The following is a 144179-nucleotide window of genomic DNA, read 5'->3' as shown; positions in this document are numbered from 1 at the left end:
ATTTGAATTATCTGAGATACAAGTATTCATTTATTTCTCTAATAGCAAACTAACTAAAATAGTTACCATTTATCATGATTCCTAAAGACATTGTTCTGAGTGTAGTAGTCCTGAGAGTTACATTTACTCAAGGTCAAAGTACTTAGACTAAAGCCTTGATCCCCAAAATCTTGGAAATCATAATTCTAATTGATTAAAGTCTCAAATGTTGACATGTCTTAAAACAAAACAACTCTAAATAACAATTCCCTTTTTGTGAAATGGAAGACAACTGAAGGGGAGGATCTGGGGAGAGTTTGGGGAGAGAAATCATGATAATATAGTGTTCTTTTTCTTGAACAAATATGATAAATGTAAGATTTTCTTAAGGATTCACTGTGTCAAGTAAATTGCCCAATACTATATTTAACCCATTGCTCAATAAAACAGTGGTTGTTATTTCATAATCACTGTGTATCCTTACAAAACAAAATATAATTATGAAAGCAATTGTCCTGAGATAGGATACTTGATATCTTCTACAATTTTGATGAGATGTTTGTAGTCTTCTTTGATCCCATCACGAAGTCAATTTGGTTCAACACAATCATTAATCATTAGTTGCTCTTTGTGGTAAAAATGAAATGAGCTTGTGTCAGGCTAAGTACTAAAGCTTTACATAAACCATGTAAATCTTGACGCAATTGCAATTTTCCTGTCCCTGGTCTTCTCCCTCTATCACAGTCAAAATACCTTTTAAGCACTTTTCCCAAAAACTACAACAGAGTAAAATTTTGGATGTTCACTTAAAGAAACAATAGCATATTAAACCAATATTTCTCAAATTAAAATTTTCACCTGATTCAATCAAGGCCCTAATAAAGTGCACATTCTGATTATATAGGATAGATCTAAGACCTAAGCACAAGTGTTGATCTGGAGTTTCAAGTAATGTCAATCCAAAGATGGCACTCAATGATGCAAAGTAGAAGGGGACAGTAGTAAGGACTGATGAGGAAGACAACACACTTTCTAAAACAGGGAGTAGGAAAGAGGGTTAAAGGACTATTTAACTTATCCATGAGTTCGCATGTGTTATAACCTTTGTTTCATCATTCTCTTTAAATTGTAAAGTGATCACAAGAATTGGGGAGAGACATCTAGCTGTTCCCTGTTTGGGTGAATTGTAAATAAATACAGATTCTTTCACCAAAAAAGAAAAAATAAAACTGGATTTGAAATCTGCTCTTAGCCGGGCATGGTGGCGCACGCCTTTAATCCCAGCACGCGGGAGGCAGAGGCAGGCGGATTTCGGAGTTCGAGGCCAGCCTGGTCTACAGAGTGAGTTCCAGGACAGCCAGGGCTACACAGAGAAACCATGTCTCGAAAAACCAAAAAAAAAAAAAAAAAAAAAAAATCTGCTCTTTCTGGGACCAGTGTTTAAATTTAGTCCCTGAGGTTACTAGGAATTCAATAAATAGTTCATAAATGCAAAAAATGGTTGTCTCCTGACTTTCCCTATTGTGATAACATGATTTAGCATAAATAACTTAATTGGAGAAACTTCCCAATTTGAAGTTCCAGTTCATCCTTGTAGGGTGTGCTTCTGATGCTAAGGTTCTGTTCTCCAATTGGTTGTATCATTAAAGATGACAGCCAATTCCTGGATGGGAGGAAAGAGGACTTCCAGGTCCCCACATGAGAAAACTGGGAAATGCAGAAAAGGAAAGGGGTAACCACTATGATTCAGAAGGAGAAAAGGTGTCCAGCCATGTGAGATCTTGGGTAGACCCACCAGGCTGGAAGTTAGGGTGTTGAGCAGGGACTAAAGGTAACTGAGCAACTGAAGTTGAAGGCAGATTTATGGTGCTGAGCTAAGAGTATTGAGAACACGTTGCTGTGGTAGATTAGAAGTGCCCAGCAAGTGAGCCTACAATGCAGGTTGAAATTGAGCAAGTTGTGTGTGTGTGTGTGTGTGTGTGTGTGTGTTTCATCTTCAGACCCAAAGAAACCTGGTTGGGGCTGGTAGTATGGTATGCCCTGATCTTAAAGCGGGTGAGCAAAAACTACACACTACATATCCTGTCAGGAGCCTGAAGTACCTGAGATCACATCCACAATCAAGAAGGGGATGATGGGTGTTGTTGCTCCGTTCTGTTCTTTTTCACTCATTCCAGAACAAATCCTCATGAATGGTGCTGTCTCAAATGGCTTAAGACAGCTCCTGCCTAGGATGCTCAGAGGCTCGTCTAAAGTCATTCTAGAGTCTATTGAGATGATAGTAACCATCACAGCAGCCTTTTAGTTAGACTCAGTCATATGTCTGAGATAGTGGGAAAGAAGTTGTAAAGCATTTGAGAGGTGTTTTGTAGGTGACTGAGGTCAAGGCTTGTATGACACAATGTCTCTAGGCAAGAAATTACCTATACTCAAACATCAGCATCATTTGAACATTGCCTAGACTTAAGATTCATCATCATCTGGAAATACAGAAGACCACACCCAAGAGGCATTAAAGTAACAAGCTATCTTATAGAAAAGAGGCCTTCCAGAAGGCTATGGGCAGAGAGAAGAACATGGATAGGGCAAAAGTACAAAATTTTATTATATAAGTAGATTACTATGAAATAATAAAAATAAACCATCTAGATGCCACCAAAACCTGCTTACTGATAACATCTGGAGAAATACAGTCCAGTGAAATATGTTCCACCAAGCTCTTCAATTTTTCTGATACTCATTAAAATTTGAGTACTATTAACTTAAAAGGTGAATGCTAGTGCAGGTGACTTAGAATGTAGCATAAGGAAGAAAAATTTGAAAGATCTAAACATGTTTTCTCATTAAAGAGATGATTGAATCCCTCTCTTCTGTGTATAGACTGAGTGTGTGTCTCCTTTTCCTTGGGGGGTCATTGGCCATGTGCTCATGGTGGCAGAGGAAGCAGAAGCATTCAAAGAGTTGAGGGAGAAGAAATGTTCAAAGGGCCAGGAGTATGATGGATTTCCAGAGAAAATCTGGACAGCTTTGATGAAACAGCTCTACTTTATTGTTCCAGGGGTAGGGTATATAAAATTCGGGAGGAGGTGGCTACATGCAGGAAGGGTTGATTGGTCATAACACAGTACCTAATTATCACATTATCGCACAATCGGAAGGGTTAAATGGGACTTATGTGCTGAATCATGTAGTGCTTGCAGAAATTTCTGGGCAGGGTAATCCAGACAAGGTCAAGCTTAGGAACAGTCTTTAGATGTCAGTGGAGAATGGTAAGACCCACTGAGAAAAGGAGTCCTCCATTTTGAGCTGATCTCATAGAGCTACCCAGACATGATCAACTGATGCTCAATAACAGGGTCTTCCAACAACTGACTACACAAAAGATCTCATCATTTTCCTGTTTGTAACATACAGAGAAATTGATGTATTTCACATAGATAAGCTCTTGCCTTTGCACAGATATGTACACACACACACACACCACATACATTTGTATGTAAGAAAAGAAAATTTTGACCAGGAACAGCAAAAGCTGAAAAAAAGAAGAAGTAAACTTAGTCTCAAGGAAATATTGTGACCCAGGCATGATTCATAAAGGAAATCTGGATGGGAAATGAAGGAAAGGCAGGATATAAATATTAGCTATAATCCAAAAGGCTGGAAATGACTTTCAAAGCAGGCTAAAGTAATAAGGTACCGACATTTTGTAAGGACAGCGAGAATCAGGGATTCTTCCACATACCAAAAAGGCACTCAAGTTACAGAGACAGCAAATTCCACACTCACATGCAAAGATTTCCTCTTTAAGACAAAATTATCAATAAACCCACCACGAATCCTTTAGTGATGGGCAATTAAACACCAGTTGCCTTTTGAGAGTAAGTAGAATTTTCTTGCTTGTGTTGAATTCTGAATAAACTTTTAAGGTACAAACTAAAACAATAGAGTTCAAACAGCCCTTCTACCTCAGTAGGCTAAGAATGAAACTTTCCACAGAACTTACAAAAGAGGAATGGTAGAGCTGAAAGTATCCCATCCTATGTAATGAAAGTGCAGACTTGCAGCTCTCACCATGTAATTAATCTTGTGCCATAGTTCAAGTCTGCAAGGATCAACCTAAGGTGCTGTGTGAAGACAGTTAGGTTTTTAAGAGAATGAGGGTCTGTAATGGTTTGTATATGCTCTGCCAAGAGAGTGGCACTATTAGGTGTGGCCCTGTTGGAGTAGGTGTGTCACTATGGGTGTGGGCTAAAAGACTCAACCTCCCAGCTATATACATATACCCAAAGAATCCTCCAACATATAACAAGGACACATGCTCCACTATGTTCATAGCGTCATTATTTATAATAGCTAGAAGCTGCAAAGAACCCAGATGTCCTTCAATAGAGGAATGGATATAGAAAATGTGGTACACTTACACAATGGAACTAGAAAATATCATCCTGAGTGAGGTAACCAATCACAAAAGAACACACATGGTATGCACTCACTGATAAGTGGATATTAGCTAAAAAGCTTGGAATACCCAAGATACAATTCACAGACCACATGAAGCTCAAGAAGAAGGAACACCAAAGTGTGTGCACTCACTGAAAAGTGGATATTAGCTAAAAAGCTTGGAATACTCAAGATACAATTCACAGACCACATGAAGCTCAAGAAGAAGAAACACCAAAGTGTGGGTGCTTCGATCCTTCTTAGAAAGGGGAACAAAATACTCATGAGAGCGAATATTGAGACAAAGTGTAGAGCAGAGACTGAAGGAAAGGCCATTCAGATACAGTCCCACCTGGGGATTCATTCCCTATACAGTCACAAAACACAGACACTATTGAGGATGCAAAAAAAAAATGCTTGTTGAAAGTATACTGAGAGACCCTGACAGAGTCTTACAAATACTAAGGAAGATGCTTGCAGCCAACCATTGGACTGAACATGGAGTCCACAATGGAGGAGTTAGAGAAAGGACTGAAGGAGCTGAAGGGGTTTGCAACACCATAGGATAAACAACAATATCAACTAACCAGACTCCCCAGAGCTCCCAGGGACTAAGCCACCAACCAAGGAGTACACATGACTCCAGCTACATCAGTAGGAGAGGATGGCCTTGTCAAGCTTCAGTGGGAGGTGAGGTCCTTGTTTCTATGAAGGCTCCATAAATGCCTCAGTGTAGGGGAATTGAGGGTGGGGAGGCAGGAATAGGTGGGTAGGTAGAGGAATACCCTCATAGAAGAATGGGAAGGGATAGGGGCTTTCCAGGAGGGGTGAAAAAGACCCTCATCCTCGATGCCTGGAAACCAATATTCTGCTAGCAACCTTCAGATGAAGATGTTGAACTCTCAGTTCCTCCTGCACCATGCCTGACTGAATGCTGCCATGTGTTCCCACCTTGATGATAACGAATTGAACTTCGGAACCTATAAGCCATCCCCAATTAAATATTGTCTTTATAAGACTTGCCTTGTTCATGGTGCCTATTTGTAGCAGTAAAGCCCTAACTAAGACATGGTCTTATGAGAGAAAATGTACTGCCAAGGACCAGCCTCCACATGGAGAGGAGTTCTGAAAGAAGGGGTATCTGAGAGCCTCGAAAAGAACTACATGAATTCAAATTGTGGTATTCTAAGATCTCTCTGTCCCTGCCCTGCTTGGTCTGTGTGTGTGTGTGTGTGTGTGTGTGTGTGTGTGTGCGCAGATTTCCTTTTGATTATCTGATGAATCAGCATCAGTGACCCCAGGCTTTACATTCTTAAGAGACTGCAAGCATACATTTTGTTCTTAACAATGCAAAAGAATTTAGAGATCTGTCGCTTTTGTTAAGCACAAATAATAAACTAGTTGGGTGGGACCCTACCCTGAAATTACCATGTCTACCTCACCTGATTCTAACCTGGCGCTGTCCTAGGCTGACCTTGAATTCAGAAATCATCTTGTCTTTGTATCTTTCTGACAAGCTGGATTATAGTATAGATGCCTTTGTTCCTTTATATTCATGAAGCCACTCTTATAATTGATATTGCATCCTGATATTTTTGCATAATTGAGTATATATGTATGTATTTAGAGCTCTTTCCATAGCTTTAAAGACTGTTGTGTTAATTCTCCAACCCAAATATGCCCCAGCAAATAAAAACACAACTCAAATAATATGAATACAAGTTGTGCACCTAGATTGGGCAGATCTACCAGTATAGTAACATCTTCCCCATATAAGAAACTCCTTATAACTTGCGGTTTCTCCAAGCCAGGTGCTTCTGCTCCACTTTCCTTCTTCCTCCTTTGTCATCCTCTCTCTCTCTCTCTCTCTCTCTCTCTCTCTCTCTCTCTCTCTCTCTCTCTCTCTCTCTCTCTCTCTCTCTCTCTCTCCCCAAACCTTCAGCTCTACCTTCCCTGCTTTCTCTGCCCAATCACCAGCTCTAGCCTTTGTTTTGTCAATTAAGGTGGGAAGAAGATTTACAGGAAATCACCTGAGTGCTGATTCACTCCTTGTTCTTAGCCCCTCAAAGGAGAACAGAATTAACAACAAATGTAATTAGCCCCAGGGCTATCTGCAACACAAGACTGTCCTGAAAGTCTCAACATTTGCCATTTTATAGAGACATAATCACACCCTCTACTCCTGGACTCCTGTCTCAGATTATCATGGAGTCATTATAATTAAGAGAGGACATTCCTCAGGGGAATGTGAAAATAAGTGTATCATTACACAAACAAGCCCTGTCTCAGAGGCAGAAGAATCCTTGTCACCATGTCATTCTGTCCCCACCAGGGCCATGCCAGGCTTTGCAAAAAAGCTAAACCTACAATCTGAATAAATCATTCCTCTCTTTAAGTTCACTATTTCAGTATCCTGTGTTTGTAACTAAAAACTAAGTAAATAAATCTATGACTTGATGAATTGTTTTCCTTCATATTAAATGAGCTGGTCTTTGCCTACATCACAAACTTTTATATTCAATGAATAAAGGTTTGAGAAATGTATTTTAAGATTATATAATATTTTTGTGAGTGCTCTTTTGTTACTGTTGTTACAGTTTGGTGTTTTGTCAAAGGGTTTTAATTTTCATTTGCTTTTTCAGATTTTTTTTTTGAGAGAGAGAGAAAGAGAGAGAATATGAATATGATTGTCTTTAGGAATGAAAGAAGTGATGATCTGTGAGAACATTCAGGAGGGAAAATAATATGATCAATCCATATTATATGAAAAAAATTAAAAATAATTTCAAAGTATGACTAACCTTTTAATGAGCTGTATGGTATTACTGAGAAAACTAAGACAAAACGAATCCTGATTGTATTCCTTTCCTAACTCTCTAATCCTCTGATTCTTTAAACTTTTTCAAAAATTCAAACTTCAGAAATATATGTATATACATTTATAAATTATTGTCATTTCATTTGCAGTCATACCTATTGAACTATCTTATTGTAAATTTCTTTAAAATTTCACTATCAGAAACACTAATACCATCAAATAAAAGGTAAATTTTCAATCTTCTTAGAAGAAATGCATGATTTATTTATGGTACTGCAGTCTTTAAATAATTCATTTGTTCTTGTTTATTTACATGTTCTGTGCATTTATTATTTATTGTAGAACAAATAACAGCATGGGCATTGTTATCTTTGCTGTATACTATTTGCCTTGAAGAAGTCACTAAGCATTTGTTTTGTTATCAATAAAGCAAATTGTTTATCATAATGAAAGCTAATATTTATGAGCAACTGCTGTGCATGCTTTCTTAAATTTGTTAAAATAGAAAGGCTTTACTTGTTGATCAGATGGTTAAAATAGAGACTATAAATTGCCTGTATATAGAATATCCAGGTGTATTTGCCCTGCTTATGTTCACCTCAGTTTTCACTACTTAAAATAACCCTACCATTAAGGGTGTTAAATTACTCCACTAGCACTGTGAATAAGAGCATTATTACTGGTTATCAATTTGTCTGCTCTCATCTTACTTCCATGATGAACATTTTCTCCAGTATACCATATGCATCAGACATTACAAGTCTCCTGAATAGCTTTCTTGAAACGAACTCCAGTCGTCTGTGAAGACGGAACCAAAATTGAGAAGATGCCAGCATCAGATCAGCCTGTGGGTAAGTGTCTGGAGCACGTTCTTGATTATTGATTGATACTGGAGGGCTAAGAGCACTGTGAGTGATGCCCTCTTGGGAGATGATCCTGAGTTGTACAAGAGAGAAACCTGTGCCAGCCATAGACAGTCAGCCAGTCATTAGCTTCCCTCCATGATTGCTGCCTCTGTTCATGTACGAATCCTTGCCCTGATGTTTTCCAGTGGTTGATTCTAATTCAGCTATATAAGCCAAACAAACAAACAAAAAACCTTATTTCTCAACCTGCTTGGAGAAAGCAAATGAGACTAATGAGTGGCTAGTGAATAGATGTAGCAAACATTTACTAAGAAGTCTCTGGGTGAAAGATAATGCCAAATCAGAAACCAGAAACTATATAAAAATAGCAATGTAGAAAAGTGCTCAAAGAAAATATTAAAGAGAAATATTAAATATTAAAATATTAAAGAGAAATCTAATCATGCCATTATAGGAAAGCATATTATTCTCTTCACAAACCAATTCTTACATTGACATGAACTATTCCCCAAATAAAAATAAGTAAATTAAGACAAAATAGAAACAGGTTAATCTAGGATCAGAACACATATTTGCATTGCATTGGATGGATTTGCATGCATGTTTCAAAGTATGGTTTGTAGATAACAAAGGCAGGGGGGGAAGGTTCAAATAGAAACAAGAAGTGATATTTATTGAGAAGAATTTATTAAACACAGGAAGAAGAAGTAGTTACCTGTACTTGAAAAAGAATCTCAGAGTTAAACCAGGCATGGTGGCAGTCCCTTGTTATCTCAACACTCCAAAAACTGAGATAGCAGGATTATAAATTCCAAGCAATCTAGATTATACCTTTCCTTTTCCCTCTCCCTTTCCTTCTCTATTTCTCCCTCTCCCACTTTTTCTCCATCCAACACCTCTCCTTTGCATGTTTGTGTACTTGAGAATAAAATATTCTGCTACAGAAATGACAGTCTCATGATTTTGATGTGAGTGATCCTTCTAGTGACATATGGAGTGGATACACCATGATAAGAAAGAAATATGGAAAGTCTTTATAAAGGATGAAAAGGCGAAAGGTCGTGATTCAGTCAGGAGCCTCAGTAAGGAGGGAGAGAAACAGTGAAACTAGGTGAGAACACAATCGTTTCTAAAGGACATGGTTGGCCAAATGTCAAGCTCTAACCCTCAATATATTGATCAACACCATTCAGCACACTCCTTAGACTACTTCTAAGGTAATATCTGCACGTGTGGGGTGGGCATGTTGTTATTGTTTTTATTTCTTTACTGGTCATTCTTAGTCATGTCATAGCTGCCTAAGGCAACAGCAATTTTAGGCACTAAGATTCTAATCTGAGTACATAGAAGAAGCATCACTAATTCTAGCTTCAACAAGTTTTAAACACCTACTAAACATATTTAATTTAGAATTAATAAGTTGGTGGTATGGAAATTAAATCCCCAACGGTTGTCATAGAAAAGCACCTATTGAGGTGTAAATATAGGAAAGATAAACCTACTTGCAATGTAATTAATTCAAATCAGCAGTACCAATATGTGTGTGACGCTGTTCTTATTATTACATTACATTTTGAAGCATTCGCGGGAATTTAATTAGCATTTACCCATACGACTGAAGAAAATGAGATATTAAGCATGCTATTTAATTAACTAGCTATAGATTTCTTGTTAAACAAATATTAAATGCATAAACACTTGAGACCAGGCTGAACATGTGGCCCTAACTAAATACCCATTTACTCATGAGCCTTTAAAAAAAATAGCGGTTAATTTCAATAACTAAAAATACACAGAGGTTTCCAGTAGAGTCTGCATTTTGCCCATGCAATGATCAGTTCTTAATCTCACACAAATTTTTGCCCTTACCCTTCTGTTCCAAATTATATGAATTACCTAAACACACTATGAGCACATTCTGATCAGTTATCATGGCATAAAAACCTCCTGTCTCATATGTGGCTATAAACTGTGGGCATCTTCATGTGCCCAGTCTCACATGATGAAGAAGTATGGCTTATTCTTTCACTTGGAAGCCTTTTAATTTCACCTATAATGCAGAAATAAGAAACTTGTGCCCAATCACATGTCACTACTCTGTTTAGAGTTGTCCAATAGTTTCACTTTTGACTTTCTAATGATTACATACTCTTACTTTTCCCCCAACCTTATATTCATCCTAGGTCCAATCTCACTCACATACTTCCTGTTCCCTGCATGTTCTTCTGCTTTCCTGCCTTTTGCTGTTCCAAGTCCACTCCAGGTGAGCTGCTCCATCAGAATATTGGGTCATGGCAATTTAACTCTATTCTAAGTTGGTTTCTAGAGCTACATAAATGTTGCCTTCTGAGGGAGCACTCACTTTTGCCAATCCTGTTTCTTTAATTTATTTTGCCTTTACCCCATTGGAAGTTATGCTATGCATTTCTTACCAATTAGCTGTTACTTTATTCTACATCCTAGTAATCATGAAGTCCACAGGAAGAATTTGCATCCATTCATTATTCTTTCCACAGTATCAAAATTAATAATTCCTGCAGTATGGGTCAATATTCAACCAATAATCGATGAGTTAATAAAATATAATTTTCAATTATTGAAAACAATCATATACACATATGCAAATACTATATATACATATATATATACATATATAGTATATATTTATATGTAGCATTTATATATACTTATAAAATGGATACATGTATATACAATTTTCATATGTGTATATATGTATTATTTATATATGTTTATTGAATATATTAATCATATTCAGCCCTCACCTCACTCTGCAAATACATGGAGGACCCCTTATCAACTTCATTGTCTTATTTTTAAATTTACTTATTTATTGAAACACCATAATTCCAACTAGTATTGCTAATGAGTATAGACTCCACGATTTGGACACTGTTAACCTACCAGTGGCCACACCCCAATTAATAATGATTTTCTTTCCTCTCTCAGTTGTCAATTTCAAGTTTCATAGCCAGCCAGTTACAAAGCCTTAAGAGACCAACTCACTTTGTGCTAGAATGTTTAACCAGGATGATCTTGGGCAGATAATCATATGAGTGATATTGTACAACAGCTATGGCATATTCAGATCATAGAATTTCATAGCTCTTGTCCTCAACATACAGCTATTATATCTGTTATTCCCCAGATTTTGGCAGGATCAAGGTTGATAAAGATAACTCATCTATATGTGAACACTGACAGTCACTTATTTTCAGTCTCAGCATCTTCAAGAATTAATTGATGCAAAAAGCTTCTCTAAGGTTAGAACCAGCAGAAACCTTTGGATAAGCAAAAAAATACTTAGAAGGCAGTCTAGCAACATGACTATTGAACAAAATATCTATCATTTGCCTAACCATGAGATTAAATAAGTTTACAGTATCAGGCATGAATTCCCTCCCATGAAATAGGTCACAATATAATTGAGAAAGCAGTTGGTTACTACTCATAAACAGCCTTGCCACTATTATACTGTTGCATACATCTTGCCAGACAAGTCAGTATATCTTAGATGAAGGGTCTAGCACTGGAAAAGACCATTGATTTTTTTTACTCTACAAGGGGTCAGCATAGCACTTTCCAGCAGAGTGAATGCTAGCCAGCCAGGAGAGAGTTTACTTCAATTTAAGATAGATTTCTCTGTGCCCTGTAACAAAAGTATACTGTGCTTTCAAAAACAGGATCTTATCACCTGGTTACAGTTTGTGGCAAACATCATTGACAATAGGGTGTGTTATTTTAGGTAGCTATGTTTCCTCTGTGACCACTAAATTTTAGGGATGTAATCTGTGTTTGGCTCTGAGATTTTCATTTAATAACCCATGTCTTCTGGTAGCAACATTGTCACTAACGTGGAAGGCCTTCATTTAAAATCCCCTTTTAAAATTGTATTAAACCTACCTTTGAAACTACTGGAGTTTCATAAAATTTCTTCAAACATCCTTAGCTTTGGTTAATTTACCTTGTTCCTCTCCTTTAACTACTATTGTGTTCCACAACTTTCTTAAATCTTTGGCTTCTGTGTTCCTTCCTCTTTATTTTCTAGCATCACATATTTCTTTGTCCCCTCTTTTATATTTATTACTTGGATTGTGAAATCTAGGTTTCCAAGTAGCTTCATCAGAAACATTTTATTTAGGCCAAGCCTTTCCCTGGGCCCTAAATTTCTCATTCTCATCCAATCTGTAATTTTCTTTTATAGTTTATGTTGGTCAGTATTACATATTATACAGAAATGAATTGTGTAACATACTGCATAGAAATTGATGTTATCATTGTGTTTCCATGTTTTATTCTTTAAATTTATTCTTTGGCAGTTTCACAAGTGAAAATAATGTATATTTACCCCTCTCACACAATATACTTTCTCAACTCCTTACTACCCCTGTTACCTCCCTTGCTGCATACAAATCTTTTCCTGTCAACTTGTTTTGTTTATGACTGACTGAGTTTAATGGTCCAGGATCATTTGTATTGGTTATTACTTTTTCTTGTTTCATTGATCTAAATTTATATTAATAATAAAATAAGTGTTTGTTAAGTATTCTTGTGTGCTATTAAATCTTTGTGTGTGTTTCATAAAATAATGTAAGTAAATATTTACCATCAAATCAATTTTTGAAAGTTTTATGATTTGTTTTTTTTAAATGCATGAGCATTAAAATGCAGCTAATCCATATATAATCTAAGATTTTTATTGTGAGGAATCTTGTGACTCAAGTATTTATTTCTCTATGTAACTCTGAATTTTTAATATCTGAAAATTCATATCATCTTTTATGCATGAAAGTATGTATGTGTTGTGTTAAAGTGAAAGACTTAAATATCTGGTCATTACAAACACACACTGGGACTTGATACATAACTGATAAACCATTATTTAAATCCACATGTGATTCTAGAATATTGTCCAATATTTTAGTCTACTATTTTATTAACACTTTTATTCACTGCAGAATAGAGATGATTAATCCTCTGTGATTTAAAAAAAGGCAAAGGTCAAAAGAAATACAAGATCTATTTTCTTTGTATCACACTTCTGCGATAATTATCTTGCATGATAAAGCAGGCTGAAAGCAAGATAATCTACAGGGCTAAAACTTGGGTATCCCAGAACTTAGGAACATGAAGTCAATCTAATAAAAGGATTTCCCGAAGTGAGTAGATGGTCATGAATGGGGATTAACCATTTCCAAGTGTCTGAGAGTATCTTGGTTTAGAAAGTTGTTTATTTTTGCTTTTCTCCTTACTCACAAAGAGAAGATGAAATACAAACAAGAATTTAGACAAAAGACAGATGATGTTAATCAATGAAAACAAAGCAAATACACATAGTCATATAGAGCAAATACACATAGCTGAATACAAGTCTCAAGTAGATAAGGAAGTTAATATTTGAAAGAACTAAATATACAATAAAGAGAAAAAGAAGAAAAACAAAGGGTGCCGCCGAGGCAGTAATTCTTTAGGGAAAATCATTAAAAGCATAAGCCTATTAGCCTAATGTCAATTATTAACCTACAAGAAAATCACGCGATGGGGTAATTTAAAACTGTAATCCCCATTCCCCTATGTTAAAATTATAGGATAAACTTGAAAATTCAGTGGATGCTCAACTGTAGAAAGAAAAGACTCTGTCCCAAAACAAGACCAGAAGGAAGAACCAACTCAAAATGTTGACCTCTGACTTCACTTAGGCTGATATTTTGAAGAGGCCCTTGGTCCTGTGAAGGTTCAGTGTATTGGAATATGAGGGCTGCCAGGTGGGAGTGGGTGATGGGGGCATACCCTCATAGAAGCCGGAGGAGGGGGATGGGATAGGAGGCTTCTGGGGGGGAGATTTAGAAAGGGGACAACATTCTAAATGTCTTTCTTATTAGTTAAAGGGGTAAAAGAATACTTAAAAGATAATTTGTTAATTATCTACTATAGATTTTATTCCTTTTTATTTTATGTGTGTGTATGTTCTCATGCATTCTATTTACCATTTGCATGTAGTACCCACAGAAGTCAGAAGACACTATCAACTTACCTAAACTTAGAGTTCCTAATAACTGTGAGCCACTATGTAGGTCCTGGGAATTGTACTCAGGTTAACCACTGGTAAATATTTCAATTGTCCTCAATTTATTCTTATAAAAACAAAGTAAACTTTGGATCACTAATTTATCTTTGAAGGATACTTAGATCTTTTTATTCTCAGGGCAGGAATTTGGTATTCCTTCCATTTGTATATTTTTAAGCCCTGCAATATCCATAATTCAGAATTCTAGCTGACAACATACATACTCTTTAGTTCATATTTCAATTATAAACAATGCAAATATTGGTTGTAACCATGAAAATTTAACTAACTCATAGCTATACCCTCAAAAAGAAGTTATGTCAATGACAGGATAAATGTCATCTTTCAAAGAGCATATGGGGATACAGAGAGTTAAAACAGTATTATTTGGTGTGACACCACCAGGACCTTCAATAGTTTAATTCCAGAAGATTACGTTGACGTTGGCTTTTCGTTCATTGTTTTATTATGAAATTCAAGACTTATCAGACTGGGTAACATGGATTTTTTTCAGAATTTTGTTCTGTGGAATTTCAGAGGTCATCGAAAAGCACTATGTAAAATAATAGTTTCTTAAACATTTAGAAGAGTTTTCTTCCCAATGCTGGTTTAACTCACAAAATCTATCATGGCATTTTCATATGAATGTGTAATATTATCATTGTATAAAACTGTGGTATATATATATATATATATATATATATATATATATATATGTGCCAAAACTGATGGTGAGTTTTGCTATAATACAGTTTAGTAGTCTACACACTTCTTTTCTATACATGGTCATTTTTCTGTTCTTGTATGTCATCTCATCCAAAGTATGTTGAAATCAGCTGTCATGACTTTAGTCTCCTCTGATCTATAAATGCCTTTCAGTTTTCTTTTTTTGAAAACTTAGCAGTTTTGTGACATATTTGTTGCTTGGTAAAATGCCCATCAAATTGGGTGAGTGATGTGTTATTATTTCCATATGGCTATGTTTTTTTTTTTTCGGTGTAAGAATCAAAATAGCAAGATTAAGAATGTAGGGTAACTAAAGACAGCATTATTAACTCTTGGTGATTTTATCCCTTATCATTTGGTTCAGATGGTATGAGTTGGTCTGAATTTTCAAAATGATAAAATCTGCAATCAAGTAAAAGAAGTAACTCTAGGTAGGTCAATGAGTGTATTTTCTAGAACAATAACTGAGGTGGAAGACCTGTTCTAAGAGTGGGCAGCAGCATTGCCCAAGGCCCAGATATAAAGAGGTCTGAGGCAAAATCAGTGTTATGTTTTTCTCTGCCTGCCCTTATTACTTGCTGCTGAGGGATTCTACTTTGTTACTGCCACAGCTTCCATCACAGAACTCTGACAACAGCTGTCTTCTTCAACCAATGTCAAGGATCTCTCCATGTATCTTCTAGGCTTTCAGGACCAGGCAGGAAGTTCTGATGCATCCAGCCTCCTCCACTGAGCAGCTACTGAGAACTCAGCCTCTCCAGTGTATACTTAGTCATTATTGTGAAACCAGTATAATAAATTCTCTTTGCAATCTGTGAATGTTTTCTATATGTTCAATTCTTCCAGAGAACCCTAACTAATATTGGTGGGTTTGGACATCCTCTATACTACAGGGTCAGTCTTGTTCCATTGCCATACTTTTATCTTTGCTATTGAAACACTGATCATGAACCATAGCCAAAACAAGATAAGCTGCACTTAATAAAAAGCATAGCCCCTTTTCAGTTATTCAGAATTTCTCATTAAGTAACATACACCTTTTCACTTATATATTCAATTATTTATTACTTCAATTATTTATTAAGAATAAAATCTCATAGAAATATATTAAAATATTGCTTTGCATCTTCATAATGACATTATTTATTTCTTGTATTATCTTGTAACTTAGTATTGACAAGTCTTTCAATGTGGTTCTTCTCTGTCCTGGTGATAAGCCTCTATCTTACAGTTGCTGTTATTTAAGAATTGCATTGCTTCTCAGCTGTGTCCACTCTTGTAGTTAGACCTTACATCTACATTCTCCATTCTAGAATCTTGTGGTTTCGTCATTTTTCTAAGGATATACTCAAACTTCTATTTTAAAATAGTACATTGAAGTCAGAGGTAAAAAAAATGAGACGGTGGCATTTATTCTTTGAAATTAATTGAGTCAAGTACAGAGATGGCTAGATGTAAACATGAGGAGTGAGTTATAAGTTATCCTTGATCTCTTCTGTTCTCTTTCTTCCTGGTGTGCTGCACCTTGAGTTTTCAGAAGCTATAGGTCAACTGATGTATACTACTACTTAGAGACAGAAACTACAATTTTGCATAGAGGGCACAAACTTTTGCTCTCTGTCTCCTCTCCCTCTCTCTGGCTCTTCCTCTCTCTCCAACTACTCTCCAAAAGCCAGCCATAGCTATTGGCTTCTCTGAGCCTTAACTACCCATATGAAGTTTTAATACTTTCCAATTTATGTTTCACATTTCCCACATTCCCTCTCCATGGTGTTTGCACATAGGGATGCCCCCGCTCCGCCCTCCACACACAAGTGCCTTAGGATAGAGAAAGAGCATGTCTAAATTTGCTTTATTACTATGACTAGATTTTCTATAGCACAGGGAAGAATTACAGTTATTGATTTTGTCTTCCTTTGTTTTTTTGAATTTGAGTGACTGAAATATTTAAATGAAAATAAATAGTATAATGTGGTTCATTGACTACTTGCTAAGTATATAAGAAAATTTGGAAGAAGAAAATGATGAGCTCTGAGCTTTTAAATTCCAACAAGAAAAAAAAAAGAAAGAGAAAAATTTGAAGAAGTTTCCATAGTTCTGTGTCTTTGATCAATGAAACATTTCTATAGAAAATAATTTATTATCTTCAGAAAATCCCATATATAATTTAATCTTTAGAATCGCTGCTTTACAATTTAAATAGAAATCACAACTTGGTGATTCTCTTATGTAAAATCGAAGCGTCGCTTGTCTATTGAAGTTTAATATGAAATGTAAGACACTGAGAGTTCTTCTCTAGTTCCATGTAATGTCTCCTCATTGGAAAAAAAATGGGCATTTGTTCTGTTACAGAGATTAAGTAAATTCCTTTCTTCAAACTCTTGTTCTTTCTTACTCCTGATACCCCAAGTCAGTTCTCAGATTCTCTCAACGCTCCAGCCATTTGCATGGACTCAGCAGTTTCCTTCATGTTATACCAAAATATATGACTCATGGGCAAGGAAAAAATAACAGGTAATCTTACCCATTCATATGTGGAGAAAACTGGGCAACTTTGGATGAAAGTTATTTCAAAGGTAAGATATCAAAGTATGTGAGAGGATGAAGAACTGATCTGATTTGATCAACGTAAGGTCTTCCCAGAAGATAGTCTAGATTCAGTTGGGATAGCTGAGAACTTACCTGACATCTTATTTAGAAAAGGTTGTTTTGATGCACATAGTGCTGCCCCTAAAGTTATCCTGTTCAGAGGTCAGCTTGAACATTATTGACATTTGTTTATAAGACATATTTGTCCTTGTCGGCTGTCAGAGTACAGCTATAGATTCCAATTTGGTCAGTGTCCCTGAATCTGGATATGGCCTTCTGCCTTGCTTTCATGATTTCCCCGATATAATCTATAGTACATGCTAGGTAATTGTTTTTAAATTGGTCTGTCCTCAGAAAATTTTAAGAAAGCCTGCTTATTTAGTACATGCTTACTGACCTTTCTTTACTTGTTTTTCTGATCATGTTTTCTGGAACTCAAACAACCTTCCTTGGATCATTACTTTCCTCGTTATATTATCCAAGTACAAAAATACACCGAAACTGACTTACCCCATTCTTTTGGGTCTGTAGTTCACAAGTCCAGCAGACAAGATCTGCATAGGTCCTCTGAAAAGCTGACACTCCCCTACCAATGCAGCTATGGTGAAAGGGATACAATTGTTTCCACTTAGCAGTGAAGAGGACAGAAGATAGAGAAGTCATTTATGGTAAATAAAACAAAACAGATATTGACTAATTCCTTCCCCTGAGCTCAAATCTGATAAATTCTTGACCCTGTAGAAAAATGGCATTCTAGACAAAGACCAGAAATGTCAAAAGATTTTAATCCAAAATATCTTTGTTTCTTCCCTCAGCCTCCGTCTAGGGAGACAGAAGACAGAGTCTGAATTTTCCTTATCCCTTTCCCACTAAAGGAGTCTATCTTTAAAAAGATAAGAAAAAAAAAAGAAAACAAACAAACAAACAAACAACAAAACAGTTCAAAGGAATAGGGTATTACTGAGGCTGTGCCAACTGGACACTTAAAGTGAGAATTGAATTTGACTTGCTTATCTCCCTGCATTTTCCTTGCTTCCATTCAGTAACGCCTTATTAACCCAAGTGAGTGAAGCGCCTTTGTTTCCCTACTCAGGTGGTTATGTCAGATCTCTACCTTTCTTCTTATAATAAAACACTGCCGGGCGTGGTGGCACATGCCTTTAATCCCAGCACTTGGGAGGTAGAGGCAGGCAGATTTCTGAGTTCGAGGCCAGCCTGATCTATAGAGTGAGTTCCAGGATAGCCAGGGCTACACAGAAAAACCAAAAAAATAAAAATAAAAAATAAAAAAATAAAATTCATCTTCTGTGGTCAATGAGAAACATTCTTTGAACCTCTGTGACATGAATCCAAAGGTTACTGACTCAATGGAATATTTGGGGGACTGTATTTGACAACCTACTTCCTGACGTATAAGCCTGTCTTAGGGTTATGATTGTGATGATGAAATACCATGGCTAAAGCAAGCTGGGAAGAAATGATTTATTTGAATTAGAGTTTCAAATCAGAGTTCATCATTGAAGGGAGTCAGGACAGAAACTCAAACAGGTTAGCCAAGACCACAAAATGATAATGTTTACTGGCTTGCTCATTTTACCATTCTTACTCTGCACAGGACCACAATCCCTGGAATGTTCACATCCACAAAGGCCTGGGCCATTTCACATAAATCCTCCATTAAAAACATGCCCTATAGGCTGACCTACAGCCTTATCTTATGGATGCATTTCTCAAATAATGTTCTTGCCTCTCAGATGGATATAGCTTGTATCCAGGTGATATAAATCTAGGTAGAAGCCTATCAAAGATTAAAAAGGGGAACAAAATACTCACAGGAGCAAAGATGGAGACAATATGTAGAGCAGAGACGGAAGGAAAGGCCATCCAGAGGCTGTGTCACCTTGGGATCTACCCTGTATACAGTCACCAAACCTACACACTATTGTGGATGCCAAGAAGTGCTTGCTGAAAGGAGCCTGATATAGCTGTCTGCTGAGAAACTCTGCCAGAGCCAAATACAGAGGCAGATACTCGCAACCAACCATTGGAGCATGGGGTCCCCATTGAGGGAGTTAGAGGAAGGACTGAAGTTGCTGAAGGGGTTTGCAACCCATAGGAAGAACAACAATATCAACCAACCAGACTCACCAAAGCTCTCAGGGACTAAACCATCAACCAAGTAGTACACATAGAGGGACCCATGGCTCCAGCTGCATATGTAGCAGAGGATTGCTTATTGGGTATCACTTGGAGGCGAAACCCTTGGTTCTGTGAACACTCAATAGACACCTCAGTGTAGGGGAATTCTAGGGTGGGTAGGCAGGAGTGGGTGGGGAACACTCTTATAGAAGCATGAGGAGGGGGGAATGGCATAAGGAGTATGGGGGTGGGGGACCAGGAAAGGGGATAACATTTGAAATGTAAATAAAGAAATAACAATAGAAAAGTCAAAACAGGTTTTATTGCTTTCAGTGAATCCCTATATTCTCCATGTAATGGAAGCAGAGCTTGAAATCATGTAGGTAGTCTAAATTTGTAAACATATATAAGGCAGGGATTATATGGGCTAGGGACAAGGTTTGATCTAAAAAATTACTGAAGTGAGTCAATATATTGTAAGGAAGGTCATGGAAAGACAGGCTACAATCCCAAATATTTAAAGCCATGAAAGTAAAAGCTAAATTTCAAGAGAATCATACTGTTGGACATTCCCCTGATATTAGATGCCTAAGGAAGAAAGTTTCAGATACTAAGTGGAGTCAGTCCAAGACGGGGTCCAGGTGAGCCCCGAGAAGGACTTTGGAATGGAGATATTGAAGCTCTTGGAGCTCATATAGTGTCACCTCCTGATGCATGTATGGAGCACAGTGCTACAGGGTTCACTCTAGTAGGTTTCAGTCTGGTTAAGTTGTGGTTCATGGACATCATAGCTGGAGACAGTGATTGATTCTAAGGGTATGGAGGCAGAGATAGACAGAGAAATGGGGGAGAGGAAAAGGGGGGGTGACACGGGCATTTGAACCTTTAAATGTCACTCTCAGCAACACACCTCCTCCAAAAAGGCCATTAGTCCTAATCTTTCCAATTAAATGAAGTTATATCACTTGGCTTGACAATGCTCCACACAAGATCTGTAGGCTATCAACCAAAAATTCTAGCACTAAGCATGGGAAACCTCAGTTCAAGTTGTTGGACATGGAAGTCAAAGTGACTTTCCAAGAAATATAGGCTATTGCTATTGCCGTTGGTTCCCTCTCAGAAGTTGAAAATGAGTCCTTATTGCTGAAAAATTTCATACTTAGAACACAAAACACAAATGATTTAAGCAGGACCTAACCTAGAAACCTCCTTCTTGTGTGTAGCTTTTATCCTACAAGAAGTCCAATGCAAGCTTTCAATGATGGTATGTAATCAATAATTCCATCCATCTGTAATGTATATGAACCACCACCCTGACCAGCATAGTAAAGTATATGAACCACCACCCTGACCAGCATAGTAAAATATTTCTAAATTAAGAATAGTATACTCATAACTTGCTGGTAACCCATAGGTGTTTATTGGGACCTAAGTCCCACTCAGGGAAATATTGCCAGCTTTCTTGAGCTAATGACATGAATTTTAGAAGAGAACCTGCTAACATCATTTTATTAGACCAGCAAAGCATAAAGTCTTACAACATTATAAAGCTTATCCCTACAGGTGTAGCTCTGGCATACCATTAAAGTAAGTTCTCTTTTCAGCAACTGGAGACCATTATGGAGAATCACAACTGGTCATCAACAGATCATAGAGAGTTCAACACCAGAAGGGACATCATCAACATGATCCCTGCACCTAAGGTTTGGGAGCATTGAGGACAAGGTTGTGAAAAGATTATAAATGCCAGAAGATGAGGAGGTTGGTTGTGAAACTGTATCTCCTATAAATACCTCAGCAAATCTTGAACAGCGACAATATTAATAGCCAACTAATGCAAATGGAGTGAAATCTCAAGGGACTTCACCCTTAGACAAATAATTGTAAGTTACTAATTGTTTTAGTCAGTGTTCTATAGCTGAAAAACGACATCATGACCATGGCAACTCTGACACTATTGCAGATGCCAACAAGATTTTGCTGACAGGAGCCTGATATAGTGGTCCCATGAGAGGCTCTGCCAGTGCTTGGCAAATACAGAAGTGGTTGTGCACAGTCATCCATTGGACAGAGGACAGGGTCTCCAATGAAGGAGCTAAAGAAAGTACCCAAGGAGCTGAAGGGATTTGCAGCCCTATAGGGAGGCAAACAATATGAACTAATCAGTAGCCCCAGAGCTCCTTGGGACTAAATCACCAATCAAAGAAATTACATGGTAGGACTCCTGTCTCTAGCTGAATATGTAGCTGAGGATGGCCTTGTCAGACATCAATGGGAGGAGAGGCCCTTGGTCATGTGGAAGGTTCTATTCCCCAGTATAGGGGAATGCCAGGGCCAGGAGTGGGTGGGTTGGGGAGCAGGGCGAAGGGGGAAAGGGGAAGTTGTTTTCAAGAATGAAACTAGGAAACAGGATAACATTTGAAATGTAAATAAAGAAAATATCTAATTAAAGTAAATAAAAATAAAAAGAAAGCATGTAATTTGAAGCTTATAGCTTCAAAAGTTCAGTCCGTTATTGTCATGGCATGAAGCCTGGTAGCATGCAGAAAGGCATGATAATGAAGAAGTATCTGAATGTCTTATAATTGAATCTATAGGCAGCAAGGAGAGTAATACACTGAGCCTGGCTTGAGCTTTTGAAACCTAAAAGCCCATCCCCTCTGACAAACGTCCTTCAAGTACCCTCTCAAGTACCCTTACAAGTGCCCTCACAAAAGCTATATCTCTTAATCTTTCTCAAGTAGAGCATCCACACCCTGATGACTAAGCATTCAAATATATGAGACTCTGAGGGCCATTATTATTTAAACCCCACACTTACAATAGCAAAAAAGGTAAAATTAGCCTCAGCCAGTGATGAACACCCTAATTTGTTAACTAATATACAGTGGTCAGTACTGACATAAAAAAAACATATAGACTCAGTAATATGTATCTATAATAATATATGTACCAATAATAATTAAAGAAAATAGCCTATCAGTTTGGCAAGGATATGGGGATGGATGGGAGTAAAGGAAGGAAAATAATGTAATTACATTTCAATTAAAATATATCAAAAAAGGAAATGTATAAGACAAATAAATAAAGATGTGGAGAACAAATCAGTAAGCAGCATTCTGACATATTTCCTGTTCAGTTCCTGCCTTTATTTTCTGCTGTAGGTTGCCTCAGGAACAGACTATGATTGAGATATGTAAGTCCAGTGAATTATGTAGTTGAGAAATTGATTTTGGACATAGGATTTACCAGATCAAGAAAAAGCAATCATAAGACAAAGCACTTCTCAAGGCCACCATGGACTGAGCCCCTTCAAGAAATCTGCTTTTCCTCCCATGAATCCATGAACCAACATAGACCCCTCTGTTTGGCTTTTGCCAGTGTTCTATCAGCAGTCTCAGAGTGATGAGAAAGGTAACTGATGCATCTGTCAAATATTGCCACTGCGTAGATTCCTGGAACCCAGGGGGAGGTGATACTCCTGAGTGGTAGTGATAGAAACATGACCCTTATATGCAGACTCAAGGTGAATATAATTGGCATGAAGCAAATGGCCCTTTGGTTGGTGAACAGAAGTAGGGATTGAATAATCCCCATAAAAATAGACTTCCCACATAACCCCAAGACATTATCTACCTCTCTGACTTGGAGCCTTTGCATAGAGGGTTGGTATGATGTGTGGTCTTAATATACACATTATACCACACAAGCATCACTTTATCTTTACCAAAGTATCTCCTAATTTCAAAGTGGTCATTTTTTCAGGGAGAAGAGACTAATAAGCCCTTTCAGTGATTGCTAATATAACTCTCAGCTGCCACTCAGTTTGACCACATGCACAAAATGCCAATAGAGTCTAGCACACAGACTATAGAGGCACAACGTCCAAAGCATCAATAGAGTTTTAGCTCAGTTCCATTTCATGGCAGATCTGGTATGTCCCAGAACACCTTTCATAGCTATTCCTTCAGTTCAAAAATACTTAATAGCAAAAATGTAAGGGACACAGTCCCTCAACTGATGCCTCTGAACAGAAAAGAGTAGGAAAGGGAAATTTAAAGTCTTTTCTACCTTCACAGTAAAGAAAAAAAAATGAACCAATCATTTCTAGAGAGACTACAGAGATTAGAGACACAGTCAGAAATGTGAAAGATCTAGGGGGGAAATTCCTTTCATATCGACTGAAACCCTGCATTTGGCCTATGTGGGATTTTCGTAAATCCTTTCAAGTTGTTACTCTAATTGTAGCTGCATCTAAAACTGTGGCTTCTCTCCGGAAATCCTCTTTCCTCTACTTTTCCATGTTTTCATCATAGAAATCTGTCTTTGTCTTCACTCTACCATATACCAAGTTCTCAAATCAGTTCTGTGTACCAACTGTTCATCAGCTGTAGGATGTTGTATTCCATATGTTGTGTGCTTTTCAGGTTAAAAAAAAATCACATTCCAGTCAGATGTACTTATACTATCTTACAGAGGATAACAACTTTCCCCCTATGTTGGAGTGATAATCTCTATGTTCATAGCTGTGGACTACAAACTTCATACTGCTGTATTTCAATTCCCCATTGAAACTGTAAAATGTGTGTTCTGCACTGATTTACATGGAGAAAAACAAGAAACAGAGGGAAAACAGAAAAGTGTTGAAGCTTTATCTCAGTTCACACAACTAATATCACACAAGATTGCCTAAAACTCAAAGTAATGCTTTGAATTGAGTATCACGGGTCTTGTGCTGACCAGGATGCGGTGGTTTCAAGAGTTTAAGTAACTCTGGCATAACATATGGCTAATTATAATTCAAGTGGGTTTCTCTGATATGGAGCCTTCAATCCTTAACTCTCTCCCTATTTTCTTTAATAACTTTGCAAGCCATTTAGTCTTTAGATGATAAGACTCTTGCAAACACTCTTTTCCTTGAACCCTATGTTTTAGTGTATGTTAGTATGAGTACTATAGGACTAAATCCTTACTTTGAACTGTAATCATTTCTTATAAAAAGGGAAGGAAAACAGATAGAATTTACTTTTTTTTCACTGCCTACATCATCATTTTAGAAAAGTCTATGCACATAAAGGTATGTCTCAGGAGTAGAAAAACAAACTAGGCATTTATCTGTAACTTGGCCACACAATCTAGTTAAAGACTTGGATTACAAGGCATTGGTTGCTTTGGCCTTGTTATGACCACAAAACATTCCAGAAACAGCTTCAGGGAAGGAAGTTTTATTTTACCTTACAGTTTCATGGAACCATGCCTGAACAATTCAGTTTGCAGTTGCCTGAGTCAGTGTCAGAGGTTACTCTCCTCGCAGTAGACATGGAAGCAGAAGGTGAGTTCAAAAGCAAGGGTGAGTATAAATGTCAAGACTCATCTCCATGCACTTTTATCAGTTAAGGCCTTCGATATCCTGACATTTTCAGTCTTCCACAAATATATTCCAAGATGGATTAGAAGTACTCAAAAGGTGAGTCTGTTGGAAGGTTTTCAGCTTGAAACTCTAACACACCATGGTCACAGTCCTTTTGTTTTCCCACTTGCACATCTGTGAATACAATATACTTCTTTCCTCACAGAAAGAATTTGACCAGATGTTTCCATATGGAAAAGCTTAAATCAATGAAAATACAACATATTATTGGAATAAAGCATTCCAAAGTGAGAAAATGACTATAAAGTCAGAGATATCTCTTTATGCTAGGTCTGTAAAAGTATCAAGACCACTTAAACTTTAATAATCCTCTTTAATGTACTAATCCCACTGTACAATCACATACATGTGCATATATTCACACATATGCATGCAGAAAAATCACAAATGGGCACACACATGTTCACACTGATATCTTAAACATTTGAAGGGAAATCTTTCATTCAACGTTTGGTGAAGATACTGGGTAGAGAATCAAAGAAGTCAGTGGAGGAAGGGTCTTCGAAGTTTACAAAGTGACATTGTCACAGAATTTCATTCATGTTAGATGCACTGATTAAACTGGCATGGATTTAGCTAGTGTATCTTTGTCATATCCCCAGGGCACCAAAAATTATTGATAATCAACTCATATGTACTCCTGCTTTGGTATTCTCTCTGTTTTCCTTAATATGGATGAAGCACATAATATTTAAATATCATTGTGGTGATACATGAAAATTTTCCATGATTTTAAATATGTGTAGATTTAGCTTCCACATATACATGCTAGCTTTATTTATAAGAGATACACTACAGATCATGGCAAATATACCAAACACCTGGGTCAAGATTGAGAATCCATTAATGATTTGGAAAAAATTTATTCGAGTTTGTTTGCTACAAAATTTACTGCCTTTGTTTTATATAACTCTGTTCAATCCACTGTGGGATAATGAATTATTCTGTCCTTGTAGGTCCTTTAATAACCTAGACTCATCTTTCTTAAGTAAGGAATGCCATGTGAATGCCCTGTTAGACTGAGACATGTATCAGACTACCTGCCCATAACTATATACTGAGCATCTAATGAGAGACCCAAGGAGAGGATAGAATGGAGTAGTAAATCCTTGTTTCTTGGAAAGAAATATGTAGAGAAAATATGCATTGCCAAATGCTTAGAAATGACACAACAGTGATTAATCCTCACTGGCTGTGGGGCAACTGAGGAAAGCTCTTCAAAGCAGGTGGCACTGGAAATGAGCCTTGAAAAATAGCATGTGATGCTATCAATTTGTAATACTCAGGAAGATGGAAAAGATGGGAAACAAAAACAGTCTTGTTGTGCTTAGAAGGGCGCTTCAATGCCCCTTTAAACAAACAAATATTCTCACAATGCTGCATTTACCAGCGTGTTTGTCACTTGCCTTCAGGGCTTTGCAAGTGGGTGTTTATAAAGTTAAATGCTGGAAATCAGAGAGCTGTCAGGAATGAGGCAGAGAAACAGTGACATCTCTCCTGACCCAGCCTAAACTAGAATGTACAGATGGGAGAAAGGACATGCCGATTGTTGGCTCGAATGCTGTGCAATGAACCGGAGAGGATGATCCAGTGTGACAGCCTGGAATGAGTCTGTGTGGGTTAGGGACAGAGGTCAAAGGTGGCTGTGGAGTGCCTCACCAGCTGACAGCTCTAGAGTGAAAGTCTCCAGCGAGTTCCCTCAGATTCATGGAAGGCAGTGAGCTATGCAAGGTAGCCTGTGAGTCTGTGACTGCTTCCTTCTGCAGCTGGGAAGGCGCTTGTAGTCAATTCCCAGATATATTTAATGTGTTTGCCTGAGGGTAGAAGAAAAGCCAGAGGGTTCTGTTTGTTTTTCTCTTTTCCTTTCTTTAACCTTCCCTTTACTTTCTCTTTACTCCCTTCTCTGTCCTCCTCCTTCTTCCTCCCCCTCCCTCTCTCTTCCACCCTCTCTTCCTTTTGAAAGTAAGAGAGCTATATGGTTCTTTATTAGCTAAACTCATATCCAAATTAAAAAGCCAGAAACCTCCCAGGAAAGCCTGATGTTCAGTTGCATTTTTCAAAGTTGCTGATGGTTTCAGCACCAATTCTTCACACACTAAGCTGCTTATAAGTAAAAAAGACACATGTTGGTGGAGGAGGAATTAAGGAGATAGGGAGAAGATCGAATGGTAGAAAATCTGGGGACAGTAAGTGACAAATAATTTGAATGTGATCACAGCATCTTATCTACTTGTGGCTGTTCCACTCCGATTTGTCTTAATCTTTTTTATGCTTATGGTGCAGCTAAAATGCTCCCTTCAGTACTTGCAGCATCCGAAGGCTTGTGATTATGTTTCATGTAGGTAGAGTGTGCTTCATCTATTATGTCCACCTCCTCCTCCCATCCTCTCCCATTGAATGTCTGAGGTATGCAAGCTAAAACACACACACACACACACACACACACACACACACACACACACACACAAATAGATAAACAAATAAACAAACATATAAAAAAAATAAGAGACATACTGCAGTGTGCTCTTCACCTTGAAACAGACTAGGGCATTTGGTTCAATATCTCTAAAGCACCTGTGCAGGTACAATATATCAAGTGTCACCAAGGGTTACTTTTCTTGCCAATTCAATCAGTCCCAGTAGTAACCATTTCAGAAGATTTTATGTTCTGTATTTTATTAGACTGTTTACTTTTCATAGCAATAATCATTTCTGTAAATTAACTATCAACTTATTCATTACTTGTTTGAAAAAAATCAGAAAGTATACAGCAACCTTCTGGTACAGCTGCAGTATTGTAGTATTGGTGAACCATCCCCAGTATAGCATCCAAAGCGTTGAGTAATAGTGAAAAACAGGGAGAGGAGGGTTATTCAATATAGTCACATTAGCAAGAGGAGTGAGTAAAGAGGTATCAGAAACTCTAGATCTGTCTTTGGGGTACTGCCATGAATATAGGGTTCAAACTGGGGGAACCAGAAAAAACAGTAGGATGAATTCAGCATTTTGTTTCCATTGGCCTGTAATTAGGTTACAGGCTGACAAAGCAATCTGAACAAGTTCTCATTTCTAGAGAAAACAAATTGTTCTTGAGAAATGATTGCTTCTATTTCAGGTTGCAGTGTTCACCTTCATGGACAATTACCCTTGCCTGGAGTGGTGGTCTGTACTGTGAAGTTTAGTTCTTTGTGGCATCTTAGACCCCTGCAAGTTTAGGACTTACATTAGTGTCTTCACCCTTGTAGGGATTTGTTAAGATAGGTTAGAGGGTGAACCAAAGTAAAGGAGACAGATTCAAAGTGAAGGCCCAAGTACCATACATTCTCTTGTTCAGTAACTTCATGAATGCAAGTGAGGAAACATTTTTAGGAAAAACATCCTGTAAATATCTGTTTTATTGAGTGCTGGGTAACTGTCCATAACTGTTTGACTTTGCTCTTTGGTAGTATATCAGGAACAAGTTATATTGAATGCTTCTCATGGCTGATTAATTATAGCCAATACATAAATATATATTTATGGATGCCTTTCATTTTTCACATATACATGACCTTACAAGTCATGATTTGATAACCTCTCCATCCTTTAGGCCATGGCCTTTGCTATGGTTTAAAATAAATATAGAGATTTCACTTTGAATACTCATGTTGAATTCAAGATGTTTTTGAAACCTAATGATAAAAAATGAAAATGTCCATCTCTTAAAACATTTTTTGGACTCCGTAGTTAGGTTTCAAACAAACAAACAAAAAAGAAAATGTTCATCTCTTAAAACATATTTTGGATGATGTAGCTAGGTTTCAAACAAAGACATAACAACAACAACAATAAAACAAACAAAAAAACAAACAAACAAACAAGCAAACAACAATCCCAACAGCATTTGTGGAAGTGAGAAAGTGAAGCAGGAAACTGAATGCTGTAGTTACCTATGCAGGGATTGACATTTGATTAATGTTCCTTGCAAGTCATCATATTGCTCTTTGGTGATGTATCTGTCACATACAAGGAGCCTGGAAATGAGATAATTAACTTAAAACCATAGATACATTTTTCAGTATCCAATCCTCACATTGGTGGTCACATCATCTGATTACTGATCCCTGACACTTTTGTTGCCCTTTAAAAAGTACTTGGGTTACTGTGGGGTTTAGAATTACATGTCCCCAAGTGCTTTAATAGTTAGTAGATATAAAACTGGGCCACCTTAAAAGCTGTTTCATATACCCTTATAATAGGGTCTGACAAACGTATTGCTTGAAAAGTCAAATAAGGTAATAACCATATTGACAGTTAAGTTATAGGAAAAAGAAGTGGATTTGGAAAGAAAATTGACAAAGAGGAGGCACTTGAAAGGGCCAGAATTCGGCTCTTTTAGCCTTCGTGAGGGTTATTCTTCAATGTCAACGTGACAGTGCTTAGAATTGGATTAGGTGTGTTGTTGAAAGACATTGTGGAGAGGTCCTGAGAATCTGAGAAGAGAAGACTCACTGGAGTCTGGATGAGTTATACCATCCTGGGGATTAAACTCCAAGACTGAGAAAACCTGGAAAGCCTGCATGCATCACGTTGGCTTTTTCTTTGTGGATATAATGTGACTATCTGCCTCTCATTCCTTCCTCTTTGCCTTCCCTGCCATGATGTGCCACACTTTCACACCATGAGCTAAAATGACTCCTTTTTTCATTCCTTCATTGAGTCGATTTTTGGTCAGGTATTTGGTAACTAATAAACTAACACAGACACAGAGTAAAATCTTCTATGATCCTGTAGAGATAACTACAAGTTCTTTCATCCCAGTCTGCTTGGCATCTCCTCTTCCTCATTCTGTCAACCTCCAACATAGTAATTAAGCCATCAGAGCCTTTCAGTGTGCTCCATTTGCACCCCTTTCCGATAGAGAAGGAAACAAGCCAAATACAGGGAGCCACTCAAACATATCTATGTTACATTGTGAAGGGCAATGATAAGAGCTTGCAAGCAATTCTTTTTTTTTTTTTTTTTTTTTAATGTTACTGGCACCATGTAAGCACTAGTCTATAATGGATTATGTTACATATATCAAATTATGAAATGCACAATTCTTTTTAAATTTCTCTAAAGGGTGCCCTCTCATCATTTTTATGGATTCGAAGGCTATGCTAGATATAAATTTATCATTTGAAATTCAAATGGTTATAGTTATAAAGCTGCTGACTCGTAAAACCAGGAAATCTCCCATATATCAGGATGTGAACGCAGTGCTTGATTCGGTGAACGTTTATGATAATTTCAATAAATTATTGAATTAGTTCTGTAGTTTTACAAATATGTTTGAAAAATGTTCAGATGGTTCTTGCAATGAATAACACTTTTTAATCGTTTTTCCCTACTCAGAAAATAAATTTCAGCTGACACATAAGTTTGAGAGTGACTTGTCAAACAACAATAAAATTCAATTATTTAAATTTTTGCAAGGTCCACTGGAAAAATAACTTAAACTCTCATTACCAATCTGGCTTTTGCTTCTTTTCAATATTCAAAATGTTTATTGATCAGAGATTTTTTCTTTTGCCATAGAAAATCTTTAAGATTAAATGTAAACTTTATGCAAAGTAGTTCAGATTGATGGAATTTTAAAAGATTTCATCATTGCCATCCTGAATAGGAATTGGAATGAGAGCCAGACTTTTGCTATGAGAACTGAGAGAGAAATGTCAAAGACTGCCTAATATTTTGCTGACATCTGCATTTCCTATTGATTCTATTAATGTAAATATGGACTAATTGGATCATCATACAAAATTGAGTTGAATCTATTCATTGACTGTCATCTAGATGTGTAAGCAATTTGTTCTGTTTTTCTATCACTCTCAAGAATACAAGACTCAGGATCTGACTTCAACATTTTCTTATCCAACTTCCTATTTTTATCCAGATTTATAACAAACAGCAGCAGTAACAAAGCCCCGAGCCATTTATTTCATCACATCAGAATTGAGAAGGACCAGGTTTATGTGTCAATGGGCATGGATTTAATAACTAACTGCTAATATTTACAGCACTAAACAGAAATTTTACCTTAAAAACTTTTCAGTTTTATTTTATTGAAATAGAAACTGAATTTATCCATGATTTATTACATGTACAGTGTATCTGTTCAGTCGTTCTGCTTTGGTCTCTGGAGTATTAGATTTATAAGGACAAAACACCATATGGGGCTGGTGTACTTATTCATTAATCTAATCTCTATTATTAGGCACAACAAAACTAACTTCATGAAAGTAATTTTTGCCCAAGTGACTTCGTTCAAAAGTTCCTTAGAGATCTGTAATCAACTCTTATTTTACTGTTGTAGGCTACTGAAAGTAAAATATTTATAATCAAAGTTTTATGGTGTTGCTGCCCAAGATAATAAGAGGTATGTGTAGAAAAGACATTTCTATAACTTAGACGATTTTATCAGTGAGGAAGAAAACTGTGGTGTAGGACAAGAATTATTTATTAAGATAGAATATTAGGTTTACTTACATAAGTTCAAAAGTTTTTGATCAAGCTCTTGACATGGATAGATGCAATTGATTTGGATATTTACTTATGTTCATATATATATATATATATATATATATATATATATAGAGAGAGAGAGAGAGAGAGAGAGAGAGATAGAGAGAGAGAGTGAGAGAATAAAAATTAGAAAGCAAGAAGTCAAAGTATCCCTGTTACAGATGATATGATTGTATAAATAAGTGACTCAAAAATTCTACCAGAGAATTCCTATAGCTTATAAATGCCCTCAACAAAGTGGCCGGATAAAAAATTAACTCCCCAAATCAGTAGCCCTTCTCTACACAAATGAGAAATGGACTGAGAAAGAAGTTAGTGAAACAATACACAAACCAATACTTTTAGTGGTTAATAATTATATGTTAAGAAACACAAGAAATCAATATCAAAATCATTATTGCTTTGCTTGCCATTTTATTTCCATCTTTAAATCACTTTATTAAAAAATCCTAAATGGCTGAAAACAAAACCTCAAAGACCAACTCATGCTTGATAGAATGCGGGGCAAGGGGAACATTCTTCCTTCGCTGTGGAGAGTGAAAACTTGTGTTACAATTTTGAAAATCTATTTGAATATTTCTCAGAAAATTTGGAATAGTTCTACCTCAAGACCTATATCACTCCTGTTACAGCAAATATTTAAAAATGGCATCACCCTTTGCTATACCCAGGTGCTATCTGCCCTCATGGTCTTGGTCTTGATGCCTCCACCGCTAGCCCCAGGCACTGCTCTTCCCAGGTCAGGTTCACCTGCCTCAGAGACACTTGTACCTTCTCAACATCCTCTCCCTAAGGCTAGTTGTCACAAATCCCCATTAACCCAGTAAATTAGAACTCTAGAAGCTTATAATTAGCACTCAGTTTTATATATAATAAATTCTCAATTCACAAGACACCCACACAATAATTTTAGAGCCAATAGATAATGATATAAGCTGCCCACCTAGATTAGACAAGTTATCCCAATCATTCTATCCTTTTATGATATTCATAACTTCCTGTAGCTGTTTAAAGCCATGCATAATCTGGATCATTTTTCTCTTCCTCCATCTTCCTTCTTTCTCCCTCTTTCCTCTCTCTCTCATCTCTAAAAATCTCTGCCTGCTTTTCCACTGCCCAATCACAGGCTTCTTGTTGCATAAATGTTTAAATTAACTTGGGGAAAATTCTGCTACATTTCATCCTTTCTGTCCAAATTAAAAACAAATACAAAAACAAAACATTCTCTCTCATATATAAATTGAGTACAACCATTACCATTTTGTAAATTATAAAGTATAAAATACATCTAACATCCAGTCCATTCTTTTTGACAATTAAATAGAATATTCTGTTATCTATACTAACTTTAAAAACTTATAATTCACTGGAAAGTGGTGGCACACACCTTTAATTCCAGCACTTGGGAGGCAGAGGCAGGCAGATTTCTGAGTTGGAGGCCAGCCTAGTCTACAAAATGATTACCAGGACAGCCAGGACTACACAGAGAATTCCTGTCAAGAAGAAGAAGAAGGAGAAGGAGAAGGAGAAGGAGAAGGAGAAGGAGAAGGAGAAGGAGAAGGAGAAGGAGAAGGAGAAGGAGAAGGAGAAGGAGAAGGAGAAGGAGAAGGAGAAGGAGGAGAAGGAGAAGGAGAAGGAGAAGGAGAAGAAGGAGAAGAAGGAGAAGAAGGAGAAGAAGGAGAAGAAGAAGGAGAAAAAGAAGGAGAAAAAGAAGGAGAAAAAAGAAGAAAAAGAAAAAGAAGAAGAAGAAAGATCAACTTATAATTCTATTATCTGACTTAATTCCTGGTTTAGCTTTTATACTCTCTGAAACCTATCTTCTTAAATATGTTCTGTCAATGTTAAATAACCTGGGTTGTCTATGAGACTATAAGTAGCTTTTCGGTTAACCCCATCAGAAATCCAAGAACGACCAACATTATCTGAAAATATAAGAAGTCTAACACAGCTTCCAGAACTGAGACAAGTTGTTGAGACAGCTGGCTACATACACAGCTTCTGTATGTTAGGAATTTGGAGCATCAGTCTTCAGCCTTCTGGTCCACTATCATCAGACAGACCTTTGAAAAACAGGAATTATTAAAGACTAGCTTATTCTGTCTTGGCCTAACTAAGCTGTCCTAACCTGTAACTTGTGTCTTCTTAAGGATGGTACAGATCTGCAGGAATTTAAGTCTTTTCGAGACTAATTGTGGTACTTCTTATGTGTATACAATATCTACTTCCTTGATTTTATTTCTGACTGCTTGCTAGTCCTTTGCACAGAGAATGCACTTAGGGGTAAGCACTAATTTATGGCACAGTAGATTCAAGCAACCTGATGCTTTGGCTGCCACTGGCAACAAACTTCCCCATCAAACTCTGATTAGCATTTTGATCCTGACAAGCACTTTCTTCTCCAAATGCCACTGCAGGAGTGATTGTCACAGCCACACCTTAGCTTTCTACAGTATAAACATTCTGTGGTTTGCCTCTGCTTATGGAAAACACAATCTGTTACTCACACCTTGTAAATGTGAGAGATTTCCCCTGGGTTGTAGATGCGGGCACCCTTCCTGGGAGAAATAATTTTATGCAGACCGTACTGGGAATAGGTTGAGAAAAATAACAGGAACTGGAATAGGATATTGGGTTAGAACTTAAAACTTGTGAGTTTCCTTTATCTTTATTCTTTTGACGGGCAGTTTGTCCAATCTCTACTATGATGAGGTCTTTAAGTTAATAACTCAGTGTGGGCACGATAGAAGAAAATGAAATTTTGCAATAGCAACTGGTGTAATTCCCAATTTATTGAACAATCCCCTGAGTTTGGTAAGATATCATGACACCCATCATCTTCTCAAAATTGCAGTCATACTTACTCAGACTGCAAAATGGGAATAATACACCATCTAGCAGGAATCAGTAGAACGGGGACATAAGAGACATTTGCTTGTTTTGTGGTGCATGGGAGTGAAAGCTTTTGTATGCTACCCTACACACTGAATTTAAAGAAAAAAAAGTTAGGAAAACAATGTCAGTTCTAATCAAAGTAGGAACTTTGGTATGACCAGTAAGTGTTCATAAATCCTGAACTACACTGTATTTCAATACCACATAACACACATGCTCACACACACACACACACACACACACACACACACAGAGAGAGAGAGAGAGAGAGAGAGAGAGAGAGAGAGAGAGAGAGAGAGAGAGAGAAAACTTTTGCTTGAATTTCATTCCTTCTTTTCTCTTCTGGATGCTGTTTAAGAATTTCTTGGGAGACTGAAGCATTCCATAATGCAGGGAAGCTCTTTAAACATGGGGATAAACAACTCAAAATAGCTTGCAGAAGTCCCTAAAATTGACCACTAGACCCTTTCAACCTAGTATAAGCAATAAAGCTTCAGAGAGTCACTCTCAGACAAGCAAAGATACATATAAAAGCCTCAGATGATCCAAACTTAAAGAAAGGTACTAAGACATAAGAGCTGCAATGAAAACTCTGATACTAATTCATATTCCTAAACATTTTGATGCTTCTGATGAACTAGCCCACCACCTCCATCTTCAGCTCAAAAGCAATCTCACAGTAAAGACAAATTATGCTAATTCCTATTTATGATCAAATCTGTTTCTCAAGGATTGGGTTATGTCCCACCCATAACCTTAACTACAAATCATTCTGTATTCCCTGTCTCAGGAAACAGCAACCAAGCCTTTGCTGCAAAACCATCTTGCAACCCAATTTTATTTTCAAAAGGCTATTATGACTACCTTGTTATGACTATCTGTGGTTATGATTACCTTGTTATGCTCACATCACAACTATGTTTTTTTTTTTAAAGAGGTCATTTTTACCAACTTGTTTTACTTATGTTCTGTTCCTCTGCTGCCATTTATTTATTTATTTTTTGTGCCAAACCTACCTTTTGAAAGCCTTCTATCCTAGAACTATAAAAACCTGACTTCCTCACACCCAATGCTAAATTTTGAAACCCACAAATAAAAAGTTTGTTTTAATTAATACTGAATGGTGGTCATTCTCTTCCTATCTTTTGAATTCATATTTTTTTATCTAAACTGTACAATCAGTGACTGCTTTCTCACTTATCTTCTTTTTCTAACAGAAAATTATATACAATGTAAAGATTACATTACTGTTATTTTAGGACTATTTTATTGTAATGTATCATCTTTAAGTCATGCTCTCAGAAAATGGTCATTTGGGGATTAATATTTATTTAATATAAGTTCAAAATTCCATGCCTATTGACTTATGGGCATGCATTGTCTTCATACTTACAAAGTAATTAAATATTGAAAATTCACTACAACTACATATTTTTAATGCAAAACAAGCATATATTTATAATATATAACCTGGAGAAAATAGAAAATACTTTATGTACTATCTTTAATATACATACTACATATTACATATATGTATATACTATATATAATCTACAAAGAAAATATTGATACATTTTAAACATAACTAACAAGGGAATAATAATAGCTTATTAGGCATTAAGATATACTCTAGAAAATATTTTAAAACAATATGCATATTTAAAATATTGCTGTAATGTAGAGACCTTAAAGGAAATTAATGAAATCTCAAACACATGATTTTTATATGTATATTTATATGTCTATCCATAGATGTATTATTGATATTGAAACATTCAACTGTACACTCACATACAATTCACATTTATAAGGATACATAGAGTACATTTTTATAATAAAGGAGAATAAAACATAAAACAAAGTATACTTATATTTTTGAAAGTGCTTAGAAAAAACTAAAAATAATGGTTTTATTTTTTCTTCCTTTTCTTTCTTTCTCCCTTTCTCTCTCTCTCTTTCTCCCTTTTCCCTTTCTCTCTTTGTCCCTTTCTCTCTTTCTCTCTCTCTCTCTCTTTCTTTCTTTCTTTCTTTCTTTCTTTCTTCCTTCCTTCCTTCCTTCCTTTCTTTTTCTTTTCTTTTCTTTTTCTTCTTTTCTTTCTTTTTCCTTCTCTCTCTCTCTCTCTCTCTTTCTTTCTTTCTTTCTTTCTTTCTTTCTTTCTTTCTTTCTTTCTTTCTTTCTTTCTTTCTTTCTTTTGAGACAGGCTCTCACTATGTACTACTAGCTAGTCGAGAACTTGCTACGTAGATCTGTTTGGATTCTGTAGTCCATGAGGTCATACTGAGTACTGGGATTAAAGGCATGCATCACTATAACCCCACCATCTTTAAAAAGTATTATTTTTTATTTTATTTTTTAATAGAACTGTTTGCCTTCATATATATCTGTTCCATATGCCTAGTGGTTGAGGATTCCAGAAGAGACTGATGGATGCTCAAAGCTGGACCTACACATGACTTTAAAATAACATGTTGGTGTTGGCAACTGAACCCAGATTCTCTGCGATAGCAACAAATATCTTAACCACAATGCAACCTCTCTATTTCAGACATTGCTTTCTTTTAAAAGTCTTAAGTGATTGGAGTCATCACTTGCTGCAACACAATAAAAATTCTCATCAACCTTATGATTATTTCTTTAATCCCAGAACCCGGGAGGCAAATGCAAGGAGAATTGTGTGAGTTCAATACTAGATGGTTCTACATAGTGAGTCCCAGGATACCCAGCACTACATAGAGAGACTCTATCAAAAATGAAAATAGAAACAAAAGCAAAATCCAAAACAAGAAAAAAGAAATCTAAAGTAATTACAGTGGATCTCTGCTAAAATTTTTTTTAAAATTGAATGAAAATTCTAGGGAAGATTTTCTTTGGAATGCAGATTTTTATAAAATTTAAATGAAAGTGGACATTATCTTTTTCTGTACTTCATCATAACCTTAAGATTTGTCAAAAGAGAATAAATTAATACCAATAATATCTGTGTCTTGATCTGGAATTGTAGCTATTTCTAAATATTTATAAATTAACCTACATATTCTACATAAATAAAGTTTTATTATTTGTAACTTTTCCATCTACAAATTAAGATACATATACCCTGGTAAATTAGGACTTTGGAAAGCAGCCAAGTCCTGTCATATGGATAGGATTCTTTTTCCCTTGTGGAAAATGGCCTTAGAAATATTCCCTCTTATCTCATCAAGCCATTTGGCTGTTCATCCATCCATTAACTGTCTGGCAGACAGACCCTCCTCACTCTATCTCTTCCAATGAGACCCTCCTGCTGATCAAAATCTTTTCAAAGATCTCAGCTCCTCCTCCTCAGCAGGAGTTGCCTGTGTTTGACCAGGCACTCAAATCAATTTGTCTTTGCTGAAACCTTTAGGGAAGATGTCATAAAAGGAGTCATTTTCCTCATGCCTCAGTTTTTTTCCCCCCAAAAAGTGTGATATCAACTCAATATTTCTGAAAATGAGCCTTGTGTTTTGTCACAGCTTTTGGTAAATTTGAGCTAGTATTTTTTTTTTCTCCAAGAAGTGTCCTTGAGTACTTTCTCTAGCTCCTCCATTGGGGGTTCTGTGATCCATCCAGTAGCTAACTGTGAGCATCCATGTATCAGAAGATGGCCTAGTCGGCCATCAGTGGAAAAAGAGGCCCACTGGTTGTGAAAACTTTATATGCCTCTGTATAGGGGAACGCCAGGGCCAAGAAGTGGGAGTGGGTGGGTAGGGGAGTGGGGTGGGAGGATATGGGGGACATTTGAGATAGCACTGGAAATGTAAATGAAGAAAATACCTAATTAAAAAAATAAAGAAAGAAAGAAGGAAAGAAACATATCAGTTTACACACAGACACACACACACAAACACACAAGAAGTGTCCTTGATTTCCTTCAAGCTCAGGAATGACTATGAGTAATGTATTGTTGATTCAATAAAGTTCGAATGTTTAACATATTTGTGGAATGATATTAGAAGCTGTCAGTACCAATTGTATAAGAAAATAAAGATATGATCCATGACCTTACAATGTTACCTACTGTTAAGTGTGGCTTAGATAATTTACTGGTCCTATGATGCACAGTAGCAAATTAACCTAAAACAAGTAGCACTTAAGATCCAATATATAAGTTAATGAAGTAACAATACAGTGAGCATCATTAGTCTGTAGAAAATCAGAAAACTCCTCTCAACATTCTTTGCAGTGTCTCCAAATACTGAAATTAAGCTTACTATGGGTTTAAATAACCACAAATGGAATTTAAGAAAGTTATTATTAATTATTTTTATTATTGTTGTTGTTACTTTTAATCTGATAAAAGTAGAAAACTGGAAAGGGTCTGATATACTTGTGGAATGTTGAATAGCTTGAAAGATTAGTAGTGGGGAATATCAGTCTAAGTTAGGGCAAATAGAATCAAGAGACAAAGAGAGAGAGAGATTATACTTTACAATGATCATATTGCACATCTTCTGATTTTAGGTACCTTGCTTTCATTTAATGACAAAAATTCAAGTTGACAGATTCCTGATAGCAAAAAAATGTGGCAAATATAATTTCTGAGTCTACACAGGATGAACTTCATGCCATCCTAAGCACATAAGCCATTGCGATCAGTCATTGTTTTATTTTCATGGCTGATTTGTTTTAGAGGTGGGAAGATATATTTTTCAAATTGTTTTTTCCCTAATTTTGACAGACTAAAAATACTTGCTTAGATCTAAAAACTCTAGCTTATAAAAATGTGTTCTTAATTTGTAACTTAAATACTTAATAAGAATTTTTAGCTATGAACTAGATCTTTTAAATATTCACTGTAATTGAAGATCTGCCAGCTAATTTGTACAAAGCATGTATGTTACCTATTATTTCATTCCAAATATAAATGGATTTACAATTACTCAGAAATCTATGATGCTGTGATACTTTTACTAATTGCCAAAACAAAAATATATGACTAATCTCATAATTTCTTTTGACTATCTGTTTCTCCATAACATTGTCAGCTACCTTTCTCTGGGATTTATACATTTCATAAGGTTTGAGATATGTCATAGTGATCTTATGCAGTTAATGCTACTCTAGGTAGCAATACAGACAAACTGATCTGTGTGTTCAATGAGGCTGGCTAATCTTTCACTGACTGGAAATGTGGTGGTCAATGCCATTTTCTATCTTGCTACAGGTAGATGCATCAATAGATAATTACCTCTCCTTAAGCAAAGCCATACAAACGATGTCTTTGTCATCTCATTGCATACAAAGTTTTCATAGAAACACACCAAACACATACACACACACACACACACACACCACAAGACACAACAGTAACAAAACTCAAGTTCTGCAGTTGGAAGAGTAAGTCTTCATTTTTTCTAGATAAAAACCAGGTTATTAATCAACAATATATAATTGTTCCCCCTTTAGAAAGATTATTGAAATTTTCCTTGTGGCTCTATGGGTGTAAATAGACAAACATGGAAGTATTTTCACATTGAAAAACATCATTGCTTTTTAGAGTCTAACAGTCATAGTTATGTGTTAAAGCTAACACACGTACTATTTTCAATGATTCAAAGAGTTGAAGTGATGTACCCAACTATACTTTAGTGATTATACCACATATATGCAGTCATACAGTAATAGAAGCTTGCATAGAAAGGGAGAATCTGATATCTTATTTCAATTTGTCCACCTCATGCTGCTAATCTTAGAGACTTGTCTATGTGGTAGCACTAATTTGAGCCTCCAACTTCAAGTTTATCTTGTAAATTACTTATAGAAACAAATTAGGTAGACCTTTTGAACCAGGGCTATATCTGCGACAACAGAGATCATGAAGATTTAATTCAGACATCTAGGAAATAAGAAAGTTAGAAGTGGTTAATTTTGGGGAAAATAGAGATTAAAGTTCTCCCAAAATTTCCTCTGCTTTGGATTCTTTGCCAACTGGATTCTACCAGTTATCTAAACTAAGATATCTGGGGAAATAGTTATCCACAACATTTATTAAGAATTTGAGTATAAATAATCAGCAGTTTGATTGCTTGATATTACTGTAATTCTATTTTCAATTTTTTCTGAGGATTCTTTATGCTCCCATTATGTCTGAACAAATTTACATTCTTAGTAATAAAGTTTAAGAAGCTTTTCATAAACTTTACCTGATCTGAGCCTTACCCACATAAAAATATCACATAATACATAATAATTGTAGATAGTTAGCATGCATTGTTTACAAAAATCTATAATCTAGTTGTTCAAATATGGAAAAGGCATTAATACTTCTTAAACATTACCTGCCTCTTCAAATTAAAAATAGTATCTGCTTCAGAATGAAGTTGTGAAGGTTAAATGACAGTGCGTCCATACTATTCCATGGTATTAAGAATTGAAATAGTATGCTCAAAAATTTAATACCCTGTTCAATAACTAAAATTACTTACTGAGCATGTGCTTTTTCCAAAAAAAATTTGCCAAGCCCTAAAGGTTAGCATTGAACAAAAGATACATATAAGGTTCTCTATGATATAGTGGATAATAGCAATAAATATATGATACATATATATGTTGATATCTCTTTCATTATCTATATCTCTATGTCTATATGAGCAAGTAGGTTACCTAGTGATGATAAACTAAATAAAGAAATGTTATAATTAACTATAGGCAAATATCTATACATGGCATTCCACAAGATTGTAAACTATATGGAGACTTGATTAAAATTGAGTAAGTTATTTGATAATAGATGACTGAAATATTTCAAGTGATAGGATATGCTATGCTAAATATATATATGGAAAAACCATTCTAGGGGTATTCAAAGGAGCCATTGTACCTTGAAAGAAGAAAGAGGAAGAGGAGGATGAGGAGGAGGAAGAGGAGGAGGAGGAAGGGGAGGAGGAGAAAGAAGAAGAGATAGTAGACATAGGGTATGGGGTAAGGCAAGAAAGTATGAGTCATGTTATAAAAATTTGATGGGCAATAGCAAATGAACTTGGATTTTACTCCAGTATGCATAAAGATATTATAAAAGTGAGTTGTACAAGAAGATACCATAGTCTAAGTTTCAAGCTCATGTCAGGTATCACTAGAGGGGAAATAGAGGCTTATACTCTAGAACAGTGGGTTGGCTTACAATGAAACCATGTACAGCCATAATGGTGATGGTGATGGTTTAAAAATAATGCTCAGCAGACATTTCTCTGATGGCAGATGAATTCTGTGTGTCTGAGAACATGTCATTAGTCCAATGTAAATGTCTCTCATTATTTTTCATTTTTTAAAATGAATTTAAATGTATAAAACCACGTATTGTCTCTGCTTTCATCATGAAGTCATTGGCTGTAGGAAATGACAGTTCAGAATTAAACAGACATGTCTTCAAATGCATACTCTTAACTGCAACCCTGCCATGCAGCATGGAATAGTAGCAAATGAATGCTGTTGAGAGGCTTCATGTATAGGTCTACTCATGCCTCCGCTTCCATTTCCTACATGGAAGAATCTACTAGCAATGCAAATACTGTTTAGTGATATCACCAGTTCTACTCCTCCATTGGTGCTCCTATGGTTCACAGGTCAATTGAAGTTCTCTTTTTGGTCATAACATATGGTATATGGGGAAAAAGGAGTCACACTTGCTTTCTAGGAACACTTAGCTGTTCTGGTAATGTGTTCACTCCAAAAGACCTGCTTTAAATTGTAAAGACATTGCATCTAAAACTGTCCTATTCCAATTGATTGTTAATTTGTAGCATCATCATAAGTGACAACAAATAGCTTCTTTGGGAAGGCAGGCATGCAATTAGATTGTCACTGGCTGTCAGTTTTGTATCAGGGTGTGATTTTTAATGCAGTCTTCACATGTGCTCCTGATTCTAATAATAACAGAAATGGGACTTGCTTTTAAGGAATGGCTATTAATTTATATTTATCTTGTACTCAGATGTGGGAGCTGGAACAAGGGAGGGAGTAGCGATGGAAACACAGAGCAATGGTGGCATGCTTCTTTTATACATTTAGGGCACAAATTTATATGTGTGGGGCCCAAATTCAATCCCTAGTACAAAAGAAGCAACCAAAAAGGAAGTTTCCAAGGAGTCTGTTGTTTACATAGTAGTTAGAGTACAAGCTTAATAAATACTGCATAAATGAATATAAGTAAAATCGAAATCCTTTAATAATTCTACTTCAGAATGGAACTTTTTCTTTGTTATTGCTATTATAGTTATTATTTCAATATTTTTCTCAAGACACGTTTGAAAGGACATTTGAATTTTTTCTTGTCTCCTATGCATGACTAGTGGTAGTTTTGAGTGAGTTCTCAGTAGATCTGGAAAGTAGGGTGTTACTATTGAGTGTCAGAATGCTGCCTTCCCCTCCCTACAGAAGTGACCAGTGGAGTCTAATGGGTATGTGTAAAGGCTGGAGTCCATGGATACTGTCATGAACACACTTTGTGATTACATAATTTTTGCAAAAACAAAACAAATAAACAAACAGAGAGAGAGACAGAGAGAGACACACAGAGAGAGAGACACACAGGGAGAGACAGAGAGGGAGAGGGAGAGGGAGAGGGAGAGGGAGAGGGAGAGGGAGAGGGAGAGGGAGAGGGGAGAGGGAGAGGGGAGAGGGAGAGGGGAGAGGGAGAGGGAGAGGGAGAGGGAGAGGGAGAGGGAGAGGGAGAGGGAGAGGGAGAGGGAGAGGGAGAGGGAGAGGGAGAGGGAGAGGGAGAGGGAGAGGGAGAGGGAGAGGGAGAGGGAGAGGGAGAGGGAGAGGGAGAGGGAGAGGGAGAGGGAGAGGGAGAGGGAGAGGGAGAGGGAGAGAGAATGTGGGGAAGCAGCTGGATTGCCTACCAAATTTGGGAGATACTTTTATTACTAAAAATGAATTGTGAGTATAAATATATTCAACAAGCTCATCATCTGAAATAACAGAAAAAAATTTCCAATGTTTTAAGAGCCAGGGCATTGCTACTAAACTGCAATTACCACTGGGCTAGGAGTACTGTGAAAGGCAAGTATCCTAAAGTTTTTACTTTATTCTTTAAAGATGAAAAACATTGCAAAGCCTAAAACAAGCCAAGCATTCTTAGAATCAACTATTTTATAATCACACTGTGCTGAGATTCACTGTGAAGGAAGCACAGGTCCACTAGAATATCTTTTCCCAATACAGCTCAGAAAATATATCTTGAGTCTCAGCTATAATTGTACATATACATACCCTGCTACCTACCCCTTTCCCTGTCCCAGGCCTCTGAACCTTCCTAGAGACCCCTCATCCACTGTTCTCTCCCCCTGCTCTCTTTACCCCTACTTGGCACCATCCTGTTCCCCTCCTCCTTCCCTTTCCCATCCATTTTCCTCCCTACCAACAGTGTTGGATATGAATCCTGCCATGGCACCTCCTGTAGCCACACAGGACTCTCACTGGAGAACAGCAACACACCCACAAAATCATTGACCCACATGTGTCCTGCCTACAAGATGTGTGGGGACAAATGTAGAGCAGAGGTGGAGGAAATAGCTAACAATGACTGGCCTAAATTGAAACCCATCTCATGGGCAAGAGCGAATCCCTGACACTATTAATGATACTCTCTTATGCATGCAGACAAGGAGCCTAGCATAATATTCCTCTGCCAATGAACACAGATGCAGAGAACCACAGCCAAACATTATGTGGAGCTCTGGGAACTCTGTGGAAGAGTTGTGGGACCTAAAGGACAGAGACTCCACAGGAAGAACAATAGAGTCGACTAACCTGGAGCCATGGGCTCTTAGAAACTGATCCACCAACCAAAGAGTGGACAGTGGTTACACCTTGGTCCCATGCACATATGAAGCAGAAGTACAGCTTGTTTCTTGAAGGAGGGACTGTCCCTGAATCTGTTGCCTGCTCCCTGTTCCCCTAACTGGGATGTCTTGTCTGGGCACAATGGGAGAGGACGTGGTGATTTGATGTGCCTGAGAGTGGGGATAGGGAAAGTGATGGGGGGGGGGTGTCTTCTCAGTGGAGAAGGGGAGGGGGCATATCTGTGTGAGGGGGTACTAGGAGAAAAGGGAAGGCTGATACTTGGATGTAAAGTAAGTAAATACATTATTTATTTGGAAAAATAATGAAAAAAAAGCTGTCTTGCTAGCTTTTTTGGTAATATTTGGCAATAAGTAACAATGATTTCTCATGATTTTTCCCATAGACTCATAGATGTTACTTTTAGTAATTGTGGATATTTTCAAAAAAAAAAAGGGGGAATCATTCACATGGATTTCAGGTTACGATAGTGGAAATGGCCTATCTTGACATCATGTATTGATCATCTCTGATGGAACTCACTGAGAAACTTCCATGTCCTGAACGAGAATATGACATTGCAGGGATCTCTGCCTCCTGTAGAGATTAGAAAATATAAGAGAGACTATTTAACTTCTATAAAATTCAGTGGGAAATGTGAGATCCATAGTGTGTTAACAGCTCAGTGTTTACTAATCTCCATTCCTCGGTACTACTCATGTTGCTAATGACAGGCACTAACACGGCTTATCAAGAAGCATGCAATTCTCTAGTGACCAAGACTATTGTCAAAGTCCTCTATCTTTTATGACTGCCTTCTTTGATGAACTCTAAACTTAGTAATCCAGGAAGAAGGGGGAATAAAATAGTTATCATAAAATCAATATATGTAAGCAGCATTCAATTTCTATTCTCTAAGCATCACTTTCTTTCTGTCTATGACCAATAAATATCCTACCAAACTGCTCAAGGCCTAATACTGGGGTAATGCTTTTTCTTCTTCTTCACCTCTCTGCATCCTCTTCCTTCCTTCCTTATTTCCTTCCTTCCTTCCTTCCTTCCTTCCTTCCTTCCTTCCTTCCTTCCTTCCTTCCTTCCTTCCTCCCTCCCTCCCTCCCTCCCTCCCTCCCTCCCTCCCTCTCTCTCTCTCTCTCTCTCTCTCTCTCTCTCTCTCTCTCTCTCTCTCTCTCTCTCTCTCTCTCATCTTCTCTCCCTTTCATATTATTAGTGCTATGATCCTCCATTTTCTCCTAATAGAAACAGTAGGGTACATATGACAATGTCACTAAACAGGATGTTTCTCAGGTGTTGGGGCCATTAACCTTGGAAATCTCTCACTGAGCAACACCTGTTTGCTACTATTCCAGTTTGAGGTCTGAAACACTTCCATACTAACTCTACTTGTTTCTTTTCATGATTGGAAAAAAAAAAGCCATTCTTCACATCTTAAAAATATCTTCATTTAGTCATTTATTATAAAATCTGACTGTGATGGTTTGTATATCCTTGGACCAGGGAGTGGCACCATCTGAAGGTGTGGCCTTGTTGGAATAGGTGTGACCTGGTTGGAATGGGTGTGTCACTGTGGGTGTGGGTATAAGATCCTCACCCTAGTTGCCTGGAAGTCAATCTTCCACTAGCAGCCTTTAGATGAAGACATAGAATTCTCAGCTACTCTTGCGCCATGCCTGCCTGGATACTGCCATGCTCCCACCTTGATGATAATGGACTGAACCTCTGAACCTGTAAGCCAGCCCCAATTAAATGTTGTTTTTTATAAGACTTGCCTTGGTCATGGTGTCTGTTCACAGCAGTAAAACCCTAATTAAGACACTGACTTTAAGCAAAATGTGATGTGTCTTATCCTTGGATTAACTCATGAGTAGACTCTTCCACCCCAGTGACCTTGTGGGTATTCTGCTGCAAGCTAGTCATCTGTCCACATTTGTTGTGTTTTTCTGTCATGTTCACATCATTCAGCTCTTTATCACTAAAACTTTAAATTAAATCCAATCAAAAGTATACTGCTTCCTACATCCATTACATTATTGTACAACAGGTATATTTCCATTTTGTAGCAGTCTCACTAGAAGGTCATTTAATATATAATATATAAAATGACTGTTCTAAACTTAATATAAATTCAATGTGAATAAGGGTAGAGCATATTTGGAATTTACTATGTCTCTAAGACCTAAAACATAGACAAACACATAATAGGTATGCATTAATTGCTTACTGGGTTTATGAATTAAGGGGTCTTTAGCAGGAAAACCTGCTCATTGATTCACCAATGAGGTGCACAGTTTTGACCCCAGGACCTTGTCTTTTCTCATCTTTGAATGGCATTGCACTAAAAGGCACAGTTCACTCCATCCGAAGAGTGGGCATTTTTGCTTAGCTTACAGAGACACCGCTCCCCACTAAATGCAGTTCCTGTACTCAGTGGTTTCACAATAGCTCTCCAGGGTACATTTAAAGACTTCCACTCAAGTCACCTCACAAATTAATTTGATACTTTTGAAGCTTTATTAATGCAAATTGACTGGATATTGTAAACATACACAGATGAGTGCTCAGGTTTCCCACTGTTCTCGGTATACACAGAAGTTATGTTTTAAAGAAGCTTTGCAAATAGACATAATTTCAATAACAAACTATGGTTGAAATAACCTTTCTAAGGTGAATATTCAACTTAAATACCTTTCTTTAAATTATTTGCAGAACTATTTTAAAAGTTGATATTAATATTCTCTGTACACAGTTATTCTTCCTCAAATCAGATAAACAGCAATGCCTGCCTAGAATAAATGAGTCCCAGAACATTTGTATATTATCAATTACTACCAAAAAGAAAATTTATTTAGAAAACCATGGTCAGCTCCACAGATGCGATTTTGGATCTGGATTCCCAACTCAGAACATCCAACTGAAGGAAAAATCAAGGAGAAACACATAAGGTTAAGAAGCTTTCCCAGATTGTCTAGGTGTGGTCTAGTTCTCTGAACTGAAGGACCCCAAGAATGTCTTGATTTCCATGGAAAACTTCAGGGGCCCTGAAACTAACCAGCTTGGAAATCGAGCCAACCATACATCCTAGTTGGAGTCACCAATCACACCAGCTGGTCAGCCTAGGACAGAAGGTAGAGGTTAGTGGCAGTTACTGTATCTGGTGCTCCGTTGTCTAATTAAGGCCTGACTCCTGGGTATGGAGGAGCCTTGTGGGAGCACAAATACATCCTGCCTGCCTGTGCAAACCATTTTGGGCTCCAAAACTAACCAGTTTCAAATCCTAGCTGGATTCGCCTACCACCCCAGCTGGTCAGCCTGTGACAGCCAGCAGAGTAGGATTCTCAAGCCACAACAGCCTGGGACACGACCTGCAGAGTAGGGTCTGTCCAGGACACAGCCTCTAGAGTGAGATCTGCCTGAGTCACAGACAACAGAACAAGCTACTCTGACCTCCTTGAACAGAGAAAAGGATGTAATAAAGAAAAAATAAACGGAGGTAATCCTATGAATGGAAAATTTAAGAAAGAACAGGAACTACAGACATAACAATCAGCAGTGAAATAGAGGAGAAGGAAGACTCACAGATGTAGAAGATAAGGTCAGTCTATCAGTCAGAGAAAATGCTAAATCTAAAAGCATGACAAAAAGCATCCTGGAAATATAGGACACCTTGAAAAGACCAAATGTAAGAATAATAGGAATAGAAGAAGATTTGAACTTCAGAGACCCAGAAAATGTCTTCAACAAAATCATAGAAGAAACTTTCTCTAATGTAAAGAGTACTATGAAGCTTACAGAACACCAAACAGATTGGAACAGATAAGAAAATTCTTCTGCCACATAATAATCAAAACATTAAATATGCACAACAAAGAAAGAATTTTAAAAGCAGCAAGAGGAAAGGGCCAGGTAACATATAAAGGCAGACCTATCAGAATTATACCTGACTTTTCAACAGAGACTCTAAAAGCTTGAAAGGCCTGGGCAGAGGTCTTGTGGACCAGAAGAGACCACAGATGTCAGTCTAGACTACTATACTTTCAGTCATATGTAGCAGAGGGCTGCCATGTCAGCTCTGAGTGGGAGAGGATAAGCCTAATCCTGGAGATACTTGGGGGTGGGAGGATTTGGAGGGGATTTACAGCCCTCTCAGAAATGAAAGGCAGGGGGCTGGTGAGATGGCTCAATGAGTAAGAGCACTGACTGCTCTTCCAAAGGACCTGAGTTCAAATCCCAGCAACCACATGGTGGTTCACAACCACCCATGATGAGATCTTACGCCCTCTTCTGGTGCACCTGAAAATAGCTACAGTGTGCTTATTTATAATAATAATGCTTATTTATAATAATAATGTACTTATTTATAATAATAAATCTTTTAAAAATAAGTGAAGGGGAGGATGGGGGAGGAACTCTTCAAGGCGGGGACAGGAGTGTGGTCAACATTTGTAATGTTAATGTTATTTAATTAATTAATTAAAAAGAAGTTTTCCCTTTATTTACCAATGAAAAATCTAAGTTTCACCACTAAGTGTCCTTCCACTGTAATGATATTTTCTTTCTTCCTTCCTTCCTTCCTTCCTTCCTTCCTTCCTTCCTTCCTTCCTTTCTTTCTTTCTTTCTTTCTTTCTTTCTTTCTTTCTTTCTTTCTTCCTTCCTTCCTTCCTTCCTTCCTTCCTTCCTTCCTTCCTTTCCTTTCCTTTCCCTTCCTTCCTTCCTTCCTTCCTTCCTTTCCTTTCCTTTCCCTTCCTTCCTTCCTTCCTTCCTTCCTTCCTTCCTTCCTTCCTTCCTTCCTTCCTTCTTTCTTTCTTTCTTTCTTTCTTTCTTTCTTTCTTTCTTTCTTCCTTCTTTCCTTCCTTCCTTCTTTCCTTCCTTCCTTCCTTCCTTCCTTCCTTCCTTCCTTCCTTCCTTCCTTCCTTTCTTTTTTTCGCGACACTGTTTCTCTATGAAGCTCTGGCTGTCTTGGAACTCTCTTTGTAGACCAGGCTGGCCTCGATCTCAGAAATCCACCTGCCTCTGCTTCCCAAGTGCTGGGATTAAAAGTGTGTGCCACCATTGCCCGGCCGATATTTCATATATAAAAGCACTTTTTATTCTGTCCCATATTTTTAAAATTTATTTATTTATTCACATATACTTTAAAATTTATTTATTTATTCCCGATTACTACCCCACCTTCCAGTCCTCCCTAACACACTCCTTCCCCATCCTTCTGAGAGAGCTGAGCTCCATTGCCCCACCCCCATGGATATCCACCCACCCTGGCACAAAAAATCTCTATAGGGATAGGAACATCCTTTCCCACTGAAGACAGACAAGGCAGCCCAGCTAGAAGAATGTACTCCACAGACAGGAAGTAGTTTTAGAGATAGCCCCTGCTCCAGTTGTTGGGGACCCACATAAAGACCATGCTACACATCTGCTACATATGTGCAGGGTTCTTAGGTCCAGTCCATGCATGCTGTTGGTTGGTAGTTAAGTCTCCAAGATTCCTAAGGGTCCAGGCTAGTTGACTAGTCACTTTTAATGTCACAAAATTCCACACGTGTTTGTTGTCCAGTGAGTTGGACAACAAACAAGTTCAAAAGAAGGAAGATAATGGGAGAAACCTCAACCATTTCTAAGAGTGATAAAATTGAAGCTACTATAATTTTGCAACATCTTTCTTAGAATTTTTTTTAATGTGTAGCTTTACTTGTCATGTCCAACAAATAAAAATTATGCTTCAATAAAAGTATATGTTGAATATACACAAATGTTGTACGTTTTGTTTTTTATCATATCGTTTCCTAGCTATTTAATATATCTCATTATTAAAAACATAAATCATTCCCTTCAATTCCCACTATTGCATGCTAAACAAACTACTGAACCTTGTGTAGTAAAATGCTAAATTATTAGTTTTAAACACAATCTGAATTCACCATTGTATTAAATAAGGAGAGTATACAGGAAACTGGAAAATTTTATACTGGTTATATAGTTTAATAGTGGGATACTAAGACACTGAATTAAATATTTTCAAAATTAGTTTTGCCTGCTCTGCTTGACTTGTTATGCACAGAGAGTGAGAAATTTAGGAATTCTTGTGAGGCTTTTACAAGTGCTTGGTAAAGTGTTCGGAATTGCACATGGGGATTCTGAAAGTGGGATGGTATGTGTTCACCATGTAGAAAAGCTTTCATCACCTGCCAGAAACTGAGATCTTGTCTTAACTCACAAGTGAAACAAACGTGCATTCATGTTTGCAAACTGACTTTATTATAGCACTTTTTCCACTAGTCAAGAGTATGGCTTTTCATTTCTATAATTTAGAAAATATAAGAATAAAGGAAGGAAGTCTCTCAAATTGAAAAAAATATGGTATAGGTGAGAGGTCAGGCATTACATGCTAATATAATTTGGGGAACCAACAAATTTTTGCTTCATAGCTCTGTGATAATCCTCACAAGGTAAGTGGCACACAATAATAGAGTAAAATAAATGAAAGTTTATAAAGGTTGAATTGTTTATTTGGAGAATTTGTACTTTAAAAATTTGTATATAAAATCTCAGAGAGGTTGTATAAAGTAATTTATGATTAGTATCTCTAAATAAATATATATTGTTCCCACTGTCTAGCACAAATGTCAGTTAATCTTTTCTTAACTATAGTCTGTAGTAACTGTCCAGAAAGCTTTTGAAAGTTTTTGAAATTATTCAGCATCTGGTAGTAGAATTCATGATAAATTCATTCTAATAAATGAAACCCATCTGCAGATTTCATTGCCAGCATGGCTAAAGTGCACCACTATTAAAATTATCTCTGAAATCACTGGCACACCCTAGTCTGTGGCAAGTGTCTTCCAGGGAATTTCTCTTTATGTGTATAATTACCACACCTAGATATTTACAGAAAACTCCCAGGTAGAGCATAATTTGAACCTTTGTGATGTTGACTGTGTGCATTTTGAGACTATATGAGGTCACTTTACTGACTGTGAAGGATCAGAACAGAAATGATAACAATAAGAATTTTCTGAAAGCATAATGACCAAGAAGATGAAGAAGATGATGAAGAAGATGATAGAGGAGGAGGAGGAGGAGGAAGAGGAAGAGGAAGAAGAAGAAGAAGAAGAAGAAGAAGAAGAAGAAGAAGAAGAAGAAGAAGAAGAAGAAGAAGAAGAAGAAGAAGAAACAATTCAAAATTAATGTGGAATGAACCTGAGCTATTATGGTGACCACTTACCAGTGTCAGTATGTGTGATCTCACTGCAGTGTGTTGCTTAATGCACAAAATCTGCTACAATGAACAACTGGTTTCTTCCTGGAAACCCTAGCTAAGACATGGAAATACAATATCTCATGAATTCAGCATTTCTTTTACTGTACATACAACATTTTCTGCTATTAGAGAAACATAATAAATTAATTTTCCTAAAATCATTCCCCAGCATGCACATTTCAATTTAGTTTGTCTTGGTATTACATTTTTAGATTATTTGATAGTGCACACTGCTGTTTGAGTTGATAACTTGAGTTTCATATTAAAAATCATTAAGTGACTTTGGACTTGTGTTTAGGACAGCATTACCAACACTTTCTGAAATGGCCCTAAACATAATTTGGCCATTTTCTCGTGCTGATTTATGCAAAGCAATTTCTACCTATTGATAATTACAAAATCAAAATATTGATCAACTCTGATGGTTTTCATTGTGCAGTATAGAATATTCAAGCAACTTGTAAATTTTTATGTTAAATTGAACATTTCAATGATTTTAAATTCTGCTTCTTTTTTTAATATATGATCACTTACATATTATGTACAAGGATTGTCTTAAAATCCTCTATGACTTAATACCTGTACATATTTTATTTGTATATCTATTTTACGTATCCATATTCTTGGGCATTTATGAACTTTTCTCAGATAAAAAGGGTCACAAAGGGAAACTGGTCAAGAAGTCTCAAAATGGGTTACTTTGTGCACATAAAGACACAATTCCCACCTTCCATACCAAACACTATCAAGTTAAATTTAACAGAAAGAGGGCCAGAGGGTGCTTCAGTCCATAAATGGCCTTCCCTCCATGCCTTATATTCTTAGTTGATTTCCCAAGACCCACATGGTAGAAGAAGAGAAAGGACTCCTACAAGACATACTTTGACTTCCACAAGCATGCTGTGTGAATGTGCATATACACAATAAGTAAAAAAAATATAATGTTAACAAGCATAATTCAACAAAAACAGACTTTGAAAAGGTTAAAGACCCTTTCCCAATTCAGGTTAAAAAAAAGGCTAAAATAGATTTTCACAGCACATTTGGTAGAAGGATTTGAGGTCAAAACAGAATTTCATATGCAGGGCAAAAGGGGGGTGGGAATCTTTTGCTTTCTACGGGAAATATAGAAGAGACCTTTTTTTCCCTAAGTGGATTAAATATGTTCTCAAATGGAAAATATGGATTTTCCACAGCTTTTATGGAAGGAAATTGAGAGAGTAAATGAGGAGTCAGAGTCATCCCAAATAAGGAGATATTTCACTTCCAAGGCGTTAATGGAAAGAAAATGCACAGACTATATCAGAAAACTTTCTGCAGAGGGATAAACACAGCTGACAAAATTCAGGCAGATGCCCATTAAAGTGACAAATATTAAAAGTTCTGGAAAAAAAATACCAATCAGGGAGCCAAGGTGTTTTTCAATGACATTAAAATGAAAGCTAAGAGTGCCACTTGCAATGCAAAACTGTCTCTTAAATAGTGTCAGAGTGAAGAATGTTCTTTTTAATCAAAATAAAATTTGCTTGAAATATTGGCTTTGCAGCTCTCCAATACTCTTGAAAACCTATGAGTTTTATCTTCTCAAATTAGGGCTTGGATCTACGCTAGACCATTCTTGTTAAACAGTTCATTTGTCTTTATTTCCAGTCCTTCATTCAATGGAACAGTTGTTTACAGGACACTCACTTTGTGTGTGCTTTGTGGATAGTAAATATATAGGTAAAGCCTCACAATTTTTAATTGTGTTTTACAGTTTATATCTTTATGAAAACACACACAAACACACAGAGAGAGAGAGAGAGAGAGAATCACTATGGAGTCCAGAACATGGTTCAATGGTTCCATGGTTTTATAGCTCACATATGTGATTCAAAGTCTAGTGATGTGAGTCTGATCCCTGGACCCAAAGATAAGGAGATGAAGGAGAAAAGTGACTCCCACATTTGTCTTCTGACATCCACACATGTATTGTGGGATGTGTCCCAAGAACATTTGTGTTAAAATAAATGAATGCATACAATAAATGTTAAGAGCAAAATGACTTATTTTATTGTTACTGACATGGGGTTATGAAGGTGTTCATGAGTAAAACCCTTGGGCTTTAAGAAAGTCTTGGCAGCTAAACTTCAAAATCTGATGGAAAGTATGAATGAAGTAAACCTCTGGGAAAATAAATGGTACATTGTTAGGCAGTTTTAAGCTGAAAGCAGAGTCAGTGTGGTGTGAAAACTCCACAGATCTGCAAGGAATTGTGTATTTATAAGGATTGAAAGAAATAGAGTCAGAACTAAGACACAAAGGAGAACAGAGGGAAGGAAGATGTAAAACCACATTTCAGGATGATAAATGCTATGCTCTGCACAATGAAATTAGATCGAGTATGGAAGCTGTTGAATTAAGAATATGAAATTTACCCTATAATAATAACTAATAGGTATTGAGTACTATTAAATTATGTTTCATGCTTTATATCATTTAATGCATCAATGGCTCATTGAGCTGGAAGGGCTAAATCCTCTCTTCAAATTCTTAGATGATAAGATAGGAATAGTCAGTTCCATGAAGCTATAAAGAGCAAGGACCATTTCTTTAGCATAAATATATTCACAAACATCAAAAGGGCATATATTAAAACATTTTCAAGATTATATACAGAATGACTTCAAATGCGTGCACCTAGTAAATTTCAAATGTTTTATGGATTTTTAAATACTTTGGAACACTCTCTCTTAAGTGGCAAATTAGTTAATTTGCAATAAATCCTTTTTTTAAAATTTTGTTAAGTGTTCCAATATTGAGACACTTTCAAAAAACATTCATGTTATAAGAGTTGGCAGAGCAAATAAAAACAATAGCTTCTTTAGGAAAATGTATCTAAAATGTTGTATGATACATTCAAAGCTTTTACCACCATGATCATTCGCCTAACTTAAGCATCTAAATAATAATAATAAAAAAACCCTTAAACTCTGATTTCTATAAGAAATACTTTGTTGGCAAGTACCTAATGTCTTCTACCTCACAAGTAGTTGGAGATCATTTTATTGCATGAGCATCTATTTTAAATCCTTTTTGAAGTACACACAGTGGGTTGCACATAGATATAATGCCTGAAATCTTCACACAGAGGGACAGCTTCTGCCAATGCTATGGCCACAGGCATGTGATGACTTTGTAGTCTATTGCATTCCATGACCCACTGATTCCATTTCCAGGATTCTCTTGAGAAGAAATCGTATTCATGCTGCCAAATGTGTCTCACTGTTTGGAATTCTGTAAGCACACATAGCTTCCAGCCTCATTTTCTTGTTGGACCCATTTTAGAAGTAAAATTCACTGCTCCTTAAGGAATCCACAAGAGCACTAATTTACTGTGGTTCCTTGGGCTCCTGGCACAACCCAGATTCTCATGAGTGATCACCCTAAATTATGTTGTGAAGGGACTTGTGATTAAATGAATGAGCACCGGAGTTTGACAACAGTAAATCAGCAAATAATCACAGGCATGGAAAAATATATGAGTGCAATTTCACAATGCCTCATATATCTGCACTCGCCTTGGCAGGCTTCGATACTCCCTGCATCAAACTACAAGTCATCTTTTATGCCTAGTCATGGGACAAGAATATTCAACTGTGTTTATTCTTGTTCCCACTTGTGCCAACCATAGTATCCAGGACTTCCCACATCAAATATTTCTGATATACTATCTGACAAATACTTATTTGATTAGTATAAGTTTATGATTTATAGCATTTGCCTGAATTTTAAATGTTAAGATCATGTTCTGCATATGCATTTAAAATATGATGTTTTAAAGATTTACCTCTTACCTTTTGAAAGATCCATTTGTTCCTTAGATGGGCTAATTATATTTAACAAAGACTTAGGGCTAAATTTATATTTGTAGAATAATATTATTATGAAGATTGTGTCCATAGATGACACTATTTACATTTAATTAATATTTAATTATTCCATTTTATTGTGCTATGATATAACATTTGAAGACTGTATGCTAACATCAAAACAGTGGGCAAGTTCACCACTAATAACCAGTTGTCATTACTTTTAGTAGTGTAATTTGATGCACCCATAAACAATTTTAGGATCATTATTTCCTTGAGTAAACAGAATTCAAGCTAGTTCTAAATGATGGCTGTAACTGTACTTAAAATTATTTGAGAATATATCCAAGGGAGTTTTTGTTTTGAAATCAAATGCTTCTGTTGAAAAAAGTGTGCAAGAAAGGTTTTTTAGATCTCTGATATTCCATCATAGACTTTAACGTTATTCAAGCATGTTAATAAGAAAATTACAGGCCATTTTCTTAGTCATGATATTTATAAGCTTAATTCTTGCTATGGTTTTATATGAAACATACCCTCTACCACCTCCGAACTCCAATGTCTCCATGTGTTGATGTCCTGTTCAGCAGATGATGATGCTAATTTGTGAATTAAGACCCGAACTTCATGAATGAATCAAGACACTGATGGGTTCATACTTAAATGGGATACTATGGGGCAGAACCTTTTGGGAGAAGTACCTTAGTGGAAAATAATTGATAAATATATGCTATCCTCAACTTTTCTTGTAGTTCTCTCTGTTCCTGATTACTATGAAGTGTGTAGGTTCCATCACCACACCGTGCCATCTCAATCATTGTGTGCCTTATAACAGACCTATAGCAATTAATTCAGACAAAAGTTTCTTGTATCATTTTCCAGGTAGTTGGTTGCAATAATGAAAAACTAAAACAACATTCCAAGAACTCCTAACAATCACTTTCTTCTTCATAATGAGAGCTATTCTCTTTGGATTTGATTTTGAAATAGATCTTTGAAGTATATATTGGATAAATATCCTTTGTTCTCAAAAATACCACCACCACAAGCATATGTTTTCTTATGATTTCTCTTGGTTCTGGTTTTAGACAAATAGGCACCATTAAACTGATTTAAGAAACTGACATTATATGATTATGACAGTATGCAAAAGACTTGCACATGCTCAAACCAAACAAAGACCTAGCATGGTGGCAGGCACATTGATATTGGATTTATGGTAGGAGAGAGAAATTCTTTTTTCTTTGAAGATGTGATACCCGGAGTACCCACCACAGCCTAGAACCAGACCCACAGACAGAAGTATTAAATAACACAAACTGTACACTATGCACTTCAGAGAAAAAGAGAGGTGATGGGATTCACAAAGGATCTCATGATTTTCCTTGCATGGCAATGTGGAGGAGTGGAAACTTGTACTGAGTTCCTATTCAAAATCTTTTATATCAAATATCTGCTCTGGGTTGTAGATGAGAACATTTTGCTTCAGCATCATCCAAGTTAGCTGAAATCAACATTTCCCATCCCTGCTTTCTGCTTTCTTCTTTGTACAGCCTAAAATGAAGGAGGTAAAATAGTCAACAAGTATAAATGTGTCAACAAAATAGACTGGAGAATCTGTAGCCAGAGACATTGATTTCAGAAGTGATACACATTGGTAATATATTTTTTTCTTTTTTTGTTTTTTCGAGACAGGGTTTCTCTGTGTAGACCCAGCTGTACTGGAACTCACTTTGTAAACCAGGCTGGCCTCGAACTCAGAAACCCGCCTGCCTCTGGTAATATAAATTCTTGATATGACTATGCACATAAGATACATGTATAAAAAAGATAGAAATTTAATTGGATATTTTTAACTACATGGTACAATCTCATTAACATATTACAATTACAGGAAGCAATTCATTATACTAACAATATATTAAAATAATATAACTATATGAAGTACATATTCTTTTTTTTTAATTAGGTAATTTCCTCAATTACATTTCCAATGCTATCCAAAAAGTCCCCAATACACTCCCCCCCCCAGTCCCCAACCCACCCACCCCCACCCCTTGGCCCTGGCATTCCCCTGTACTGGGGCATATAAAGTTGGCAAGTCCAATGGGCCTCTCTTTCCAGTGATGGCCTACTAGGCCATCTTTTGGTACAAATGCAGCTAGAGTCAAGAGCTCTGGGGAACTGGTTAGTTCATAATAATGATCCACCTATGGGGTTGCAGTTCCCTTTAGCTCCTTGGGTATTTTCTCTAGCTCCTCCATTGGGGGCCCTGTGATCCATCCAGTAGCTGACTGTGAGCATCCACTTCTGTGTTTGCTAGGCCCCGGCATTGTCTCACAAGAGACAGCTATATCTGGGTCCTTTCAGCAAAATCTTGCTAGTGTATACAATGGTGTCAGCATTTGGAAACTGATTATGGGATGGATCCCTGGATATGGCAGTCTTTAGATGGTCCATCCTTTCTTCACAGCTCCAAACTTTATCTCTGTAACTCTTTCCATGGGTGTTTTGTTCCCAATTCAAAGAAGGGGCACAGTGTCCACACTTTGGTCTTCGTTCTTCTTGAGTTTCATGCGTTTAACAAATTGTATCTTATATCTTGGGTATCCTAAGTTTTTGGGCTAATATCCACTTATCAGTGAGTACATATTGTGTGAGTTCCTTTGTGAATATGTTACCTCACTCAGAATGATGCCCTCCAGATCCATCCATTTGCCTAGGAATTTCATAAATTCATTCCTTTTAATAGCTGAGTAGTACTCCATTGTGTAAATGTACCACATTTTCTGTATCCATTCCTCTGTTGAGGGGCATCTGGGTTCTTTCCAGCTTCTAGCTATTATAAATAAGGCTGCTATGAACATAGTGGAGCATGTGACCTTCTTACCGGTTGGAGCATCTTCTGGATATATGCCCAGGAGAGGTATTGCTGGATCCTCTGGTAGTATTATGTCCAATTTTCTGAGGAACCGCCAGACTGATTTCCAGAGTGGTTGTACCAGCTTGCAATCCCACCAACAATGAAGGAGTGTTCCTTTTTCTCCACATCCTCGCCAGCATCTGCTGTCACCTGAACTTTTGAACTTAGCCATTCTGAATGGTGTGAGGTGGAATCTCAGGGTTGTTTTGATTTGCATTTCCCTGATGATTAAGGATGTTGAACATTTTTTCAGGTGCTTCTCTGCCATTCGGTATTCCTCAGGTGAGAATTCTTTGTTCAGGCCTGAGCCCCATTTTTTAACGGGGTTATTTGATTTTCTGGAGTCCACCTTCTTGAGTTCCTTATATATATTGGATATTAGTCCCCTGTCTGATTTAGGATAGGTAAAGAACCTTTCCCAATCTGTTGGTGGTCTTTTTGTCTTATTGACAGTGTCTTTGGCCTTGCAGAAGCTTTGCAACTTTATGAGGTCCCATTTATCTATTCTCGATCTTACAGCGCAAGCCTTTGCAGTTATATTCAGGAATTTTTCCCCTGTACCCATATCTTCGAGGCTTTTCCCTACTTTCTCCTCTATAAGTTTCAGTGTCTCTGGTTTTATGTGGAGTTCCTTAATCCACTTAGATTTGACCTTGGTACAAGGAGATAGGAATGGATCAATTTGCATTCTTCTACATGATAACCACCAGTTGTGCCAGCATCATTTGTTGAAAATGCTGTCTTTTTTCCACTGGATGGTTTTTGCTCCCTTGTCAAAGATCAAGTGACCATAGGTATGTGGGTTGATCTCAGGGTCTTCAATTCTGTTCCATTGGTCTACTTGTCTGTCTTTATACCAGTACCATGCAGTTTTAATCACAATTGCTCTGTAGTACAGCTTTAGGTCAGGCATGGTGATTCCTCCAGAGGTTCTTTTATCCTTGAGAAGAGTTTTTGCTATCCTAGGTTTTTTGTTGTTCCAGATGAATTTGCAGATTGCCCTTTCCAATTCGTTGAAGAATTGAGTTGGAATTTTGATGGGGATTGCATTGAATCTGTAGATTGCTTTTGGCAAGATAGCCATTTTTACAATGTTGATCCTGCCAATCCATGAGCATGGGAGGTTTTTCCATCTTCTGAGATCTTCTTTAATTTCTTTCTTCAGGGACTTGAAGTTCTTGTCATACAGATCTTTCACTTTTTTAGTTAGAGTCACGCCAAGGTATTTTATATTGTTTGTGACTATTTAGAAGGGTGTTGTTTCCCTAATTTCCTTCTCTGCTTGTTTATCCTTTGTGTACAGAAAGGCCATTGACTTGCTTGAGTTAATTTTATATCCAGCTACTTCACCGAAGCTATTTATCAGGCTTAGGAGTTCTCTGGTGGAATTTGTAGGGTCATTTATGTATAATATCATATCATCTGCAAAAAGCGATATTTTGACTTCTTCTTTTCCGATTTGTATCCCCTTGATCTCCTTTTGTTGTCTAATTGCTCTGGCTAGGACTTCAAGTACAATGTTGAATAGGTAGGGAGAGAGTGGGCAGCCTTGTCTAGTCCCTGATTTTAGTGGGATTGCTTCCAGCTTCTCACCATTTACTTTGATGTTGGCTACTGGTTTGTTGTATATTGCTTTTATCATGGTTAGGTATGGGCCTTGAATTCCTGATCCTTCCAATACTTTTATCATGACTGGGTGTTGGATTTTGTCAAATGCTTTTTCAGCATCTAACGAGATGATCATGTGGTTTTTGTCTTTGAGTTTGTTTATATAATGGATTACATTGATGGATTTTCGTATATTGAACTATCCTTGCATCCCTGGGATGAATCCTACTTGGTCAGGATGGATGATTGTTTTGATGTGTTCTTGAATTCGGTTAGTGAGAACTTTATTGAGGATTTTTGCATCGATATTCATAAGGGAAATTGGTCTGAAGTTCTCTATTTTTGTTGGGTCTTTATGTGGTTTAGGTATCAGAGTAATTGTGGCTTCATAGAATGAGTTGGGTAGAGTACCATCTGATTCTATTTTGTGGAATAGATTGTGAAGAACTGGGATTAGTTCTTCTTTGAAGGTTTGATAGAACTCTGCACTAAACCCATCTGGTCCTGGGCTTTTCTTGGTTGGGAGACTATTAATGACTGCTTCTATTTCTTTAGGGGATATGGGACAGTTTAGATCATTAACCTGATCTTGATTTACTTTAGTACCTGGTATCTGTCTAGAAACTTGTCCATTTCATCCAGGTTTTCCAGTTTTGTTGAGTATATCCTTTTGTAGAATGATCTGATGGTGTTTTGGATTTCTTCAGGGTCTGTTGTTATGTCTCACTTTTCATTTCTGATTTTGTTAATTAGAGTACTTTCCCTATGCCCTCTAGTGAGTCTGGCTAAGGGTTTATCTATCTTGTTGATTTTCTCAAAGAACCAGCTCCTCGATTGGTTGATTCTTTGAATTGTTCTTGTTTCCACTTGGTTGATTTCACCCCTGAGTTTGATTATTTCTTGCCGTCTACTCCTCTTGGGTGAATTTGCTTCCTTTCGTTCTAGAGCTTTTAGGTATGTTGTCAAGCTGCTAATGTGTGCTCTCTCTAGTTTCTTTTTGGAGGCACTCAGAGCTATGAGTTTTCCTCTTAGAAATGCTTTCAGTGTGTCCCATAAGTTTGGGTATGTTGTGGCTTCATTTTCATTAAACTCCAGAAAGGCCTTAATTTCTTTCTTTATTCCTTCCTTGACCAAGGTATCATTGAGAAGAGTGTTGTTTAGTTTCCACGTGTGTGTTGGCTTTCTATTATTTATTTTGTTATTGAAGATCAGTCTTAGTCCATGGTGACCTGATAGGGTGCATGGAACAATTTCAATATTTTTGTATATATTAAGGCTTGTTTTGTGACCAATTATGTGGTCAATTTTGGAGAAGGTACTGTGAGGTGCTGAGAAGAAGGTATATCCTTTCGTTTTAGGATAAAATGTTCTGTAGATATCTGTCAGATCCATTTGTTTCATAACCTCTGTTAGTTTCACTGTGTCCCTGTTTAGTTTCTGTTTCCATGATCTGTCCATTGGTGAAAGTGGTATGTTGAAGTCTCCCACTATTATTGTGTGAGGTGCAATGTGTGCTTTGAGCTTTACTAAAGTATCTTTAATGAATGAGGCTGCCCTTGTATTTGGAGCATAGATATTCAGAATTGATAGTTCCTCTTGGAAGATTTTACCTTTGATGAGAATGAAGTGCCCTTCCTTGTCTTTTTTGATGACTTTGGGTTGGAAGTCAATCTTATCAGATATTATAATGGCTACTCCAGCTTGTTTCTTCCTACCATTTGCTTGGAAAGTTGTTTTCCAGCCTTTCATTCTGAGGTAGTGTCTATCTTTTTCTCTGAGATGAGTTTCCTGTAAGCAGCAAAATGTTGGGTCCTGTTTCTGTAGCCAGCCTGTTAGTCTATGTCTTTTTATTGGGCAGTTGAGTCCATTGATATTAAGAGATATTAGGGAGAAGTAATTGTTGCTTCCTTTTATTTTTGTTGTTAGAGTTGGTGTTCTGTTTTTGTGGCTATCTTCTTTTAGGTTTGTTGACGGATTACCTTCTTGCTTTTTCTAGGATGTGGTTTCCATCCCTGTATTGGTTTTTTTCTGTTATTATCCTTTGAAGTGCTGGATTCGTGGAAAGATAATGGGTGAATTTGGTTTTATCGTGGAATACTTTGGTTTCTCCATCTATGGTAATTGAGAGTTTGGCTGGGTATAGTAGCCTGGGCTGGAAATTGTGTTCTCTTATTTTCTGTATAACATCTGTCCAGGCCCTTCTGGCTTTCATAGTCTCTGGTGAAAAATCCGGTGTAATTCTGATAGGCTTGCCTTTATATGTTACTTGACCTTTTTCCCTTACTGCTTTTAGTATTCTATCTTTATTTAGTGCATTTGTTGTTCTGATTATTATGTGTCAGAAGGAATTTCTTTTCTGGCCCAGTCTATTTGGAGTTCTGTAAGCTTCTTGAATGTTCATGGGCATGTCTTTCTTTAGGTTTGGGAAGTTTTCTTCTATAATTTTGTTGAATATATTTGCTGGTCCTTTGAGTTGAAAATCTTCATTCTCATCTACTCCTATTATCCGTAGGTTTGGTCTTCTCATTTTGTCCTGGATTTCCTGGATATTTTGAGTTAGGATCTTTTTGGATTTTGTATTTTCTTTGATTGTCATGCCGATGTTCTCTATGGAGTCTTCTGCACCTGAGATTCTCTCTTCCATCTCTTGTATTCTGTTGCTGATGCTCGTATCTATGGTTCCAGATTTCTTTCCTAGTGTTTCTATCTCCAGTGTTGCCTCAATTTGGGTTTTCTTCATTATTTCTACTTCCCTTTTTAGGTCTTGGATGGTTTTATTCAATTCCATCACCTGTTTGGTCTGGTTTTCCTGCAGTTCTTTAAGGGATTTTTTGTGCTTCCTCTTTAATGTCTTCTACCTGTTTAGCAGTGTTCTCCTGCAATTCTTTAAGGGATTTTTGTGCTTCCTCTTTAATGTCTTCTACCTGTTTACCAGTGTTCTTTTGTATTTCTTTAAGTGTGTTATTAAAGTCCTTCGTGATGTCCTCTACCATCATCGTGAGATATGCTTTTAGAACTGGGTCTAGCTTTTCTGGTATGTTGGGTTGCCCTGGACTGGGCGAAGTGGGAGTGCTGGGTTCTGATGATGGTGAGTGGTCTTGGTTTCTGTTAGTAAGATTCTTACGTTTACCTTTCGCCATCTGGTAATCTCTGGGATTAGTTGTTATTGTTGTCACTGTTTAAAGATTGGAGCAGACTCTGTGTTCCACTCACCAGAAGTCTCAAAATCCTGTGGCAGGTGTCGTGGGTAGCTGGTGGGTGTCAGCAGACCCTGTGCTCTAGCTACCCCGGCGCTTTTCTGACCGGAGAGGCTTGTGGCCCTACCTAGGCCGGATTTCTGCCTCCCCAACCAAAGCAGTCTCAGGTCCCGCGTGATTGGACTGGAGCAGAAGCTGTGTTCCACTCACCATAAGTCTCAAGATCCTGTGGCGGGTGTCGTGGGTAGCTGGCGGGTGTCAGCAGACCCTTCGCTCTAGCTACCCAGGTGCTGGTCAGGCCGGAAGAGGCTTGTGGTTCTACTCAGGCCGGCCTTCTGCTTCCCTAACTAATGCAGTCTCAGATCCCGCGTGCAATTGCATTGGAGCAGAAGCTGTGTTCCACTCACCAGAAGTCTTAAGATCTTGTGGTGGGTGTTGTGGGTAGCTGGCGAGTGTCAGCAGACTCTGAGCTCTAGCTACCCAGGTGCTGGTCAGACCCGAAGAGGCTTGTGGCCCTACTCAGGCCGGTTTTCTCGAAGTACATATTCTTTGTAGGCCTATAAAGTTCAAATAAAACAGAGGACATTAACAGGCAAATATCATTAGAGGAATATGAAACTTCAGACATTGCACAAAACGGCATATTCATTCTATCTCTCAGAAGATCAACATAAAAATCTTAAGGGTCCATTTATTCAGTTGAAGTCACTGAGTACAACTTGTTGCATTCAAGCAAGTATGTTTAAACACTAGTGAAAGTCAAGAGAAGGTACCCCCCCCCAAAAAAAAGTAGAAATAAGTGTAGATGGGATACAATTTGAGAAGATATCAAAAAATAGTTTTTTAATATCTACATTTTAATTTTTGAGCCAAAAATGAGAACTCTGCTATTTTAAGACAAGGCTAATGTATATAAAGATTCTGTCTGAGAAAAAAAACAAACGAAAACAAAAACAAAAGCCCCTCCCCCAAAACAATAACAACAAAACCTAAACTTTCTAAAGTAATGATTCTGACTTCTAAAACTTAGCAACAAGAAAACAATTGCAATTATTTTTGGTGTAGGTCTGATTTTGTGTTTTGTTTTAATTAATTAATTAATTTTTATTCAGTTTACATCCAGATCACAGCCTCCCTCCTTCCTCTTCTCAATCCTACCCTTGCAAATCCCTCTCCCTGTGGCTCCCTCCCCTATTCCTTAGAGAAAGGGAGTTCCCCTTTTTTTAGCAACCTACCTGGGACATCCAGTCCTAGCAAGACTAGACACAACCTCTCTCACTGAAGTGCAATCAGGCAATCCAGTTAAGAAGTGGATTCAATGGCAAAGAACAGGGATCAAGACAGTCCCCACTCCACTGGTTAGGTGACCCACATGAAGTCCAAGCTGCATATTTGCTACAAATGTGTAGAGGGTATAGGCCTAGCTCTTTCATGCTCCCTGAATGATGGCCCAGGCCCTGTGATTCCCCAGAGTTCTAGGTTAGTTGACACTGTGGGTCTTCTTGTGGTGTGATTGATAACCCTGACTTGCTTATCTCTGACTCCCACTCTTCCACAAGACTCCCTATGATCTACCTGATGTTTGGCTGTGGTTCTCTGAATTTTCCCTCATCCAGAAAAGTAATGATCTTCATGAATTTTTTGAATGGCAGAGGATATGGGGCATAGGCATAGTCACACTCTGATTATGGGAATATACCATGGCACTACATCTTTGAGAGAGTTCAGAAGTTTCTTTAAAAATTAAATACCATGTCCTCTTCAATCTAGTAGAAGTCATATACATAGGTTTCTCTACTTCATATTTGGGAAAATATATATTCAACAAACTTGTATATGAATATTTTAGTACCCTTTCTCTAACTGCCAAATACTATAAGCAATAAGATACCCTTCAATTGGCAAATGAATCAATAATTTTAGGTGTATCCATAAAGTAAGATAACATTCAATAATAAAAAGTAATGAGCCATACAAAGAAATAGATGAATTGGATTTGCATATTTCTTTTTGAGAAAAGCCAATTTAACTTCATACTATAAGGATTCATTTATACATAATAACAACTAAAATATTAGAGATGCAAAAACCTTTCACTTATTCCAAGGATGAGGTATACTTAGTGTTGGTAAAACAAAGGCTATTGTGGTGAAATTAAACTGCATTATATGCTGGTGATTTTAACATTCCATGGTGCTTTATCAAAGCCTGTAAAACTTAATAATATAAAACATGATCATTGGTATATAATGTATGTGATATGGAGGTCAGAGGACTCCTGCATACAATTTTGAATACCACAACAATGCCTGGATTATTTTATTTTATCATTGTTTTAGTCTTCCCAATCTCACAGAAGTTGATGCTTAAAAATGATGCTTAAGTACTTTTATAAATGAATAGAATCTATATTTCTAAAATGCAGAGGAACTTTCTTCTGCCTTCATTTGAACTGTAATTTAGGAGCTAAAGTGTATGGGTTAGCAATACTGAAGTCAGAATACTCAGTCATTAAAATTAAACAGTAAGTACAAGGGTTTAGCAGTGCAGGATTTCTCTCTGTTGAGCTGAAGGTGGCAGACACACAAACGGTGGAACATAGCATGATCCTTGCAATGAATTACAGTTGGAGACATCACAATATTCTGCATTTTTAAGTTAATACAGATTCACACAGTTACATGAAGGCAGGTTTGCACATACGCACTCATAAACGTCTAGGTTTTCATGTACGCTTTTTGTATTAATGAGTCCATTTGGTACCTGAGAATGGCTTCCTACTGTTGCTTTTCACATTAAAAAAATTAAGTCACCTATTAAAATATAGAACTCAGATATGGGCAGGGCATTTATAAGTGTACTTGGAGCATCTTGAAATGCCAGGAAGAAAAAACTACACAAAAACAGCAGATATGTTGTCATTGTCTTTCAAAAACCTAATTGTCAATGAAAAGTCCTTCCCATGGCCTGAACTGATGCAGCTTAAGCAACAACTGTAGATAAACCAAATCAAACACAGCATCATCCATATTTGAAAACGTAAAATAACATTCATGTACAGAATAAATAGTCCCAATTGCATATTGATGTAAAATAAGAGATTAAATAAATGAACAGACACAGAAGAAAATTCATCCCAGAAAAATAATTTCAAGTAATGTATGTAGACTACCCTTAAGAAGACTTCTTTGTGCATGAACATTCTTTGCACATGTGGGTTTTACAGGCTGAATGGCTTCCAGATTACTGCATATTGTTTAATAAAGATATCCTTCTCATTGTAGTGAGAAGGATATTGTATCCTTCTTATGGAGGGAACACTATCATAGGATACAGGAAGCTAACAATGCTTGTAAATTTAGGAAGCTTAGACTGTCAGAAACCTCACAAGGCCTCCCTTTGATGTTTTATGAGCACTATGCTGCTTGTAAATTGGGCAGTGATCTCAGGGTTAGAGCTATCATGTGTGGTAACTCATGAGCTTTTAGTGATTCAGTCAACCTTGCTACTAGAAGTAACTGTTAGCAAACTTCGTGGTTTGTCAATCAAGGAAGGGATAGAATGTAGAGGGAGCTGTTGTCTCTCACTCTATGGAGCTGATTGAAGTGCACTTCCATTTTCCAAAGGAAAATAATCATGCAGTGTGTATGAAAAAAAGAAGAAAAATTGGAAATATTTTGTGAAGAAGACAACAAATGTTTCTTAGCTGAACAGAGTGATCATGGGCAGTGCATACTCTTGTTAATGACATGTATTCTGAACTTGTCATGCAAAGGATGTTCTCAATCATTGTGGATTTTGTTCCCATCATCTTTTAAGTAATATCTATTTGTGAGGGCGATACAATACTTTTCTATTCAAGGGATTTTTTTCCCCTAAAAAATTCCTAGCCAATGTTCCTTCCAACAGAGAAGATGGCACCCAAACCTAGGAAAATCTCAAGCACTATGAAAGACAAAATCAGGTTAAGAAGACTTTATGACTAAATCATACTCAATATTCTAAAATTCTAAGATAGACTTCCAACATAAAAGAATGTGGATGCAAATAAAAATCAAGAGTCCAAAGAGAAAGGATGGCTTTTATTTAGTAAAGAGGTATTAGTTCTCATTAACTCACTATAACAAATGGAGAGCATTACTATCAGATATTCAGCATGGAAGAATTGCATGTTGGAAATATTGTCTCAAAGTTTCTTCATTTTTCCTATAAATGCAAATTATTATAAAGTAATAACAAGTAACAAAGGGATTCAAAGGAGTTAACATAGTAGGAGTTTCCTAGGAAGTATTGTATTACCAAGTATAGCCAAGAAAATATCTTAAGAAGAACACAAGAAGAAAGACACCGAGTCAAAAACTTATGCAATAGTAACATGTTTGAAGAAATTTAATTGATTTAAAAATTAGCACCAAATAGTAAAACGCTTAGAAGTACACAAGTCTTCCACAAAGCTGGTTAGGAGGTGTGTTTTCCTGGTGAGCAAAACACAAGATAAAGATGCTGAGATAAATTAATAACAAATCCCTGTTGCTACCATCCTGTGTGTTGCTTTTAAGCACTTTCAGTGCTCTGGATTATTGATTTCTTGGAAGGCAAGCAAGGTTCACTTGTGTGATTTCATATGGGTGTCTCACAGAGGAGCCACTTCCACTGCTTGGGGGGAAGGCGGCACAGTCGGTGCTTTCCAGCTGGCAGGATCTGCAGGAACAGAAGAAGGGATTGCTGGCAGTAGAGAGGGCAAAGTGCTGCCAAAACTTCAGTTGCACAGTTGAAAACTCCATGTGTTTCCCATCACACAGCAATATTTCCACACCTCTTGTGCCATTAATTAAGCTCTCTTTATCCTCAGACTTCTGAGAAGGGACCCACATCTTCCAATGTAGTGATCCATTTTTAATGGGGGCAAGCATGGGATATTTTTCCACTGGATGGTTTTCTCATGTTTATTTTGCATAGTAGAGCTGAATTGGTTGCGAAAACCCTTATATATTTTCTATAGCAATTGACTTTCCCATACAACTGACTCTTCGGAGAATACTCATTCAAATCATTGAAGATTAGGTCCTAAATTACATAGTCTTATCCATAGAATTTTATTTGGTAGTATTACTATTAGTTGACTGTATTAGTTATTAACAGACTGTGATCTGAATAACTGAGTACTCTACGTTGTCAACAGCATTGGGTAATTTCAATATTATAGCATAAATATACAGACATATAGTAATTTAATTAATGGCCAATTTGGACATTGTAATCATCACATAAATAAATTACATAGAAAAAAAGAAATTTTCAATAGGTACATTTAAAAAATATTTTGTTTAACACCTCATTTTTCTTATAGTCCCTTGAATTTTTCCTCTAAGATAATCACAGGTTCACAAAATGAGGTGAGAAATGTATGAATTTCTATAACTCTTCCCAATGTGGACATATTTTATATTATAATTTGTAAACCCACATAAATGTTAGCATACTCCATATTTTATTCAGATTTCATCTGCTTTACATGTCTTTGGTCTATTCTCTGTCTGTGTGTTTGTGTGTGTGTGCATATATATATATATATATACGAGTAACACTGTGTGTCTCTGTGTGTATGTGTGCGTGTGTGTGCGCAAGAATATCCATGCTTGCCCATGACTATTTTCCTCTTTTTTAAATTAGTTCCTTGGGAATTCAACACTATGTTTATGCTAATATTCATCCCGTCTCTTAACTGTTCCTAACCATGAAACTTTGTATTCTCATTTTTATTACCTTTTCAGTCCAATTTTTGCTAACAACATATTCTTGGAAGAGCAGCCCTTCCAATGCAGTGTGTCCAAATTACCAGAAGATACACATTTTTTTCCAAAAAATTGCTATTAATAAAACTAGACAGTATATTCACATAATATAACCTGCTAAAAATCCCCCCCCTCATCCATGACCTAATGAATTGACTGGTTCAGCCTTGATATGAGGAGAGGTGCCTAGTCTTACTGCAACTTGATATGCCATATTTGGTTGATATGCCTGGAGGCCTGCCCTTTACTGGGGAGAAATAGGTAGTAGTGTGTGTTGAATAGAGGAGGAACTAGGAGCAAAGTGGGATACAGACTGCCATAGGGGTGTGATATATAAGAAAATAAATTCATGAATATATATAAAATTTCCTCTCTCTCTACTACCCTCATTTTTGGCCACATCCCCTCCCATCCAGATCTACCCTGTTTTTATATTTCAATAAAAACAAAATGACTTCTAGGATATTAAAATAAACTAAAATGGATGATATAATATAATATAATAAATATAATACACTTAACAGAAGAAAAGAGCCCAAGAAAATGCAAAACAAACAGATGTTGCCACAATGGACAACTTAATTGCACATTTGGAAATCTCATAAAAACAATAAACTGGAAGTCAAGGAGTATACCTAAAGGACCGATAGGAATGAAAATATTTTTTTAAAGTATGTAAATAAAGTAAAAAACAAAAAGATTAAAAAAAAAGAATAAAGTACTAAATGGACATTTGAGATGAAGTACCTCTGAAGATGCAAGTGAGTTTATTTTCTGCTGGCCACCTACCCCTGGACGTGCATGCAACCTATCTTTAGAAGTAGTTTGTTTTCCAGGCAATACCCCATTGGATCAATTATACTTTCACTTGCATATGTTAAAAAGTGGAGATAGATTCTGTTTTAGGAATGGGAACATGCATGGATCAGAGACTGAAAGAACGGCCATCCAGAGACTGCCCCACTTGGGGATTCATCCCATATACAGTCACCAAACCCAGACACTATTGTGGATGCCAAGAAGTGCATGCTTACAGGAGCCTTCTATAGCTGTCTCCTGAAAGGATTTGCCAGATCCTGACAAATACAGGGGCAGATGCTTGCAGCCAACCATTGGACTAAGCGTGGGGAGTTAGAGAAAGGACTGAAGGAGCTGAAGGGGTTTGCAACCCCATAGGGAGAACAACAATATCAATCAACCAGATCCCCCAGAGCTCCCAGGGACTAAACCACCAACCAAAGAGTACACATGGAGGGGGAGGGGCACTCATAGTTCCAGCCACATATTTTGTGGGAAGCCACATACGCCATTATGTGCAGTAGAGTTTTTTGCTGAGTCATTGCCTGGCCCGAGGCATGCAAATGAGGTACTGAAAGCATAACCAGTCAGGTATAGACACGCCTCTCCTAGGCCTATATAAGCAGCGCCAGTTCTGGGGCTCGGGGTCTTTTTGTCACTGCAATCAAGCTCTCCCAATAAACGTGTGCAGAAGGATCCTGTTGTGGCTTCTTTCTTACTGGCGAGTCCAGCGCTCACAATATTTAGCAGAGGATGGCCTTGTTGGGTATCAGTGGAAGGAGAGATCCTTGGTCCTGTAAAGGCTCAATGCCCCATTGTAGTGAAATGGCAGAGCAGGGAGGTGCCAGTGGGTGGGTGAGTATAGGAACACCCTATAGAAGCAGGGGGAAGGGGATGGCAATGGGGATTGCTGGTTGTGGGGGAGGAACAGAGAAAGGAGATAACATTTCAAATGTAAATAAAGAAAATATCTAATAAAAAAAAAGAAAAAAATTCACCATAAAAAGGTAATTTGTGCAGTATAGTATAATAGTTTCTCTGCTATTACAAGAATCAACAACATATATTTGTAAGTCACAGACAAATACTAGTAAATAAATATTAAATAGCCAAAAAGTGAATAATAGCATCTTGATATTGTATCTAGATTGGTGGTATATTTCACATGAGACGATATTAATCTTCTATCTAATCTTCTTGATATTTACATCAATTTTGTATGTAAGACAAATGAATTTTTGCTATTATTGTAAATTTTGAAAATGTTTAGAACCAGAAAATTTGAGTACTATTAATGTTAATTATTCATGGAATAAGTATGAGTATTTGAATCAATTTTTCTGCCAAATAATGCAGGTTGCAAAAAAGTTATGCCTACATATCACTTTTACTATAATGAATGTTTTAATGACTGCATGAATATTTTAGAACTATAAAATTAGTTAATTCAAAAGAAGAAGAAGAAGAAGAAGAAGAAGAAGAAGAAGAAGAAGAAGAAGAAGAAGAAGAAGAAGAAGAAGAAGAAGAAGAAGAAGAAGAAGACATGGTCTAAAGCTGAGCCAAACCAAAACTAAAAACAGGTTTTCCCAGTAAATGACAACCTCATAGTTCACAATGTGATCAAGTATTATACACCACTAAAAACTATAAGAAATAAAAAAGAAACCAAATATTAGTGGTATTCAAGAAAAAAAAAACACAATGATTCCTAATGATATTCTGCTATACCCATAGATCAGTGCCTTAGCCATCCATCATCAGATAGGCTTTCTCTTGCAGCAGATTGGCACAAATGCATCAACCCCCAACCAGACATCATGTGAAGAGTCTAAACTGGAGTTCCCCATCAATCAGAGCACAGGGTAACCCATAGAAGTGTAGGCAGAAAGATCACAAAAGCAACAGGGGCTGGAGAAAAGCAGAACAAGTCCCTTTGAATCCAGGCACATATGCTCAGAGACTGAAGCAACAAGCACAGGCTCTGTGTGGGACTACACTAGTCATCTGTGTACATATTACAGCTTCTAGCTTAGTATTTTTATTTAAGCTAAATAGCTCTTATTAAGCTTAGTATTTTATGTTTTTATAATTCTCCTGACCATGAGTGTAAGTGAGTCTTTTGCTTGTTTTCTTGGGACTTTTCCCCTCCTGTTGGTTTGCCATGTCCAATTTAGATATAATAGTTTTAATTCATCTTATTGCATTTCATTTTGACATGTTTGGTTGTTATCGCTTAGAAGCCTGTTCTTCTCTAAAGAGAGACATAAAGGGATTGGATTTCCCAGGTAAAGGGAGAGTCAGAGAAATTGTGAGGAGTAGAGATATATTTTATGAGAAAAGAATGAATTTTCAGTAACAGCAAAAAATTAAGACATCGATGAAAGAATTGAGAAAGATCAGATAATTATCTCCATGTTAATGGATCGGTACGGTTAATAAAATAAAAAAATGTCCATCCCATGAAAAGCAATCTATAGATCCAACCCCATCCCTATCAAAATTCCAACATAAGTATGTACAGATCTTGAAAGGTCAATTTTCAGCATCATTTGGAAAAAATAAAAACCTCCAAGATAACTAAAAATACAATTCTTGAAACTAAAAGAACTGCTAGAGGCTTCACCATTGTCAGCTTCAAGTTTTAGTACAAAGCTATAGTAATTAAAGCATCATAATGAAGGCACAAAATCAGACATGTAGATCAATGGATTTTAATTGAAAACATGAACATAAATCCATACACTTATGAACATCTTGTTTTAGATAAAGATTTCATAAACATGCATTAGGAAACAGAGTATCTTCAACAAATGGTGCTGGTCAAATTTGAACAGCTACATGCCAAAGAATACAAATTGATTCATACTTATCACCCTACCCAAAACCCAACTCCAAGAGCTTAGACATCAACCTAAAACCAAAAACACTGAACCTAATCGTAGAGAACATGTATGACAGCCAAACTAATTGACTCAGGAAAATAATTTCTAAAAAGAACACTTTTAACACAGGAACAAGGATCAATAATGAACAAATGGAGTCTCATGAAATGAGGAGACGGTTTTCTGGAGAGCAAGGTTAACCATCATTTTGGCAAAGTTGCAGCCTATAGTTGTTAGAGGTAATGTTTCTTGGTGTTTAGAAATTCTCATTTCTTTGTTTATTCTATTGAATAACAAATGGCATGGCACATAGTAAGCTATAAGTTATTGTTCCTGATTATAATTTGATCATTAATTACACACCATACCACAAATTAACTTGATTAATAAATTGATTAGTCATATGGTTAGTATTTAGTCCATAGAACATGATAGAATTTTTGGGAAAATGATTAAAAACTTTCTTTTTGGTATGTACATAAAAATAGCTATTACTTCATTCTTTAAAGTTTTATGATAGCATAAGTAGATGTAGTTTTGCTCATCATTCTTTTTTCTACTTTATTCTAGAGGAAAGTCTTAAATATCTTTCCAGAGAAACACTTGTCAATCATTTGCTTTCAAATAACTCATTTTACATCATAATATCGAGATGTGTGGGGCTCACGTCTATCATTTCAATGTTCAGAAGTCTGAGCCAGGGGCATGACATGTGTGAGGTCAGGATGAATTCTACGTAAAAACTATTGCAAAATAATCAAATACAATGCAGATTAGAAGGTGAAGAAGAAGCCCAATTATGATCTATTCATCATAAACATCAATTAATTCCTTTCTCTACTTGCCAGTACAACAAATTTTAGCGTTATGATTTCAGACTTTAGCACTAATGCTAGAGACTCTCCCACCTCCTTTTTTTTTTTTTTTTTTTTTAATACACGTAAGTGTAGTAAAATGCCATCTACTTGAGTTGCACTTAAGTGTCTACCCTTTCTTGTTACTTGTTTCAGTTTTACACCTCTGCCACTTTCTTGAGTGCGGGCCAACTGTTCATTAATAAGTTGAAACACTCTTCTGAACTTAGTTAATTAGTTTATAGATTACCTTGAGAATCTGTGGGTGTCACATTATAGGGAGGATACTTGCTGACATGGAGAGAAAACAATATACACAAACGAATTCAGCATCACCTGTGCTACAAAGACCTGCTCTGAGAAGTCCCCTTCAGGGACCGTATCTTAAGATATGCCCGAGCAGCTGCCTGGTAAACATGATCACAATTGCTATTGCTCTTTACGAGAATAGGAGTGCATAATTTTATGAGTCTGCTTTCTTGCATCATTAATTTTAATGGAGTTTTGCATAGGGAAATGTTTTTCAGATATTGTATAATGCATAGCAAAGCCTATGAATCTTAAGTAATATAGTTGATATCATTCTGCCTATGAGGATTAATAAAGAATTCTGACTTACAATTTTGGCTCTGAGATGGTATCAAACCTCAGTCCTCACCACAACGAAGTTTTGCTATCAGCCAAACCCAGTTCTCATACTAAAAAATACATATGCAGTCTGTTTTTTTCCTTAAAGAAAGAAGTATACGGAGCCAATGAACTTGTGAAAATGTTTCCTTTTTAGACATTTACACATAAGTTTCATGTAATTAGTAATTTTTCCGCTAAAGAATAGTTAACATTAAAAAGGATTACTGACCCAATTTCCTAGAAAGATAAGAAATAGAACTTATGCACAGAAAATATTACAGTAGCTGAGGGTGCAGACAAGAAATGAAAAATATGACCAGAAGATCTAGAAACTCTCAAAATGATAACTCTGCTTAATCTACACATTACGCAGTACGGCCAGATTTAGTGATGGGTCATATTTGCAGGCTTCAGGAACATGTTAATATTCCATCCCTGCAGATGGGGGCTCATGTTTAATTTGATGCTTCATGTTCAGAAAAGCACTGCATATTGACTTTTGACCACATCTGTTAAGATTTTAGATGGAAAAATTGAAAGTTATTGATTTTGTTCATGAATAGTTTAGCACCTAAAAAATGGTTCCGTCACTTCCATTGTTAGTGCTTCAAATTTGAAAAGACACATTGGTTGGTAGGTGTGCATGAATCTTGGTGTGTGTGTGTGTGTGTGTGTGTGTGTGTATGTGTGTGTGTGTATGTGTGTGACAGAGAGAGAGAGAGAGAGAGAGAGGATATGTGTTTATATATGCATATATTGGCACATATTTTTATATCAAATATAAGCACATATACATATAAACCAAAATATACAATATATGTTATATACCAAATATATACATACTAAAATTATTCATCACAGAATTGGAGTTTTGTTTTGTTTTTTTAACAATGAGCAGTGAATATAAATTGTGAATGAGGGGTAGACATGATATGTGTACATAGTTGTATTAAATTCTATACTAGTCTTTTTCACTTTATTTTTTAAAATAAAGCATCTCATAAATTAGTCTAGGTTGGTCTCAATTTATAATAATGTTCTTCATCCTACGGAGTGAATATTATGTGAATAATAAATATATTTTTATTTTTATATTTTAACTAATTTGTCATATTCAAGGTGTGGGAAAATAAATTTCATTGTCATTTACATACATTCTGCTTATAAGCCTTATACCATAATACTACAATAAAAGTATTTATGTTAAAGCATCCATTTATATTACTGTCTTCAAGAACTGCCTTTTAAGGCATTGATTTGAAAATGACTTCATTTCTTTGTTTACTTTCAGATTCTAAAACCTGAAAATCAGGAGGCTATGACATTTAAGATAGATTTATTTAAGTTATAGAAAGACAATTATTTCTTTTGATTTTCTACTTAATGCCATTAATACTTCATTATTAATATTAAACTAACTGTAAATAAAAGAAAAATAAATATAGGCCTCTAATCCAATTTAATCCTTGATACCCTTTGACACATTAATATACTTATTATTCTTATAGATAGAAATGTACAAAATTGGTATCTTGAATTTTAACATTTCTACATGGTTTTGAGTAGTGTCTTTCCACATAGATACTGAGTCTAACCTTATTACTTGTTTGATCATGTTGTCCCTATCTAATGCACTGTTCAGCAGTCTGGACCACACCAGAGTGTGCCATTGTACTCCACACTATCATAGCATACTAGTTACTTTTGTTGCTGTGATCAATACCTAATTCAAATACCTTAATAGAGGAATGTTTTATTTTTGAGTTATAGTTGTAGGAGCTACAGTATACTAAAGGATGGGAGACACGCTGTCAGGAATATGGGATGAGTGGTCATACTGTACATAATCAGGAAACAGAAGGAGCTGAATGTGATGGTTTTATTTGCTTTCCCTCTTATTCAGTCTGAGACTAGAACCTATGTTCCAGGGTGCCTTCCTTCTTCAGTGAAACCCCTCTGTAAAGGCACTAATAGGAGCATCTATTGTGGCTTTCTTAAGCCCTCCTGTACATTTCTATGATACCATCATTCTTGCATTTTTAACACTTGAAAAACTGTTTCATGAATATGACAACTTATCTCCATTAGAGTATAGCTGTAAGGCAATGACAAAGTGATTCTTTGTTTCCACCACTACTTTATTTTTTTGTAACTTTTGTGGGTGAGTCAGATGTCAAAGCATAACATCAAACGTCAGAGCTTACTTTTTGTTTTTAGGCTGCATGCACCATGTATATACCAGAACCTGCTGCCCATGATCTTCTGGGAATTATTCTGTCCCATCTCATCAAAGGTTTCTGAGATTACAGACATAGTTTACTGATAAATACATGCATACATATATATATATTTTCTGAACAGTTTCTCAGATTATCCTCGCAAACACTTCTAGCACTAAGTCATCTCTCTAGCCCCTATACCTTACTTTAAAAAATTTCTTAAACATTTTAAATTAACACCACTAGTGCAATGAGGCTCATAGGTTGAATAAAAGCGAAGCAATAGACATTGAGACCAAGTCATTTTCCAGTTGGGTTCACTTGTTACAAATATGAAATCACAATTAAGTTATAATGTAGGTTTTAATCAATACATTTACTTTTAGTTTTAAAACACATTATATGCAATGTGGTAAAAACACATAACATGAGATGTATTAGCTTAGTAAATCATAAATTAACACATACAATGTTGATGATAAGTTTAATTTTTACAACAAAAATTAGCACTATATCACTATAACACTGTATCTACTAGAAACCCATTTCTCTTTCTGACAGTCAGGACAACTGCCAGTCCTTCTTTTGCTTCTGAGTGCAATATATTACTTATATTTCTCATATAAGTAAAAACCTGTTTAATGCAGATCCAGTCTCTAATTAAGATGATATTCTCCCTGTCCATCCACATCTTCAAAATTAAGCGTTTTTGTTTTAAAGCCTAGCAATATACTTATGTGTATATAGCAGAACTTGGAGAACCACTTATCCATTGATGGAGGTTTAGAATGTTTCTGTCTCATAGCTGCTACATAAAATGATATAATAAACATAGAAACATGGAAATATCTTTTTGAGATCTTGGTAGTAAATGATTTAATATATGCTGGAAAAGAGACTGTTTATATTATAATTTTATGATTTATATTATATTTTTATTTTAGCTATTGAAATGTGCTCTTGAAAATTACAATTGTTCTGCTGTGTTCTACTTCTTTAGTTTTGGTAACGTTTTTCATATAATTAATATTTGTATATTTGTATTAATTTATGACTAAATATGTATCATATGTTATGTTTTGTATTTACCTTTTCTTCTTATGGCTGCATTAATATAAACATAGTGAATTTTTGTTTATTTTACTGTCATATTTTATATTGTTTATTTTTGCTTTAAAATTTTTAATAACTAATGTTATAAAATACTGTAGTCATCTGTGTTTGTTAATTTATGTGTCTTTAACAAGGTCTTTTATATTTGATAGTTATTATATTGCTACTCTTATAAATGCATCCTTTCATTTCACCTTGAATCCATTCCTTTAACAATTCTGAAAAGGCAGTGTGGTACAGACATACTCCTATAGATCTGTTTGAAAAAATATTCTGCCTCTGTCTTTTTTCTTTGAATGACAGTTTTATCCATATGCAATTTTATATGACAGTTATTCTTCTCTTTGATATTCACTGGTATTTCTCCCTTTTTAACCTGTGAGATTTATGCAACTGATTTTTCTCATCATTTCGTAGATGCTCTATTGCAAATGTTGAGTTTCCTTTCTCTTGATTCTTCTTTGAAATCTCAATAATCCTATTCCTATCAAGCTTCATCCCATAAAATCTTGGTTGTAGTGTTTGTCACTGGAGAGATCATGAGCTTCATCCTGCTGTGATCTGTTTAGCTTCATGGCACTCTTGTCCATTTTCATTTGCATACTTGGGATTTTTGGTTTTTTGTTTTGTTTTGTTTTTTGCCACTACTTTATTAGAAAGGCTCTTCACTGCTTTCCTGCTTTTGAGTTTTAATTAGTATTTTCAAGCTACAGTTCTTAAAATTAGCTAACCCTGCTTGACCCAGTGTACTTTTATATGCTTCTCATAATTCTTTTAGTTCATTTATTTTAATTTTTTAGCCCCAAATATTGTATTTGCTTCTTTTCTGATGGTTGGTATTCCTAGCTTCCTTGTCATTTTCTTGAGATATTTTCAACTGGATTTCTCTGTTCTATGTGCCTTGGGGAGATGCTTTAAATATTATATTACTTTGCATTTTGTCAGTTAAGTCATAGACCTCCATTACTTTACTGCTATTTAGTTAAGATTACTTTGCTAAATTTAATAGATAATTTCCCCTGATTACTGTCCTTTTGCCGTAGTGTTGATATATATGCAGTTAATGAAAGAGCATCAGCTTTCAGTCTCTAGTTAGAGACTTGGAATACAGTTAGACCTGTATCTACTGAAAAGCCAAAGCATCTTTTGGACCTCTACAGTCCCTTCTTTCTCCATATTATTTCCTAAGAAAATTGTCATTTCTTTTTTTGTAAATGTTTATTCATTTCTTCCATTGAATTTTTCTGTTTTCATAAACCCCAAATCTCTTGCTCCTTCTGAGTCTGACTGAACCATGACATTTAGACAACACTCTCTTTCTCTCTTCCTTTCAAGGTTCTGACATCCACTTGCCTGCTTCTTTATTTTGTTTATTCTTTTGTTCTTACCTCTTCCTAGATATCTCACCTAATTGGCTTCATTACTGTGCCATGGGAGATGAGGCAGAATCTTACATATGATGGCAAAAGTTTTTGAATATAGCACACATGTTCAACTCTATGAGGAGGAAGTCACTGGCCAAATTTATATCTTTTTTTTTCCAGCACTCACAACTTGAGAGAATGTCTGACACAGGTCAAATAAAGTTATCACTTTTAGCCATTGAATTGTTGCTGTTATAAATTTTACATTTATTTGGACTTTCCAGCTTCTTACCTGGAAAATGGATTCTTAAGAAAACAATTTCCTTCTATATGTCATTGGAAAAATGAATGATTTATGAGGAGACAAGACTAAGACTCTTTAGATGAGTATAGTGCTAAGATACAAAGAGTCATCAGGCAGAGACTGCTCATCTGGGAAAGGCACTGCTGCCAAACATGAGGACAAAAACTTGAACCTCTTTACCAATACTGTGAAATGAGACAACCAAGTCCTCCAAGTTGTCCCCTGCTGTGCCCTTCCCCCAGCAACATAATCCAGCTGAAGCAGATGATGGGTCCGTGGGCTCTCCCTATATAAATATGGTGCTAATATTAAAAAACTCTGAGCCTTGATCAGAAACCTTTGTCTTGGTTTCGTCCTTCTCTCGCCTCCCCCCCCCCTCCTTTTTCATTTCCAGACTCCCTTTCAGGTACTGAGCTCATCCATGGCTACTGGACAGCTACACTCTGCTTCCTCATAAATGTTCTGTAATGTGTACTGATACACAAACAGACATACACAGACACAACAAAGAGTAAGATGTGTTAAAATCAGTTTCTGTCTATCAAGAAATGTTATTCTAATCCAGATAAATACGTGATAAATAATTCATTTTACACTTAATCACCCATGTGATATTAGCAAGTTACTTATTAACTTTGAGCTTTAATTTCCTTAATCATAAAATATGAAATAAAAATATGCATGAATAATAGTCTTAGGTGATTGTGTGCATAATAAGAGTTTGCTGCAACTAGTTCATAATTTTTATTGTGCTTACTTTCAATTCCATGTATAAACCCAAAGTTATCCTGCTGTCCTTTGCCTTATCATACAAATATATGCATGTATTTTATTTATATGAATTATGTATGTGTGGTATGATTAATAATATCATAGTGTTCCTGAATATAGTGTAAAAATCTATGTGAACAATTGCTTCATATTCTAATAAATTAAAAACAATAGGTTGTATAGGTAGATTTTTATCTAAGTTGTCAAAATTCACCCATAATATGGACTGCAACCTATTCAACCTTCTATTACACAGACTCTCTTTCATTACATAGAGTATATTATGGACAGACCTTCATTCTCAGTTTCTATGCTGAACATTTGTTGTGCTATGTATAGTTTGCTATATTTATATGTTGAATCATGGTCCACACCATTTTAAGTAGCTGTTAGAATATTTCATATTACTCATTAACTACTCCAATTTCTACTTCCCTTAGTTGTGGTCACTAGAGGAAGGCATATTGCCTATTAAAGGAAACAGGGAAAAATAACTCTCCTAAGTAACTTCTTATTATGTCCTGTTGCTCATATTTTGATCATTGTGATCAGAGAAACACACTTGATGGCATGGCTCTCAATTTGGCCCCCAATACATAGGCCAAAAATAAATGTGTGCTAGTGGTTTTAACATCAAAGCAAAGACATGGTAGATAACATGCTATCTTGCATAGATATGTGAAGAGCGATGGTTATACATTGAGTTTGGCTTATGGTGAGTGTCATTAGTTTTTGATGGCTATAAACACAATCATTACTATAGGATAAGAAAAAATGGTAATTAAAAACTATTGTAGCAGGGCAGTGGTGGCTCATGCCTTTAATCCCAGCACTTGGGAGGCAGGGGCAGATGGATTTCTGAGTTCGAGGCCAGCCTGGTCTACAAAGTGAGTTCCAGGACAGCCAAGACTATACAGAGAAACTTTGTCTCGAAAAAAAAACAAACAAACAAACAAACAAACAAAAAAACCAAAAACCAAACCAAACCAAACCAACAACAACAACAACAACAACAAACTATTGTAAATATATTATGGCTTTTAGCTTGCTGATTTTGTTGAACTCCTAACAGTATGAGTGTCTTTCTGACTCTTTTGCCTGCACTTGGGACCCATTGGTTTTACTGAGTGCTTTTGTCTAATCCTGATGTGAAAGTTTTTGCCTAGTCTTATTTTTTTTCTTTTTTTTTTAATTTTTAATATTTTTATTACATATTTTCCTCAATTACATTTCCAATGTTATCCCAAAAGTCCCCCATAGCGCCCCCCACTTCCCTACCCACCCATTCCCATTCTTTTGGCCCTGGCATTCCCCTATATTGGGGCATATAAAGTTTACAAGTCCAATGGGCCTCTCTTTCCATTGATGGCCGACTAGACCATCTTTCGATACCTATGCAGCTAGAGACAAGAGCTCCGGGGTTCTGGTTAGTATATCATGTTGTTCCAACAATAGGGTTGCAGATCCCTTTAGCTCCTTGGGTACTTTCTCTAGCTTCTCCATTGGGAGCCCTGTGATACATCCAATAGCTGACTGTGAACATCCACTCCTGTGTTTGCTAGGCCCCGGCATCGTCTCACAAGAGACAGCTATATTTGGGTCCTTTCAGCAAAATCTTGCTAGTGTATGCAATGGTGTCAGCGTTTAGAAGCTGCTTATGGGATGGATCCCTGGATACAGCAGTCTCTAAATGGTCCATCCTTTCATCACAGCTACGAACTTTGTCTCTGTAACTCCTTCCCTGGGTGTTTTGTTCCCAATTCTAAGAAGGTGCACAGTGTCCACACTTTGGTCTTCATTCTTCTTGAGTTTCATGCGTTTAGCAAATTGTATCTCATATCTTGGGTATCCTAAGTTTTGGGCTAATATCCACTTATCAGTGAATACATATTGTGTGAGTTCTTTTGTGATTGTGTTACTTCACTCAAGATGATGCCCTCCAGGTCCATCCATTTGGCTAGGAATTTCATAAATTCATTCTTTTTAATAGCTGAGTAGTACTCCATTGTATAAATGTACCATAATTTCTGTATCCATTCCTCTGTTGAGGGACATCTGGGTTCTTTCCAGCTTCTGGCTATTATAAATAGGGCTGCTATGAACATAGTGGAGCATGTGTCCTTTTTACCGGTTGGGACATCTTCTGGATATATGCCCAGGAGAGGTATTGCTGGATCCTCCGGTAGTACTATGTCCAATTTTCTGAGGAACTGCCAAACTGATTTCCAGAGTGGTTGTATAAGCTTGCAATCCCACCAACAATGGAGGAGTGTTCCTCTTTCTCCACATCCTCGCCAGGATCTGCTGTCACCTGAATTTTTGATCTTAGCCATTCTGACTGGTTTGAGGTGGAATCTCAGGGTTGTTTTGATTTGCATTTCCCTGATGATTAAGGATGTTGAACATTTTTTCAGGTGCTTCTATGCCATTCGGTATTCCTCAGGTGAGAATTCTTTGTTCAGTTCTGAGCCCCATTTTTTAATGGGGTTATTTGACTTTCTGGAGTCCACCTTCTTGAGTTCTTTATATATATTGGATATTAGTCCCTTATCTGATTTAGGATAGGTGAAGATCCTTTCCCAATCTGTTGGTGGTTTTTTTGTCTTATTGATGGTGCCTTTAGCCTTGCAGAAGCTTTGCAGTTTCATGAGGTCCCACTTGTCAATTCTCGATCTTACAGCACAAGCCATTACTGTTCTATTCAGGAATTTTTCCCCTGTGCCCATATCTTCAAGGCTTTTCCCCACTTTCTCCTATATAAGTATCAGTGTCTCTGGTTTTATGTGTAGTTCCTTGATCCACTTAGACTTGACCTTAGTACAAGGAGATAGGAATGGATCGATTCGCATTCTTCTACATGTTAACAACCAGTTGTGCCAGCACCATTTGTTGAAAATGCTGTCTTTCTTCCACTGGATGTTTTTAGCTCCCTTGTCGAAGATCAAGTGACCGTAGGTGTGTGGGTTCATTTCTGGGTCTTCAATTCTATTCCATTGGTCTATTTGTCTGTCACTATACCAGTACCATGCAGTTTTTATCACAATTGCTTTGTAGTAAAGCTTTAGGTCCTGCATGGTGATTCCACCAGAGGTTCTTTTATCCTTGAGAAGAGTTTTTGCTATCCTAGGTTTTTTGTTATTCCAGATGAATTTGCAGATTGCACTTTCTAATTCCTTGAAGAATTGAGTTGGAATTTTGATGGGGATTGCATTGAATCTGTAGATTGCTTTTGGCAAGATAGCCATTTTTACAATGTTGATCCTGCCAATCCATGAGCATGGGAGATCTTTCCATCTTCTGAGATCTTCTAGAATTTCTTTCTTCAGAGACTTGAAGTTTTTATTATACAGATCTTTCACTTCCTTAGTTAGAGTCACGCCAAGATATTTTATATTATTTGTGACTATTGAGAAGGGTGTTGTTTCCCTAATTTCTTTCTCAGCCTGTTTATTCTTTGTGTAGAGAAAGGCCATTGATTTGTTTGAGTTAATTTTATATCCAGCTACTTCACTGAAGCTGTTTATCAGGCTTAGGAGTTCTCTGGTGGAATTTTTAGGGTCACTTATATATACTATCATATCATCTGCAAAAAGTGATATTTTGACTTCATCTTTTCCAATTTGTATCCCTTTGATCTCCTTTTGTTGTCGAATTGCTCTGACTAGGACTTCAAGTACAATGTTGAATAGGTATGGAGAAAGTGGACAGCCTTGTCTAGTCCCTGATTTTAGAGGGATTGCTTCAAGCTTCTCACCATTTACTTTGATGTTGGCTACTGGTTTGCTGTAGATTGCTTTTATCAAGTTTAGGTATGGGCCTTGAATTCCTGATCTTTCCAAGACTTTTATCATGAATGGGTGTTGGATCTTGTCAAATGCTTTTTCAGCATCTAACGAGATGACCATGTGGTTTTTGTCTTTGAGTTTGTTTATATACTGGATTACGTTGATGGATTTCCGTATATTGAACCATCCCTGCATCCCTGGGATGAAACCTACTTGGTCAGGATGGATGATTGTTTTGATGTGTTCTTGGATTCGGTTAGCAAGAACTTTATTGAGGATTTTTGCATCAATATTCATAAGGGATATTGGTCTGAAGTTTTCTATCTTTGTTGGGTCTTTTTGTGGTTTAGGTATCAGAGTAATTGTGGCTTCATAGAATGAGTTGGGTAGAGTACCTTCTGTTTCTATTTTGTGGAATAGTTTGTGAAGAACTGGGATTAGATCTTCCTTGAAGGTCTGATAGAACTCTGCACTAAACCCATCTGGTCCTGGGCTTTTTTTAGTTGGGAGACTATTAATGACTGCTTCTATTTCTTTGGGGGATATAGGGCTGTTTAGATCATTAACCTGATCTTGATTCAACTTTGGTACCTGGTATCTGTCTAGGAACTTCTCCATTTCATCCAGGTTCTCCAGTTTTGTTGAGTATAGCTTTTGGTAGAAGGATCTGATGGTGTTTTGGATGTCTTCAGGATCTGTTGTTATGTCTCCTTTTTCATTTCTGATTTTGTTAAGTAGGATGCTTTCCCTGTGCCCTCTAGTGAGTCTGGCTAAGGGTTTATCTAAAATAAAAAATCCTCCAAGAGGAACTATCAATCCTGAATATCTATGCTCCAAATACAAAGGCAGCCACATTCATTAAAGAAACTTTAGTAAATCTCAAAGCACACATTGCACCTCATACAATAATAGTGGGAGACTTCAACACACCACTTTCACCAATGGACAGATCGTGGAAACAGAAACTAAACAGGGACACAGTGAAACTAACAGAAGTTATGAATCAAATGGATCTGGCAGATATCTACAGAACATTCTATCCTAAAACAAAAGGATATACCTTCTTCTCAGCACCTCATGGTACTTTCTCCAAAATTGACCACATAATTGGTCACAAAACAGGCCTCAACAGATACAAAAATATTGAAATTGTCCCATGCATCCTATCAGATCACCATGGACTAAGGCTGATCTTCAATAACAAAATAAATAATAGAAAGCCAACCTTCACGTGGAAACTGAACAACACTCTTCTCAATGATACCTTGGTCAAGGAAGGAATAAAGAAAGAAATTAAGGACTTTTTAGAGTTCAATGAAAATGAAGCCACAACATACACAAACTTATGGGACGCAATGAAAGCATTTCTAAGAGGAAAACTCATAGCTCTGAGTGCCTCCAAAAGGAAACTAGAGAGAGCACACATTAGCAGCTTGACAACATACCTAAAAGCACTAGAACAAAAGGAAGCAAATTCAACCAAGAGGAGTAGACTGCAGGAAATAATCAAACTCAGGGGTGAAATCAACCAAGTGGAAACAAGAAGAACTATTCAAAGAATCAACCAATCAAGGAGCTGGTTCTTTGAGAAAATCAACAAGATAGATAAAGCCTTGTCTTATTATATATTGTTTTGTTGTGTTCCATTGTTCTGTCAGCTTCAATGACCACAGGAAACTGAGAAAGCCAGTAAGGTGTGGTCTCTTAGTTAAGGTTTGCATTGCTAAGACAAGACAGCATGACCAAGACACTCTTATAAAGAAAACATTTAACTGGGGCTGGTAAACAGGTTCAGAGATTCATTGCATGATCATCAAGGCATGACAGCATCAAGGCAGGCATGGTGCAGGAGTTGCTGAGAGTTCTACATCTCCATCTGAAAACCACTGGGAAATGACTGTCTTCCAGGAAACTAGGATAAGGGCTGAAATCCCATACCCACAGTGACAAACTCACTCCAACAAAGCCACACCTAGTCCAACATGGCCATACCTCCAAATTGTGCAACTCTCTGGACCAAGTATATTCAAACCACCACACGTGGCATCAGTGATTCGGGTTGATGCTGATAGCAGATAAAACCCCACAGCCCTACAAACCTCCTACCCTGCTGATAGCAGTATGAGGATCAGTACTGGTAGTTCTGATGGGAGCAACAATTAATTAGCTGAGGCCTTTACTTTCTGTGAACAGGGAGAAGCCCTGAACTCTTTTAAATCTTTTTTTTTAAATATTTTTATTACATATTTTCCTCAATTACATTTCCAATGCTATCCCAAAAGTCCCCCATACCCCCCCCCTTCCCTACACACCCATTCCCATTCTTTTGGCCCTGGCATTCCCCTGTATTGGGGCATATAAAGTTTGCAAGTCCAATGGGCCTCTCTTTCCAGTGATGGCCGACTAGGCCATCTTTCGATACATATGCAGCTAGAGACAGGAGCTCCGGGGTACTGGTTAGTTCATCATGTTGTTCCCCCTATAGTGTTGCAGATCCCTTTAGCTCCTTGGGTACTTTCTCTAGCTTCTCCATTGGGAGCCCTGTGATCCATCTGATAGCTGACTGTGAGCATCCACTTCTTTTAAATCTTATAGAGACAACTAGAAGGGAAAGGAAAAAAGAAAATCATTAACATACATACACACTCACTCTGGAGAGAGACAAGCAGGCTCTATCAAGAAGGTTCCAACAATTTCACGTATACATATACATACACACACACACACAATGCAAACATATACACATACATATGCACATACCTACATATATATATATACACCCACACACATATATATTTACAGTTGACAAAGAGAACAAAGCTCTAACAACTTTATTTTTTATTTCAGTCCAATTATATCCCCTAAAACAAAGTTTTCTACGTAAGAAAAAAATTACCTCACAAATAAAATGTTGAACAAATGGGAGTTCAAAGCAATTGTTTTTATCTATCCATGGCCTTGTTTTATCATGGTGCACACCTGTGTCCTCATCCTTGGACCTGATCTAGAATCAATAGTTTTTCCTTGATCATATATGTGTCTGAAGCCTATTTCATTTCCTAGTGCAATTTCCATGCTCATAGTGAATGAAAGCTCATTTTATTCCTTTCAATGCAGTTTTTATTTTCTGATCTATGAGGAGAGGAACATTCTCTCCTTGATTCTAACTTTAATGTATATTTCTGACACAACAAACACTATAATCTAAACTTTCTATCAATTATTTTGTTAATAAAATTATTTTAATCAAATCAACATTTCTATAAAATCATTAGTTCCTCTAAACAGCATTATTTCCTGAAAGTTTGTCTCCATTTTGACCTGCAGGAAATTTACCCAATAGTATGGGCTAATACCTAGGAATCAATCATAACAGTTTATAAACAGAAACATCTTTCTTTGACCAACCATGCCATACCATAAAAATGAGGAATATAGCAATGAAAAACATGTGAATATCCATTAGGAACAAGAAGCACTTCTGAGACAAAGATGCTGAAAAATGCTAGGCTGTGTTCAGGAAGCTTACTTGCCAACTGCAGTTCCTCCTGCATGGCACCCGCCAGTTGTCTCTTGGAGGCCTGCTGTTTTTCGAAGAGAATAGAGTCATAGTGGATTTTGGAGAGAGGTGAGGTCTACAGATAGAAGCTTGGAGGAGTAGAGGGAAGAGAATTTGTTGTCATAATTCATTGTATGAGAGAACAACCAATTTTCAATAAGAGAAAGAAAAATTTAAAAATCATGTTATAATTAATAATTCTGCTTTAAAATCGGCACCAAGGAGCTTGAGATTATATGATATATGCTCAGTCTATGTGTTGAATAAACAATCAAATAATATGCACATAGTAGTTAGTAAATAACTAAAATTAGATGAAAACTGTGATAAATCCAATCATCTAATTCTAAAAGATTTTGTTATATCATTATGTCTACCGTATGACTGTTACCAATTAAATTAGAAAGGTAATGTAAATGTTTTTCTACTGTATACATTTTGAATTAGTGACCACTTTGTTCAGTTTTTATTTATTATACTATATGCCATGCTCATTTACTTACTCATTAGTTCAAGAACACTGTTCCATTTAATAACCATAATTCAACATGTTTTGTCAATATCTCTGGAACACATGGTGAGTATAGATAGACATGATAATTATTCTCATTTATGTTCATAGACTTACAGAAGACATACTTTAATAAAATAGTCACATACACACAAAGTTATAACACTAATTGTTGCAAGGATTCACAACATACTGAGATTAAAAGTAAGATGCTCTTATACATATTCACATTATGGTACTTGTCACAGATTTCACTGTGAGTGGATAACTGGATTGAGTCTAGAATAGTAGGAGAGCAGAGAAATTAAACAGATATGACTATAATATAAATATTTACTATGTAGTTATGAATAGAGACTGATGATATTTATCTTCAGAAAGAAGGAGAAAGGGAGAAATACCTTATTAGAGGTATAAATAAGGAATATAGTATGTAACCTTACAAGACAATGTGACATTGTCAAATTTAACTTTGGTAAAGTGGCAATTCACTCTAGGAGTTTAAGGAAGGAAATAACATGATTGGGCTCCTGGTTTAAAACAAACAGAGGCTGAAAGTCCCCACCCCTAAGATATAAAACTATTTAGAAGAAGAAACTAATTAATGTTTAGGATCATTCTTGACTGTAATTATCTTTGATTTCCTTTTTGCCCATCTGAGGAAGAATTGAGAATTATCTTCATTGATGTTTAATCACTGGAGAGCTGTTCTACTTGATCGATGCTCAGAGTTCTTTCAATGGCATCTACAATAACAAGAAATTACCCAAAGGTCATTCTTGCATTCTGGGAACAGATTTCATAATGACATCAAAAAATTCAAATTCAGGGTTCATTTTCCAAAATTGAAAAGTAGTCTTAAAAATACTTCACCAACCATGAAGCTTACAATGGGATCACTAATTAAATTACCTAATAGTAAAATTTAGGAATCAATTACAAAAATAATTAAAGTGATGAGACTAGCAACATTTAGAACACAATATAAGGAGACCAATTGTGTGAAATGGCAATTGTCTCTGGATACAGTTAATAACTGCAAATACTTAAATGGATTATTGGCTCCAAAATGGTCCCATGTGGAATGGAGATGAAAGTGGAAATCCTATATTCATATCACATCATGAATTACTCTGCAAGAGCCATTTATGTGCATTAATTTATTAAAAGATGAAACACACAACTAAATTTATTGTTTTAAAGTATGAAATTACTAATTTAATTGTTTATAATGTAGTTAATTTCTAGGTATTTATTGTAAATGGAATATAGACTTTGGACTGATTAAATAATAGTAGAACTTAGGAACCTCTTTCTCTATAAGTAAGAAATATAATCTATATTGAATCTGTATAATATTATATTTCTAGTTTTGTGGAAGTCATGATAAGTACTGAACAAGCTTGTACAAAAAAACATAACAAATTTCATGTCTGTTAAAAAGTGAAGATTCATCCAAACTTATAGCATACACTTAAATTTTTTAATTAAATCAAACAGTAAATCTCCAATGGTTTTATTCTTTCAAAAAGCATTAAATTATTGTGCTTTCCCCATTATTGTAGGTTAATTGGTTAAGCTCAATAATAGCATCCTGTATTGTCAGGATATAAATCGATACAATGTTTCATCATTGACTTTAGCACTTATCTTGAAATTTTCCTCATGAGGATGACCTTTCTTTTTTAAGTCTGTGGTGAAAGCTTTAGATGCTATTGTTTTTCAATTAGATATTTTCTACCAGAGTATTTATGACAGCTAACTCAAATTTGTCTGCCAATCATACTCATTTTCCTTCATCTATCTGACCCATTCTTCTTGCAACTTTGATAATGACTAGGTTTTATATTTTTTGTTGTTATTTTTAGTGAAATGTTTTGTTTCCAGAGAGAATTTGATAAGGACTAAGCTGGTTCCCAAGAGCAAAAGTAAATGCAGAGCAATATGTGGAAAGAAATATATCTGACACTCATGTATTTCTTTTTACATCCCCAAGAATAATCTACTCAAGCAGCTACAAAGACTATTATGAATCTATATGATATGCTCACTACCCTTGTACTCATGTCATTTCTTCCTTTAGAATATCAGCCCACCCTAACATACAGATTGTTTGACACTCTCCCCTTTTCTCCTCTTCCCACCCAGTCTCTCTGTCTTTCTCTCAATCTCTTGCTTTTGCTCTCTCTTTGCGTGTTTAATTCAGTCGGGCATATTCATATCAAACTTGTCTTGACTTCTACAAGCTAGGGCATAGAATGTTATGTGTATCAAATCTAGAGTTGGGTCACAAAGATGTTCCGCATAATAGTAAGGTGATAGTAACCTTCACCACAGATGTATGCATTTTCTCATCATCTGACTTTAAGAATGAAAACACACACACACACACACACACACACACACACACACACACACACACACATCCCGGATATTTCGTAAAATAGGGCCTCTTAAATTGAAAGTAAAATCCACTTTAACCAACCAACAATGTATTCCTTTATATAGAAAATTCAAAATTTAGAGCACTGAAATAATAGGATCTTACTCTGGTAACAATTTCATCTAGTTATTAGGAAAGACAAAAGGAAGGCTCTTTTAAAATAAAGATGTGACAGGATTAGAAACCAATGAAGAACATCAGAAATTTGAGGGAAAAAGAATATTTTTCCCCTCTCAGTTAGCAATTAGACAGCTGTATTTTGCACAAGCTAAAATTGATACCACGAATATTGTGCTCAAGTTGCTTGAGCTAGAAATAGAATTGAATGTAACTTAGGGTGAAAAAAGTCTCCCCAAATGGCCACAAGACTATTCGTTCATCCCATATCTGCCAAGTTTCCTATTGATGGATAAGTGAAAGTTCTCTTCTTATTTAATTCGTATGTTTGACTTCTTCATTCCTCCCTTCCATTCCATACCTTTGCCTCCTCTTCTCTTTCATTTCCTTCTCTTCCCTTCCTTCATTTCTTTCTTCTTTATTCCACCCTCTTTTCTGCCTTCCTGACTTTCATTTGTCTCATCTTTTTTTTTCATTTTCCTACCCATTTCCATCTCTCTCATCCTTCCTTTTCCCATTCAGACTTTACTGTTTTCCTTCTTTTTGTTCTTTTACTTAAATTTTTCTTTACCAAAGCAGATTAAAATAGGTAACATTAAAACAATGTGTTTAAAGCAATACATATGAGTAGGAGGATGCATAAGGATGCCACAATTAGAGAAAAGCACCTGAGCAGCTGGGGCGCAGGGTCTGCTGACACTCGCCAACTGCCCACAACACCCGCCACAGGATCTTAAGACTTCTGGTGAGGGGAGCACAGCTTCTGCTCCAATCCAATTGCGCGGGACCTGAGACTGCATTAGTTAGGGAAGCAGAAACCGGCCTGAGTAGGACCACAGGCCTCATCCGGCTGGATCAGCGCCGGGGTAGCTGGAGCGCAGGGTTGCCTGACACCCGCCAGCTACCCACGACCCCCGCCGCAGGATTTTGGGACTGCTGGTGAGTGGAACACAGCTTCTGCTCCAATCCAATTGCGCGGGACCTGAGACTGCATTAGTTAGGGAAGCAGAAACCGGCCTGAGTAGGGCCACAGGCCTCACCCGGCCGGATCAGCGCCAGGGTAGCGGGAGCGCAGGGTTGCCTGACACCCGCCAGCTACCCACGACCCCCGCCGCAGGATTTTGGGACTGCTGGTGAGTGGAACACAGCTTCTGCTCCAGTCCAATCACGCGGGACCTGAGACTGCTCTGGTTGGGGAGAGAGAAATCCGGCCCACACAGGGCCACAAGCCTCTTCCGGTCAGAAAAGCACCTGAGCAGCTGGGGCGCAGGGTCTGCTGACACTCGCCAACTGCCCACAACACCCGCCACAGGATCTTAAGACTTCTGGTGAGGGGAGCACAGCTTCTGCTCCAATCCAATTGCGCGGGACCTGAGACTGCATTAGTTAGGGAAGCAGAAACCAGCCTGAGTAGGGCCACAGGCCTCACCCGGCCGGATCAGCGCCAGGGTAGCGGGAGCGCAGGGTTGCCTGACACCCGCCAGCTACCCACGACCCCCGCCGCAGGATTTTGGGACTGCTGGTGAGTGGAACACAGCTTCTGCTCCAATCTTTAAATAGTGACAACGATAACAACTAACCCCAGAGATTACCAGATGGCGAAAGGTAAACGTAATAATCTTACTAACAGAAACCAAGACCACTCACCATCATCAGAACCCAGCACCCCCACTTCACCCAGTCCAGGGCACCCCAACACACCGGAAAAGCTAGACACGGATTTAAAAGCATATCTCCTGATGATGATAGAGGACTTCAAGAAGGACGTTAATAACACACTTAAAGAAATGCAGGAGAACACTGCTAAAAAGGAAGAAGACAATAAAGAGGAAGCACAAAAATCCCTTAAAGAATTGCAGGAGAACACTGCTAAAGAGTTACAAATCCTTAAAGAAAAACATGATAACATAATCAAACAGGTAGAAGTCCTTACAGAAAAACAGGAAAACACATCCAAACAGATGATGGAAATGAACAAAACCATACTAGACCTAAAAAGGGAAGTAGACACAATAAAGAAAACCCAAAATGAGGCAACACTGGAGATAGAAACCCTAGGAAAGAAATCTGGAACCATAGATGCAAGCATCAGCAACAGAATACAAGAGATGGAAGAGAGAATCTCAGGTGCAGAAGATTCCATAGAGAACATCGGCACAACAATCAAGGAAAATGTAAAATGCAAAAAGATCCTAACTCAAAACATCCAAGAAATCCAGGACGCAATGAGAAGACCAAACCTACGGATAATAGGAGTGGATGAGAATGAAGATTTTCAACTCAAAGGACCAGCGAACATCTTCAACAAAATTATAGAAGAAAACTTCCCAAATCTAAAGAAAGAGATGCCCATGAACATACAAGAAGCCTACAGAACTCCAAATAGACTGGATCAGAAAAGAAATACCTCCCGACACATAATAATCAGAGCAACAAATGCTCTAAATAAAGATAGAATACTAAAAGCAGTAAGAGAAAAAGGCCAAGTAACATATAAAGGCAAGCCTATCAGAATTACACCAGATTTTTCACCAGAGACTATGAAAGCCAGAAGATCCTGGACAGATGTTATACAGACACTAAAAGAACACAAATTCCAGCCCAGGCTACTATACCCAGCCAAACTCTCAATTAACATAGATGGAGAAACCAAAGTATTCCACGACAAAACCAAATTCACACATTATCTCTCCACGAATCCAGCCCTTCAAAGGATAATAACAGAAAAAAACCAATACAAGGACAGGAACCACGCCCTAGAAACAACAAGAAGGTAATCCCTCAACAAACCTAAAAGAAGACAGCCACAAGAACAAAATGCCAACTTTAACATCAAAAATAACAGGAAACACCAATTTCTTTTCCTTAATATCTCTTAATATCAATGGACTCAACTCCCCGATAAAAAGACATAGACTAACAAACTGGCTACACAAACAAGACCCAACATTTTGCTGCTTACAGGAAACTCATCTCAGAGAAAAGGATAGACACTACCTCAGAATGAAAGGCTGGAAAACAATTCTCCAAGCAAATGGCATGAAGAAACAAGCTGGAGTAGCCATTCTAATATCTGATAAGATTGACTTCCAACCCAAAGTCATTAAAAAAGACAGGGAGGGACACTTCATACTCATCAAAGGTAAAATCCTCCAAGAGGAACTATCAATCCTGAATATCTATGCTCCAAATACAAAGGCAGCCACATTCATTAAAGAAACTTTAGTAAATCTCAAAGCACACATTGCACCTCATACAATAATAGTGGGAGACTTCAACACACCACTTTCACCAATGGACAGATCATGGAAACAGAAACTAAACAGGGACACAGTGAAACTAAGAGAAATTATGAATCAAATGGATCTGGCAGATATCTACAGAACATTCTATCCTAAAACAAAAGGATATACCTTCTTCTCAGCACCTCATGGTACCTTCTCCAAAATTGACCACATAATTGGTCACAAAACAGGCCTCAACAGATATAAAAATATTGAAATTGTCCCATGCATCCTATCAGATCACCATGGACTAAGGCTGATCTTCAATAACAAAATAAATAATAGAAAGCCCACCTTCACGTGGAAACTGAACAACACTCTTCTCAATGATACCTTGGTCAAGGAAGGAATAAAGAAAGAAATTAAGGACTTTTTAGAGTTCAATGAAAATGAAGCCACAACATACCCAAACTTATGGGACGCAATGAAAGCATTTTTAAGAGGAAAACTCATAGCTCTGAGTGCCTCCAAAAGGAAACTAGAGAGAGCACACATTAGCAGCTTGACAACACACCTAAAAGCACTAGAACAAAAGGAAGCAAATTCACCCAAGAGGAGTAGACGGCAGGAAATAATCAAACTCAGGGGTGAAATCAACCAAGTGGAAACAAGAAAAACTATTCAAAGAATCAACCAATCAAGGAGCTGGTTCTTTGAGAAAATCAACAAGATAGATAAACCCTTAGCCAGACTCACTAGAGGGCACAGGGAAAGCATCCTAATTAACAAAATCAGAAATGAAAAAGGAGACATAACAACAGATCCTGAAGACATCCAAAACACCATCAGATCCTTCTACCAAAGGCTATACTCAACAAAACTGGAGAACCTGGATGAAATGGACAAGTTCCTAGACAGATACCAGGTACCAAAGTTGAATCAAGATCAGGTTAATGATCTAAACAGCCCTATATCCCCCAAAGAAATAGAAGCAGTCATTAATAGTCTCCCAACTAAAAAAAGCCCAGGACCAGATGGGTTTAGTGCAGAGTTCTATCAGACCTTCAAAGAAGATCTAATCCCAGTTCTTCACAAACTATTCCACAAAATAGAAACAGAAGGTACTCTACCCAACTCATTCTATGAAGCCACAATTACTCTGATACCTAAACCACAAAAAGACCCAACAAAGATAGAAAACCTCAGACCAATATCCCTTATGAATATTGATGCAAAAATCCTCAATAAAGTTCTTGCTAACCGAATCCAAGAACACATCAAAACAATCATCCATCCTGACCAAGTAGGTTTCATCCCAGGGATGCAGGGATGGTTCAATATACGGAAATCCATCAACGTAATCCAGTATATAAACAAACTCAAAGATAAAAACCACATGGTCATCTCCTTAGATGCGGAAAAAGCATTTGACAAGATCCAACACCCATTCATGATAAAAGTCTTGGAAAGATCAGGAATTCAAGGCCCATACCTAAACATGATAAAAGCAATCTACAGCAAACCAGTAGCCAACATCAAAGTAAATGGTGAGAAGCTTGAAGCAATCCCTCTAAAATCAGGGACTAGACAAGGCTGTCCACTTTCTCCATACCTATTCAACATTGTACTTGAAGTCCTAGCCAGAGCAATTCGACAACAAAAGGAGATCAAAGGGATACAAATTGGAAAAGAGGAAGTCAAAATATCACTTTTTGCAGACGATATGATAGTATATATAAGTGACCCTAAAAATTCCACCAGAGAACTCCTAAGCCTGATAAACAGCTTCGGTGAAGTAGCTGGATATAAAATTAACTCAAACAAATCAATGGCCTTTCTCTACACAAAGAATAAACAGGCTGAGAAAGAAATTAGGGAAACAACACCCTTCTCAATAGTCACAAATAATATAAAATATCTTGGCGTGACTCTAACTAAGGAAGTGAAAGATCTGTATAATAAAAACTTCAAGTCTCTGAAGAAAGAAATTATAGAAGATCTCAGAAGATGGAAAGATCTCCCATGCTCATGGATTGGCAGGATCAACATTGTAAAAATGGCTATCTTGCCAAAAGCAATCTACAGATTCAATGCAATCCCCATCAAAATTCCAAATCAATTCTTCAACGAATTAGAAAGTGCAATCTGCAAATTCATCTGGAATAACAAAAAACCTAGGATAGCAAAAACTCTTCTCAAGGATAAAAGAACCTCTGGTGGAATCACCATGCCGGACCTAAAGCTCTACTACAGAGCAATTGTGATAAAAACTGCATGGTACTGGTATAGTGACAGACAAATAGACCAATGGAATAGAATTGAAGACCCAGAAATGAACCCACACACCTATGGTCACTTGATCTTCGACAAGGGAGCTAAAAACATCCAGTGGAAGAAAGACAGCATTTTCAACAAATGGTGCTGGCACAACTGGTTGTTAACATGTAGAAGAATGCGAATCGATCCATTCCTATCTCCTTGTACTAAGGTCAAGTCTAAGTGGATCAAGGAACTTCACATAAAACCAGAGACACTGATACTTATATAGGAGAAAGTGGGGAAAAGCCTTGAAGATATGGGCACAGGGGAAAAATTCCTGAATAGAACAGTAATGGCTTGTGCTGTAAGATCGAGAATTGACAAGTGGGACCTCATGAAACTACAAAGCTTCTGCAAGGCTAAAGACACCATCAATAAGACAAAAAAACCACCAACAGATTGGGAAAGGATCTTCACCTATCCTAAATCAGATAAGGGACTAATATCCAATATATATAAAGAACTCAAGAAGGTGGACTCCAGAAAGTCAAATAACCCCATTAAAAAATGGGGCTCAGAACTGAACAAAGAATTCTCACCTGAGGAATACCGAATGGCAGAGAAGCACCTGAAAAAATGTTCAACATCCTTAATCATCAGGGAAATGCAAATCAAAACAACCCTGAGATTCCACCTCACACCAGTCAGAATGGCTAAGATCAAAAATTCAGGTGACAGCAGATGCTGGCGAGGATGTGGAGAAAGAGGAACACTCCTCCATTGTTGGTGGGATTGCAAGCTTGTACAACCACTCTGGAAATCAGTCTGGCGGTTCCTCAGAAAATTGGACATAGTACTACCGGAGGATCCAGCAATACCTCTCCTGGGCATATATCCAGAAGATGTCCCAACCGGTAAAAAGGACACATGCTCCACTATGTTCATAGCAGCCCTATTTATAATAGCCAGAAGCTGGAAAGAACCCAGATGTCCCTCAACAGAGGAATGGATACAGAAATTATGGTACATTTACACAATGGAGTACTACTCAGCTATTAAAAAGAATGAATTTATGAAATTCCTAGCCAAATGGATGGACCTGGAGGGCATCATCTTGAGTGAAGTAACACAATCACAAAAGAACTCACACAATATGTATTCATTGATAAGTGGATATTAGCCCAAAACTTAGGATACCCAAGATATAAGATACAATTTGCTAAACGCATGAAACTCAAGAAGAATGAAGACCAAAGTGTGGACACTGTGCACCTTCTTAGAATTGGGAACAAAACACCCAGGGAAGGAGCTACAGAGACAAAGTTCGTAGCTGTGATGAAAGGATGGACCATTTAGAGACTGCTGTATCCAGGGATCCGTCCCATAATCAGCTTCTAAACGCTGACACCATTGCATACACTAGCAAGATCTTGCTGAAAGGACCCAAATATAGCTGTCTCTTGTGAGACGATGCCGGGGCCTAGCAAACACAGGAGTGGATGTTCACAGTCAGCTATTGGATGTATCACAGGGCTCCCAATGGAGAAGCTAGAGAAAGTACCCAAGGAGCTAAAGGGATCTGCAACCCTATTGTTGGAACAACATGATGTACTAACCGGAACCCTGGAGCTCTTGTCTCTAGCTGCATATGTATCGAAAGATGGCCTAGTCGGCCATCAATGGAAAGAGAGGCCCATTGGACTTGCAAACTTTATATGCCCCAATATAGGGGAATGCCAGGGCCAAAAGAATGGGAATGGGTGGGTAGGGAAGTGGGGGGAGCTATGGGGGACTTTTGGGATAGTATTGGAAATGTAATTGAGGAAATTATGTAATAAAAATATTAAAAAAAAAAAAAAATAAATAAAAAAAAAAAAAAAAAAAAAAAAAAAAAAAAAAGGATGCCACAATTAGAATTCATGATCATTTTACACCATACCTATCTGGTGCTGTAGACCTTTTCATCTATCTATCTATCTATCTATCTATCTATCTATCTATCTATCTATCTATCTATCTATCTATCTACCTACCTATTCTTTAATGATACTTATAAGGACAGAATAATTTCAATAATAATATTCAATGGACATTCATTTAATAAATTAAATAACTTAGCTGATATTTTACTAATCTCATTTAAAGACATACATGTGGATGTGTTTGGTGACTAAAAATTCATTTCATTGAATTGTAATGTTCTGGAGAGGTAACAATATCAGCTGCTTATGGAAAAAAATCAAGACCTCTGTTATTTAATCACTATATTTTTAAATATTCAGGAAAAAAGAATATTCAGTAAAAAATGCATTGTTACACTCAGCTTATATTTCATGATATAGTTTGAAAAAATTAAATATAGCAATAAAGAATTAATGACATCTTTGTCTATCTGGACTAGCTCATGGATAGGAGGAAGATTAGACTTTGATAGGGTAATTGTGGGTCTGTGTCAGGCATTAGCTAAGAGGAACTCTAAAATCTTTCAGAAAAAAATACTCACAGCATGTTATATGACAAAACTTCCATTAACATTTCATTGGACTAATGATATAGCAATTATTCATACTTTCTAGAAGTCCTTTGAGTCACTCCATTTTCAGCAATATCTTAATAATAAATGGAGTAGCATTTTACCTGTGGTAGTAATATTATTGATCAAACACCATTAATGTTTGCAGCATTTTTAAGACCCATTACCTGATTGTATAGTAGCCCTCCGTGGCAAAAGCACATCACTTTCTCTGTTAAAGTTTGGCAGGCAACAACACAAAAAAAGCAATTTTACCTGCTACAGTGTCTGTCTACCTGCTTGATAATGTCAATCAATAAGTGAATTCACTGTCCTACCGCCTCTAGTAAACAAGATGTCTGCTCCATTTCAGATGCAAACAAAAGGAAAAGAACCAAGATATAGATGGATCACAATAAAGTGCTTTGGTTGTTGTTCAGTGGGCATTTGGGGAAAGATTAAAGGGGAGGGGTGGAGCGACTGAAAATTATATCTTCTAAAGAAATCATTGACTGGATAGCCCATGACAACAACATTGTAGCACTCTGGAAAACTTTACTGAAGAAAGAGTTGTTTTTCTTTTATCGCCTTATTACCTTTCTTTTCTACCAAACCATCTATCAATCTATTTATTAATTAGTACATTAGTCTATAGACCTAATAGCTACCAAACTTACACTCTATTTTACTGCCTTCCTATATTTTCTCTCTTTTCTTTAAATTAACATTTTTATTAGGTATATTTCTTATTTACATTTCCAATGCTATCCAAAAAGTCCCCAATACAATCCCCCCCCCCTGCCTCCCCTACCCACCCACTCCCACACCTTGGCCATGGCGTTCCTCTGTACTGGGGCATATAAAGTTTGCAAGTCCTATGGGCCTCTCTTTCCAGTGATGACATACTAGGCCATCTTTTGATACATATGCAGCTAGAGTCAAGAGCTCTGAGGTACTGGTCAGTTCATAATGTTGTTCCACCTATAGGGTTGCAGTTCCCTTTAGCTCCTTGGGAACTTTCTCTAGCTCCTCCATTGGGGGCCCTGTGATCCATTCAATAGCTGACTGTGAGCATCCACTTCTGTGTTTGCTAGGCCCCGGCATTGTCTTGCAAGAGACAGCTATATCTGAGTTCTTTCAGCAAAATCTTGCTAGTGTATGCAATGGTGTCAGTGTTTGGAAGCTAATTATGGGATGGATCCCTGGATATGGCAGTCTTTAGATGGTCCATCCTTTCGTCACAGCTCCAAACTTTATCTCTGTAACTCTTTCCATGGGTGTTTTGTTCCCAATTCTAAGAAGGGGCACAGTGTCCACACTTTGGTTTTCGTTCTTCTTGAGTTTCATGCATTTAACAAATTGTATCTTATATCTTGGGTATCCTAAGATTTTGGGCTAATATCCACTTATCAGTGAGTACATATTGTGTGAGTTCCTTTGTGAATGTTACCTCACTCAGGATGATGCCCTCCAGATCCATCCATTTGCCTAAGAATTTCATAAATTCATTCCTTTTAATAGCTGAGTAGTACTCCATTGTGTAAATGTACCACATTTTCTGTATCCATTCCTCTGTTGAGGGGCATCTGGGTTCTTTCCAGCTTCTGGCTATTATAAATAAGGCTGCTATGAACATTGTGGAGCATGTGTCCTTCTTACCGGTTGGAACATCTTCTGGATATATGCCCGGAGAGGTATTGCTGGATCCTCTGGTAGTATTATGTCCAATTTTCTGAGAAACCGCCAAACTGATTTCCAGAGTGGTTGTATAAGCTTGCAATCCCACCAACAATGAAGGAGTGTTCCTTTTTCTCCACATCCTCACCAGCATCTGCTGTCACTTGAATTTTTGATCTTAGCCATTCTGACTGGTGTGAGGTGGAATCTCAGGGTTGTTTTGATTTGCATTTCCCTGCTGATTAAGGATGTTGAACATTTTTTCAGGTGCTTCTCTGCCATTCGGTATTCCTCAGGTGAGAATTCTTTGTTCAGTTCTGAGCCCCATTTTTTAATGGGGTTATTTGATTTTCTGGAGTCCACCTTCTTGAGTTCTTTATATATATTGAATATTAGTCCCCTATCTGATTTAAGATAGGTAAAGATCCTTTCCCAATCTGTTGGTGGTCTTTTTGTCTTATTGACAGTGTCTTTTGCCTTGCAGAAGCTTTGCAACTTTATGAGGTCCCATTTATCTATTCTCGATCTTACAGCACAAGCCTTTGCTGTTCTATTCAGGAATTTTTTTCCCCTGTACCCATACCTTCAAGGCTTTTCCCTACTTTATCCTCTATAAGTTTCAGTGTCTCCGGTTTTATGTGGAGTTCCTTAATCCACTTAGATTTGACCTTAGTACAAGGAGATAGGAATGGATCAATTCGCATTCTTCTACATGATAACCTCCAGTTGTGCCAGCACCATTTGTTAAAAATGCTGTCTTTTTTCCACTGGATGATTTTAGCTCCCTTGTGGAAGATCAAGTGACCATAGGTGTGTGGATTCATCTCAGGGTCTTCAATTCTGTTCCATTGATCTACTTGTCTGTCGTTATACCAGTACCATGCAGTTTTCATCACAATTGCTCTGTAGTACAGCTTTAGGTCAGGCATGGCGATTCCACCAGAGGTTCTTTTATCCTTGAGAAGAGTTTTTGCTATCCTAAGTTTTTTGTGGTTCCAGATGAATTTGCAGATTGCCCTCTCTAATTCCTTGAAGAATTGAGTTGGAATTTTGATGGGGATTGCATTGAATCTGTAGATTGCTTTTGGCAAGATAGCCATTTTTACAATGTTGATCCTGCCAATCCATGAGCATGGGAGGTCTTTCCATTTTCTGAGATCTTCTTTAATTTCTTTCTTCAGAGACTTGAAGTTCTTGTCATACACGTTTCACTTCCTTAGTTAGAGTCACGCCAAGGTATTTTATATTGTTTGTGACTATTGAGAAGGATGTTGTTTCCCTAATTTCCTTCTCAGCCTGTTTATCCTTTGTGTACAGAAAGGCCATTGACTTGCCTGAGTTAATTTTATATCCAGCTACTTCATTGAAGCTGTTTATCAGGCTTAGGTGTTCTCTGGTGGAATTTTTAGGGTCACTTATGTATACTATCATATCGTCTGCAAAGAGTGATATTTTTACTTCTTCTTTTCCTATTTGTATCCCCTTGATCTCCTTTTGTTGTCTAATTGCTCTGGCTAGGACTTCAAGTACAATGTTGAATAGGTAGGGAGAGAGTGGACAGCCTTGTCTAGTCCCTGATTTTAGTGGGATATTTTCCAGCTTCTCACCATTTACTTTGATGTTGGCTACTGGTTTGCTGTAGATTGCTTTTATCATGTTTAGGTATGGGCCTTGAATTCCTGATCTTTCCAAGACTTTTATCATAAAGGGGTGTTGGATTTTGTCAAAGGCTTTCTCAGCATCTAAGGAGTTGCTGAATTTTTCATGCTTACTGTATTATCATGATATTATAAAAGAGTCACCATTTTAACAAACCATTAATGTAAATTACAGACTTTTTCAAATCTGAAGAAATGTAAGGAATTTTAATGCAGAGATAAAGAGAATGAGTAACATCAGTGCTCCACAGTGAATGTGTTTGTATGTAGAGAGTGCAGGTCTTCTTTAGTTTTGCTAAGGTCTCCTGTTGATATGATTGAAATGAGAATGCGAATTTTCATCAGTATTGCAACTTGGCATTTTACTACAGTCAAGCCTCCCTTTTCATCATAGCAATCATTTGAGATTGTTTTAAGATTAACATCGCTACCTTTTTTTCCTGAAGATTACTATTCTCTTCTGATTTATCCTTTACACAATTTCTCTTCTCAAAATCATTTCAGCTGTTTGATTTTCACTTAAAAATATACAAATGTAGGGAAGAATAAGTAGCTGGGGTAGGGAATATTTTGGACCAATATAACTGTCATTATAGTAATGTATGCTGACAGTTGTTTAGATTAAACTATGCCAGGCACCCATGTAAGGGTGGAAATCTTAAAAGTTCCATCAAGGCCAGCAGATGGAAAACTAAAGTCAGTTTATATAAAAATAGAGCATCAGTTTACTTTTTAAAAAAAAATGCAATATTTCAAGAAACAAATGAGATTTGCCAAGGCCCTGACTATATCATTGATAAAGGCTTGATTTTCTTAAGACTGAAAAAGAAAAAACTGTAGGTACTAAAGATAAGTAAAGGACAAAATGATGAAACAAAGTTGTCTTTCAAGAAGAGCATTAGATCTAATCACTGGCCATGAAAAATTTCATTATCTCATTTTCTTCCTACTCTTCCATGTTCTGTAACTCTATCCCACTACAAGACTCAACAAGAAATTAAGTCAGCATAGGAAAGCTGTATTTTGTCTTTGGTATTCTTTGTCCATACTGATGGAGAATAGAACTTGGAAAATCTTCGGAGAGAATGGGTCAAGTGTAGAACAGAAATGGAGAACATTCTGTAAGATATCTTTTTTTAAAATTTTAATTAGGTATTTTCTTCATTTACATTTCCAATGCTATCCCTAAAGTCCCCCATACCCTCCCCCCTCCCCTACCCACCTACTCCCACTTCTTGGCCCCAGGGTTCCCCTGTACTGAGGCATATAAAATATACAAGACCAATGGGCCTCTCTTTGCACTGATGGAGGAGTAGACCATCTTCTGATACATATGCAGCTAGAGACAGGAGCTCGCGGGGGGGGGGGGTCGGGGGGAGGTACTGGTTAGTTCATATTGTTGTTCCACCTATAGGGTTGCAGAACCCTTTAGTTCCTTGGGTACTTTCTCTAGCTCCTCCATTGGGGACCCTGTGATCCATCCAATAGCAGACTGTGAGAATCCACTTCTGTGTTTGCTAGGCCCCTGCATAGTCTCACAAGAGAAAGCTATATAAGGGTCCTTTCAGCAAAATCTTTCTAGTGTGTGCAATGGTGTCAGCGTTTGCAGGCTGATTATGGGATTGATCCCGGGTATGGCAGTCTCTAGGTGGTCCATCTTTTCATCTCAGCTCCAAACTTTGTCTCTGTAACTCCTTCCATGGGTGTTTTGGTCCCAATTCTAAGAAGAGGCAAAGTATCCACACTTTGATCTTCATTCTTCTTGAGTTTCATGTGTTTTGCAAATTGTATATCTTACCACAGTTAAATTTTATGAAACCATGATATTAGTGTGAATTGAAATTGAAGAAATCCCCATTCAAGTCAGAAAACAAAATGGCTATCCAAGTTCTAATAAGAAATCCACAGTGTGGTTAGGAGAGATGGCTCAGAGTTAAAGAACATTTAGTGCTTTTACAGGGGGATCCAGATTTAACTCAAACTACCCACATACTAGTTCACATTCAGCTGTAACTTGAGTCCCAGAGGATTTGACATACTCACATCTGAAGGCACAAAGCAGATATACATACATATATTCAGTCAAAACACTCACATAAAGGAAAACAAAAAATCTAAATTGTTTTATTAAAGTAATTAACAAATATTCTATTATAAGTTTGTCCTGATCTATCATCAGGCACACGCAGGCACCAGGCATATACACACATATACACACAGAAACATGTACAAATTCATGCCCAGAGTAACAATCATACGCCCACAAACATGCATGCACATTGTATCTATTTAAAAACCTGGAAATATCAAGGTAACTTCAATTAAACAAAAAAATATTCATTAAGGTTGAGAAGGTTGTAAAATAAAGACCTTTGTAGGTCACAGACACTTTGAACAGTATTAAAATTGATTTTCTCAGCAGCACAATTGCCAGGCTTAGGGAGGGGGCTTTATTCCCATTTATAGATAAGGAACTTAATCCAAAAGAGGACCAAGAGGGTGTTTGAAGTCTGACAATCAATGTTAGAAGTTACACTCAAATCCAGGCAGCCTGAGCTTTAGTCTAGTTATGCCCTCTATAACCGTTGCAAAGAAAACCACATGATAGAACAGTTTATGAATCAAAGAACATAGAATATGCATCATAATATCAATATTTTTGAAGTTACCAGAAAGCTATAAGTCTATGCAAAGATCTACCAACCCACTCAGGTTGATTCAAATCATTGTAAACTCTGTATTTATAATATTTATATATTTTGATTTGTAGATAATTTCTTGTCATGCAAAGAAAATTCTAATACAGTTTTTTTTTTAAAACTAATCCCATAGTACAAATTGTAACGACCTTTAACAAAATTGAGATGAGCTGATGGCAGAGGGGTCATGAACAATAGAAAAGGTCATTCAATTTTATCCTTTAATTTTGATAATGTAGATGTCCAATAAAATATATTTAATACAATGTGTATCTTGAATAAAGAGAAGATGACACTGAATTATATTCACTGAACTGCACAGTGAATTCTGCTGAATATTCTTTATGTTATTCAAAGGCTGAAGATGATTCCTCCAAAGAGAGGGAATGCTATTGAAGAAAGGGAAGTCTTTATTTCCATATGTGAAATGCTTGCATCACAATCTAAGCTCCACTCTATAACCGACTAAATTGAATCCTGAAGAAATATAACAATACTACCTTAGTTATCTACTTCTGTATTTAATCTACAGTAATTAATTATCCATAATAAAGATACTTTTCGTAATTCTAAAGACTTGATAAATTTAGCTGAACAGATGGACACTGCTGGGAATGACTTTTGTGGCTTCATTCAAACATGAGTCTTTCTGAGGCTGTGACATTTAAAGTATATTCCTTGACATGTCTAGGGTACTGGTGCTGGCTTCCGGCTGAGGCCCCTTGGCTCTATGTGTATATAACATTTCTCTCTAGATGACATGCCAACATTTATTAGACTAGGCTGAGTTTTTTAACATAGTATCTGGATTCTAAGGGAAAAAAAAAGGATTGTCATTTCTAATGAACTAAGTCTAGAACTGGCCCAGTTTCACTTCAGTAATGCTGCACTGATCAGGTATACTCCCTACATGAAAACTCATGGGACTACTAAGTATCATACATGGACAGTGTTCTGATTTCTGTTGTGGTAAAACATGCTAAGTAGAAGCAACTTAGAAGAGGGTAAAGTTTTTTGGTTTGCAGTTATAGATCACAGAACATCACTGAGGAATATCAAAGCAGAAACTCAAGATAGGAAATTGAAGGTGAGCCAGGTTGCTCTACCACACTACATTGGAACTAACCAATTAATCCATATCATAGATGAAGATATACAGTAGAAACCATGGAGAATGTTGATTGTCAGTACACAAACTGGCTTATATTCAGAGAGTCCTCTGGTACAATTCAAGACCACCTGCTTAGAATTGGTGACATCCAGAAAGAGCTGGACCCACCCTTAGAATTGGCATTCAAGACATGCCAGAAAACATCTGATCTATGAAGATCCTCCAATAAATCTCTGCTGTCAAATGACTATAGTTCATGTCAAGTTGACAGTGATTGCTTACCACCCATACAGTAAGAAGAAAAATGGGAACAGAAGAAACAAGGAGCCTAACTGATGAACCTTAAAAACCATTGTTAGAACTAGTGAGCTCTCCACCTTCCAAATTTAACTCCCTCCGGCTCCCTGACAAGTCCTGCTTCTCATTTCCCTGACCAGATCACTAATATCCTTGGTGCAGTAGTGACATGAGTACCTTGCTTGGTAACTAACAGCTTTCGATTGTGTCTTAAGGCTCTCTGAGAGAGGAAAACCATGCTTGGTCCTGGCAAACTAACTACACAGTGCTAATGAAGTCATAGTTCTGGAGAAGAATCTATAAACACTACTTTATTCCTTTGGCACAATTTCTAATAATAGTCTATAAACATTTTTCCTTATGCTCACAGTTGTCTTCAGCCCTTATCAAAAAACCTTCTGTTTGAAACAGTTACATTATAGTACAAAAACATCTACAACCAATTAACTGATGAGTTTTAGAGCTCATTCTTCATAAATAAATTTACAAAACATTTATACCACAGAGGCTCAGAAAACATTGCAGAAGATGGGGAAGAAACATTGTAAAAGACAGAGGATCGGAGGTTTTGGTGTGAGATTGAGGACATACCGATAAAATCTCATTGACATTACATTTCAAATGTAAGCTGATTAAGAATAATGCCACATGACAAGCCAAAGTGGACAAAAGAAAGGCCATGACTCCTAAACCCTACACAAAGAAATACAGGACATTTAAGAAAGCTTGAAGCTGGAAAGTGGATCTTCCCTAGGGAAAAAAAAAAAAAAAACATATCAGTTGGTTGTCTAGTACCAAAGAGTGAGCCCTGAAAGCATACATACAAGTAGCATTATATGGACCGAGCACGTCATATTTAGGAATATACTATATCACTATACTATGTATATGCACATATATATGCAATAACAGGCAATGAAAATGGGGCCTTGAATTTGGAGGAGAGAGAACAGGGTTATATGTGTAACTGTTACTTTTTGCATATTCTATAAAGTCACTTCATATCCCTGTCATCTCACACCACCCCATATGTCATCTTACCCCATACCTCTATCCCCATCTCCTTGCCCTGTCTACATATGCAAATTGCTGCCACATTAAAGAGAGTTCTTGCTTCAACAAGACTCCCTGCTCCTCGGTGTGGTTCTTCCCAGGTTACAGACACTCACCATTCTGCTCAGCCCCAGAGAGACCCAAAAGGTCCGGGCTTCTCTCCTAACAGCTACCTGTCAGCAAAAAGCCGACAATACTACATATATATATATATATATATATATATATATATATATATATATTCCATGTGTTGAAATTATTCAAAATAAAAACCATTATCAGTAAATAGTAATTGATTTCTATTGATGTATGTAGAACTAATATAATATGATATATATAATTGGATATATATAATAGATAAATTACACACACACACACACACATATATATATATATATATATATATATATATATATATATATATATATATTCAATAGAACTTTATTTGGTCCTCAGAGAGGTAGTTTATAATAGAACACCTTGAAACACTGATATGTGAAAGAAGCCAGTCACAGGGAGACAAATGTCATGTGATTTTTTTTCTTCCCATGTTGTGTCAGTAAAATATCAAATGTGTAGAAGAATGAAATACAGTGATGATTTCCATGGGTTTTTCAGGAAAGAAACATTCAATGGGTACTGTTTCCATTTTGAAAGATAAACGTGATTTTGGGATATAGTGTATAATTTTTAAATTACAATGAAAAGGCCATAATATAAATTTAAAAGATTGATAAAAGACAGATCTCATGTATTTATTAACTGAATGGGTATTGAGATACAATTTTCATTATGTTGTATAGTGGTCATTAATTCTTTGTTGAAGCTTACATTTGAAGAATTTTGTAAGATTTTTTTTCTCAGTTTATCTCTTAATAACCACTAATATGTAAGCAAAGACTTAAAAAATCAATCCCTGGGAAGTTAAATAGATTTTTTTAAGTCATAAACTTCAGAGAGTTAAGAAGTGGATATCAAACTCAGTCCACTGGACTCTGAAGTCCCCTACTCAGCAGCAAATTTTTGTTGTTGTAAATAATCTCTGTTTGTTAAATAGACATATGTCTATCATGAAAAGACACTCCAACTTTAAAAAAAATCAAACACACATGGACTCGTTATATGCATATAGTTCTTAGATGGGACTCAATGTCCCTTTCCACTTACATTTGCATCAGCTTTAGGTTATTGATAATTTCCTTCCTTACTTAAGCTTCCCTTTATTTCCTTTTCAACAGTTGAAATCTGCAAGTTTAGCTGGGTGGAGTCTTACCCTGAGGTTGTCACTCCATTTAGTAAATTTAGCCTCAGGCTTTTCTTTAAACTTTTTTAAAAATCCCCTTAAGCCCCGGACTTAGCTCTATTACACTTCCTGGTACTTTCTTTCTCCTTAAAATGTACATTTTATTTATCTCTTTGTACAGCTTGCTTCTTTCACAATAAATGTCGTGAGAGTGAGTACTGATAACCACACAACATAGTCAGTACTTGGCTGTCTTAGAATATCCTTTGCCAAGCTACTAATTGAAAAGCTACTCAATTTAGCCTCATGTGGATTCTTAGGAGAAGGGCAAGAATACTTGACAATTTTCTTCTCTCTTTTTTAAAAAAATATTTATTTATTTATTTTGTATACAGTATTCTGATGGCAGGTGTGCCTGCAGGCTAGACAAGGGCACCAGATCTCTTTATAGATGATTGTTAGGCACTACATAGATGCTGGGAAGTGCAATGAGGAACTCTGGGAAAGCAGGCAGTCCTCATCAAAGAAAATATTTAATTGGGGGGCTTGCTAACAGTTTCAGAGATTTCATCCATTATCGGAGAGAGAGCATTGTGGCATGCAGGGAAGCTCTGAAACAGAGCTTTGCATCCTGAATCCTGATCTTCAGGTGAGGAGAGAGAGACAGAGAGAGAGAGAGACAGAGAGAGAGAGAGAGAGAGAGAGAGAGAGAGAGAGAGAGAGAGAGAGAGAGAGAGAGAGAGAGAGAGAGATATCCTGAAAGACCTTTTTTGTCCTCAAAGCCTATTCTCAGTGATACACTTCTTCCAACAACTCCCTGCCCACTCCAACAAGACCAGTCCACTAAAACTTATAATTCTTTTAAACAGTTCCACTCCCTGGTGACTAGGCATATATAAACCTGTAGGACTATCCTCATTTAAACCACCATACAAGGGATTTTGTTATCTATGAGTAAATCATTGGGTGTTAATTATTTATCTCCAAAATACACTTGGGGTTACTCAGCAGTAACACTTTAACAGTGAAAGTGAACTTCACTTCGTGTTAACCAGTTATTCTTAGATATAGAAGATGATATTGGACCTAGTTTGCTACTTCCTGGTCTCTATTAAATACAGTCCATTTCAAATGACTATATGTTGTGATTAGATTATGACATCTTCTTCAACTAAAACTGTATATCTGGCTAACTGCTCTTTTGGACCAAGTTCAGAGAGCAGATTAAATGTCTGCATGTCACATGCTTGGTATATTAAAATACTTTATTCTCCATAGTTGTAATTCAACATACCCATTGAATACAAATCTCATGAAAGTCTTTTCTGTGATATACTGAAAACTTTTACCATCACAAAGTGTATATATTGATATTCTGATCCATAGCCATATGAGTACAAGGTACCATATTTTTAAGAGATAATCAGTTCTAGTATGTCAGGTCATAGTCATAGTGTTCCCATCATGGAACTAATGCCCTTATAAGAAGAAAGAAGAGTAAAACAAGTTTCTTCCATGTGATCATACTATGACAACTTGGACATTTGCAAACCAAGAGGAACACTGTTAGGAAGAATGTACTCTGAACATATTTGATTTTGGCCTTATCAAATACAATAAACTGAGGGAAATCAATGTATGCTATTTAAGTTATTCAGTTTCTACAGATTTGTTATGGAAGGTAATACAGGATATTCTATAAAATTTATGTGAGCTGCTTCAACATATGTAATATAGATTTAAAATATCCTGTATAGGCAACTATAGGCATGGTTGACATTCTATAGTACTTGTGGGAGATAATAGAAACTTTAATGACAGGATCCTAAAGAAAGTATGATATTCTATCATAGAATATGAACTTATAAGAGATATTGGATCCATGATTAGGAATGGGACATGTGTCTACTTCTCCTTTCAGCTCTATGACCCCATTTGATGCAGTCCCATTCAGGACATGTAGGTACTTCTTCAGTCTCTGAATTCATAGGTACTTCAATACTGTTAGTGTAGAGGACCCTTATTCCTGGTTTCCCCCATTTTCTCTGACTCTTAAACTCTTTTTCCTTCACTTGTACACTGTTCCCTTAAACCTGAACAGAGATATTTGGTGGCATTTTATTGTTTAGGGTTTATGTCTCTCACTCTCTGAATATCATTTGGCTGTGCTTCTCTGTACTTGTCCTTATCTGGTGATGGCTAACCAAGGGATTGGTCTATGTGTTCATCAGAATGTCATTAGGATTCATTCTATTATCGCATTCTTTAAATAAAACAGTTTTATTTGATTTTCCTCTGTGTCCCTGGGCTACATAGTCTCAGGTTCCTGGTCACTTAAGCAGTAATGGGCAAGAGTAATTTTTTGTGGAGTGGGCTGATTGAAACCAGATATTGTTTGGTTACTCCCACAATGTTTGTAACACCATTGCAATAGCATAACGTACAGACAAGACATTACAGATCAAAGCATTTGTAGTTGCATTGGCATTCACATTTTTGAGGGGAGTGTACCAAGTACTTCCTGTACCAAAGACAGTAGCATGTAGAGGTGAAGATTCTACAGAGGTACCAAGTTGACTTTTCCATGTTCACTACTGTGAGTTTTCTCTTCAGCAAATAGGAGAGCCTTTGTCTGTGGAGAGCAACCTATAATTTTGGTAACAGCCTTAGTTCTTTTGGAGTTCCAACAAGATCACCAACACCTCAATTACATATAACCCATTCCCAGTAGGAGAAATTTCATTCGGAGACAGGAGATGTCCAGTTTGGACTCTTTCTCCCCCATTATTTAGTGATTTCATTTAGATCATCTTTGTGTGTCTATATTTTAAGTAGCTTCTATTGGTTTTTGACTTTTCATTCAAAGCTTGTCATACCTTTAGGATTAGTTGGCTTATGATAGAAAATGAGAATAAACTGAACCAATTAATCAGAAACTCCTGTCTCTGTCATTTTCTGCCTCTCTTCTACCTTTTCACCTTCTAACATCTCTACAGCAGTTGTCTCATCTAAAACAATCAGAGGATATGATTAGCTTCAACAATTCCAGTTCTTTGCTTCCCCAGCACAGTTATACTGTTTTTGAATTATGACACACTCTGTAGTTAAATACTAATTGACTTTGACATCCGAAAGTCAGCAAACACAGGTGCTCCAAACTTGTGACTTATTATCTTCAATAAGATAGCAATCATTACCTCTAAACACATTATTCACTGGGTGCTTTCAGTTAAATGGGGAGATATCCAAGCAAAGGGAAGAGGATGTATTAGAGCAACAGCATGGGTTCTAAAACATCTCAAGGAGATGAACACTAAGAGCCATTAAAGACAAAATATCCTTTCAATTTGAATGACAATAATAGCTAGGCATATCCATTAGTACATTAATAGTGCATGAAGCCATTGCACTTTATCTATCTATCTATTAATATTCTGTTTCCACACATATAGTAATACAATTAGTGATAATATAAAAGACTATTCAATATTTGAAATCTCTAGAAAAGGAAAAAAAATGAAAAGCATAGTTTTGAAAATGAGCCTGGTAGTTTTTCTTTTTGATCTCATCTAGTGTTAGCCCAGAGATGCTAGCACAGAGCTATGATATGATAGGTGGATATTTTTAGGGATTACTGAAACAAGAAAATTTCTTGAGAATGAACAAACTAAAAGGAAAGTCTGAACCCATACCAGGACTATGATTTAATAACAAATTTTGTACATAGCATCATAATCATTTATTTTCTATGAGATTCAAGGTTAAGGCCCTTGAAACTACTTGAGCTTTCATTTGTTCAGTTGCAAACTTAGGACAAAATGACACCTTTCTCTCAGAATGAGTATGAGGCTAACACTCCCAGTTTCCCTACTGCCTAGGATACTGGAAACTTGACAGTATTCATCTCTTCACAGAGTTAGTTCTTAAATCCTTCAAGAAGTTTAACCAATGTGGTTGACTTATCATATTCAGCTTTTAGAAAAAGAGTATTGAGTATAGATTGTATATTCACAAACAGTAAACTGTGGATCTGTTTTCTATACCTTCACGTATTGTATTCATATGCCCCTTTACATAGTGCCTGATAGAAATAAAAAACAAATACCAAAATAATTGCATCAATATTTATGTTCTACGCTTTGAACTCTCAAGATTCTTGCCACACAGATGTGGCGGCCTGCGAGCATGTGGGAAAGTAGCCAATAAGGCTGCTAAAAGGGCAAATGGGGGCAAGACCCAGGGCAAATGATTTTTATTCCAAGTGGCTGGGACCTGACTGTTCTTAACACGTTTAGGCCAGCCGGGGTAGTTAGTTAAGGCTGGTGAATCTCGTTAGCATTAAATCTACACGCTGCTTCTCCTCCTCTAAAGGAGTCTGATGATCCTTTGTTCCATCAGAACCTTGCTTTCACAAAGTAGAAGGAAGACATCTCCTCTGGGCTTGATTTTGTCTTTTGTTCTTGACTCTGACCTAGCCGTTTGGCCCACTTTAGGTCTTGAAATTGTTCCATCTCATGCTTAGAAGCAAGAGGCAAAGAGATATTTAAGCCCTGTCAAAGGCGGTCTGAGATAAAAGAGCATCTGGTCCCTGCACCAACAGTAGCCCGCAGCAGGGGTCCAAGTTTGATTTCTCTCTGCCTACCCTAGAGCCAGGGTACAGAAGTCAGGCTTCTGTCTTCCTTTTTATTTGGAACTTGATTGGATGAATGTCTCCCAGTATTATACTCAATCAGAGACTGCTGACTTTTCCAACAACAAAATGCCTAAAGCACACCCTTACATTCTCTTTAAAATTTCGAGAGGTTGAAAATACGCGAGAAAGGAAATGCAATTAACTGGAGCAGATAACAGTATTTTTTTTTTTTTTTTACCAGATGTATTTTTTCCCCTTTGGAAACATATGTAAGAAAAGATGTTAAGCAGCAGATGATTTTGGGTAATCCAAGGGAAGCAAGTAGTAGAAACCCCTCATCAGTAAATCTCAACTGGGAACAAGCACATTCTTGAATGTCCCTCTGTATCAGAAGGCATAAACACCAAACGCTGAATCACAAGCTCTAAGTGTGGTTCGGTATTGATATATCCCGCCGGGCATTGCTTTTCTATGCTTGTAATTTAAGTGCATGAAAGAAGCTGCTATGTCTCCGCTGTTGAAAAGCTGGTTAGCGTCTTTCATGTCCTATGGGTAAATTTCACCCTCAGCACCTCCCACTCCTGCTAGAATCCTGCCTCTCTCAAAAGTCACACTCTGAGTGTAGCTTCAGAAACAAGTTCACAGAAAATGTAACATTTGGGGCTGACAGCTTGTATCTGTCTGAAAGAAAAGGTCATTTTATTTCTACTATATCCTATTTGATTTGAGAAGGGTCTTTTAGTTGTATCTACTGGCTTGCTGCTCTACTTGTGAGAGAAAAAAGAAAAATGAATCAAAACAGAAAAAAATGGACTATAGACAGCAAATTAGTGGAAGTATCCCAGAATTTTCCTAAGAAATAACTTCAAAATCTGATTAGGAAAACCAAACAAAAAATATTGCCTGCCCCCCACCCCACCCCATCAATATTTTAAAGAATTATTCATTGATAACCAATTTAAATCAGGGATTCAATATGATTTCTTTAAGAAAGCCCGAATGAAATTATACCAAGTACTATGAGAGGAGAAAACATTACAAATGAGTGTTGAAGAAGGTGAACTGAAATGTAATCACAAGAATGTCTCCCTCCAGGCTTTTGAGATGTCAGCAGGAGAGTTTCAATAAGCTTTGAGATCATATCTTCATCTTGTCCCTTTGGGCCATTTGAATTTATCACTCAGATGAGTAATAAGTGTGTATACGTATGAATAGATTCTGTGGCATTCTCATTACTATCTACTGATGGACATTTATATTGCTTCAAATTTTTCACCATTTAAACATTACACATCGAACATTTTAATACACTAAAGAGCACTTCATCAAAACTTCTTAAGCTGTGGATCATGACCCTACATGGGGTGAAAATGGCAACTGTAAATGGTTTCTGAGAGCCTAGTGTTAATCCAAAATTGATGCAGAATGAATCAGAGGTGTTTCAGATAGCAGCAGCCTGGGTCACATTAGGAAATGTTGCTATTGCCTTGGTTGTGAACACATTACGGACACTTTGCCTAGCACAGGCTGGCACATCATAAATCATCAATGCACACTGAAAGAGTCAAGAATTCTGGGAGCTATAAACTGTAGATCTTTATTCTGTATACAAAGCTATTTGTTCTTATAGAAATGTGGTTGCTTAATTATAGAAAGGAAAAAAAGCAATATTTTGTTACCATCACATCTCATCATGTTAATATCAAACTAGTTTTTTTTTTCTTTTAGATTGTATTGTGTTAAAATCTCTAATTTAAAAAGGGGTTGTTAGTTTAATGGCTTAGTTTCATAAAGTATTGTTCAGTCAGTATTAACTCGTGAGGGGACAGAATTTTCAACATTTTTTTTTCTTTTTAATGGTCCTAAAAACACTCTTCTCATCTACACTACACTATTGTAGTGCAGCATTCTCAGCTTCAATGATGAAGGGATTTAAGTACCGATAAACTCAAAAAATTGCTGAGCATGCTCTGAGTCCTGCAGTATCAAATATTGAGCCAGAACTTAATTATCATAAAAGATAAATGATCACACCCATCCCAGTGATGTGCAAATGTGTTTTTGTCTTTAATACATGGTAAAATTATGAGTGTGGCAAAGAACTGTTTTAAAGTAAATCTGTTTATGTTCTATTTTCAGTGGCTGCTTGGTTTTAAAATACTTGTATACTAGATTATACAAGTATTTAAAATATCTTTATATAAATCTTTGAAGAAAGAGGGTTGTGAGTGGAAAAAAGTTTAAGAACTTGTTTTGTTCATGAATGGTGACATATACCTCTAACTTAACACATGGAAAATAGGGACAGAAAGATCTCTATGAGTTCAAGTCAGTCTGGTATGCAGAGAGAGTTCCAGTCCAGCCATGGCTATAAAGTAAGTTTCATGTTTGAAAGAAAACAATATAAAACAAAACCACCCAAATACTTTATTGCCTATAAAAACAGAGTACACCAATATACACTGTCAAAATTGATGACAATTGTATAGAGCTCATAAATGAGGAGCCAGTACAGTACTATCTCTCAGAAAGATGTGCATTAAATTAAATGCTGCAAAGTAATTTTCTGTCCCTATTTACTAGATATATAATAAAGGAACACATTCACTCCATGTGTTTAAGCATCTGAATCTTGTTCTGTCAGTTCTGCCCTCATACATAATCATAATTAGTATGTGTGGTATAAACCAGAAAAGCTCGATCAGTGAATTTGGATGAGTATAAGAAGGGAAATTGTCTTTTCAGTCACATAACTATTAAAAGGTTAATGTTTAATTCACTGAATTCAAAATTATATTTGTAATGTTTCAAATAAATGTTACAAATTAAACATGCAATAAACACTAAGAATTTTAAAGATTAGAAGAATTTAATTAAGGAATTGTAAATAATGCTGTATGCCTGTTATGTGCCAATGCATGACCAGCATGACCTTTGTATTAACCTGTTTTGGGCAGCACTTTAATAGTTATAACCTTTCCTTCATACACACATACACACATGCACATACACATATACAAAGGTATATATGAAAGATACTATTAACATTTTAAGTGGATAGAAAAAATAATTGAAAGTGAAATAGCAACAAAGATGAAAGTCTTAGGAGGTCATTAGATTTTTGTGAATTTATAAATTAATAACTGGCTTTTCTGAATTTAACAGCTGATAACCAATGTCAGTAATGACAATGACATAAATGATTACAGCAAGGACACTTTCCCAAATTTGTTAACTATGCACTTGAAATTACCTAATCTTTACAGTAGTGCTGTGAACCAGCTGTGTCTCTCCCCACAGTCTATTTGAGAAATATGTCACAGAGATGTTCAATTACGGACCTTAGACAATCCACACACAGAAGTGGTAAATAGAGTTGCCTTACTTTAATTTCTCTAATATAGAGCTTCACAGCGGCTTGCCTTTGGTGTCTGTTTTGTTTTTAGCCTTGGAGATAGGGATGACTTCAAAGTCATAATCATCTTTTATCTGTCTCCAATCTGTTGGAATTAAGACCATGTGTCACAACACCTGAATCATAATATCAATAGTTATTTGTTCCACTGAATTGATGATATATTGCTTGAGAAATTATCTTTTATGTGTATGTATGCTTGTTGTGTATGTGTGTTCATGGGAATACACAGGAATGTACAAAGGTCACATGCTTTTCTTATTTATATTCTACCCTGATTTTGGTGATACGATCTCTAGATTAGACCGGAGATTGCCAATTTTTCTCTAATTTCTAACCAAGGAATTCTAGAGATCTACCTGTCCTTGCCTCTCCAGTATTACTATAGACATATACTGTTTTGTATTGCTATTTGTATGTAGGTGTTGGGTATCTGACCAGATTTCTTCATTTTTGCATAGCCAACATTTACTGAATGAACCATTTCTACAGCTCCTTTGAAAGTATGCATGTATATATGTATGCATGTTTGTATGTATCTGTCGTCTATCTATCTATCTATCTATCTATCTATCTATCATAAATTCTATTCTAAAAAAATCCTCTAATATAATTTCATGCTTTAAATTGACTTACAGACCTATAATGAAAAATATGTCCATATTATCAATAATGATGTCAATATTAATGAAAAAATAATTCTCCAATGAAGATTCACTTGGTAGTTATGTAAACATCTAGAAAAGGGTTCTCTTATTCAGTCATAATTGGGTGGTATTAATTGATACCTGTGAAAAATTAGTACTTTTACAGATTTTCATCTATGAAATCAAAGTCTTTGAATACAGTAAAGCAAACACTTCAGAAACTTCAAGGAAATTATGTTGGATGAATACTAAGATGGAAAAGTATTAAAAAAAACTTTATTGGCAGTTAAGGTCATAAATCATAAAAAAATCAGCAAGGTCCTTACATTCCCAAGTTGAGTGGATAAATGATAAGCTCATTAATTCTCTAATTTATTCATACATCTATTAATTTGCTCACATATGTATGTATTCATTTGTGATTTAGTAATTGATTCAATATTTATTTAAATATGCATATTATGCCTGCTTAGCACTGGGCTAATTGCTGCAGAGACCAGGATGTCAAATAGACTTATTCACACTTACATCACTATTGAATTACAATAACCTCAAGAAGAGTATGCAGTATTTGCATTTGTTTGGAGTTTGAGTCTGTCACTCAATTTCTTGCCATGGGAAAGTGGCAACTTGCAAGAGAAAAACAGCACTTTGGCTGTTGCTTTTGTTCTTATTACTGTAGTTTACTATGCATTTCTAGATTTTTTTAAGTAAAGATACCGTGGGTAGGAGGGATGCTATCTGCCTGCATGCCTTTGAATGTTTTCCACTGGATTCCTTCCCTTCAGTCATCCTGATTCTGTTCTCAAGGGCTTCCAGGTCAGCTTAGTTAGACCAAAGGAAGATGTGGGAAGAAATTCACGTATCATACTCAGGTGTGGCAGGGGAATATCATTGAGAAATTTTCCTCCTAGATATCTTCTCTGCTGTATAGCTATGATCTAGTGCTTTCCTTCTCAGTGGCTCCTATAGGCAGCTCTATCCCCTCGGCTCCTCTCAGCATTTAAATATGCATTTCCATTCCTTCTCCTTCATACCTAAACATGGTAGGTATCTTCCTACCTACAATACCTAAAGTGTTATGCCCTCTGATAATTTCTTTGTAAAGTAATATTAAAAGATTTTTAATTTTCTCTCATAGTTGTGTCAGCTTCTTTACTAGCACATGGCAGTCCATGTGGAGCTGTCCACAGCTATGCCCTATTACAGCAGCACACATGAGGCCCACATGGATTAAATAAAACAGAAAGAATTGCTCTTGGCTTCCCCAAAGCATAAAATATGGATGCCCAAGGTTAGCTATACATATATGTACTAGTAGTGCACAAAAACTCCTTCTGGTACTAAGGTAGAACCCAATGGCATGTTAAGAAATAATGAGGCACTGTTGCTAAATCTTAAACTAATGTGAATTTACAATGAAAGAGTTGTACTTATAAGCTTTGAACGTACTTGAACTAGACCATATTCTATGTTCATATAGAACTATATTTTATAGGAATATAGAAATGTACTATATTGGACATGTATAAGCACAAATGTTAGTTATGGTAGAGTAATCAGAACAATTGTCCAATTGTTAAGAAAGTGCCAGACAGCAACAATGGTGATCATACATTTATTAGAAATCAAAGCATATGGGACTATTATGACAGCAGGGAAATTGGCCAGTCAACAGCTCATACAGAAATACCAGAAGAAGAGCAGAGCACACTTAAATACTAGTATCATGGTGTCCATGTATTTATAAGCATATTTGACCAAAGGATATCTGTGAGGTTCAGACTACATGGGTGTACTAATACAGACACATACATGGAAATATAAGTAATGGAGAAAACATGGGTTGAATATTACAGAATTGATCACACATATACTTGTAAAAGCAACATGCATGCCTATCTGAGCAGAGCGATGCAGATGTATTATTTCTACAACACAAAAAAAGTGGAACAATAGTAGGAAATCATGAATTTAGGACATCGGTATTCAGAAGTATTAAACAACAATATACAATGATACAATTTTAAAATATTCTATTTAAGTTAATTAAATATGCCATCCTTTGGATCTTTGAGAAAATAAGCCTCATGTGAATATTTGGGGAATAATTCGTAAGTTACTTCCAATATAATACACTCCATAAACAAACTCAAAAAAAAAAAAAAACCATGATCACCTCATTAGATGCTGAGAAAGCAATTAAAAAAATTCAACACCCCTTTATGGTAAAAGTCTTGGAAAGATCAGGAATTCAAGGCCCATACCTAAACATAGTAAAAGCAATCTACAGCAAACCAGTAGCCAACATCAAACTAAATGGAGAGAAACTGGAAGTAATTCCACTAAAATCAGGGACTAGGCAAGGCTGCCCATTCTCCCCATACCTATTCAATATAGTACTAAAAGTCCTAGCCAGCACAATTAGACAACAAGGGGGTCAAAGGGATACAAATTGGAAAGGAAGAAGTCAAAATATCACTATGATATGATAGTATACTTAAATGACTCCAAAAATTTCACCAGAGAACATCTATAGTTGATTAACAACCTCAGTAAAGTGGCCAGATATAAAATTAACTCAAATAAATCAGTAGCTTTTTTATACAAAGGATAAACTGTCTGAGAGAGAAATTAGGGAAACAACTCCCTTCACAATAGCTACAAATAATATAAAATACCTTGGTGTGACGCTAACCAGGTAAGTGAAAGGTATGTATGACAAGACCGTCCAAGTCTCTGATAAAAGAAATCAAAGAAGATCTCAAAAGGTGGAAAGATCTCCCAGGTTCATGGATTGGCAGGATCAATATAGTAAAAATGGCCATTTTGCCAAAAGCAATCTACAGATTCAATGCAATCCTCATCAAAATTCCAATGTAATTCTTCATAGAGTTAGAAAGAGCAATTTTCCAAATTCATTTTAAATAACAAAAGACCCAGGATAGTGAAAAATATTCTCAACAATAAAAGAAAATCTGGGGAAATCACCACCCCTGACCTCAAGCTGTATTCTTGAGCAATATGATAAAAATCTGTATGGCATTGGTACAGAGACAGGCTGGAAGATAAATGGAATAGAATTGAAGACCCAGAAATTAACCCACACACACATGGTCACTTGATCTTTGACAAAGGGGCTAAAACCATTCAGTTGAAAAAAGACAGCAATTTCAATTGGTTCAGCTGGTGGTCATATCAGCACTTAGAAAAATGCAAATCAATCCATTCTAATCTCTTTGTACAAAACTCAAGTCCAAGTGGATCAACGACCTCCAAATATACTGAATCTAATAGAAGAGAAAGTGGGCAAGAGCCTCGAAAACATAGCTACAGGGGAATATTTCCTGAATAGAACAACAATGGCTTATGCTCTAAGATCAACAATTGACACATGTGACCTCATAAAATTGCACAGCTTCTGTAAGGCAAATGACACTGTCAATAGGACAAAATGGCAATCAACAGAGTGGGAAAGATCTTTACCAATCCTACATCTGATAAAGAGCTAATATACAATATATACTGAGATCTCAAGAAGTTCTACTCCAGAGAATCAAATAACCCTATTAAAAATGAGATACAGAGCTAAACAAAGAATTTTCAACTGAAGAATACTGAGTGGCAGAGAAGCACCTAAAGAAATGTTCAACATCCTTAGTTATCAGGGAAATGCAAATCAAAACAACCCTGAGATTCCACCTCACACCAGTAAGAATGGCTAAGATTAAAAACTCAGCTGACAGCAGATACTGGTGAGGATGTGGAGAAAGAGGAACACTCCTCCATTGCTTGTGGAATTGCAAGCTATTACAACCACTCTGGAAACCAGTATGGTAGTTCCCCAGAAAATTTGACATGAGGACCCACTATATTACACCTGGGCATACCCAAAAGATTCCCCAACATACAACAAGGACACATGCTCGTCTATGTTCATAGCAAACTTATTTATAATAGCTAGAAGCTACTAAGAACCCAGATGTCCTTCAACAGAGGAATGGATACAGAAAATGTGGCACATTTACACAATGGAATACTACTCAGCTATTAAAAACAGTGAATTCATGAAATTCTTAGGCAAATGATTGGAACTAGAAAATCATCCTGAGTGAGATAACCCAATCACAAAAGAACACACATAGTATGCACTCACTGGTAAGTGGATATTAGCTCAAAAGCTTGGACTACCCAAAATACAATTCACAGACCATATGAAGCTCAAGAAGAAGGAAGACAAAGATGTGGGTGCTTTGATCCTTCTTAGAAAAGGGAACAAAATATTTACGAGAGGTAATACGGAGGCAAAGTATGGAACAGAGACTAAAGGAAAGACCATCCAGAGACTGCCTTACCTGGCTATCCATCCCATATACAGTCTCCAAACACAGACACTATTGTGGATGCGAAGAAGTGCATGCTGACAGGAGCCTCATATAGCTGTCTCCTGAGAGGCTCTGCCAGACCTTGACATATACAGAGGTGGATGCTTCCAGCCAACCATTGGACTGAGTACAGGGTCCCCAATGGAGGAGCTAGAGAAAGGACTGTAGGAGCTGAAGGGTTTTGTAGCCCCATAGGAAGAACAACAACATCAGCCAACCAAACACCCCAGAGCTCCTAGGGACTGAGCCACCAACCAAGGAGTACACATGGAGTGACCGATGGTTTGAGCTGAATATGTAGCAGAGCATGGCCCTATCTGACATCAATGGGAGGAGAGGCCCTTGGTCCTTTGAATGCTAGATGCCCCAGTGTAGGGGAATGCTTGGGTGGGGAGGCAGGAGTGGGTGGGTGGGTGGGGGAACACTCTTGTGGAGGCAGGAGGAGGAGAGATGTAATAGGGAGTTTCTGGGGGAGGGGGTGACCAGGAAAGGGGATACTATTTGAAATGTAAATAAAGAAAATATCCAAGAAAAAAATGTTTTGATTTGTAAAAAAAAGGAAAAAAAACCATGTATTGAAAGCATATCAAAATAAGTGCAATCTATTCCACATCTTGGTGTACTCTGTCTGTATCTGTGCATGTATGAACACACCAATCCAATTCCTAAGACTTTGCTTCCAATGATAGAATGCAACACATAAACATCCTATTCAAAGTAGCTCCTACATCTTAAAATCACTAATCAGAGACATTTATAAATTGGAGATAAAGCATGAACAGAAATTTGTCAGGTGCTGGTAGATACCAATTATTCATTAAGCACTGCATTATGAATATAAGAAAAGCAATTATTGATTTTCAGCTGCATCATTTATTCATAATCATGAGTCTTACCCATTTTAAAGCAGTTTGAGCACAAAAAACAGAATTTACCTTAAGTTTCCTCATTGATATGAGGGACGGAGTTGTATCACTCACATATAGATTGACTTGAGAAAAGACTACTTTTATATAATTTAAAGGTCAAAGACTTTCTTCAAAGAATAGATACATAAAAATGAAACCTCATTTCTTTGAGATTATTATGGTTAACTGTTTGGAAATAAGTCATTTTGTGTATTAATGAGTAGAACATCTAATTAGTTGTGAAGTTTGATGCACAGATATGAAATTCCTTCAAAACTTTTTTTTTTTTTTTGATAGAGGAAGGGCTAAATTGAAAACCCAGATTGACTGAGCATTAGAGAGAAACCATGGGAAGGTCAGGACATCCCTTAAGTAAACTACCACAGATTTTTAAAATCCATCTTTTGAGATTTTGAAAGGCTCTGAGGTGTTCTGCATACTTTCTAATAGGGATTCATATCATGAGTGTCAGAAATGTCTAAGCTCAATACTGAACAACACATTGGAAGTAATGTTTGTGCACACCAGGGAAATGTTAAATATTCAAATGTTCATGTGATAACCACTGTGTTGTTTATTATCAATTATTGCTCAACCAAACCAGTTGTACTTGATGTGTCTGGCTGAGCATGTGACAGATCCCAGTGCTGTACCATTGACTGGAGGCCTAGTAATTGAGTCTGTTTTACGAATGACAGAGTCTAATAGGAATCATATTCTCTCCTTCTCTCTCACTGTTTCTGTTTTACCAAGATATAGTTCACTTCAATACTTAATGGCAGTATTCTCAAAGTTTCTTAACATAAGCATTTATATCTATTACTGATTCAATTGTTGTGATGGTTTTTATATGCTCAGCCCAGGGAGTGGCACTATAAGAAGGTGTGGCCCTGTTGGAACAGGAGTGTCACTGTGGGTGTGGGCTTTAACATCCTCATCCTAGAGGCCTAGAAGCCTGTGTTTTACTAGCAGCCTTCACATATACACTTATATATATTCTCTATATAGAAATATATATTATCTATCTATCTACTATCTATCTATCTATCTATCTATCTATCTATCTATCTATCTATCTATCTTCTACATATTCTCTCTATGTACTTCTGTTTATCTAAGAGAAGAAAACCTACTGTTGCATACTCAAGAAGCTAGAATGTGGCATAAACTAAAGGCAATGCACTAAAATTTACCTAGTCATGAGTAATAGTCATCATTCACAAAATCCAATGCCAAGAAGCATACCCACAACTCACAGTACCTCGTCCTATAATCAGATGCCACGCTGCCATTTTTCCTCATTTATAACACACCTGGATTTGGTCGTTAGAATGGCTTTTCCACTTAGATTAGTTGTGTGGCTTTATCCAAAATGAAACCAAATATCTTCATCATTATAAGAAACCGTTTGGCAACGTGCGAAAAGTGAACACCAAAGACAGATTCCTTCCTGGCCACTGAACCCAAGAAATAATAATTATTATTTCAATATGATTATATTTCAAAGAAAATCTTGGACCACTAAACTGGCTTTAGATGTTTAAAAGGTTTAACATATATAGCTATGCCATTGGAAGCAAGGTGATAGTCCTTAAATGTCTGTAGGGTAATACATAATCTATCTATCTATCTATCTATCTATCTATCTATCTATCTATCTATCTATCTATCTATCTATCTATCTATCTATTATCTATCATACATCTATATACACACACATACACACATACACACACATATATGTATGTGTGTGTGTGTGTGTACATTTTTACCATTTTTTTACAGAATATGCAGCAAACATTATCATACTAGAAATATATACACTCCAAAAAAAGAAAGCTATGTTCAAAATCTGGTTGCTTTATCACAAATATTACATCTAAACATCACTCCATCTGTCCTTCTTCACCAAGGTTAGTAATTTGAAATATATTTTATGTTGACTTTGCAGACTAAATGCTGCTGTATTATGTCTGGCTGATGTTGTACTTGCAATACTCCTGTTTCAGGCTCTAGAGTGTGAAGATTATGCTTGTGCAGCACTGCATGCATTAAGATGCATTTATATTTATAATTTTATATTTCCTGTATATCCTAGTTATCAACCTTGGTTACTGAAACTTTAGTATAGTTTCTCAAGATAGATTAGAGAAATATTATTTTCCCAGACCCAACCTTTCTTTCTTTTCTTTATTCCCTAGTTCTTCTTAGGTAAATAATCTCAGAAAATTTATATTTCCTTTACTAAATGCTTAAAAAGTAAAATTTTTCTCCTCTTTTTTTCTTATACAAATATAGATTTTAACAGTATTTTTCATACAGCTTTATGTTTAAATATCATTATATACTAGATTTTTGTCAGTTTTTGTTCACTGAATATATTTTGTTTTGTTTGTGGCTTTTTGAGGGGCTTCTTTATGTCAAAGTTATATACTCTGAGGCCCAGGATGGCTTCAAATATGTAGCAGCATTGCTTCCTAGCCATCCAAGACTTATGATTATTATGGTGTACTGCTGTATCAGCACTGTGTATTGCTTCATAGAATCATTCTCACTCATTAATTTTGTAGATATGTAGTACTATTATTGTAGAGGGTTCAAGGTTCTTGTACTCACAGAAAAGCACTAGAGAAACCAGGAATATTAACCAGGCAGTGTTGTTTTCTCAATGGAAAACATGTTTATCTCTTAGACTGGTGACTTATATTATCTGTAGGGGCAGGCCGTACCTGGATCCCCATCATTGTTATTTTTGTTCTAGACTCTTCCTCCCCAGATCTTTATCTTGAACATTTTTTTTCTGAGTCAATAAAATCTATCTCGTATATATTTTGCAGCTCTCTGACTTCTCTGATGACCTAGAACATACCAGTTCCTCCCCTAGGCCCTTAAGTTATAGAACTCATAATTATCAAAGAGGTCACATGTACTTTGCAAAAGAGTTTTGATATAAACTTTACACATGAGATTAAGATCATTGCTAACAGGAAACTTTTGTCCAAAGTTGTACTCTGCATAAATATGCTTAAATTTACTACCTGGTGTCTAATTCTAGAAATTTGAACCTATACCAGATACTAAGTGTGCTGATCCAGATTTCCTTCATCCCTCACATGAACGGTTACTCTGCCAGGGATGACATTTGCAGGGACACTGAGCCCCTCCTCCCCAATCCAGTGTGTGGTTATTCCACACTTTACAGATTTTCTTTATGCTACATCCAGAAAGTGATTATAAATAATACCATACAATGCTACAATTATTTGTATATGTGTGTACATTTATTCATATATACTGTTATTCATATATACTGAGTATGAATGAGTGTTTGTGTGTGTTTTGTTGTTGTTGAGTTTATCTTGGGATGAATTTCTTCTTTGTTCAAACTTAAACATGTTAGCTTTACAGACAAGACTAGCTCCAAAAATCTTGTAGTGTGTTTCATTTCTTGTTCTCAGAATTTTCAGCTACACCTAAAATTTTCTGAAAACTCATTCGAGTAAAATCACTAGTGAAATTCTGACTCACTTAGGATCTTGTGCGTGAGGATATGATTCATAACAGATTGTGTCTCACCATCTTCCTCCAGGTATTCTTGGAGACTTTCTGAGACTATTTGATTCTCTTTCTCTGCTCTCTTTCTTCCATCAAAGCACTCAATAGTCTGAACTACAATCATTGACTTTCTTGTCAGTATGTCCTTCCCTAAAAGTAGGGGCTACTTCTTACATGTAGAGCCTTAGGGATACAGACATAAAATGATTGAGGTGAATGATCATACAAACGTAAGTAAGTAAATAAGTAGAAAGCTAGAAATACAAGCTGTTTGATCTTATACATGTGGGATTTTGTCACTTCCCATCCCAGGTGATTAAGTAGCATGGCATTTGTTCAAATCCTAATAATTTCTTCCTTCTCCCCTAGGAATTTCAAGGTAAGTTTGGGCTGTCCTAACACACACACACACACACACACACACACACACACACACACACACACACACACAAACACACTAATGGGTTTTGACCTAAATACGATATTTACCTTCCTTAAGTTGAACATTATAATAATATATTAATATAAAACATCTTTAGAGTAGAAGCAAGATGTGAAATTGCTGCTGTTGTGGAAAGTATATTGACATGAAATTCTATGTACCTTCAGTGTAATTATTACTAGTGTTTTAGGGAAACCTCCCAATTACTGAGTCCTCATCAAGTCAGGTCTGACTACTCATACAGAAAACAAATAAAAATGTGATGATGAGAAGCAAGGAAAGAGCTTTAATCAATATAGAGACACAAGGAAGACTAAGGAGACTAAGCAACCTTAGCCTTGTCTTCCAGGTCCTGACATAAGTTGCAGTATTACCCAAGGAAGAGACAGAACGGGGAGTCAAAGAGCATGAATAGTTTAGTTATTCAGTGTTAATTATACTTTAGTCTGAGTGAATATTATTATTTTGGGGTTATTCAGTCAGGACTTTATTCCTATCAAAAAATTGTTGGCACCTTTGATAGACTTGACTAGTAAGCAATAGATATTTATACATATACGTGATGGTCCTAGAATTCAGGGTGACTGGTACAAAACTGACTCACAGCAAGACACACACATGAAAACAGGAAGCAGAGATACTCAGATTTTATATTGTTTTTACTTAGCTACTGGATACCTAGAGGCAGGTTATATGTCAGATCTTTTTTTCTTTTTCTTTTTCTGTTTTTTTTCTCTTTTTGTACACCAGCCTCTAAGTCTTTTATAGATGATAACTAATAAGTAATATATACAATATTATTGGTTACCTTAACAAAAGAAAAATACTATAAGCTCCACACAACATTTAAGGTCATTAAATATGTAAGTTTCATTTTCAGAAAATAGTTGTATTTTTTAGCATGGAAAAAATGCAGAGTGTTCTAGATCCTATTTTAATGATATATTTTGTGATACTGTTAATATAAGTAACATAAAATTGTTTTAAAATGACACAATTTTCTTTCATCACCTCTGAGTCCTTTTAGTAGAAATGTTACCTGGAACCTTGGTTGTAGGTATGACTGAAGAGACTTGACAGTCATGGAACTTCTGCATCTATAGCTATTGCTATGATCATGCAAATACCACTAGAAGAGTTCCTATTGGAATCGTCACAAAGTATTTTCAAATAATTCTTAGGCATTTTTAAGATCACTTGAACCTTGTGTTATTTTTTCATCCTCTGCCACACTATGTAATGCAACTTTTGGAATGAAGTTTGAACAGATGAATATAGAACCAAAAAACTTTCATGAAGATTAAAAACCCTGGAAATATAATAGGAATATCTGAATTTAGCCAAGCCAGACATACACCATGACTTAATTATATTTTAATTTTAATTTGTTGTGCAGTGAGAAGTTTTTAATTTCTCCTTGCTCTTAATTTGTCACATAATATTTTGTAAAATGTTAGAAGGATTGTCTCAAATAAGTAGGGAGTTCACTAAGCATTTGTTAACACTCAACTCCTAAAATTTCTAAGAGATCTACAAACATAACAGTAACCTACTCATATAATTTTAATACACTTAAAATTTTGTTGCAAATTATGTAAGACATACTATATCTGTAAATACTTCCAGAAGATATTCACAAGGCTAGACCGTATAACCTTACTTCAGGGAAACGAGCTCAGAAGCCTGACTCTTCCAGGTGAAGATTTGCCTGGAAAAGGAGAGCCATGTTTTTCCAGTTATGTAGCCCTGGTATGGTGCCTGTGTTTCAGTAACACCCTATCCATGCTATGCAAGCAATACTAATTATTCAGAAATAATAATAATTTAAGAGGAAGTGGTGTGGGGCTATGAAATGGTAATATGGGCAGAATATGATCACAATATGTTAAGTATTTGTGTAAAAAGGAATTTGTAAAACACACATGGAAAGATAAAAGATATGAGTGGAGAAGAAGAATGTACAGTTGTATCTGAGCAAAGTATATTGGATGACACAGATGCATAATAAAATCCATTTATTCTCTGTAAGTAGTATGTGCTAATAGTTTTAAAGAAAATAGAATATAGATGTAACTGTAGGAACATCTGCAGAAATCAGAGTACATATATATGTTTGATAACATTTGTTGACTTGTTTAAGGTCATTCTTGAAACACTAAATTTCTCCTATGAACAAAAAGGGTAGATGTACGGATTTTATATGCTTTTGATTAATAATACATTGTTAGTCAATTATTATTTAATAAACTTCATAGGTTTATAAGACAACAGCCAGATGGTCCTGTGGCTTCTGACCTTTATTTGCTCAATAAGACTATTTTGTTATTTTCTTTTTCATTTTAAAAAATTATGAAATAACCTGAGGAAGAACTGTTGGCTTTGTGATGTATAGATAGAATTCTCTTTATATGTTTCAGAATAACCACTTGACTTTCCCCCTAAACATTAGTGTTATTCACTATAAAAGGCAATTTATGATAAGAATAGTACACAATTATTAAGTATGTGTTAATGATGTTATTGTTTATTGTTGGTAATTTGTAAATGTTCCTTCTCTTGTCACATTTAGATATTTATTGATTGATTGATTTTAATTCCAATGAAGAGTCAAGCAAACCATGTAAAACCACAGAAGTTCCACAGATTGAAAGGAAAATTGTTTTAATGAAAATTAACAACCTTTTGATCATCCTGAGTAATGAAACAGTACAGCTTTTATAATCCTATGAAATAAAAAAAAACTAGCTACACTTTACATCAAATAAGTATGTGAACTTCATAGAATAAACAGAACACATATCTGATTGACACAAATTACCTGGGCTGAAAGAACCAATTAACCACTGTTTAGGAAAGAGTTAAATTTTTGAAATGAAATAAAGTCAAAAGGATCTGACCCAGAGTGTAGCAAAGATGATATTCAAGCTGCAACTGATTACATGAAGCTATCCTGTGGAGAATCTGGTCTCTTTTCAACCTGTGGCACAATGAGATGCTAAAGGAAATACAAGGAGATTGGGGGTCATTTGGAAAATGGAAACAGACACATTCTTTAGAAGTGAGTACATCATTGCAACCCTTAAACATTTCAATTTAAGTGTTTCTACATCATCCATAAAACTTTACTTTTGAAGGAAAAAATTAAAATTCTTAGAGATTCCCCGAAGTGAAACACTTGCAAGGCCAGACTACACATGAATAATCAGAGTAGACTCAAGCTTTCCAAATCAGATTCTCCAAGTAGAATGTAGAGATTGTGTGTATATTCCTTAGAAACCTAAAGAAATGTTGGCACTTTCCAATAATAATTTACATCCAGAAATGCAAATTATCCAAGGGCTTTAGCAACACCTTAAAATTTCTCACAAGCCTGCTTGTTTATGGATCTGCTGATATATATTGACAGATGCGCAAATATACTTATGATATTCTGTCATTACTTGGCCTTCTAGGGAATGTCTCTAAGCATCACAATCTCAAACATAATCATAGGGAGAAGCGAGTGCAATTGCAAATGATATGTACTGAGAGAGGGACATTGCTGGAATGCAATAGGAGTTGAGCCCTCACTTAAATGTAGACTATGGTTTATATCTATGTGATTCTATTCATTATTTTACTTAATTACTTAGTCAATTAATTAATCAAATCAGTTGTTTCTCTGATTTGGACATGGTAGTCCCACAGTAACAGAGTGCATTTACATATTTCAAGATAATACTGAGGATGAATATCAAATAGACACAAGGCTTGAAATATGTGTTCTATTGCAATTCTACTTCCAAAACTGGTGGAGATATTTACATTAAATATCTTGAGGATTTACATGTAGTATAAACTATCATTTTAAAAGATCTATTATGTCAAATGAATTACCAAGTATTCTACATTTCCTTAAAAGCCATGAATAGTACCATTTTCTTTTTCCAAATTGAATACTAAACATTTTGATAATATGTTCAATTGCTTCTCAAAGTCTGATGCCACTGGTCAGTGAAAAATAGTTGGCACTAATGTAGGATAAATACATTTCTATTCTATACGTGTTTTTTTAAAAGGAGTGAAACATGTTATTTGTTTCCCTCAATGAGTAAAATGAAATTGTTAAATTAAGATTTTGCACCAAAGGACTTCTTATATAAAGGTATGTTTGTGCTCTTGCCCATGCCCACCAAAATTATGGAGACCAATCTTAGGACAAATCCCCTAAATCAGCAACGGGTGCACAACCAGAAGCAATTGGAGAACACCTCCCTTTGATCACTGATATCATGGTATTTTGTAAGGATGCTCAGAGGATAAGAGGATATAACTTGCCTATGAAAGACCTACATTGATTTAGGATAAGAATGACAAGAAACTGTAAAGTGGAGAAAAGTGTTTGGCAAGCAGATGGTCAGTGGGAAGAAATGAGGCATTTTGGTTGATTAGTTTTGAAGTACTATGCAATATCACCTTGAGACTTAATATTCAGTGTTCAGAGTAGGTATGTAGAGCCTCTTTTACTTTGCACATTGTAGGTCGGCTAAAATAAACTTGTTTTTGTTTTTTACTTTCCCATCCTACTGTATATAGCGATATGCAGGACATCTCAATGAGTATATCTATAGAAGCTAGACCAAACACGTTAATATGTAAAATTAACGATGGAAAGGAGAGAAATTAGCTTAGTAGTTTTATGTACAATTTCACATATGATGCAGGGGAATGAAAAATTAATGTGGCTTTCTTTCCTCCTCTTCCTCCTCCTCCTCCTCTTCCTCCTTCTCTTTCTCCTCCTCCTCCTCCATCTTACTTTGTGAAATAGTCCATGGAAGGTAAGACATATTTGCTAGAGAGTGCTGAAACACTGTTCATATTAATAGTCTTCAAGCAGAGGTGCTGAAACTGTCTTTTTCACTGGGATATGTTAATAGCTGGAAACATGACTGTTGGCTACATTTGAATAGAGAAAGCTACTGTCATACAGTGTGAAGGTTTAAAGGATTCTCTGGAATATACTAGGAAGCCCAAAACACCTATCCTGAACAAATAATTATACAGCATATACACCACCAGTTAATACTATAAAATATATTAAATACATAAATTAGATATCTTATATTATACCCTTTCTCACTATTGCGTGGCAATGTAGACTAAGAATTTCAGTATTTCCATGGTCTTTTATAAAATAATCATCTAAATTAAGTCATCAATTTCACTCAGATAATAAAATTAAGGTGAGTTTATAGTTTTTAACAGGCTGACTGAATTCTTCACCCCTCAATATTGAGTATTTCCAAGGACATGTTTTATACACAATGAAAGGACTTTTGTTAAGTATACATTTTATAGTTCTGAGGTATCTCTTTACTCTGACCATCTGTATGTGATCTCCCACCATTAGATTTAAGAACTTCCTACCCCTTACACATTCATACATATAGTTTGTTTTACTTGAGAACTGAGGATTTAGCTTCTATTGTAGAATAGGACCTTGCAGTCTCTTTTTGAATTGAATGCTGAAAAAACTTCAGCTTTAATTAAAATGATAGTATCACCATTTAAAGGCTAAAATACCTACAAGGACACAAGTAATAATGGCCCAGTTTTATGTGGCTTAGCGGACTGGCTATCACAAGAATACCTCTTTTGCGCCTGGCTTGCTTCAAGAAAGAGGAAGGCTGCTTTTCTAAAGATATGAATTCTGGATCTGATTGCTTCTGTGAAGAACATTTAAAGAGGGTTAGGCACCCTTGGCTGAAAAAAAAATCACTTTGTGTTAAAAGTTTCAGAGTCAGCTGCAATTTAAGTCTATCAACTTTTCCTGTGCAAACTTCGACCTGGTTCCTGAGCCATGGAGGAACACATATTCCCAAGAGCAGCAAAGGAAGGCGATCCTGTGGAGGTCATGACTGTTACACAGGCCAACTATGGCAAAGTAAAGAGGGCTGAGAAAACATACAGGCAATCACAGGTGTATATGATGCTCCTACTGCTCATCCTTTGATTTTATAATTGATCTTTCACTAAGCAAACATGAAGCTGACTACACATCCAAGATGGAGCACATTTTCCATCAACTCAAACTTCCTTTCTTCTTATGAAGCCAATCTCCCTTCAATGTACATACAGTTCAATAAATGTGGCCATATTACTTGCTATTTTATTCACTGTTGTCTTGCCCATACCTTAAACATTTTTTTGTATTTAACAGACAAGTTAATTATATATGAAGAAATATATTTATTTAATGACCCCCATTTGTACAGGAATAAAGGCCAGGAGTGACTCACTAGATATTCCATGTCTTCTGTATCGAGAAAGACTTTCTGGATACACTGCAAAATCAGAAAGCATGGCACAATGGTTCTTCATGCCTAATAATTATTACAGTTGAAGTAATAAATTACTTTTATAGTATACTTATTCATCCAACATGTATTATGTATTTGTTGTTATAACCATATTTTATTCATTCTATAATAGTCCATGTTTTGAGTAAATGCTTACAGTAAATTTAAAGGTATAATAGAAGGCAAATAAGCACAAATAATATAAATAATAACTTTTCAAACCCAGATAATCCCTTTTTTATTTTTCTTTTTTTCTTTATTTTTGGGTCTCTTTTTCCTATTCCCCTTTACCTGTCCCTGGTGTCTCACAAATGATATATAAATAAACAAAGCACCAGACTTTAATTTTTAATTTTTATTTTTAATATTCTTTATAGAAACTGTATTTCTCTGTAGAGAAGGATGTGTAAAATCTAATATGCACTTTAGAGACATTTGGTACGCATATTTTGAATAAAAAATAGTGTTATTTTCTTTGCTTATAATACTCATTTCAAGTGGGTTTGCATGTAGATGTTTGTTAATGGGGTGGAATCACAAACAGTAAACAGAGAATAACTTAGCAAAAATGGGTGGTTTTTTTCTCCTTGGTTTCTTTTCCTGCTTCTTAGGAGAGTCTGGTGCCTGGATATTGTCTGTAGGAAATTCTTCTGGGTTTCTTATAGGTATGGGAACTAAGGGTTCTAAGTAAAATATGTTCCTGCATATTGTGAGTTCAGATTAGCAATTGGAGTAGAGTAAAGCAAGGTGTTCTGAGGATCTATTAGTTAGTCCACTGTGGACAGACTGATGAGGGGCCACAGCAGAAGGTCAGTTACCAAGCTGGCAATGTAGGGCTAAAAGGAGAGGTGAAAATCTGCAGTTGGTTTAGCTGCTTCTCTGGCAGGAGTGGCCTATGGATTCCCAAGGGGTGCCTACTGGAGTTGGGGGCTGCAATAAACCAGAGTGTGTGTACTGGGGCAGACCAATGTTTGGAGGGTAAATATGTGTGATACCCTGGAGATGAGTGCAAGGAGGGTCAAGGAAACTACAAAATTGTGCTGTTCTTCAAAGCTGAGATTGGTGAATTATTTTGGAGGAGCAGGGGGAGAAGTGAAAAATCTGAAATTAGCCTATCTTCTTCCCAGCTGCAATAGCCCATGTTGAGAAAAATCTCAGAAAAAAAAAATGAAATCTGGGCAAAGGACTTAAGCTCACAGATGTTGCTCATTAAAAATGCTATGACCAATAAATTAGGTATTTCATCTCAACTGTAGAACTTATAGGTATCTGAGAATTAGAGTCTACCTCCAGTAGAAAGACAGGGTATCAAGTGAAGGAATGGGGTTACCATTCCACAGACAAAATAAAAATCTGAAACAGAATTGTTCCTGTCTAAAAGAACTGCAGAGACAAAAATGGAGAAGAGACTGAGGGAAAAGAGGCCCAGAAACCTGCCCAAATTGGATTCCATCTCAAGGAGAGGATCCAAGGAAGATACTATTACTGATGCTATGGCATGCTTACAGACAGGAGCCTAGCATGGTTGTCCTCTGAGAAACCCATCAAGCAACTGAGACAGAAGCTGATATTTATGCACAACCATTCGAATGGATCGCTGTGGTTGAATTAAGGACAGGCTAGAAGAAGCTGAGGAGGACAGCTACCCCCCTAGGAAGACCAGCAGTCTCAACTAACCTGTCCTCCTGAGATCTCTCAGACACTGAGCTACCAACCAGGCAGCATGCACTAGATTTTCCTAGGCTCCTGACATATATACAGCTGGGGACTGCCTGGTCTGGCCTCATTGAGAGATGTGCCTAACCCATGAGAAACTGGGGAGCCCCGGTGGGGTAGAGGTGAGTTTGGGGATAAGAGTGTGGGAACCCCCTCTTGGAGACAGGGGAGAGGAGAAATGATATGAAGAACTGTGAGAGAGCAGAGAGGAAACAAGTAATGACTATACTGTAAAAAATAAAAGTAATAATTATAATAAAAAGAAAAAAATATCTGTGGCTGGTAGTTATGGACTTTATGAATAACTGTCAAAAATTTGTCACCCGTCTACTCTGGGACTCACCTTCTTTCCAGCCTCTGTGTATCTCTCATTCTTCCTTTTCATCATAACTTCTTAGACATATGTCTGCTTTCTATACTTTGACTTAAACCATATCCCGATTTTTTTGTAAATTTAAAAATGTTTGAACTGAACAGATGTATGCTATATTTTACTTTATGTTTAAAGGGTTGAGTAGCTTCTGGGGGATACAAACCATCAGACCAAGGAAAGAAACTAAGGAAACTATAATCATAAAAAAAAAGTGATTTCATTTTTATATAACCCAGTGTTTTACTAGAGAAAAAGGGAGCCTGTTTTTGTGAATATCCTGCTTTAGGATGGGTGCTCTGTGACAAGTTGGCAGAACTGGGTCTTTTTTCATATTTCAATTTGTCAGTGGCCTGTGAAACTATAATACTAAAGATGAATGAGATGGCCCAGTGAGTAAAGGACTTGCCACATATGCCTGAGGACTTGAGTGCCACATCTGGAACCTATCACATAATGAGACAAATTATTCCTTAAGCGCCCAGCCCCCACACTCATGCACGCACACGTGCATGTGTATACACGCACACAGACACAAGCATGGATGCACTTGCTCATGTACATGGTACATCATATATACACAATAACAATGAATAATTTTCAAACAACATTTTCTAACTCATTAGTTTAAGCTCTAGTGTCTTCCTTCTCAATTGTCACCTTCAGGACCAATATGTGAGGAAGTTTTTAACACAAATGTGTGTGAGAGAACTCTGTGTTGGCAGCAATAATACAGCAAGTGCAGGCATTTTAGTAGATATTCAGAATAAGTGTGTCTGCTTTGCAACTACTTAGAGTCTTCTGTAATCAGGTACAGGTGGCTCATACAAGTGAGAAGAAAGCAAGCAAGCACGTTTGAAAAAGTCTCAGTACTCTTTCTGAAATTTATAAATGTTTGGGCAAGATAATTCTGAACCAGCATTAGAAGGTAGGGATGAGTATTAAGAAATGCTGTCTAAACAGTGCACATCTAATGGGGAATCTCCCTGGTTGTCTTTAAAACTGCTGTGATAGACTACATGCAGATGTTACCAACCACTTCTGTAAAAAGTCCTCCCATCTTTACAATCTAACTTTCAACTTATCTTTTACACTTTAGGTAACAAAGTCACAGAATGGTCCAATTGTTCATCAGCAGTTCACTTGCAGCTCCTATGGGCTTTTCCGTTCTGTGACTGTGAACCTGAGGAGCCAGGAGGCAGACACAGAGAGCATCCCTGTATACTGCCAAGGAACAGGGATGGCCTTGGCATTGAGCCTTCAATGGACACCGTGATATTTTTTTAGTGAGAGCGTTTTTCCCTCTCATGCCTCACTGATGAAGTGAAACCTCCTTCAGCATACTTTTCTGATGGTTGTTTTTTGTCATAATTTCCAATAATCACTATTTAATATGGTGTTTCTTTTAGAATCTCCAGATTCTAACTAACAAAGATTATATAACTAACAAAGAGTATGCATCTACATTTTGATTTTATGTCTTTCTGTAACAAAACTTTTATAAAGGCAATAGGGGCTGGTGCCTTGCACAGTCCTAGGTCTCACTGGAAATGGGAGTAATGTCATTAATGAAAACAAGTAGGTTGTTTGTTTTTTTTTAATGGAAAAAAACCAAAGTGTTTTTCCTTACATTTTCTATTTTACACCAGAAGCCTTTATTTCCTTTTCTGCTGGGCTGCCACCTGTCCCTAGCAGATGCTTCCTTTATTAATCCTTTGACAGCGACTGCTGCCAGCTCACTCTCTGAATTCTCGCTGCTTTTAGCAGTCAAACTTCTTTTCATAAGTTACATTATTCAGTCATATTTATGTTTCCTTTGTGTGTGTCTCTGTCTGTTTCTGCCTCTGTTTCTGTCTCTGTGGTACTCTCTGGTTTTGTGGTGTGTGTGTGTGTGTGTGTGTGTGTGTGTGTGTGTGTATGGTATGAGTGAGTGTATGTGTATGATGTATGTGAGTATATATGTATGGTGTGTGTGTGTGTGGTATATATGTGTAGTGTATGAGTATGTGTGAGTGATTATGGTATGTGGGTGTATGGTGTGTGTATAAGTGTATGTATGTAAGTGTGTGTCTTTATTTGAGTCTTTCCTAGCCTCTGCCTTTTACTGCCTTTGATGTAGTCAACTTTATTCTTAAAGTCCAATAGAAGAAAGGAGTGGAAATTTTAAATCCTTGAGAATGTGAAACATTGGCTTAGGTTCTCCTAAGAGGCAATGCCTTCTCCTTGATTGCTTTCTCTGTGTATAGAGAAAAGTGTGGAAATGTGTGACAAAAATGGAAAAGACTAGCTCTCCTTGCTTCTTCTGGGAAAATTCAGAAAACCTCATAATGATGTCATGTCCACTGTCTTGGACTAAAATAACACAGCCATTCATATTTGTCCTCAAGTCTAAATTACAATTCCAAGAATATTCTCTGCTCACTACTTTTGTGGGACTAAGAAAGTGTGTAATAGGCTTATAGATGAGAAGCTCTTATGGCTGGTTGGATATTGAGGACTCACTACATGTCCTTAATATTGCTGACACAGCATGCCTATCCCCCAGGGAAAAAGCTTTCTGGCAATCAGAGCTCTAATCCATAGTTTTAAATTTTTAACTGTTAAGAAATCTATATGCTGCACTCCTTATCACTTGAGCATCACTTACAAGTGATTATGAGTTAAATACTTCACTTTTTGAAGCTTACATTTCTAACCTGTGATACAAGGATGACTAATATCATTGGAATCATGTGATTTCATATTTTCTGACAGTTTTTAGTTATGTTTCTAGAGAAGATAATTATATAGCTGTCAAATCTTTGATGCAATTTCTTCATATTCTGTTTTAACCCTTTCAATTTTTACTAAAATAATAAATGCAAATATTTTCCAATATACTTTACTGTGTCAACAAACAAAAGCTGTTCCTACATTTTTATTAATTTCTATTACTTGTCCTCATAGTTCCTGATATCCTCTTAGACAACATTGTTCAGAGAGGGGCTACCTACTTCAAAGAGTTGATTGACCTGAGTGTCCTGAGTCACAACTAGAAATTTTGACTACAGTGGAATATAAATAGAGAAATTGATTACTTGGAAACTGGACCTATGAATTACTAGAATTAACGTTTTCCCCACTTTTCTTATCACTATCTACAAAGCCTCTCAGAAGTGTCCACAAAGTTACATGTGAAATGAACAGATGTCCTGCCTTTTAATTTAATTTCTATTTAATTTTATGCAAGGAGTAACCATTTTTCTTAAGTCATTTTTATTACAGTTCATACAAGAAAGAGCTCTTGCAAGTAATTACTTCATAAACTTGAGGGAATAAATCATAGAACTTCAGGATTAATAGCAAATGCAGGCATGAATCTTTCTTACATGCCAGGGGAAACCTCCTGAAACAATATGCTAAAATCATTCTGTATTAGAGAGTAGAGTGGCATAAATTGAAAGGTTTTCCTTTAACACTTAACTTTGTCTCTTCAAGAAACTGACATGCAAATAACTCAAGTGGGCTACACAATTTCGACCATTAATTTGTATTATTTAGCATGTATCAAACCCAGAAATGAAGCTTTATAAATACACATGAATCCAAACTATTCTTTCTTGAGAATGAAATTTATGTCAATAGTGGTTGACTGAATGAAGACTGAAGATGCAGGCTTTGTCAATAGAGATGAAGTTACTGAGGAATAAGAAATAAAATTTGCATTTTCTACTTTTCAATTTGTAGCCAATGTGGTATATGGTATGTTGGATGCATTACTCTGATAATTCCCTTCCTCTCAAATGTTACCCAGATGATCTAAAAGGATAACAGAGGCCCAGGCAGAGATCCATGCACATTCTGGTTTGTACCTGTACCAGGAGGAGAGACTCTGCTCTGGATCCCCACTCATTCAGCCCACATCCAGTTGCAGCTCAACACCCCACACCCAAGTGTTTTGGCACATCCAGAATCAAAGATGAGACCCCAAACCTTGCCCTAATATCTGGCATAACTGGGAGTACCCCCTTACCTGTAACCAGGGATGCAGACACCCTATGTAGCCAGAGACCCATCTTCCTTCAGGTTTGCACTTGAGCCTGGAGCAGAACATTTGCTCTGGATCCCCATCCACTCAGTCTATTCCCAGATAGAGAGTGGCCCCCAAAAGTTCTAACACATTCAGGATCTCAGGATGACAGGATCACAGAATCACAGGATCACAGTCTCCCAGGAGAGATAGGCTCCAGTCAGAGACAACGAAGCCAGTTAATACCAGAGATAACCAGAAGGTGAGAGGCAAACAGAAGAACATAGACAACAAAAAGGTTCATGAGCAGGGGGAGGGATGATGGGATGGGGGGGGGAGAGTTCAGAGAGGAAACCTGGAAAGAGGATAACATTTGAAACATAAAGAAAATATCTAAATAAAAAAAATACTATTTGCCAGCATAAAAACCCAGTTCTTCCTCCACAGCACACCCTCAACACATCTGAAAAGCAGGATTCATATTTAAATTCTCATTTCATGAAGATGATAGAGAAATTTAAAATGGGTATATGTAACTCCCTTAAACAAATACAAGCAAACACAGATTAAACAAGTAGAAGACCTTAAAGCAGAAAGACATAAATCACTTAAAGAAATATGGGAAAACACAATCAAATAGGTGAGGAAATTGAACAAAACCATGTAGGATCTAAAAATTGAAGCAGAAACATTAAAGAAAACACAAAGAGAGACAACTCTTGAGATGGAAAACCTAGAAAGGAGAGCAGGAGTCACAGATGCAAGAATCACCAACAGAATACAAGATATAGAAGAGAGAATCTCAGGTGTAGAACATACCATAGAAGACATTGACACAACAGTCAAAGAAAATAAAAGGGCAAAAAGCTCCTAACTCAAAACATTCAAAAAATCTAAGACACGATAAAAAGACCAAACCTAAGAATAAAAGGTATAGAAGAGATTGAAGACTACCAACTCAAAGGGACAGAAAATATCTCCAAAAATTATAGAAAAAAATCTTCCTAATCTAAAGAAAAATATGCCCAGAAATACACAGGAGGCTTACAGAACACCAAAAAGATGGGGCCAGAAAAAAAATTCTTCCTATCACATAATAATTAAAACACCAAATGTACAGGACAAAGAAAGAATATTGAAAGTGGTAAAGAAAAACTGTCAAATAACATATAAAGGCTGCTCACGCTCTTCCTATCTATTCAATTTAGTACTCAAAGTTCTAGCCAGACCTTCCGGTAGACACCAGCACCTGGTCACCTGGGCGTGGAGTTGGCAGACACCCTCAAGGTCCCTAGAGGACCCTCCATGCAATCTTAGAACCACCAGTGAGTGGAACACAACTTCTGTTCCATTCCATTCATGCGGGACCTGAGACAGCATTAGGGAAGCAGAAAACCCAGCCTGACCAGGGTCACAAGTCCCTTCCAGTCGGCACAAGCACCAGGTCACCTTGGGCACAGTGTCAACAGGCACCCCCAAGGTCCCTAGAGGACAGCTTCTGAAGCATACCCCGTTTTGGACTCCAGACATCCTGGCATCTTCCCTGCCAGTGGAGAGATGTCCACCTTGCCCTGAAGAGCGTTGTTAGAGCATCTGGGAGAGCCATCTTGTTTCCCGGATCCTTCCAAGACTACTCTGCACAGGTGAGAGTGTAGACTACAAAAGCTAACATCTTCTGGGACAGGCCCTGTTTAGGGCCTTCATCTTCTGCCAGGAAGCAGGTCCGAATGCCAGATAACTGTGAACCTTCCCTGCAACTGACCACTGAAACTCAGGAGAGCTCTAGTCTCACAGGTCTACTGATAGAGACTAACAGAATCACAAGAAGAACATACTCTAACCAGAGTCAATTATAACAACTAACTCCAGAGACTACCAGATAGTGAAAGTCAAAGGTAAGAACCTTACTAACAGAAACCAAGACCACACACCATCATCAGAACCCAGCACTCCCATCTCACCCAATCCTGGGCACCCCAACACACCCAAAAAGCTAGACCCAGAGTTAAAAGCATATCTCACAATGATGGTAGAAGACATCAAGAATGGCTTTAATAACTCACTTAAAGAAATACAGGAGAACACTGCTAAAGAGTTACAAGTCCTTAATGAAAAACAGAAAAACACAACCAAACACATAGAAGTCCTTAAAGAAAAACAGGAAAACACATCCAAACAGGTGATGGAAATGAACAAAATCATACTAGACCTAAAAAGGGAAGTAGACACAATAAAGAAATCCCAAAGTGAAGAAACGCTAGAGATAGAAACCCTAGGAAAGAAATCTGGAACCATAAATACGAACATCAGCAACAGAATACAAGAGATGGAAGAGAGAATCTCAGGTGCAGAAGATTCCATAGAGAACATCTGCACAACAATCAAAGAAAATACAAAATCCAAAAAGATCCTAACTCAACACATCCAGGAAATCCAGGACACAATGAGAAGACCAAACCTACGGATAATAGGAGTATATGAGAGTGAAGATTTTCAACTTAAAAGACCAGCAAATATCTTCAACAAAATTATAGAAGAAAACTTCCCAAACCTAAAGAAAGAGATGTCCATGAATTTACAAGAAGCCTACAGAAGTACAAATAGTCAGGACCAGAAAAGAAATTCCTCCCTACAAATAATAATCAGAACAACAAATACACCAAATAAAGATAGAATATTAAAAGCAGTAAGGGAGAAAGGTCAAGTAACATATAAAGGCAGGCCTAACATAATTACATTTGACTTTTCACCAGAGACTATGAAAGCCAAAAGATACTGGACAGATGTTATACAGACACTAAGATAACACAAATGCCAGCCCAGGCTACTATACCCAGCCAAACTTTCAATTACCATTGATGGAGAAACCAAAGTAATCTACTATAAAACCAAATTCACACATTATCCTTCCACGAATCCAGCCCTTCAATGGATAATAACAGAAAAAAAACAACAAAAAAATAAACAATACAAGGACAGAAACCATGCCTTAGAAAAAGCAAGAATATAAACCTTCAACAAACCTAAAAGAAGACAGCCATAAGAACAGATTGCCAACTCGAACAACAAAATAATAGGAATCAACAATTATTTTTCCTTAATCTCTCTTAATATCAATGGACTCAATTGCCCAATAAAAAGACATAGACTAACAGATTGGCTACAAAAACAGGACCCAACATTTGCTGCTTACAGGAAACCCATCTCAGGAAAAAAAAAAAAGACACTACCTCAGAATGAAAGGCTCGAAAAAAATTTTCCAAGCAAATGGTCTGAAGAAACAAGCTGGAGTAGCCATTCTAATATCTAATAAAATCGACTTCCAACCCAAAGTTATTAAAAAAGACAAGGAGGGGCACTTCATACTCATCAAAGGTAAAATCCTCCAAGAGGAACTCTCAATACTGAATATCTATGATCCAAATGCAAGGGCAGCCACATTCATTAAAGAAACTTTAGTAAAGCTCAAAGCACACATTGCACTTCACACAATAATAGTGGGAGACTTCAACACACCACTTTCATCAATGGACAGATCGTGGAAACAGAAATTAAACAGGGACATGGTGAAACTTACAGAAGTTATGAAACAAATGGATTTAACAGATATCTACAGAACATTTTATCCTAAAACAAAAGGATATACCTTCTCCTCAGCACCTCATGGTACCTTCTCCAAAACTGACCATATAATTGGTCACAAAATAGGCCTCAACAGATACAAAAATACTGAAATTGTCCCAGGCATCCTATTAGATCACCATGAACTAAAACTGATCTTCAATAACAACATAAATAATAAAAAGCCAAAATTCACATTGAAACTGAACAACACCCTTCTCAATGATACCTTGGTCAAAGAAGGAATAAAAAAAGTAATTAAAGACTTTTTAGAGTTTAATGAAAATGAAGACACAGCTTACCCAAACTTATGGGACACAATGAAAACATTTCTAAGAGGAAAACTCATAGCTCTGAGTGCCTCCAAAGACAAACAAGAGAGAGCACACACAAGCAGCTTGATAACACACATAAAAGCTCAAGAACAAAAGAAAGCAAATTCACACAAGAGTAGTAGAGGAAATAATCAAACTCGGGGGCAAAATCAACTAAGTGGAAACAAGAAGAACTATTCAAAGAATCAACCAAACCAGGAGCTGGTTCTTTGAGAAAATCAACAAGATAGATAATTCCTTATCCAGACTCACTAGAGGGCACAGGGACAGCATCCTAATTAACAAAATCAGAAATGAAATGGGAGACATAACAACAGATCCTGAAGAAATCCAAACCACCATCAGATCCTTCTACAAAAGGCAATACTCAACAAAACTCAAAAACCTGGAAGAAGTGGACAAATTTCTAGACAGATATCAGGTACCAAAGTTAAATCAGGATCAGACTAATTATCTAAACAGTCCTATATCCCCTAAAGAAATAGAAGCAGTCATTAATAGTCTCCCAACCACAAAGAGCCCAGGACCAGATGGGATTAGTGCAGAGTTCTATCAGACATTCAAAGAAGAGCTAATTCCAGTTCTTCACAAACTATTCCACAAAATAGAAGCTGAATGTACTCTACCCAACTCATTCTATAAAGCCACAATTACTCTGATACCTAAACCACAGAAATACCAAACAAAGATAGAGAAATTCAGATCCATTTCCTTATGAGTATCAATGCAAACATACTCAATAAAATTCTCGATAACAGAATCCAAGAACACATCAAAACAATCATCCATCCTGACCAAGTAGGATTCATTCCAGGGATGCAGGGATGGTTTAATATACGGAAATCCATCAACATAATCCACTATATAAACAAACTCAAAGACAAAAACCACATGATCATCTCCTTAGATGCTGAGAAAGCATTTGACAAAATCCAACACCCATTCATGATAAAAGTCTTGGAAAGATCAGGAATTCAAGGCCCATACCTAACCATGATAAAAGCAATCTACAGAAAACCAGTAGTCAACATCAAAGTAAATGGTGAGAAGCTGGAAGCAATCCCACTAAAATCAGGGACTTGTAAGGCTGGCCAGTTTCTACCTACCTATTAAACATTGTACTTGAAGTCCTTGCCAGAGCAATTAAACATCAAAAGGAGATCAAGGGGATACAAATTGGAAAGGAAGAAGTCAAAATATCACTTTTTGCAGATGATATGATAGTATATAGAAGTGACCCTAACAATTCCACCAGAGAACTCCTAAACCTAATAAACAGCTTCAGTGAAGTAGCTGGATATAAAATTAACTAAAAAAAGTCAATGACCTTTCTCTACACAAAGGATAAATGGACTGAGAATGAAATTATGGAAACAACACCCTTCACAATAGTCAAAAATCATATAAAATAACTTGGTGTGACTCTAACTAAGGAAGTGAAAGATCTGTTTGATAAGAATTTCAAGTCTCTTAAGAAAGAAATTAAAGAAGTTCTCAGAAGATGGAAAGATCCCCCATGCTCATGGATTGGCAGGATCAACATTGTAAAAATGGCTATCTTCCCAAAAACAATCTATAGATTCAATGCAATCCCCATCAAAATTCCAATTCAATTCTTCAATGAATTAGAAAAGGAAATCTGCAAATTCATCTGGAATAACAAAAAACCTAGAATAGCAAAAACTCTTCTCAAGGATAAAAGAACCTCTGGTGGAATCACCATGCCTGACCTAAAGCTGTACTACAGAGCAATTGTGAT

The sequence above is a fragment of the Mus caroli genome, unplaced genomic scaffold, assembly GCF_978045245.1.
Source record: "Mus caroli unplaced genomic scaffold, Mus_caroli_1 scaffold_10, whole genome shotgun sequence".
In the NCBI taxonomy this organism is placed as follows: Eukaryota; Metazoa; Chordata; class Mammalia; order Rodentia; family Muridae; genus Mus; species Mus caroli.
The sequence above is the reverse complement of the archived record's forward strand: the minus strand, read 5'-3'. Positions refer to the sequence as shown.